The following is a 126,834-nucleotide window of genomic DNA, read 5'->3' on the forward strand; positions in this document are numbered from 1 at the left end:
TGAGGTTCAAATTCCTTCATGCAGGTACCAAACCCATGATCAGCTGTCATTTTCAGAGCACCTGAATCTGTGTTCTTTTGATGTAGTCACAATGAAAAACAACCCAGAGTTTTAAAAAGTAAATCAAATCAAAAGATTTCAAAGAATTCAAATGAAGAACGCTAGGAATTTTATAACCTACAGTTCTATCTTGGTTTTCAAAGACTTCTGCTTACACATGTCTTGAGTACCAAGGCCACTGAAAGGGTGGTGGTAGGGAGGGAATGCTGCACATTTTATTTTTAAAATGTCACAATTATCTGTGGCTATCATACTCTTGTCGTTATCTGTATGGTTAAATTTTCTCAGTTCTGGATCAGTCTAGATATTTCTCTTCTCCATTTTGTCTAACAGCTGCTGTTCTCTCTCCAGTGTTGAGATACCACTTCATTCATATATTCATTCTATTCAGCATTTATTAAATGAATATGGATTGAGTACTTAACCTAAGCTTTATACTGCAGTAGATATTTGGAAGAGTGTTCAACAAGCCAAAAGGCACAATCTTATTCTTGTTACAATCTTTTGAGAGCTAATTAAACTTTGTTTTAAAGTGAAAAAATAAGGAGAAATGTTCCAAAGGATACTGACCTAGATACCTGATGGAGTTGCATTGGATAAGCAAATGTGTCCTGGGTTTTCTTTGTAGGTGCTTGATTTCTGGAAACTTCCTGGAGCAGAATTAACAATATAATACTTGAAAATAGAAACCTAGTTTTAAAGTGAAAAACTTATTCAGTGACTAATAAAACTTCCATAGAATGATGAAAAGAATACAGTGGCATAGAATGATTCTCTGCTTTTTAGTGATTTTTAAAAGCCTTTAATATGTTTAAGGAAATTTATCATAATTTTATTTCATATTTCTACAAGTATTCTTTATTACTCAAAAATGAATTAAATTAAAGCAACATCCTATACTATAGTTAAAATAAGTTATTCTATTAAATTCCAATTTGGAATAAATTTTAAAGTGTAATCTTAATAAAAAGTTTTAATAAGAAGACATGGAATAAAATAAAAAAGATTCAGAAAAATAATTTCACCCCTAGAGACACTATAGAAAGTCAGCTTGAGTAATCAAAGATTCTAGATGTTCTAATTTGTTTTTTAGAAAGTAAATTTGGATTGTGGAAAACCGTTAGAATAAATTTAATATAGTTTGTGAGTATGTAAGAAACGAAGTGGTGATCTCTAAGAAATCGTATCTTAATGACAAATCATACATTTTTAATGAGCAGAATAAAATGTGTTACAAATGCAGTGCCTTAAATATGTGTTTGTAAGTAATTTATCAAATTCTTTCACAATATGGGTTGCTAAATTTTAAAAATTGTGTAAGTTGTACTGCAGTTAGTGAGTTCCATTCCCAGTCACACAGAAGCATGGATTCGTGGTTTCTACTCCTGTTCTCTTGGACATTTCTACCACAGATAGCAATGAAATTATGGAAAGCACTTTATCACATGTACCAATGCACAGAGTCTCAGATGAAAGCTAATATATTTGAAAAGAAAGGTGAGATTAAAAACATCTTGATTGACTGGACCCATTGAGAAGGGCTGACCTGTCAGGCTACTGTGTTAGGAAACTCATTAGCATTGCTACCTTTCCCTTGGATCTGCTAAGGCCAGAGCCCAGAGCTGATGGAACACCTTTTTACACGCAACATAGAATTCATCAGCACTGAAGAAAAACAGCAAGACAATAATCATTGTCCAGAAAGTAGTAATTATAATATTAAATGATAAATAGCTTGTTTTTATTTTCTTCAAATAAATAAAAATACAAAATTTTAGAGTATGAAAAATCCCATAGAAACAACATAATTTCATTTTCCTTTTCAAATTCTAAGATATCCTGTAGCATTCCAGATCTATAACTATCAGGCCTCTTTTTGAGTTATTCATGGCAATATCCCAGTGTTAGAACAATGCCTGGAAATTAGCCACAACAAATATTTGTAGATTGAATGATTTTAGGGAAAGGAAAATTTTTTTGCTACTGTGTTACATTTCTAGAAGATACCAGCTGCTGGAATGGTCTTCCTTATACTGAGTCAAACTCACTTTTCTATAACTCCTATTTATTAGATATAATTATGCTTGCTTGGTATGAACAAAATAAATAAATCTAGTTTTCTTCTAAATATTTTAAGACAGGAACATTTCCTTTATATGTATGTGTTATTTTTTTCCAGGAAGAAGGTAATAAATTCCTGAACCTTCTCTGTATAACACAGTTTCCTATCCCTTAATAATTCTTATCAGCCCTGGCTGGTGTAGCTCAGTGGATTGAGCGCGGGCTGGGAACCAAAGTGTCCCAGGTTCAATTCCCAGCCAGGGTATATGCCTGGGTTGCAAGCCATAACCCTCAGCAACCGCACATTGATGTTTCTCTCTCTCTATCTTCCTCTCTTCCCTCTCTAAAAATAAATAAATAAATAAAATCTTTAAAAAATAATAATAATAATAATTCTTATTCTTTTCTGTATATGCCCAATTTTTCATATTTTCTTGTAATGTGGTACCCTGAATGAAACACAACTGCAGATGGAAGTTGATGTGAACAATCATACCATATTATTATAAGATTAGATTAGCTATGGGAAAGAAAGCTAGAATAGTAGCAATTAATTCAGTTCAGTCTGAAATCAATTAAAACTTTTAAGTATTTTCTCAAACTACAGGGAGGTCCTAACTGACATCTTACACATACTAATTTTTTTCCAAAATTAGATTCTATTTTCCAGTTGGTTTTCTATAGCAAGTCTTTAATTAGCCAATGAATAAAAATAAGACATGTATCATAAGAAAAAAGAGTTTATTCTAAGGTCATTTAAATTTGGTTTTTAAATCTCACATAAGCCTAATCAGATAAACGCATATTGTTCCCTGTACTCAGCCTTGAGGCCTGAAAGTGACACCCCAGTACTCATGACCTAGAGTCTTGGGCAGGAAGCCAGTGAAGGCCTTGGGTCAGCATGGTGCTCTTGGTGAGAAGCTAGTTAGGGAAGAGGCCACTGGAAGACAGCAGAACATGATTGCCCAAGCCCCTTTCTGGGCCAAATGGACACAGGACTGCGTGAACATTACTATTGGCAAATAGAGAACTGGTCCCTGTGACATGCCCCCTGCTACTCTACCCTGTACTCTGAGAGGAGAGAGAATGGAGAATTTCAGCCCAGGAAGGAGAAGGAAAAGAAAGGCTGTAAAGGCATGCAGGGATACGGCCCTACCAGCCCTCCATATACAAGTGAATGGATGAAATATGGGTCAGAAGGGAACCTGTCCTGCACATTCCTAAGGTACACAGTGATTAGAATAAGAATCCTGTTAATTCATGCTCAGTGACTTGGGAGTTGAGCCATTTGTAGCTCTGGAAAGGGTAACTGTGGAAGTTGGAAAGCAGTCCTTCTTCATTTTTTTCTGCACTACAATGAGGCAAGGCCAGCCTGCCCACAGTCTCTCCCAGTCTGCCCATGCCCTGAGCCTGCTGCAAATGAAGGCGATGGTGGTTGACCAAGACTTATTACCCTTTGGGGTCACATGGCCCAGGTACCTGGACATTTAAGTGGATGAAGGTTGGGTGAGTATGTCCAAAGGGGTAGGCAGAGAAGGAGGACCTCTGATGGCTGTCAGCAAGGCTGTCATCAAGGGGAGCCTCTCTCAAGTCCTCACAAATCTGCTCTGGCTCCAAGCTTAGATACTCCACTCAGCAAAACACAAACTTGGCTTAAGCAGACCCTTTCTCCTTAGATGTCAGATCAGCAACCATGTCTTGTTCCTTGGGTATTTCCTTTGAGTGACCTATCCCAGCCCATTCTCCCATTCCAAACTATTCCTTTCTACACTCAACAGGAATTCCAGTGATCACATATTCTCTATCCTGTGATATTCTAGTGATGTTTTGTGCCCCCTACAGAGTATCCTGGAAAGTGCCCTCCTGGCCTACTGGTCAAATATGGGGCCAGCTGAGAGTAACCCTCATATTCTCTTCTCCTCAGTTATGGGTTTAGGACCTACTTCCTATTCCTCAGTCAGGATAAGAGGTTTGGTTCAAATGGTACACTGTTATAATACAACAGGGTCTTTTATCATTTGCCTTGTTAAGTAGCTTCTTTCCTTGCCATGTGCTTTGCTTTCTACAATAATAAAGGTGGGATGGGGGACCATTGACCTTCCTTTTCCCAGGACCTTTAAAAGATAAACCTTTCTTAGTAATATAGGCTCTACTCTGCAGAAAATTCAATGTCTGATGCTCTGTTCCTGGGAGCTCAGGAAAGGCCAGGGTAAATGTTCAACACTACTGCTCCCTACACTGGGGAGAGGTTGAAGCCACTGGGAAATCTAAAAAGCTATGTTTCTGCAGCATGGAATAATTAACCTCTGTAGTCTGGCCCAGGGGAAAGCAATTTAATTTCTAACTCCTGAACCATAGTTCATGAGCAGAAAGAGCTTCTAAGTAGTTCAAACAATTCTTTGTAGGAATGTCAGGTTCAGAGATCACAATATGGAAAATCGATTTGCTCTGCTTACATATTTGTTCTTTCCGTCCATCCTTATCTCCAGCCAAGCCACAACCTTTTTCCTTGAATTCATTTTGAGAAAAAAATAATAAAAAATATCTTCCCCACACAATCTTTCTCTTTACATCCTCAGCTGTATATACATACAGCCACAGCAACTGCCTCTTGGTCCAAGGACAAAAAGACATATAATAAAAAATACCAACTGGGGGAAATGAAGACAAAACTAATTTATCATAATTACCTACACTGTGTTCTCCTAGTCTCTGCCTCCCAAATACTTTGCTTGTGCTATGGTGATAGGATGTAGACACCCACCATCCCTCCACACTTAGGAGAAGATACTGGCCCAAAGCCCCAAACTAACACATTGAAATAAAAAAAAATAAAGTGCATATCACTTTTAGTCACAGCCAAGGCATTCCTAGCCTTACTGTATTTGCCTCAGAAAAGTTGTTTCACATCCTAGATACTGAGCAGGCCATCCCTCCATCAGCCACGCAAACACAGCTGTGGGTGTATTCAGACAGTGGGGCATGACAACCAGCCTCACACTCAGCATGTCACAGGTTTCTTCCATCATAACCTCCACTTGTCCCAGATCCCTATGAACTCTTCAGCAGACCCAGTGCCAGGTTTTAGAAAGGCCATTATCTCATTTAGTCTTCTCAAAGTTTTACAGAAACATGTATTTGAGAAATTAAGTGACATCCTCCAACAACACATAAGCTAATAAATGGCAGCACTAGGAGAAGGACACTGTGACATTAAAGTTTGTGCTCTCAACTTCAGCTTGTGCAGCTTCTCTGTAGTAAGTGAGAAAAGCACTGGAAGTCGTGTTTGAAAAACTGACACTGTGACTCATCTTCAGGGTGTGATCTGAAAGAGCCACGTTGCTGCCTGGTGTTCCAACCACTCTTCCCAGCACACAAGTCTTCTTATCCCACGCGGGAGTGGGTCATGTGTCTTTTCTGAGAACCTATCATTATTTTTCCCCAGCCTCTAGAAGCTATGAGGTTGGATGGGAATTTGACAGAACTTGTTCTCTTTCTAGTCCCTATCTACCTTTAATGGCTGTGTGATCTTGAGCAACTCACAATTGTTCTCAGTTCCAAATCTCTAATCACCTCCCACTCTTCCTGAAGTAGTCAAATGACAATAGCACATGTGACAGACAGTACTTCAGAAATGGGAAAATATCCCATGTCACACACTGGTCCAAGCCCCAGTTCAAAAAGTTGGGTCAATGTGCTAGTTACCATATACCAACTGGTAAAAAATAAAAATTGCACTAATTTTTCCCCCTTTGCTATAGCTAACATTCTAAATTTATAACATTGTAACTAACATTCTAAAACTTATTGGTGTTTAAAACACTGGTTTAATAAAAGGCTTTTGGTAGAAACCAAGATGGTTGTCAAACATGTTTCAACCATTGCGGTTTATTGTGTGATTCTGGAAAGTCTCCAGATTCAACATTGTTGAGGTTGAATAAGATACCCAGCATTAAACCCTGAGGCCACAGAACTGACGTCTGGAATAAGAAATGGTAGAGTCCGTGTTCTGAAGGGAGCAGATGACTTAGTAATTCTGTCACCACTTCCTTGTTGGTGTGGACTTTGCTCCAAACAGGAGCAGGCTGAATCTCTGCCTCCCTCATCTCTGTCTCCACCAGAGTTAGGAGACCACACAAGACTGCAAACAACAAATGCTGACTTCCACAGTGAGCAGCTCCAAGCTCTGACAGCCACTTGGAAGACCCAAACTATTCCAAGGAGATTTAGAATGAAATATGTTCCTATAAGTCATGATTTTTAAAAAATGCAGCCCTTTGCCAGTCACAGAAAAATGCTCTCTGCATAATAACCAGCATTTTCTTTACAAAGTGTTTTCAAATATTGTACTCTATGTGAGGAAGGGTTACTCTCTTTTTACAGATGAAACAAACTAAATTTCAATGACTGAGCCACATAGGTGGAGGCCAAACTCGAACCCTGACCTTTTTTTTCAAAACATCATAAATATCTTTCTACCTTCCAGCCTTTTAAAATTCCATCAGCAAAATGCTGGGGTCATTTAAAGCCACAGCTTGGCATCTAGCGAAACAACAAACATGGAGCAACATGGTTAACTCTGAGAAACCATTTATTCCAGAATTTACAGAGAAATCCAATTTGAAGCTGTATTTCCTGTTGTTCTCCAAGACAGTGTTATACACACTTCCCAAATATTTTCACTGCTTTTGCTTTGAAAAAAAAATTCTGTATGGTTCTAATATTATATTTTAAAAGCTCTTAAACTATACTGTGAAATACAAATGATATGTGATATAGAATTGGGGAGGAAAAGATTAAGGGGAGGAGAGATCAGAAACCAATAAAGACTTTGATTTTTTTTCTTATTAAGGAAGAGAGAAAATGGGCAAGCTATCTACTCATTTCACTTTCAAAAGCAAAAAAAAAAAAACACCTTTATTTTGCTTTTTTCAAATAAAGTGTTTTTCTAAAACTGTATTTTAGATTTGGGAATTCCAAATCTAAATCTATATCATTTAGAATAATACAATTTCATTAGTCAACCTTCGTGTCTACAATGAATATGATGTTTGTGAAAAGTAATTGTAATATCTTGCATGTGTGTTGGTCTTTTCTCTTAAACTATCTAAGCCTTTCATGGAGCCATGATCCCTCCCATTTACAGAAAATATTGTTAAGTTAGTGTACCATGAATTTAATGAGGGAAGACTAAACCAAAAAGAGTATGTGGCCTTTATGGAACTGTAGGTCACTCTCTAAAAGAAATTGGATGGAGACATGTGATTTTCCTTTACATCTGGGCCACCAGCACCCACGTCACACCAGGTAGCAAAGGAAATGAGGTTCCATGAAGCTGGTAGAATCAACCAGGAACTATGGAAACAAGTCAACAACAAAGTCAGTGCACCATCTCTGGGACCTCCGTAACGAATGTGATGTGAAGATCATTCTTATCCAAAACAGCAGCTTCGTAGGTGTTTTAATTATAAAATGGGCATTTATTCACCTTTGCCACAACTAGATGTTACACCATGATGTGATGTCATTCATACAATGAATATCAGAACATGACATGGAATGGAAGAATAAAGACCTTCAGAACAGAAGCCTGGGGTCTCCCCCTCACAGGATGTGCTTGAGTTAGATCTGCTTCTTTGGGAGCCTCAGCAGTTGGGCATGTTTGGGTCACCAGAGGATGATGTCAGGGTGGGCGTGCCTCTCCTTCCTGCAGTCCCAGTATATCTGTAATTGAACTCAGACCACAGCGGGCTGAGTCTTTATCACAGTGATAATTCCAGAGCCAAGCTGCAGGGTTCCTAGCTATTGATTTTGCAGTGTTCACATAGCTCAGGGTTGTAATGGGTCCTGGCAGATGAGCAGCTATTTCCCGAATGAGCTCAGTGGCTGTCTTGCCTGACAAGCTGCCACCCATTGTCTCAGAGAAGAATAATTGTTTGACAAATGAGTATGGTCAGCTTCTGGTGCAGATGCTTCTGAAATCCTGTCACTACAGACTTTCTGGCACCTGAGAACCTCTGAGGCCAAGGGTCCAGCATCCCCGTGCTCCTGCGTGCTTGGGGGTCCCCACAACTGGAAATTAGAGAGGTTTGGTTGCTGATTCAAAAGTAAGCAGTGACTTCAAGGTCACCACACAAGTGATGGCACGACAGGGCAGGAGAGAGGAGGGACAGGGCTGATGTAGTAGGGGTGGGCACAGATCATTATTTGTCATCAAACAACAGTGTGACAGCTCAGGGCCAGTCTTCTCCACTTCTGAGAAAAAGGTTTGGACACTTAATGAGACCAAATCAGCTGAAGACTTAACTGAATAGCAAAAGATATTTGTTTACATACACACACACACTCACACTCAGCATTCAGGGCAAAGGGTCTTTGCAGATGTGACTCTGGATCTTGAGATGGGGGACTTTCCTGGATTATGTGAGTGGGTGCCAAGGGCCATCACCTATGTGCTTGTAGAAGAGGCAGAGGGAGACTTCACACACACACAGCAGAAGGTGATGTGAATACCGCAGCAGAGATAAGAGTGACATGTCCACGAGCTAAGGAACATCCCAGAAGCTCTGAAAACCAAGCAGCCCCGAGGCCCCTCCATACCTGCCAGTTCACTAGCAACATCACCCCAGTGAACTTGCCTCTGCTTAAGGAGAATGGGACAGGTCGTGAGCCCCCGATCAAGCAGGCATCTAATTAAGGAAAAATGTGCGGCAGTGTTAGCCCTCCTAGGATTATCTTGGCACCTCCACGTCTTTGGGTTGTTGGGAGCAAGGCACCTATTTTCTCTGTAAACTGCCCTTTCCAGGACAGGTGGCCTCTCCTCTCTCCATTAGCCACAGATCCTGTGAGGACACACCTGGCTTTAACACGTGGCTCCTTGACTGAAATTTATACCAGCGAGTGCCTTGTGTTCATAGCTTTGAGTCACTGTGATTCTGAACAACATAAAAAAAATTCACACAGCATTCTATTCTTTATACATGCCTAATAAAACACAAAAGGCATTTCTAGAATTGCTCTTATAATGATCCAGTTATCTGTTTTTAAGCAGTAGTGTGTCATACCTGAGTGTTCCAGGAAGTCACATAATGGTCACCTGAAGACCAACCTGGGACTTGACCTGCAGAAGGTGCAGAGGCAGCATTTAGCCAATAAATCTTGGCAGTCAGAGGATTACCCAGCTGTTAGGGGATTATTGCTGTATTTCTGCCACTCATTCTTTCATTTCAATAGGTGTCCAACACGGCTTGATAGTGGCCACTTATACTTTAGGAACACTATCCATAAATGTCAGATACAAAGGCATTTGAATGAAAAGCAAAATATTCTGATTCACAAACTATCTGGCTCAAGCATTCAAGAAAGTGTGCAAAAAAAAGAAAAAAGAAAGTTAGCAAACTTTAATTTCCAAAACAACCAAGTAATGACATTTCTAGTGATTGTTAGAACACCAAAATTTGAGTGCCCCCAAATTAAAAATGTGTAGGAATACATCCTGTCTGTAATAAATTTTGTTCTTTTGAAGTTAATAAAATAAAAATGATTGATTTCCTTTAATATTTGTTCTTTAAAAGACTATATGAATCACATTTTGGTGATTTCTTTTGGCTGTGACTTGACTTGATCTGAGACTTTTTTTTAACTAGTTACTTAAGTCAGAACGTACAGGCTGTGGCATCAGCTCTGGTCTTCCCATGAACTCATAATTTTGAAGTGCTTTGGGTCAACTTGCTGAAGGAAAGACTGGTTTATGTGAAGTAACAGGATCCCTCTAGTGAGTACACACAAGAAAGCATTTTATTCCTTCATTTGAGGATAAGTTAACAATTTCAATTTCTGATCACTAACTCTTGGTTTTTGGCTTAGATTTCCCCTCAAAAAGCTGTACTTTGTGACATTCAATTTACCAAGACTCCACCGAACAGGCTACGAGTGTTTTTTTGTAGTTTACTTGTATTTCCTCTGTTTTCTTTTTTCCCCCACTGTAATTCTCTCTTCATTGTTCAAGTCCTTAAACCAACAAGTATTTAGAAATACCTGCCATGTGTCAAGTATGGCTCTAGGCATTGGGGATACAACAGTGAGTGAACAAAATGATTCAAAAACTTGTCATGGGAACTTTCAACAGTGTCAGACATGTTTACTGTGTGCTAGTGATCTGTAGTTACTATTTAACCAAATCCTTCCAACAGCCCTAGGAGGAAACTGAGAAGCAAAGAAATTGGCCCCAATCCCACAGGTAGCACTTAGGTATACCACTCTTCAGACAGCTGCTCCAACCAGACCACCCAGCAGCTCTGAACCTAGCAGACCAGAGTCAACCTGCATTGTGGCAGGTGTTTTTAATTGCCTGTCTGTTCCAGCTGACATGTGTGCATCACCTGTCAGGAACTGTGTCTGCTTCTTCCTCACGTACCCGGCACCAGAGGCCAGCCCTGTGGGTTCACCAGAATAATTCATTTAAATGCTTAATTATTGCCCTGGCTGGCGTAGCTCAGTAGATTGAGCGCGGGCTGGGAACCAAAGTGTCCCAGGTTCAATTCCCAGCCAGGGTACATTCCTGGGTTGCAGACCATAACCACCAGCAACCGCACATTGATGTTTTTCTCTCTCTCTCTCCCTCTCTCTCCTTCCCTCCCTAAAAATAAATAAATAAGTAAATAAATGCTTAATTATCATGAATCGGTAAGAGAAAAACAAATTCAGGACTAAATGACTCCAAGACCCCTTCACCCATGTGTTCTGCCACCTCTATGAGGTTCCAAAAGCTAGAAGTGTCCCCTACTGGTGGCTCAAGTGAATTATTTTAGTTATATATCCTCTCCATTTTTTTTTTCGGAGTAAGGGAAGGAATCGGAGTCTAAAATAACAAGATCTGAATCCTTAGAAGATTCAAAATTTTTAACAAATTCTTGCTTACCACCTCCCTTGACTTTTAGAACTAGAGGAGACAGGAACAAGCCAAAGGCACATAAACTCAGGCTGCATGGACTCCCCTGGAAGAGCCATCAGCTTCAGGGTGGAGAGCGGGAATGGACACAGATGAGCAGCCCTTCACTCTTACCTGCCAGCTGTAGATAGAACTTAATGCCTGTGTAAAGGGCCATTTCCATTGTATTATTTTGTGACTTATTTTACAGTAGTTATTTCCTCAGTCATTATATGCACTATGCCACTGCTTGCCACTCACCACAGGTCTTAAGAGCATTAACGCTATCATTCACATCTATGAACCTTTCTCTGTGTGTCTGAATGTCATTAGTGGCTCCCTGGCCTGAGTAACCCATGGCAGATTGGTAAGTATTAAAAGAGTAATCTTGCCATTTTAAGTACTTCTGGCTTGAATCACTGTTTGTTCAGTGTCAGCACAGCCCAAGAATCGCTCAGTAATATGGCAGGATCAGCTTCCAATGCTGGGTAAACAGGGAAAATCACCAGGACTAGGAATATCTCATTCCACCTACCCTTTGGTTTGCATTTTACGGAGGAATTGCCAATGTCTGCTCCTATTACACAAGACGGTAAAACAAACCCCAAAGAAAAAACTGAAAAGAGGTTGTCTCAGGCTAACAGTTATTTACAAACAAGAACGACAACAACCCAAAGGAGTCCTGACTTTCACCATCCACAATCTTTACTAAAATCCCAGGGCGGTTCTTCCTTACTTGGGAAGTCCTTTGTGTCAGGTGTTATAGAAAGGGGAGTTTGCCAGTTGACTCTGCACAGTTCTCTCATTGTTACTCAGATTGTTTTTTCCACAGGGAGATGGGTTTATGGATAATAATCCCCATCTTACTTTAAGAGGTCAAAATACCAGTTTCTGATGTAGTTAAATTGTTCCTAGTTACTATTTTTGGTTTATTTTATACACAACTTCCTCTTAAACCTGTCTTCAGGTGGGTGGACACACACTGTAGGAAGAGCTTCCAAGGAAGAGTTTTATCTCCATGTTCTCCTTCTACCCTTCTGCAATGACCTCTTCTCCTGCAGTGTCCACTGTCACCCCTGTGCAGAACTGTCACCTCTGTGCAGAACTCTCACAGTTGACCCATCCTCCCTCCCTTCCTGAAATCTTGGCACCCTCTAGGCATCTTTACCTGGATTTCCTACTTTTGCTTGAAACTCAGCAAGCCCAAGGTGAACTCATCCCCAACTCTGCTCCTGTCTCTACATGGGTTGGGGATATGCCCCATCTGTTTCTGTTGCTCATAGCCAAGTGGCCTTGCTCTTTCCTTCTTGGACTTAAGTTTTTAACTGCTTCCCTGCTTTCCAAGCACCACTCTCTCTGCAATCAGCTCTTTTTCTTCATGTAGCTGCCGTCAATCACCCTGCTGCCTACCAACCTCAAGAAGTCCATCACCAAATTAGAGACGTCCCAGCCCAGTAGGCATCCAGGCCCCTACAATGTGGTCCTCCTGGTGGCCCTTAGACTGAAGCCCATGACACTGGTGTCCTCACCTTGTTCCCACAATGAGTCCTTTCCTGTCTGCGGGTGCTCGTGCCCACTATTATGTCATTCTGGGGTGCCAGTGCCAATGACATATTTCCCAATTCCATCCATTCCTTCAGGCCTTGAGTTCAACTCACATGCCAATTTCCAGTTCTTCCTAACAGAGATTGTTTTCCTCCAAATCTTTACACACATTGTTGGTCTTCCTCCCATCATACTTGCCTATTTTCCTCTTCTTGATATTATAGTTATTGATTTACACATCTTATTACACACACACACACGTACACACACCTTGCACCCAATGCTGAAGGTGGCCCATAGTTAGGAAAACACAGCAACTTTGGATTCTAACTACTGAGCACATGGTATTGGCAAATTCCCTATCCATCTGGATTCAATCCTCTAAAAGTGAGTGATGCTCAACCTTTTCAAATCCAATTTAATTCTGTTTCTTAAGTTCCAGGTACTCGCAAAGCTCTGGCCTTTGTTATTAACTGTAATTACATGCCTTCCACAGTCCCCAGACCCTGTGATGCCCACCCTAGCTTTATAGTGTCAGGACTCAGAATGGCAGCAGAACTGAAGACCACCATTCCTAGGAGGATCCCTTGGCTTAAAACTGATCTCAGAATTTAGCATAAGTTTGATAAGCATGATGTTGACTTACAGAGCACCAAAATACATTTCCCAGTTATATTCATCAGACTCTAGGGTTTTCAGTTGGACCAAAATGACCCAACTGTTACCCAATTATTATAAAGCTGATCTTGGGGTAGTGACATCTAGCCATGGCTTCTGTTTGAGAAAAGATAGGGCATGTGACAAGTAGATATTCCCAAAGTGAAAGCCCCACAGAGGTGGTGAAGCCTCCCAGCCTCACATCTATTTGTAAGTTGGAGCTGATGTTAGGACGTGTCACCCAATGGCTCAAACTGTGGTCTGGTTGTAGCTTCCTCCTGGGAATGACTAAGGAGAGTGAAACGAGAGAGGAAGTCTGGTTCTCCCAGGCAGGTACATGGACACAGAGCAGACAGTTTCCCGGGCAATAGACTTCCCAGACTCAACCATTCACAGGCATGTTGGCTATGACCCCTCATTGAAACTTAGCAAAAACAATCTATGGGTCCCCTTTACTCCTGGTGATTCTGAGAATCACTCTCTAAAGTGCCCATAAATTAATGCCTTAGTGGGGATTAGCTAGCAAGTGAAGGAAGGCAAAGCAGGGATTAAGGTGGAAAGGTTTAGGACCAAGCACAAAAGCGCACAACAACAGTGGGAAGGTGAAGTACCCTCAAACATCCACATCACTGGTTCAAATTCGAGTCATCCAGCTGATGCATATACCATGAGTCTAATGAAGGACAACAGGAAAAAAAGTTGCTATTTTATTTATTTTTTTTTTTTGAGAGAGGAAGGAGAGAAAGAGATTTGTTGTTTCACTTATTCACTTATTTATGCATTTATTGGTTACTTCTTGAATGTGCCCTGACCAAAGATCAAACCCACTAGGATGATGCTCTAACCAACTGAGCTACCCATCCAGGGTTGCTTTTTGATAGAAAAATTTTAAAAATCATTAACTGATAAACACAAATATTGGATGCTTGCATGACCTCCTCTCCCTCCAGCATGAGTGAGCATGTGCGCACAAATGCATCCACACATGGCTTTCTCCATGTCAGCCAAGTGTGCTGACTCTGCACCATTCGCCAAGAAATTTTTTTTCTCTACGGAGGCTGAGTGTTGTAACTATTTACATACTTGTCTGGCTACCTACTTGTTTCTTGTCATGTTCCAAAAAATATGTTAAATGGCTTATTTGGATATGTAATATGACAAGAATTTAAAGTAAAAGGAAGGTGGGAAAAATACAAACCAAAAATGAAATGACAGAAGTCAGGAAAGGAATTTGAGAGTATAACACAATGATCTATACACCTGTTCCCTGAAAACCATAAATTTGCCCCCTAAGCTTTCCAGTGGCCAAGTTTCCAGTGAAGAGAAACCTAGTCAACTATATAATTCTCATTCTAAGAGAAATTCCCAAACTTTTGTGCACTTGAACCACCTGAAGAGCTTATAAAACTAGCCTCACTCAGGCCCACCAACAGAATTTCAAATTCTGTAGATCAGGGGTTAGATCCTGGAATTTAGAATTTTATCACATTCCCCTTGATTCCCTCAGATAAAAGAAACCAAGTTCTCAGAACAAGAACAGTTATTTTTGGACTTCTGGCCAAGATGGAGGCATAGGTGGTCGCACTGTGCCTCCTCGCACAACCAAAACTAAGGACAACAAGAATGTACAAACAAAAAACAACCGGAACAGAGAGAAATGAACCAAACGGAAGTCTGACTCCCATACATCCAGACTGGTAAGGAGGGGTGGAGTCAAAGGCCTTTGGAGAGGGGTCGAGGGGTACCGGCAGGAAAAATCAATGGCTAGCGGACACAAGTGCACAGGGCTCAGATGGCAGTTGGTGAACCCCAGAAGTGCAGGGACAGCTGACAGACCGGTAGCAGACCCTGCGCGCATTCATGCACAGACAAACTAAGTGAAAACGGGCAGCAACACAGACCGGGCAACCCAGTGACCCAGCACCGGGAAACAAAGCCTAAAGGCCCCGACTGAAAACACCTGTGGGAGTTGAGGCCAGGAGATTCTCTCAGCCTCACAGGAGGCTCCTTGGGGAAACCCACAAAGTCTGAGAAAGTACACAAGCCCACCTGCCCGGGAGCCAGCACCAGAAGGGCCCAATCTGCTTTTGGGAACTGGCAAAGGGGACTGAAATCCTAGAGAGAGCGAAGCGGGCACCATTAGTTCCTCTCGGACCCTGCCCCCACATACAACGTCACAACCCAGCGACTGAGGTGCCCCACCCTGGTGAACACCTAAGGCTCCACCCCTCATACATAACAGGTGTAAAAAAATAAAATTAAATTTAAAAGATGGCTCAAACAGAGTTAAAAGCCCCAGAGCCAGTTTTTTAAGCGACTGAGAAATAGCCAACCTATCAGATGCACAGTTCAAAGCACTGGTGATCAGGATGCTCACAGAATTGGTTGATTTTGGTCACAAATTAGATGAACAAATGCAGAGCACAATAAGAGAAATGAAGAAAAATGCACAGGAAACCAATAGTGATGAAAAGAAAACTGGGGTTCAAATCAATGGAAGGGACCAGAAGGAGGAAATGAACAACCAAACAAAAGAATGAAGAAACAAGAATTCAAAAAAATGAGGAGAGGCTAGGGACCTCCAGGACATCTTGAAACGTTCCAACATCTGAATTATAAGGGTACCAAAAGGGGAAGAAGAAAAACAACAAGTGGAAAAGTTATTTGAACAAATAATAAAGGAGAACTTCCTCAATCTGGCAAGGGAAATAGACTTCCAGGAAGTCCAGGAAGCTCAGAGAGTCCCAAAGAGGTTGGACCCAAGGAGGAACATGCCAAGGCACATCATAATTACATTACCCAAGATAAAAATGAAGGAGAGAATCCTAGAAGCAGCAAGAGATAAGGAGACAGTTATCTACAAAGGAGTTCCCATCAGAATGTCAGCTGATTTCTCAAAAGAGACCTTGCAGGCAAGAAGGGGCTGGAAAGAAGTATTCAAAGTCATGAAAGGCAAGGACCTACATCCAAGATTGCTCTATCCAGCAAAGCTTTCATTTAGAATGGAAGGACAGATAAAGTGCTTCTCAGATAAGGCCAAGTTAAAGGAGTTCATCATCACCAAGCCCTTATTATATGAAATGTTAAAGGGACTTATCTAAGAAAAAGATAAAAAATATGAACACTAAAAAAAGACATCAAACTCACAGTTAGTAACAACAATACCTAAAACAAAAGCAAACTAAGCAAACAAATAGAACGGGAGCAGAACCACAGAAATGGAGATCACATGGAGGGTTAGCAACAGGGAAGTGGGAGGAGGAGAGGGGGGAAAAGATATAGAGAATAAGTAGCATGGACAATAGGTAGAAAAGACAGGGGGAGGACAGGAATACTGTGGGAAATGTAGAAGCTAAAGAACTTATGACACGAACTAAAGGGGGGAATGTGGGTGGGAAGGGGTGGACAGGGTTGAGGGGAGTGAAGGGGGAAAATGGGACAACTGTAATAGCATAATCAATAAACTATATTAAAAAAGAACAGTTATATTTGGTGTTAAGATCATATAGGACTTTTAGGGAGGAAGTAGGGGGAGAGGATTAGAAGGGAGTACATCCTTTTTATGGACATTGATCTTTGTGAAGAAGGCCTGTTTTCAGTGGACACAAGTTATCTAAAGTTGTTAATGTGGAGTTCTCAATACAAGTGAACTTTGTGTGATCGTGTAATGTTTCTTTCATTTCAATTTTGTAGCAAAAGAGACTTAACTTTTACTATATTGTTCACATCTCACATCTTGTCACTTTGAAGCTGAAGTGAATCTGAAATACTTTGAGGGTACTTCCCTCATGTTTTATTTTTAAATAAATCAAGGACTAGATGAGATAGTCTTGTTTTCCTAGGAAAGAGAAAATCTGGGCTGCTTTTAGACAATTTCTTATTTGCCAGTGTGCATAAAGTAACTGCTCTCAAGCCAGGTAGAAAAAGGCATAAGAGGGTACGGCTATTAGGTACTGAGACATCCCTCACCTGTCCATTAACTTTCTGTAGAGGACTTTGTATTTGATGAGAATACAGGAATAGGTAGATTGCCTCTATGGTATGTGCAGACAAGAAGTGATTCTAATGTAATGTGGTAAGTAGTCTGAGTGAGAACATACAGAACACTCAAGGGAGGCAACAAAGCTATCTCTGGTGGCCAGGGAAAGCTTCTTGGAAGATGTTACATGTAAGCTAAAACCTAATATGTAGGTAGAAATTAAACATGAAGGCAGGTTAAATGTGGGTTGGGATGGGCTTCAAAATGGAAGTTGGGAGAGAATATTACAAAATAAACAAAGAAACAAACAAAAAAACCACCCAGCTTGTTGTGAATATCCATTCCTGAGACAGGAGGTATGTTGCTAAAACTGAAAGAAATCCAGCCTGACCTCTGCATGCTGTATGTGGGACTGGTGTGAAAATGTTGAGAGATGAGGAGAGAGCCACATCTTGCATGTTTATAATTATAATCCTTGTTAAAGCTATAGATTAAGAACCCTTGTAATCTACATTAAGTAATTTAGACTAACTCACTATAGCTGGGGAGCCCTTAAGCTGGGCTGTGATCATTTATTTGCATTAAGAAAGATTATTGGAACCCTTAAATCTCTCCAATCATCTCCGAGCATATCTTTCATCATGTGTAAGTTCAGATAAGGGATATGAATTATTTAGCACTTGAAAACCTAAGAGAGTGAAAGACAGAGTGAAATCCATTGCTTCATGGAGTAGCCCAAGCAGCTGCACAGATGAGCCCTGTCGTGGCTGCCCCAGGTATGCCAGCTTGAAGGCACTGGACCAACTGCTGCCACCTGGAAATGAAGGTACTTTGCTGGTGGTGAGATCCTAAATCAATGACTGCATTCATATACGTCTCTCATTTTTTCCCCCTCACATTTATCACCACCATACCTCCATTATCACAGCAACTAGTTTCCAAGAAAAAGGAAAATCAGGTGTATAATACTATCTACACACTCCTGCCTTACAGGGCTGGAGATGCAACCAGATCCCTGAGAAAGGTATGCAGGACATCAGTAAATATTAAGAATGGGTGGATTATTTGGACAGGGATATGGAATCTATTGGTAGAAAGGTGTTCTCAAGTATGTTTATGACAATATTTTTGTCATAAATACAAAAGACAAAATACTTTATTTGTTTATGATTAATAAACCCCTTTTTAAAGCCAAAGCTGGAAATGACTGAAGTCTAGGCCACAGTGTACAAAGGGTGTCTATGGTTCTGCTAGAGGGAACACGAGTTGACCCACAATCCAGATTAATTTGATTTATGAGAAAACTACCCTGGTTTTAATACTAGATCCTTAAACTAGAATACTGACTAATGAGGTTATTTGAAGGAAAAATAACGTTCTGAGATGAAATTCCTAAGATGATTCCCATGTGTAGTTTGCCATCTAGTGGTCACTTGTGGAAATAAAAATAGGTCAGTACAATAGTTTTCAAATCAGGTTCATTGGCAAAAGACTCAAAATCACATTTCGATTTTAAGACACCAAAATATATGGTGAAACCCCCTGAGGTCTGTATTGCTGGGAAAAGGGGTGGATGGGTGAGTAGGGCATTTGTAAGAAATCAGGTGCTTCTGGGAAGTAGTATAGTGTAAGCAAATGGTTCTCAAACCTAGCTACCCACAGAATCACCTGGAACACCTTATAAAAAGTACAGATGGCCAGGCCACACTGCAGACTGCAGAAATTAGATGCCTTATGGTGGGACACAATCAATGGATGTTCAAAAGTCTCAGGTGGCTCTCCTATGCAGCCAAGGTGAGGACCACTGTGTGGTGGGTTAAGACCATGGATTCCAGCTGTCTCTCTCTCTATGGGAGTTTCACCGTTATTTGTTACCTTAAGCAGGGAAAGTGGGCTAATTAAATAACATCTATGTGCCTCATAAAATGAGGATAATAACCTCTCCTGGGGATACCGTGGGAATTAAATATGATCACGGGTGTCAAGTGCTTAGCATAATGCCTGGTATTGTGCTCAATAATTGCTAAATGTTTAATGACACTTTTTATCAAAGAAAATATTTTATAAGTTAATAAAAAGAATAAACAAAAAAGTAATTTAAACTATAAATCTTAATGAAAATTTCAATTATACTTTTTATTTAAAATGTTATTCATGATTGTCTTAACTAAAATATATTTATCACAAAAACAACCTGTCTTAGAATATAGTATGAGATGTTTTAGTACACATGACCACTGACCCAAATGCATAACTGTAATACTGAAATCTTAATATCATATACATTTCATGTATTAGAAGTACACAATAGTAAGATAACCCCTTCCTTAAAAACTTTATAGAAGCACTTACGTTTCCTCAAATACAAGGCTCACATAAGCCGACAACAAAACCTAATAATCTGTTCACATGCCAAGGACAATAAATTAATCTTTAAAGGTATCTATAAACCAGAAAAATTCTCCTTTTGAGTTTGATAAGCCAAAGACTAGTGATGAATATTTAGAGGCTGAATAGAAACTGATGACAAAGATATAAAACAAGGAGTTTGAGAAGAAACAAACAGTTCAGTATTATCACTTTCATGTATCTGTCAAGTTCTAGGTTTCCTGTGCTCAACCAATCACTGAACACAGTGACTGTAAAGGAATCCACATAAACACTGAAGCGCAGTGTCCTGGAAAACACACTCACTGTAGAAATGCCCAATGAACGCCACCTGGCAGTATGGTAATGAAATGGTATGGAATCAAATGTTAAAAAGAAATGGTAATGTGACATACAAAAAGGATGTCTAAATAACATTTACTTCAAAACCTGAAGTAAAAATACAGAATAGTGAGCTCTTTACTTTGTGTATCTGTTGTAACTTGGAATTGCTACCTTCAAAATACCCATGGTTTCAATGCTGACCATCTGGCAGGTACTGTGCTCAGTGCTATCTGTTCACTGATACATAAAACAAAGTTCTCTGAGAAGAAACCCAGGTCAAGGAAGTACTCATCATACTTTTAAAAACTTCACTGAAATAAGTCTTCTGAATCTAAAGAGAATTTGTTTCTGGAAAAAAAATTCCAGAATGTTTAATTAAGAATGAGCCTTGAATGTTTATGTACATAAACAGTAAGTCAAAATTTCAGAAGCTCACAGACTCAGAAACTCTAAATTGCTCATTGACTACAGTGGATGCGATACCCATCTCATCACCTGCCAGTGTGTTTTTCCCAAAGTACATTCTTACACACAGAATTTTAAAACAATGAAACAAACATTTCACCTATTCTTTCATATCTAGTTCTAATAAAATATGGAACAAGTAGCAATTTAGTTTAAATCTGGACATCAAAAACAATTTAAACCAATCAGATTATAGGACTGAAATGATGTCATAAATTTTGTGACACCATCAGTGTGGTAGCAAATCTGGGGAGCGGCAGCAACCATGGCTGAGCATGTTGTTAGAATCAATCTTCATCGTCTCTTTGAAAAGGCACTACCTGAATTTCTCTGGCTATTCTCTCTGCTAAGGTTTTACTGCTTGCAGCAATTATTCTCCGTGACATCAAGTCAAACGGTCCACCTGAAATCAACCAAATATGGACAATAGTTACATTCTGTATTAAAACTATTCTTATAGAATTCGAACAGCCAATAGACACTATGGTCAACCATAACATGTCAGTTATCCTTTCAAAAAGCTACTCTTTCACATAACCATAATTTTTAAGCTTTGGCAACATTCTAGGCATCTTTTTTTAAAAACCAGTTAGGAGTGAGTCTCAATCATACCAGTTTGAAAAATGCCATTTTTCTGTTTTCTCTTTGTGCACTTTTATTACTCTGATGACCTCCATAATGTTTAGGAATCTGTAGACAGGAAATCTGGGCAATGTGTTTTCATACCTCTCTCCTCCCAATTCCTGAGTTCTTTGTCACCCTTTTCCAGACATTGGTGAATTTTTAACCCAGGTTCTCCTGACTTTTAAAAATGGCACCACCAGTTTGAAGCATTTAACCTCTGCACGCCTGGGGCAGAAAGTGACAGAGCAGAGATCGGTCATCAGCTATCACATGGTCACTACTCAGAGTTCTTGACACAATTTTTAGGTTCACAGACCTTCTAGACTTTTTCTACAACCTGTTCAGAGCTCCTGCTACTCACATTTGAAAAGGCTTAATTATTTGTCATTAGGAATCCCACACTGCCCTTAGCATCTTACCTTTGTCTGTACCCTATAATGTTTATTTTGATTTTGCAGAAAATCACATCTTGTTTTGTCTTTAAGAGCATAACGCATATTCAAACATTGAAAGACAAGAGCTACACGTGGAGGAAAGTCTAACAGAAGAGAGAAGAAATGCTTCACTACCACATCACGCTACCTGTCACATCCATCAGTACCCCACCAGCTTCGGTGACAATGATGCCAGCTCCCGCCATGTCCCAGCAGTGAATACCCATTTCATAATATGCATCGGCAGCTCCACTGGCCACAAGACACATATTGACAGCTGCCGTTCCGACGCCTCGGATCCTAAAAAATAGCATTTAAAAACAAGATTGGAGAAAAGAATTCTTTCAAATAAGTATTCCTCCTTAATGTCAGTTCATTTTAAGTGCTGACCGAGATAATCGGAACCCATCTAGAGGATGCACATAAAAAAAGGTCATATCTAATTTTAAAATAAAATGAAAATACATAAAATCTAATAATCATGGTACACTATATTACAAAATTAATTCTCACAAAGTGATTTTATAAGATAAACATTAAGACAATGATATTTTCAGGAAGGAAAAGCTGAAAGAAAAAACTAAATTCTACTATCTCAGCATGCATGTGTGTGTATAATCATATTTGTCAAAACCCAGTAAAAGGAACTACTTTTGTATCACCAAGATTTGAGTTTGCTCCCTGTTCAGCTGCTTAAAAACTGTAATTGGGAAAAAAACCTTTATCCTTCAAATTGTAGCTTTTTGTCATCAAAATGGAGATATTATCTGCCTTGGTTCACTGTTGTAATGATTATAAATTATGTAAAGCACCTAGCAGAGTGCCTAACATACACTGGGTTAACCGAAAAGCCTGAATATTTTTTTCAGTAAAATAAGACATATATTCATTTTCACCAATAAATGTATTGAACTGGATATTTTTAGTATGTTGGCTAGCTCCTGCGTGGTATAACATTGATTGTTCTCAATTAATGTCTCAATTGGACTGCTATCAACTTCAACTGGTCTCTACCCAATCATGGAACACCGTTCAGCTAGAAATATCCAGCATGAAACTTCACAAACCACTTTTGACACATTCCATCAGTCATAGCACCTTCTCCATACACTGCACAAATCCTTTTTTGTGTTTCAGTTGTGTTTTTACCTTTCTTGAAATAATAAAGCATAGTATGTTGAAAATGTTGTATATCTTCTTCCATCTTCAGTATTAAAATGGCTATACAAAATTCACCAATTTTGATTTTTTTTTTAAATGCAGGCTGATATGACAGCTGTCATAGTACAATCTAACAAAATTGCTTTGAATAACGTTACAGACAACTAAGCACTACTAGAGCCAACGCATAGAAAAAAACAAATGTTTTGGCCAACCCAATAAAAGGGCCTCAGTAGACAGGAAACTATGGTTCTGGTGAAAATTATTCCCTAAACCATGATACCAGAAAATATTACATAAGAAAACAGACACAGTACATTTCACCTAAGCCAAGTCCCCAAAACTTAAAGGAAATGGACCAATAATGATCTACTTTGCCTTATAAATGTCCTTTCCTAACTAGGAAACTATTAGACTTTCTACTTATTTTAAGGCATTCATTAAAAAATTATGACTCTCTTGATTTTTTTTGTTATAATTAATGCTTCTCAGTTTACATTGAAAAACTGGAGAATGAGCTGAGTGTGGAAGTTCATAGAAAGAAATCAGTACATCTGTACTTCCCCTTGGTAATACTTTCCTGGTTATACTTTTGAGAAAATCCCAGAAATAAAAGGCCACTGTTTCTGTTTTACTTCTGGCAATGGAACAATGAAAGGTTAAAGGTATGAAGCACTGGCAGCTCTTTCATGCTCAGCATAAGTGTTCCATTACCCACCGCTAAGTCCTGCTTCAGTTGGCACCCTGGCTCAGGCTCCTGGAACCTTCTTCTGGACCTCCTTTGGGGAGGTTCCATAGCTACCTGACAGCCACTCTTTCACTTTTCTCCTTACTGCATAGATCACAGTTTCAAAGCCTAGAATTAGAGGCCACAGTATACACTGATTGTACTGACTCCTCAGAGAAAAACTTAATATTGGAAAAAGAGGAATGGCCCAGAAGCCAGGTCCCAGCTATATCTCCATCCAGCTGTGTATTTCTGGGCACTTTACCTCCCTGAACTTTGGTCAACTCACCTACAAATAAGGCTGGATTATTAGATGTTTTTTAATCAGATCAAAGAGTCTTATAACTCGGTGGTGATATTTTTCAGAAAAATACAACTGATAGTAAATTAAAATCACAAAAATCTGCAGTTATTCAACAGCTTTATTATTATTTTTCAAGCAAACGACTATAGTAAATGTCAGAGAAATGCTATTTAATGTAGCCATTAACTATATTAAAGTTAATGACCTCCAACCTCTAGCTTTCTTGAAAATTTAAGGATAAATATATATATATAAGTGTTTACTACTGGTTTTTAATTTCTTTGATTACAAAAGTTTCAAGCAAACTTATAGAACAACTCTGAGTCTGGAGAATAATAGTGTCACTATAATGCTAAAAGCTTTACTACCTTCTCCCAAATAAAAATAAATAAAACCCTGACCAGGTGGCTCAGTTGGTTAGAGCATCATCTGGTAAACTGAAAGGTCATGGGTTCAATTTCCAATCAAGGCACATACCTAGGTTGTGTGTTTCTCCTGGATAGGGGTACATAAGAGAGGCAACCAATCAATGTTTCTCTCTCACGTCTATGTTTCTCTCCCTCTTTATCTCCCTCCCTTTCCCTCTCTCTAAAACCAATAATCATGTCCTTGAGTGAGGACAAAAAATAAAAATTATAATTTAAAGAAATCAAAGAGGACAAATAAAACCCGTAAGACCCATTCCTTCAGTGAGTCTAAGAATCAGAAAACACTAATTCTCAAACCACTTCTGATAGAGGGAAAACAAGGAAGAGGATTCTAACAAAGCACTGCCAGCCTGTGGGTACAGAGAGCTGGGGACAGCAGAAGGGAGCAACAGATGCAGAGGGAATGCACAAACCAACCTATGAAAGAGAAAGTGGGAGAGTGGACACAGACCAATATCTCGTACTTCACGGCCTGGCTATAGCAACAAAGGGGCTGGGAAACACAGCGACTGATGTGGCAGAGCAGGGATGCTATGCCTCTCCAGGAGAACCAGGTCAGACTGGAGAGGCTATTACCCCTATGTGTGTATACGGGAAACCAAAAAAACCTCACCAAGCTCACAGAAACAGAGAATGGATGGGTGGTTGCCAGAGGCAGGGGTGGAGGATAGGTAAAATTGTGAAGGAAGTCAAAGGTACAAATTTCCAGTTATAAAATAAATAAATCCTGGGGATGTGATATACAGCATGGCGACTATAGTTAACAATATTATGCTGCATACTTAAAAGTTGAGTAAATCTTAAAAAGTTCTTATCACAAGAAAAGTATTTTGTAACTGTGTAATGATGGATGTTAACTAGACTTATTTGGGTGATTATTTTGCAATATATACAAATATCGAATCATTACATGGTACACCTGAGACTAACATAATGCTATATATCAATTATACCTCGGTAAAAGAGGTGGTACCTGCTGGAAACAAAGAAGTGAAGAAAAAGTAAGAACTAAGAGAGAGAAATTAAGAACCTTGCAGAAATGAAAAAGAAACAAGACATGCCAACAGATATTCATAAAAGAAAATGTACATCAGGGCAGAATGGACAAAATGAGAAAATCTGAAACCAGGAACTTGATCACATAATAAACAGAAATGTAAAACAGGAAGCCAAATCTACATAAAACTACTACAAAACCCTGGACATTGTTAATAAATGCTTTGGGGTTTTTGGCTGATAAAGTCTCCCCCTGAAAAATCAACAATAAAATTGAAGAACTCTGAAACTGAAATCAACCCAATCTCAATTAAATATCCCCAAACAAATAGGTGTGAATATGGGTGGGGAGGAGGGTATGTTAAATCAGAAATACAAAAACTAAACAGAAAGAGAGGGGGGGGGAAACAGGAAGAAATAAAATGAGATTATTGAACTAAGCAAAGAAAGTGGGGCACAAAAGAAAAAATGACATCAGAAATGAAGACTACATTTCAAGAGAGGCCCTAATGAGAACTGGTACAAGTAAAAACTTAATAAAGGCCCATGAGGAAAAGAAAAAAAAAAAAAAACAAGTCAAAAGAGTCAGAGAGAAAATGGCTAAAATGGAAGACACAGAAGAGAATGAACTTGCCTACTGGTGTCTCTGTAGCAGAAAATGAAAACAGGCTTGAACTAATATTTAAAACTATAATTTAAGAAAACTTGAAAACAAAAGAGATGAATCTACATGTTGAAGGAGAAAAACTATCTGAGAATGAGCAATTCCAAACTATATACTTGTAAGACAACCAGACATCAAAGATTGAAAGAAAAACAAATTCTCAGAGGTTCCATTAAATCATAAAATAATTTAAAAGCCAAAAAAATTGGATTGGCATCAGATTTCTCAAAAACAATATTCAAAGTGCCCTGACTGGTGTGGCTCAGTAGGTTGGGCATTTTCCCACAAGCCGAAAGGTTGCTAGTTCAATTCTCAGTCAAGGGCACATGCCTGGGTTGCGGGCCAGGCCCCCCATTTGGGGTGTGCAAGAGGCAACCGATCAATGTTTTGCACATTGATGTTTTTCTCCCCCTCTTTCTCCTTCCCTTCCCACTTTCTAAAAATAAATAAATGAAATCTTAAAAAAAAAAACATACAAAGTAAAGGTGGCTAAAGAGATAGGATGGCTAAATGGCTGGAGCCTGGATCTTGCCTTGGAGATCCAAGCTTTTTTGGAAAATGCTACAAAGGACATTATTAAATCAATTGACCAAAATGAACTTGGATGGTAGATTAGAGAACAAGTTTATAAACTCAGTAGTGCACTGTGCATGTGGAAGAGAATATCCCTGATCTTAACAAGTAACAAACTAAAGTACTTAGGGATTAAGAACTATGGTGTAAGTAATTTACCCTAAGTTAGTTCAGGGAAGTAAAAGGTATGCATGTACACACACACACACACACACACACACACACACACAGCGGGAATAATAAAAGTACGAACAAATGGGGTAAAATATTATCAATAGGTAAAAATGGGCACAGGATATACTATTTTTTATATTATTTTATTTCTGTAAATTTTGTTAAATTTGAAATTATTTTCAAATACATTAGAAAATTAGAATTATAGTACTGCTCCCATGTCAATTAATAAAAACTTTCACTTCTAAAAGAAAATTATTCCTTAATGTATTAAATTACCTGGAACTCTTGAGGGGAATGAACAGAGCTTACCCATGAATAGGGATGCAAAGAAGCTTTTCCATGTTAGAAAGAACAGTTCTTACAGTCTCTGGTGTTCTGCAAGAGCCCAACTCTGTGACCAAGAGTGACTTGGTAATATCTAAAAGAAAATGTTTCCAATAATCACTAGAGTTTAATGACAAGAATTCTGGTAAAAATAAAAAAGAAAGAAAGAAATTGACACTTGTAATTCAGAATAAAACAGGACAATCTTACCTCTCTTCCTCATTGTATCAAATTTATTTACTTCTAAGCCTTTAAATATTAAAATACTGACACATTTATTATTTCTCAGTGTTATTTTATGAAAGAGTCTAACTTTTTACAACATCCCCAATATATGCAGAATATAACTAATTTGCCTGCATACAGAATACCTTCAGTGGGAAATTAGCAAATACCTTAAATATTTAAAACATGGAATTTAGGAATTAAATTCAATAAATAATTTACATATAAATTTGAAATAAAACAAGTTAGAAATGGAAGCTATCTTATCTGCCCTCTGTTTACTAATTTCACAGATTATCAAAGCTTTCCATTCCCTCTTTGAGACTGTCTGAATTCATGACAGCTCAACACTTGGTCACAGGCTAGCAGACCCTACACACCACCCTCCACCAGGTGGGGAGTATGTTCACAGCTTGTTCTGAACATGGCTATCATGGCCGAATTTCTAATAATCATATGATTTTATTAAATATTATGGAAAGCAAAAGAATAATTATAAAAAGGGAAAGTTGTTTATAGGACACAGCCCTTCAATTCTGAGATGAGATGCATATTTTTTCACATGTTAATATATTGAAAATCAGGATGGATACTCCAATCTTTGGGGTCTTAGGGTTCAATGAAAAGGGAATGTGCCCTGACCAGTGCAGTTCAATGGATTGGGTATCATCCTGCAAACTGAAAGGCCACTGGTTCGATTCCTAGTAAGAGCATGTACCTGGATTGTGGGCCACGCCCCCAATGGCATGTGAGAAGCAACCCATCAATGTTTCCCTTCCTCCCTTTCGCATTCCCTCCCCTGCTCTAAAAATGAATAAATAAAATATTTTTTTAAAAAAAGAAGCCCTGGCTGGTGTAGCTCAGTGGATTGAGCGCGGGCTGGGAACCAAAGTGTCCCAGGTTCGATTCCCAGCCAGGGTACATTCCTGGGTTGCAGGCCATAAACCCCAGCAACCGCACATTGATGTTTCTCTCTCTCTCTATCTCCCTCCCTTCCTTCTCTAAAAAATGAATAAATAAAATATTTAAAAAAAAAAAAAAAAGAAAAGAAATAAGCCCTGGCTGGCGTAGCTCAGTGGATTGAGTGCGGGCTGTGAACCAAAGTGTCGCAGGTTCCATTCCCAGTCAGGGTACATGCCTGGGTTGCAGGCCATGACCCCCAGCAACCGCACATTGATGTTTCTCTCTCTCTCTTTCTCCCTCCCTTCCCTCTCTAAAAATAAATAAATAAAATCTTAAAAAAAAAAGGATATAAAAATCTGCTCTTAAATTGTTTAAGGAGAAAAAATATGATAGTGTAGGAGGATTCTGAATTTAGATTATTTTGCAAGTATCTTTAAATACCAGCTCTGTTTAAAAGGGTCTAATGTAGAAACTGAAAAATGTTGGGTGGGCATGGTTTATGGAAGAAAGATGATGACTCAAAACCTCAATCAGCTATCACACAGAAAGAATACTTAAAATGTCCATCATCAAGCTCGTACAAGCATTATTTTTAATTTTCCCAAATTTAACACATTTTTCCCTGATTTACTATCTAATAAGTAGTTTCAATGGCATCAAATCAGAGAAATTCTACAAAGAATTCAGGATGCAGTGACTGAAATAATAGGCAGGAACTCCCTGTCCTCAACCCTTGGCACTGATGCCCCAAGGGTGGTTCACTCAACTCCACCAGCTTCCAGTCTAACACTACCACCTTCGAACTCCAGCAGGGGAAAAAAAGCAAAGAGAAAATAAACACAATTTATGAATCAGCTAACACTTGGAAAATCCCGTAAGTTAACATTCAAAAACAACAAAATATGGGTACATAATATCAATCACACCCAAAATGAGAGAATAAACCTACCTTCCTGCTGTGAAACCTGTAGTTTCTGACCGTTGCAGAAGGCACCTTTTCCCCTCCTGCCTGTGTACATCTTGTCCTCCACACAACTGTAGACAACTCCAAATTCTATCTGCAGATGGAAAACCACTTTCCTTTACCAAACTTGGGTATTTTTCATTGTGAAATCAATACTAATTCTAAGAAAGTAACAAGAAAATCTGGTATACTGACAAATAATGTTTTCAAATGGCTACACAGTGGGATACTTAAAACACTAATTTCTAGATTAATCAGAGAAAAAAAGTCATTAGACTTGAATACCTGACTCTCATCCATTTATAAGTTTAGGAGCACCCACCTTGACCTCCTCTCTCTCACTTGGATGAGAACAGAGCTTTCCTATTTTCCAGGGTGAATCCTTCCTCATGAATATGATTCCTACCCTCTCATACTTCTTGGAAAAGCCGCATTCTACTGATACCTCCTCTCTGCAATATCGATTCTGGTACCTTCTCAGCAGACTCTCCCTACCTTACAAAATCTTCAAAATGTTATTTCTTTTCCCTTCACCGCCAAAGAGTAGTCCACACTTTGCATCTCCCATTCTTCTTTGATCCACTACAATTTGGCTTCTGAAAGATTGCCAGTGATCACCAATGAACTCTTATGGGCCAAGTACCTTCTCTGAAGAACTGGAGACTGCCACCATCACCAAGGCTTCTTCCACATTTATTAATCCAGTAGCTCTGTGTCCCTGACAGGACCCTCTGTCCCCCTACCTCACTCACTAACCTATCTTGTTGTCAGTTGTTTTAGGACCTTCTTATCTGCTTAACTTTTAAAAGTTGTGCATTTCAGGATTTTTTATTTTTCCACTGCCCTTTAAGTCTCTATATGTAGTCCTCTAGGTTGGTTCTTTCTAGCCCACAAATCAGCTACCACCTGGAAGTGTAGCTCATCAACTCCATCATCACAGGTAAGAACCTCACCTTGTAAAAACCCCAACCAAAGAGGTTACTCCTGGTCACACCTCACTCCTCCATTCTCCTCCTTCAAATTTTATCTTGAAAATATTTCCTGATTCTGGCATTTCCTCAGCAATTCTCACTGTAGCATCTCAGTTCAGAATCACTGGCCCCTCCAATATAATTGTGACAAGGCTGGATATACCTGTCACTCTGCACTTAAAAACCTCTACTGGTTTCCACTGCCTAAAAACAAAATCTCAATGTTGTGGTGTAGACAGACCACAATCTCACAACAGGACCACCACCAACTTCTCTCATTGCCCTGTTCCTGCCACTGAGGGCTTCGCTCCTGACAACCATCTCACCATTCCCATACAGGTCTGTCCATCAAGCTCTTCTCCAAGCTGTTCTTTGTGATTGAAATGCGTTCCTTTTCTTCTTTATTTGTCAAACCCAACCCACACAATGGGATTAATATGACCCTTCTTTAAGAAAATCTCCCCTAACTACTCATGGTGAATTGGTTCCAATCTCTTCGTGCTCTCGGGGTTTGTTTTTCCTAGTCCACCACATATGACCATATCTGTTCACACATCTCACTTTTGCACTAATTGGGAGCTCAATGGCAGGGACCACACACAGAGTCCAGACTGAGCATATTCTAAACACTCACTTAGCTCCTTTGCACATTCTCACTGATCACCATAACCCACAGCTAATTTCATTTGCACTAATTTATGCTTTCATTTTCAGAGACTTCTTTACTCTCTTACGTACCCACTGATCAAATACATTACAAACTCCTTAAAGTACCTAAGATGATTGTAAACATCATTCATTGTTTGATCAATCAAGTAACCAAATAGCAAGGGAATGCAATAGTTACAAACTTTGTTCTACTGCATTTACGTACAGCAAGTATTTGGACTACTGAACACTCAGCATCTTCCACGTGTGCCCTGGCCCCTACCACTTCTTCCTAGCCTTTCACTGACAACTGCTAGAGCATTCCTAGCTCAAACCTCACCTCTGCCATTAATGACCTATGGTGGTCATGCACCAGACTCTATCACATATATAACAGTGATTACATACAGAGTATAGTTCAGTTATTTCTGTGTATTTCTCCCTTATAACTCCTGCTTCTCAACAAAACATTAACTTTTCTTCACTGGAAAAAGTATCATCATAATTTTAATACTGCTATAGCTTATTTCAGAATAATGCAGCTGTATAAATTGAATATAGAGACAAATCAAAACTATTATGGAGATATATTTACTTTTTCTCAGAAAATGACAGCAAGGTATTTTACCAACCATAAATTTAAACAGCATACCTTTTTATTGACAACAAAGCCGATTGAAACAGCAACAAAAGGAAATCTTTAAAAAAAACACATACAAATTTACCAGGATAGGACTTATTTTCAACAAACATGTTTCTTCCATAATATGATTTTTCATGTAAAGTCTCATCTCTCCTCCCCCAGAACAGTAGGTACAGTATACAGCCCTCTGTGTAAATGGTGGAGGTGGGGGAGCCGTACAGGCAGACCACACATGGGAAACTTTTGCATGCAGGAAGCCTCTCTAAGAGGTGTTACAAGAAACCTGAAACAGTTTTCACCTTCAGAGATAGGTCCTGAAAAATGGGACAGAAGTGGGAGGCCCCTTCATACTGCACACCATTTTATATTTTTTGAGTGTCAAATACCACAAATATAGTAACAATGTAAAAAAAATCTTTTTTCAAAAAATAAAACATTTTAAAAGAGATTTTTAATTGGTTAAAAAGTCTCTTTGGTCATTTCTCCCCCAGCATGGACCTATAAACTTAGGCATGAATTATACAGAATAAATTGTTACTTTTCTCTACTCAAACACACAACTTGGAGCTTTACATCTGAAAGGTAAACTGTTAGCCACTGGTATTGCCACGGCCACATGACAGTTTGAGGACATAGGTTGTAATTTCTGACTCAGAAGACAATCAAGATAGAGAAAATAGACAAAGTAGGTTAAATATAACTACTAAAAATAAAAATATTTAGAAATATTTAGTAGTTTTCATTTTAACATACTATACATATTACATTATAATCTTTTCTCTGTTACAATATCCCATGAGCATCCTTCCACATTTACATCCTTCACATACAGAGTCTAGATCCTCGCTTTAGAGACTTTATCAATTCTGTATTACTAAAGATATGTAGAGCTACATGTCAATTTCAAATATAACATCTGTGTAAGCCCACCAAATGAGGCTGGCATTTTAAACCTCACTGGCAGTTTCAACAGGCTCTCTTTTAGACACTTACTGTGCGCCAGCACTGTACTGTGTCCTTATAGAAATGCACTACTCACTGAGTCCCCACAATTCTACTAGGCAGGTACAATGAATATGGTCATTTTATAGATAACTAAAAAAAACAACTGAGGCTTAGAAAGATTAAGAAACTTGCCCTAGGTCACAAAGCCTATAGACAAGCACCGAGATTCCAAGCCTAAGTCTTGCTATTAAAACTCAAGATCCTTTTAAGCTTTTTCTCCTGGAATGAACCTCTAGTATCAATCCCATGAACTCTGTAACTGATCTCAAAGCAGCAATGGTGATTGCTTATATTTTTACCTGGCTCCCACAGTGCAAAAAGAAAGATGTGGCTTGTGAGGGCACTGCACCTCACAAGCCACAAGAGCAATATTCCATCACCACATCAGATGAAAATTCTCATAACACCTTTTACTCTATAAATTACACATTTGTTTAAAGTATGTTCGTGAATGGAGCACTCAAAAGGTCAATTCAGTTCATATATACACAGTAATTACAACATTAAAAATTTTAAAACATACCTATGTACAAAGTTAGTTGTTCCATCAATAGGGTCAATGATCCATGTAGGGTTGTTGGTTAAGACACTTTTCTCCCCGGCGGCCACAGATTCCTCACCAATGAAACTGAAAGAAAGAGTGACTCTTTACACCACTTTCAATGAGTTTCAAGCTTAACATTTCCTTAGCTGCAGAGTCTACCAGAAAACATAACAAAAGTCTACACACCACACTTTTCTGTTGTTGTTCCTTTTTCATTCCGAATGATGAGTGTGGGAAGGCTTTACCTTCCCCAGAGCAAAGTCATGGGAAAAGTAGAACTGAAAACCCTACCATACGATGCACAGACGCAAGTGCACAAATGCATGAACAGAGCGCTGGTGGTAGATAAGAACTTAATAGGGAATGTGATGGTGTTAAAAATATGCCCCTAGCCCTGGCTAGTCTGGCTCAATGGACTGAGTGCCAGACTGTGAACCAAAAGGTCATAGGTCAGGGCACATGCCTGTGTTGTGGGTGGGTGCCCAGCGGGGGCGCACAAGAGGCAACCACATGTTGATGTTTCTCTGTCTCTCCCTCCCTTTCCCTTTCTGAAAATAAATAAAATCTTCAAAATAAGTGAATAAATAAAAATATGCCCCCAGTTCTCTTATCCTCTTCTCTTCCAGAGGTAGGGCTTAATGCTCTTGGCCTTGAGTGTGAACTTGAACTTCGTGACTCATTTCAAAGCACCAGAACAAAGCGGAAGTGCCAGTGTGCAACCCTGAAGCCTCATTCACAATCTCAAGCACAAACTCATTCACAAACTGGAGCTGTGGTTCATCTTCTCTACTCTTTCCCCACTCCCTTTCCCATTCACGCCCTGGGGGACATTGGCCACCCTGTTCTGAGCTGCTCTGAGGAGAGGCCCACAAGGTGAGGAACTGAGGGAAGCTGTCAGCAGACCACCCAGAGGCAAGTGAATGCACCAACAATCACCTAAGGGAACAGATCCTTCAGCCCCAGGGGACGTGTGAGAGGGCTGCAGCCCAGACCACAATTTGCCTGTAACTTCATGAGACCTTGTGGCTAAGCTACTCTCATATTCCTGACCCTATAAAACACTGAGATAATAAACGTTTGTTTTCTAGAGCTGCTAGGTTTAGGCTAATTGGCTATGCAGCAATAGATAACTCAAACAGAGAACATCAAAAAAGTCAACAAGGCAAAGAGACCACCAAATTACTGTATCTACTTGGTTTCCTAAAACACACTATGTAATAAACCTTAGGTAAATTCTAGAAATGGTGTCCGATTTCAAAGTTTTTTTTCCTTTTCTACTGTTATTTTTATATTTTTCCTTTATTCAATAATTGAACTGTCCTAACAATCATTATTATGATCTTCACCTCTTAGCCACACACCTGTTTATTGAGAGGAAGTATATTTATTTAGCTAGAGCTTTCTTTTTTAATTTACTTTTAGAGAGGGGAAAGGAGGGAGAAAGGGTGAGAAACATCAATGTGTGGTTGTCTCTCAAGTGCCCCCTACTCGGGACCTGGCCCACAACCCACACATGTCTCCTGACTGGGAATTGAACCAGCGACTCTTTGGTTTGCATTCTGGTGCTCAATCTACTGAGCCATACCAGCCATGGCTATTTTTGCTAGAGCTTTAAAATGACCAGGAAGGAGTAGAGAATGACAATGCTGAAGCTTTAAAAGTGATGACAATACTTCTGCTCTACCTGTGCCTGTGAGAGAGACCTGACTTTAGCAGTTTCTTTCAAATTCCCTAAAGTTACCATATAAAAAAGTTTGCAATATAGAGAATAAAACTGAACTTCTAAATCATGCCTATGGCAGACATTTGTCACATCTGCTTCCCACCATCCAAACACTCTTTCTCCTATGAGAGATGCTCAATATCCCCTCTTGGCTGCTCCCCGACTGCTTGGGCTTAGGGAAATAACCTGAGTTCAGCAAGCAGTGCTCCTAGCCAGGATCTGTAATTGTGAGCTAACAAGGCATCAGAATCAAGAGTGTGCTGACCAGTGATCCGTGCAGCCATGGCTTCTGTAGAGTGTGTAGGTCCAAGACCTTCCTCCCTGGTTCCTGCTCAACCTCTGCTCTCAGGGCTTCAGAGCCACCCCACAACCTCCAAAGATATTCCTTTTCAGGTTAAGTCAACTCAAGTCAATTTCTGTGTCTACAATCAAAATTTCTGTCTCATATATTGACTCTAACCAGGTTTCCTTTTTATCATTTGATATTGAAATAAGAAATACCTGTGTGATGGGTACTTTTCCTTTATGAAAGAGATAAGCATTTTTTCAACTTTTTGGTCAGTCACAGTTACCAAGTCAGCTGGAGAACTTTTAATCATAACGTTCACTTCATTTTTTAGAGCTTCACAAACCACCTAAAAAGAGTTTTTTAATGAATTAGAAAAAGCATAAGTAATTTTAAATCAAACTAAAAAGTGAGCTAGACAAATGGTGAAAATATTCAGTCTGTCTTAAACAATATTCTTAAAAATTTCTTAGCACAAGTTTTATAAAGTAAGCCTTTAATGGTTATGATGTTGTATGTGCAAAAGCATAGAATCTTATATCCCATTTTAAATTCACAACTGTCATAACAAAAAGTTAATGGCATAAAATTGAAGTATTCACTCCATTTACAGTGTTTAGTAAAATGAAAATCAACACAGGTATGTTTTATCACAGCAGCCACAGGCTGCCCACAACTGCCGCAGTGGGTGACCAGATAGTAGTTCATACCTCTCCAGCTTGCCTTGCTAGAGTTACTGCATATTCCATGCATTCCTGCCAGGGATCAGCCATCTTCGAGACAGATTTAACACATATCAGAACACAACAGTGACAAATCTCTAAAAGTCTTAATCACAGAAAAGTTAGTTCACAAAAAATCTCAATTAGCAAAATACTTCCATTTGGGATTCTCACCCCTTTCCTGATTCTAGAGTCCAATTTTTTTTCAAGATTCACTGGTAGATCCAGTAAAAAACATTTCTACCTAAATCACTCCTATTGTATAAACATTTTTCATAACAAAAAAATACTCTATGAAGTGTCTCCCAAAGTGCCCAAATCATATCACATTTAAAACAACAACAGTGGCTTGGGGAATGACAAAAAAAGGACCCTGAAATATTTTCAAGGACAGGGACACCTAAAGTGGTTCAGAACAAGTCTCCCCTAAATGTGTCACTTGGGCGTATAGAGTATTTTGAGCTGAAGGCAATGAAGGCCCAGAAGACACAGAAGGAATATTTACTGCCCCCTCCTGCCAGTTTTGTTTCTGTTTGAGAAGCAGCAGCACAGTTGAGCTCAGAGACTGATTTTTTCCTTTGGTACAGGTTTGCTGGGGGGATTTCTCAAACCAACTGCATACAGGATAACATGTCTTTATAAGCCAAATACAGAAATGACACTTCAAAGAGATGACATTAATTTCACTAGTGATCCTGGCCAGAGGAGATGAGAGGAACGAAGTCCAAATTTTATCAGAAGTGTACCTTTTTATACCAGAAGGAGGAGGCACTCGGCATTTCTGGAAAGAAAATTTCAGGACTAAAATAATAATAATAATAATAATAATAATAATAATAATAATAATGCAAAAATGAGACTTCTTTCCCTGAGTTTCAGAGAGAAAAAAAACCCAAAACATTTTGGTGTTCTGAGCTGACCAGCTTTCCACTGACTGTTGAATAGAAGACTAAAATAATTCACCACTGGCAGGACCACACTCTAAACCCTATACCTAAGACAGTGAAGCTCAGGCTCAGAAATGTGGCATCATTTATAAAGCTACCCAAATTATGTCTCCTTTATAACTGAAAATAGCTGACAGAGCTTCACTTTGACTTGTCAGGAGTCCCTGTCCCAGCTGCTCACAAGATAGGAAAAGGCAAATGGCAGACACACTGACCTGCTTCTGCTAGCTGCTTTTTCTTCCTGAAATAAATATTTTAAAACTTTACAAAGGAAGCCACTTTTTGAGTTACATAAGTAACTCCTTAGGGCAATTCAAAAGCTGCTTCCAAACTCTTTTTTTTGTTTGTTTTCATTCTTATTTACTCCCATTTCTCTCCTGTAGGCTTAACAGAAGAAAGCTTTGCTCCAGCCACCACTCTCTCCACCTAACAGCACTGACAATGACCAAACCAGCATTCTTCCTGCCAGCTGCAAATATGCCCTTTCTTCTAGAGATTCTCCCCAGAAGTCAGAGTATTTTTTATCATCCAAAACTATTTGCTAAATATTGTATGCTATGCACTACCTCACAGTTGATACTGACTCTCTAGTGGGGACTCAGATGTTGATCAAAACAATCAAAGTACATGCAAAATCACTGATGTGACAAAGGCTAAGGAGAAGTACACTAAGAAGTATGTAACAGGGAGCTCTGGCCAGCTCTAGGATCTCAGATAAGGTTTCCCTGAGGATTGGACTAGACCAAGATCTGAAGGACAAATGAACAGGCATTAACTAACACAACTGCAGCACACCTGGAAGTGAAGTGGGACTGAAAGGCCTCAGTGAGACAACTAAGAGATCAAGGGAAACAGGAGGGAAAGGCTGCCAGGGAGAGCAGGGATCATTCTGCTCCCATCTGGGAGATAAGACTTGGTTGTGAGTGCCTGGAGGAACCTTCCTGGTGGCACTGAGCATGGACTGGAGGGTGGAAGGGAGACAGAGAGAGGGCAGATCAGTTTGAGAATTCAGGTTTACAACCCAGCAGTGCAGAGAACACCACCTGTAGGGACTGGGGGAGGGGGGGTATTTGCGTCAGGAAGTATTTGCTTCAGAAGATAAAGTTGGGGGCACTCAGTAACAGACTTGATTGGGGGTATGACGTACAGGGAGAGCTTAATGATGCCCAGATTTCCCATGTTGGCAACTGAACATATAAAGGTGACATCTACCACAACAAGGAACGGCAGAAAGAAGTCTGAGGTTTTGGTAGGAAGTGCAGTGAGCAAGTTTAATTACTGGAGTACCAGGGGCCTTCATGAAGCCAAACGGACGTGTCCATTAGGCAGCTGGACATAAGAGATCCTGAGCCCAGAGGAGGGGTGTAGCCTGCATATATAATTTCAATCACCTGAGCAGGGAAACTGATTCCGAAGTCTGAAGAATATTCCTTGCTCAGACTCTGATACTCAGGGACACCCTCCTTACATTTCGGCCACGTAAGTGCTTGCCTTAGCCTTCCCACCCCCATTTCTTAATGGAAGGGGCCACATTCGATCCACTGTCCCTTTCCCAAAGTCCTGAAGCATTTCCAACTACTTTTGTCCTGATCCCAGCATGCCTGGCGGTGAGAGTCAAGCACCTCCCTCACTGTCACTTGTGTGTCCCCAAAGTGCGACTACGGATCAAAGGGCTCTACACAGTGCCTAGGTGACTGCATCCAGTCCCTGAGTTCCCTCGGAATCTGTGAAATGAAAAAGGGAGTTCGTCCTACAGAAGCTACTACAAGGGTGCAGTGAGGTCTCGGGGGCGAAACAGCTACATATCTTGGCTACAGATCCTGGGGTCGCCCGTCGCGGTGACTCAGAACAACACCACAGGCCCCAAGTGCCGCCTCCAGCTCTGCACGGAGCCACCCGCCCGCAGGACCGCCCACCACCTAGGCCGCAGGGACTGACGCGGGATCGCAGGAACTCAGGTCTCACCTCGGTCTCTCCAAAGCAGGCTCGCAGGCTGCAGGAAGAAGCCGCAGCTCGGTTCTGCCCAAAGGAGTAGCGGAGACAGGAAGTCCAGCCCCGCATCCCGCCCACGGGGGTGTGGCTACCACTTCTGGAGCCCGCCTCAGAGCCCCGCCCCTCCCTGCCCCGCCCTCGTCCCACCGGCCTGAGCCCTATTTTTTCTGATCCTTGGTTCTGTCTCAGGCCTGCAATTTCTTCTGTATAGTCTTTAAAAAATTCCTTTCCTCGTTATTCTGCGCATCCGTTCCTTCATTCCTTCCCGTTTTCCCATTTCTCTTTCTTTCTTCCTTTCTTCCATTTATTCCAGACTTCTCTCAACAAAACACAAATTGCAAATATACATCCAGTTTTACAACTTTTATTTGCTAAACCTATACTAGGTAGTAAATAAAAATATATAAAGAAATTATATATATAAACCATATACATTACATATATTTGACAGGTAGCTTGATAAGTGATGCCCAAAACAAATTGTCCCTATTCTCAATGATTCATTTGATTAGCATTTATTGAGGACTTCCTATGCTTCCAACAACTGCATCATTTATATATATATGCATTATTTTACTTAAACCTTGCAATAGTTCTATGACAATTAGCTTCATCAACTGGATGAGGATAATAAGGCCCAGAGAAGTTATCTGTCCTGAGGTCACACAGCAAAGGCAGAATGTGGAACACCCTGACTCTGAGTTCACATTCCAGGACTATACAGCACAGTGAGGCAACACGTATGAAATACAAGGACTAGTCTGCGGTCCTTAGAGTTTTCTCGTCTTGAAATAAGTCTGGCATCATGGGATATATAGTCCTACCATTATAATGCAAAAAGCATTGCAGAGATCCAAGAGGTCCTCGACAAGACAAGACCAGGAAAGTGGGTTATTCGGCTACTTTCTTGTGAAGAGATTGCTTCCCTTTATTTGACCAAAAGACAGGGTGTTGTCAGCAACACGTTGAAAATGAAGGAGTTCTCAGAGATTAATGACCAGTTTTCAAACTTCATTCTTCTAAAGATTAATGATTTTAAAAAATCATCCTCATTCTGTATTTCTAGGGGCTGATTTGTATGAGAGAATCTTTCTATATAGTATATGTACCCTAAAATGTTTTTGGACTGATTTTGGTCCAGAAAGGAGAAGAAAGTACACATTTGAGACTTTTTTTTATTGGGATGATCATTTCTCACATCAGTCTGTACTGATTATAGGCTTTAGAACTTACTGCCCAAGTCTAGGTTCTTACTGTGAAATGTTACATGTGAAATTTGAACATTTACAAAAAGTGGAATAATGGCATTAATCAATAGGGAACATTTTAGTTGAATTGGCTAACCAACAATTGTCATGTAAATAAAATCTTAGTGTCTACATTGATATTTGGCTTCAGATATTAGCAGCTATTTATTTTTTTGTGTGACATCAGTACATGTTTGGACAAAGATATCCAAATAATAGTAATAGTTTGCCACTGAATCCCTACAAAATCTGATTTTAAATGAGCAAAGCAAGTGAGTGTAGGAGTCTGGTAGCAACTTTTTCTTCGAAAGCAGTTGTGTGAAGAGCTCACTTCTGAAAGCTAGTGTCTGAACTATGAGAATGTAGTTCTTGGGGTGGGGTGGGAATGGATTCTTTATAGTTAAGTATTGCCTGCAGATTGAATTCTTTGCTTTATAACCAAGGAAAGCAAAGAATTCAATAATATTGGAAAACTGTTCTTTACAAACTTTAGACTTAATATTGGAAACTTCTGTAAGTTCAAAAGAAAAACTATTTGTAATTTTAACAATAAAAACTTTTTCTATGAAACCTTGAAGTTATCAAAGTCCTTCTAAAACCAGAAAAGACACCAGCATTTGTTCTGCCTGTCACGTGCCAAACCCATTAAGCAGAAAACAGGGATTCCATCTTTATGGGCACTTTATTCAGATGGCTGGCAATCTGAGAAGATGGCAGGTTTGCACCCTAACAAAACTCTTCACATTTTCTTTCCTAATCAGCCTTTTATAACAGAGAATAAACAAGGTATGGTGAGGGGTTTTGAAACTCAGGGAAAATTAGGTGAAAGAAACCGCAGCATTCTTGTCCTGGGCAGTTAGCTGTTCCCAAGGGCAGGTGGTCATCTGTCTCTCCCTGGAACACAAAGGCCTAGATGCCTCTACTTGTTCCCAAGAAGTTGGCTGTCTTTCCCAGGAGCCAGGATGGGCCTTATGTGTAGTTTCTGAAGTAATAACTTTAACATATGCATTACTTATGAGGCTTATAATTGTTTACCTTAAACTAAAATTTTCCAACTCTTGAGTCCCCTATCACTTTAATAGTATAAGAAAGGTTTTTCGGAATAGTGGTTGGGTTGTTTTATTTTTAAAAGTATGTTAATAAGTTGTGTATCTAATTTTGTATGTAAATAAGATTTAAATTTTCTCTTTATAACATCTCAGAAACTGAGTCTCATTGAAGCAATTTGGTGGTCTTTGATTATATTATTTATGTAGTTATTGGTTACATTATTATATATTTTGTATTCTGGATTTACAGTTTTATTAAATACACAAAAAATTTTTAACAAAATATTTGTTAATCATTGAGTATGAGAATCTGTCTTTTTTAAAATATTTAATATTTTATAGCCTAATCAAGTGTAATGGAAATCACTATTTTAAGTCTAGGAGAAAGAGCAGAATATAGGTAAAAGATGAATAAGTTCAATCAAGTTGATAAGGTTTTCGTTATTTTTCATTCATTGGAACTGTTTTGTATACTTAGTTCTGCTTGTTTTAGTTTTATGTTGTGCTTATGGTTTATTTTATATAAACTTTTATAATATTTTAAATTAAAAAAGATTGATGACTTAAGTTTCTGAATTGGATACCTTCATTTGTCTAGCAAAAAAAATGCTTTTTGTTCTTGATGAGAAAAGAAAAAAAAACTTCAGAAATTAGCTTTTTTGGTTCTCTGTTGTCAGTTATCTTAAAATAAACTCCTGCTTCTACATAGTGACATTATGATTCATAGGCAAATAAAATTTTCCAGGCATTTATAGAAATGTCACCAGAGTCCTCTTTACATCTTCTTAAATGAACATGGTCCTGTAACAGGGCGCAACCAGGGCCCCCCCTCCACCAGCCCTCAAATGAAAGATTTGAAATGCGGTCCAGAACTCAGGATATCCAGGAATTATAAAATATAGGGTATCCCCCCCCCCAAGTCTGAACTGTGGGGTGGGACACAAGTAGCAGGGCCATTGAGAGTTATTTTGCATTTCAACAGTTGGCCAGCTTCATACCTGATATCCAAAAACATATTTTATTCAACATACCTATAACAGCTGGGTAGTTTCATAGATATGTTAAGTAGCTGTGGCTATGCTTTGAGTCAGGAAGATGGGAGTGACTTTGACCCATGATGTAACTGGGAGACAACTCTCCCTGGTTACAACGCCCGCCCATGTGAGAGCTTGGAGGTGATTCGCTCCATGGCACAGGACCATGCCTGCCCAGACTAATTATGGTAGCCCAGAAAAACTGGAAAAATACAGAATGTTGGCAGATGTGGCTAATAGTGGGCAGAGTCAGAAATGGGGATGCAGAGGAAGATTCGTGCAGAGGATTTAAACCCAGGCACGGCATAGGCAACCATGTGATGTGGACCAGGTGGTGGCGTGGCTCCCTTAACAACCACCGGGCTTAGGAAGCCGGAAAGCAAGATGTAGGAGCCATGCAGTGCTCTCTCTTAGCAGTTTGAAAGAATGCATGAGAGACAATGTGGGAAGGATAGGGGTGAAAGGACTTGCTGGTGGGCCATGAGAAGGTGCCACGTAGTTTTGGATTAAGAACCAGAGATAATGGCAACATAGCTGATGGTGCTGGGGACTGCAGACTTGCTAGCCAAGCCATGCACTTCTATTTTTCCTGAGATACAGTACCCCAGGCTGGCCTGCCAGAGTAAAGGAAAGAAGGACTGTGTGTGTTTGTGGGAGTTTTAAGGGACTTTGGGATTTTAATGAACACATTAAGTCATTTCTCTAAGTCTATAACTTTTGAATAAATAGTTCCTTTCCTTTTCACCAAACTCTGGCATTGAGAGCCATAATTCCAATTCCTAAGGGTGATGGGCAAGGTGAACCTGTTGAAGAAAGACCCCTGGAGATGGGGGATCCATTTGGTAACAGTATCTTGTCCCCACCATGGGGCCATTCTGTAACAGTCCCACTCACAGAAGATAAGGTATCTTATTCTCTCAAATTAAAAACACTTAAAGCTTCCTACCTCAAATGAGCAGGTCAACATTTTTCTAGGGGCCTCAGCTGCTACCTCACATTGTTCTCAAGTGACTGAGTGTTTTCAGTCCAAAGAGGCCATTCTGCCCCCAAAATGCCCTCTTGAACATGAAATGGAGAGTCCTCTAATACAGGGATCCCGTTAGGAACATGGCTTCAGGCAAAGCTCACTGGAGTTTGGCCTCCTGCCTCCCCCCTACTCCTCCTCTTCCGCAGCTGGCCAGCAAAGGGCGCTCACCTGTCTTCCATGAAACTGGTCCCTGGTGCCAAAGAGGTTGGGGCCTGCTGCCTAGCACACAGGATGGTCCATTGCTCAGGTCTGGTTTGGGCTGCCTTGCAAACTGGTACCACCAAATCCAAAGGATTTTTGTCTGAGTGGCTGCAGGGCCCTCAGTACCAGTGCATTGTTCTTGGGATCTCAAAGGGGCAATTTTTAAAGCTGCATTAGCAGTCATTGTTCTCAATTACAAAGATCTACCAGGCCTAGGTGGTTGGGAGACAGGGAGGGGCCAGGTTCCAGCCTCAGCCCTGCCTGGTGAAAACAAAACTTGCTCTCTGGTATGGAGAACAGGTCAAAGTTACCTTTTGGGAGCCTTTGAAATCCCTTTTCACCAGCTGACTTCCATCCTGCAAAGACTTTTATTATCCTAAACCTCAAATGGGAAGGGAGGGAGGATCTAAAGCCCCTAATACCTCCTAGACACTTGAAAGGGGCTTTAGGGGTGAGATGGCCTTTATCAGGCCATGGAGTACTTTCATTGTGCTTCTGCATCTGGGGGATAGGTACCCAACTGCCCTGTACTTGCATAATAAAGAGTGGTCACCAAGGTGATTCCTTCCACAGCAATCTTGTGTATCTTGCTAACCCTACTTACTCCCCAGAGGTGACTACTTGTAAATGGCAACTCTCTTTCACTTAAAAAAAAAAAAAACCCAAAAAACAAAACCAAGTTCACACCACAAGATTTCCTGTAGTGGACTTGGATTAAAAATAAAATTTACATGTGCAATATGCAGGTCCTCAGGTGGTGGAGTCTCCCAAATATCTAACAGGATTTTCATGTTTTTTTTTTTAAGATTTTATTTATTTATTTTTAGAGAGGGAAGGGAGGGAGAGAGAAACATCAATGTGCAGTTGCTGGGGGCCATGGCCTGCAACCCAGGCATGTGCCCTTACTGGGAATTGAACCTGCGATGCTTTGGTTCACAGCCTGCGCTCAATCCACTGAGCTATGCAAGCCAGGGCGATATTCATGTTTTAATGTGAAATAAGTTGGAGCTGCAGATATTGGTTAAATCCCTGACATGCACTGTAATGCCAACAGCTTTCTAAGTTGATTGGAGGATTATCCTGTACACCAGAAGGTTGTGGGTTCAATTCCTGGTCAGAGCACACACCTAGGTTGTGGGTTGGATCCCCAGTCTGGCATGTTAAGATCCCTGGTCCTGGCACATGTGGGAGGCAACCAATTCACACTTCTCTCTCTCTCTTCTCTTCTCTCTAAAAGCAATGGTAAAATGTCCTCGGTTGAGGATAAAAAATTTTTAAAAAATTATTTTTAAACTTTGGTTGCTGCCCTAACTACAGCACTTGTGTGTGATTACTTTCATCAGTCTGAACCTTCTTCACTTTGCCCCATCATCCTGCCCATGGTGCTAGGTCCTAGAATCTCATGCCAGAACTACAGACTTAAGAGTTGAGCAAGATCTTAAACCTCAGTTAAATTTCCTCATTTTACAGATGTAAAACTGAAATACAGAGAAGCGTCTTGTTCAAGGTCACAAAGTTAATGAAAGGCAGGTCTCTCATCTCCCAATCAGTAAAATATGTTCATGGAAATGCATAGAAGTTAAATTTGTGAAAGTTTAATTCTATTTTTGGCATCCAAGTGGACATTTCTGTGTAAAGGACTCAGTAGTAAAAGGCTCCATATAAACATTTATAATTTTATAAAGTGAATAATAACCAGCCACCACCATGCCGAAAAGCATCTCTTATAAATCTTGATGTTCATATACTGAATTTGATGAAATTAGAAAAAAAGAACTTTGGTTTTCTTATTGGCCGACAAACTAATTACCTAATATTATAAGAATTTATGGGATGCCTATTATGTGAACACCCCTTCCATAAAAGGTTGGGATATTCTCATAATCACTACAGGAGGTGTTTTTTAAATTGTTCTTTCCCACATGTGAGACCATAATGAAGTATTACATTCCAATCCAACTCTATAAAACATTTTCAACACAACTGCAAAATGATCGCCTTCTTAACTCCTGTATGATAATGTACATATTTTGATAATGTATATTTCCCCCCTAGTGTCAAGTCTGCAATCAGATCATAAGGGGGTTGAGAGCAGGCATTATTTTAGATATTCTTTGAATCTCCCATAGTACTTCATTTAGGGTAGTAATCGTCATGCTTTGATTGTTACATGAGGGGAATTTTTTTCTTTTATATTCTGTGATAAAGATGCATCTTTTCTTAGCCTTGTAGAACAGGGGGATCAGTAACATTTCACATCCAGAATACATGGCCACTGTAAAAGGAGCCACAGAAGCTAAGTCTGCCTTGGACTGGGAACGAGAGAGCTCGATAATGGCCAGAGCCAAGAAGCTACTTAGCATCCCACTATTGATAGTGTACACAGTTTTACACACAGGAAGGGGCAACCTAGATATTTTAGCAAAGGAGTACCCAAACAGAAAACCCAAAGCAGGAACTAAGATACCTAACAGAAGCACCTCTAAGTTAACTGTTTTTAGAAACCTTAATCCCATTCTGAACATCAAATAAATCCCTACAGACATTAAAATAAAGCTCAGAGGTCTAATGATTATCTCTAGGATGTTTGCTTTTTCAGGTATTCTACGCTTGACTATTCCAGCCAATATAGGTATAAGTATGAAGAGGAATGGTGACATAATTATGAAAACAGGAATATGGAATGTACCAGATAACCCTAATATCCTACTGTACAGGTAAGAATTGTCTGGTATCATTATAAGGGCCAAGACCATTGATGTGCAAGTAATCAAAATAGCCAAAGTGATATCTCCTTCTGGAAGCAGAGCAAACAGATAGCCCCCACCCCCTCTTGGGCATGTGCAGGTCATTACAAATCTAAATGCCTGTGCCTCAGGCAATGCCAAAATCTGAGTCAAAAGAAATCCACAAAATGGCATAAGAAAAAACTGTGTAACTGCCCCCAGAATAACTGGCAAAGGTCTCTTCCATGCTGTTTGAAACACACGCAATTCAATTTTGCAACCAAATGCACATTTATTTAACAGTATCTTTGGCAGAATAAGTATTAGGATATTTCTATCCATATGCAGTGATGCCTGGAAAAGACTGTCTTGTCTTTGTTTGAGCACTTTGACCCTGACATTCTTTATTTCTTCAATGAGTCTTTTTTGCCTACCTTCAGAATCCCCAGATGAATGGCCTAATTTGTCTTCCCTTCTTCCTCTGTCACTAGCTTTATGATAAAGTTTGTAGCATCTGAGAAGGTCTTGGTCAAGTTCACCACCTAGAGCATTTTAGGATCTTCTAACTGCACAAAGAGGTAGCTGGAGCTGGGCCATTTATCTTTGTAACTTGATCCGACAACAACTGTTTCTTCTGTCTTTGGGAAGAACAGCATTTCAGTCTTCTCTATATTCAGAAAACTAAGAAATTATTTCGCTGGTTCTCCCAGAGTCACACATGACAAAAGCAAGACAATATAAAATTTTCTAATCATTTTGAAAGCTTAAATTAATCATACATGCAAAAGCATTAAAAACAACTAGAGAACATTCCTGATAAAAGTTGAGGCAAGAGTTGTTTTGCTGGATCAAAGTATAGGAGGAAGAACTATGTACTTTCAAACAAATACCAAGATGCCTAGTGAGTGACACAACTTGCCTAACCTGTAGTTATGAAAATGTACAAGCCACAGTATATTACAGCTTCAATTTATCACAGCAGAAACCTAATCTCTTCCTTCATTCCTCTTTTCTGCCAAAAAGAGGCTCCTATTCACCTAAATTGAAAAACTTAGTGTCATCATTTTTTGGTTTTCTTTCTCCTTAAGGAAAAGCTACACTAGAAATAGTCAGGATCTGAAATACCAAAATAGATATTGAGGAGGCCTCCAAGTGGGTGTTACTATTTTACTCACTCATGTCAAAATCAAGTTAAGTATTTACTGGCTGATTGCTGGGGCCCTGAGCCTGGAGCAGGTATCAAAGAGTAATGTAGCCCAACGCTGTTTCCTCCCTCCTGCAGTTCTCCTAGGTAATCCCTTAGCATGACATAGAAAACCAGAGCCCATAAATTAGCCTTGCTATATCCTTAGGCAGCTAATAGATTTTCTACAACTCTAAAGAGTGATTGCATCAATTAGGCAAAATCTGAAACTGTTTTGGGAATTCTTAAGTAGAACAACAATGTCCTAGTTACCAGAAAGGTTAGGAACCTGGGAAGCAGGTAGCCAGATCCATGGCCAAGGCATAGCCTGGTTAAGGGACCACTGCTGCCAGACACCACTGAGCTTGACAAATGGGGCAATGGAAGGTCACTGACACTAATTCTCTTTCTCCTCCCTTGTAACACTTGTCCCTCTTCACAGCCGAAGGCAAGGACATTCCACTGACCCAAATGAGGGTCATATACCTGTGCCTTGGCTGCCAGGAATAAGGAAAAGTATCGGGTTTTTTGGACTTCAACCCCCATACTCCCATAATTATGTATTTCCCACACAAGAGGGAGTTCTGATACTACACAGAAAAAAGAAAAGAATAAGAAAAAAATCAGCTCCAACCATCTCACTACTAAGCCTACAGATCTGGTAGTCTCTGAACATATTACCACTTCAGCAGATCCTTCATGTAATCAAGACAGAATCTGTGTTAAATTGCCACAAGGAGGGTTTGTAGTAACTACTTTTAGATCATGATGTTTGTTCCTCAAAAATCATTAAAGCAATTTTATTGTACATTTTTTAAAGTTTTAACCAATTCTACTTATGTAGGTTAATTTTTCAAAGGCACTACACCTAAAATACTGAATGTCAACTGTAACTAAAAAATAAAAAATAAATGTTTTAAAAACTGCAATAGACTCTACAGTTCATAAATGTATTTCCATGTACCACATCAAGACATTGTCCCAATGCTGAAAATAGGGAATGTAACTGATGTTTCTGTGATATCTCAGTTACATTTCCAGAGAACTTCCCTAAATAAAAAACACTTCATAAAACCAAAGCCATCTTTACAGTACGTGACCAAATGTTTTGAATCACAGTTTCTGTTGCCCAGCTAAAAAATGTTAAGGAATGTACATTTCATTTTGCTCAGATTCCGCTATCTGCAACCCAAACTCTGTAGTGAATAAAGCCTGAGAAATCTGGAAAAAAATGAGTAATTTATTTTTCACATGCCTGAAAAATAAACTGGCTGATTATATTTAAACTGAAGCTCATTTATATATTATAACTGTTTATCTGAATTGAAAAATATTTGTGGGTTTTCTACTTATAATTCTGGTTGTCAGCAAGCAGGTAGAAACATACTAAGATGGGGTTGGGAAAATTTCATTGAGCGTACTCAACCGAGAGCCCTAAAACAAAGTCTGAGAAAGCTGATTGATGTCAATAGTTTGGAAATGAGAAGCTGTGGAGCTTTTCTCTTGCCTACAACCTGTTCTCTTTAGGAGACTGTTCATGCTGGGTCTGATCCCAGGAGCCTCTGAGGATGCTGGTACTGAGGCAGAAGACAGCATAGGAAGAACTCTGAGACTGCAATCCTGTCACCGGCCAGCATTTAGCACCCTGGTTGCCAGTAAATGCCTTTTACCAATTAGGTAGAATAAACAGTAAACTGAGGCAGAGAGGAGGAAGGAGACAAGTCTCACATGCTAATTCAGCAGTCCTAAGCCTGGTCTGATAACATTGCCAGGTGTTCCAACATCAGAAGAAACACTATATTAGCAAGAAAGAAGGAAAGTCCTTGAAATTCTATATAGCATTTCCACTATCTGGGAAAGAAAGCCTTGAAACTGTGCTTTCATCCCAAGGCCTGAATGTGGGAGAGGGTATCTGGTGGCCAAAGAGCCCATAAAACAACTTTGGTTAATTGCCTACCTCTGGTCACTATGTTTTAGGAGGGAGTCTGTGATGCTTACAGAAAGGGCCCATAAATAACTTTGGAAAGTGCCCCAATTTTAATTAACTGCCTCCTGTCACATATTTGTTTTACAACAAGATGAACAAATGGGGCCTGGAGCAAGATAAGGATTTGGGCTAACAGACCCCCACACATACCTAAGTTTGGGTAGTCACATTCCCCCAGGAAAGCTGGCACCACATTTACCCATTAATCAATATGTCACTTTTTTCTTCGTATCCTACCAACTATATAAGTCCTGAGAACAAAGGACTCTCTCTCTCCCTTTCTCGGGGGCTCAGGGTGCTCTTGGCTCTCGGGCCACAGGGCCTCTGGCCACCCAGTCTCATGCTGCCCAAGAGCTTGCCATGCTGGTCTTCAGCTGCTCTTACTTTTTCTTCCCTGCTTTGCCCTGAAACTTTGCCTTTCACCCCCTACTCTACCCAGTCCTGTTCTCTTCCATGGGAACAGGCCACTAATAAACTGATTACATACTACTAAATTTGCTGATATGTAATTCTTTACATGCGTCAGCAAGAAGAGCCAGGTCTCTCCCATCAACAGTACTTGTGTCTTCTGGACAAACTTGCCCCACTATCTGGCAATGGACCTAACCATGGATGCATACTGACACAGTCCTTCCTGTCATGATCCTGGTTTCCTTTCTGTCTAGTCAGTGACAGGCCTGCTTCCATGTTCTCCCAGTGTAATTAAGTCTCTTTCAGCCTTATGTTCCCTCTTCTTACTCTCATTGGTACTTTTTCTGGTATATTTAGCTTTATATTCATGAGACATACGTTAACCCCCTACCATGTACAGATTATTACACATGCTGAGATACTTGTTTGTGTTAAAACTTTCTCGTGTATTTAAGGATTATTTCTACTTCTGGTCATATAGTTTGTGATAAAAGAGCTATTGGAACAGAGCTATGCTTATGATCTATCTGCTCATTCGGTACTTGCCACACACTAGAATCAAATCCTTACATTTAGTAGGTACCTGAATAACTGTACTAATAAATGAATGGATCATCAGCTAATGTAAGTCAGAAGCTATTTCCATTCTTTGCATGAAAATAGCACAAAGAAAAAATTAAGAGAGAAAATGAATATTCCAAGTCTATTCCTTTAATTAAACCTAAAGCCACTGTACTTGTCCATGACATTTAAAGTAGAAAAGGGACAAAGAACAAATAAATCTTTTCTGTTCTATATAGCAGTCCTTTATTGAATGAGGATGGAATACATCAGTCAGAGCATCAATTTGTCAATAAAATGTGTCTACTTTTGCCATGTTTTTGCTTTGGTAGATATAAAGAGACTGTACTGAAGTTGAGCTACCTCATCTTTCTTCTCATTTGTAATATCCTTCATCAGTGATATGCCTCAAAGCAATTAAATTACACCAGGAAAATCATTTCCCCCTCCTAGGCCTGAAATTCCTCATCCAAAACTTTGACAAGTGAATGACACAATCTCTCAGTTCCTCTGATTCATGTACACACATGAATTTATATATCATGATGTAGGCACAAGGTAAAGCTATACTGCCTTGGCCATGGAACTTGCTTAAAGCAAAAATGCTACGTGTACCCTCTAAGAACCAATTCTTTCTTCCTCGGCCAGAAGAATGGTAATGTCCCAAAAAGGACACCTGAACATTCAGTGCAGATGCAGACATCAATACCAACCCAATGAGACATACAGCTTTGTTGTTGTTATTATAGCACATTCTAGCAAAATCTAATGAAATACAACTTGCTAATAATTAAATGTCAATTCATAAACTTTAAAACAATTTTAATTTATAGAAAACTGGTAACATTATGATATAATGAAAAAAATTTAAAGCAACTTTTAAAAATAGAAATATGCATAGTATTCATAGTAAAAGAAATGACCTCACATAGATGTTAGCTTGTTGAATCCTTGAATGACTATTCCAAGTAAGAATCAACATTTTTTAAAAACTGTTCTTCCTCATTAAGATATTCCAAGATAATGTTTCCACCATTATATAAAGGACAATCCTCCTTAGCAATCCACATTTCCAAAGTATGATCCAAGGGTAATGCTTCTCCTGAAGTCATGTGACATAATCTTAATTTCTGTTACAAGAGAAATAAAGCGTACTGTAATAAACAAAGATGCTTATGTAGTACATCGTAAAGATTCTAGGAAAAAGTTATTATAACCAGTTGTTACCTTGCCTGTTAATTTATTATTGTTATTTTTCAGACTGGCAAAAGAAGCTGCCAAGTCAATGACCTTCCCAATGCTCCACTGGCAGCAGAAAAACATTGGTTTGCTCTTCTCTTTGCTTTCCTTGGGTAAGAAAACCTGCAAGTAAACTCTTTCTGTCTGTAAAAATAAAAAGTTAAAATACAGATTACATACATGAACTAGTTATCTGTTTTTGTCTGGTGACATGTCCTCCTCTCTTCTCCTGGTCAGAGGGATTACCCTCTAATGCAGAGCTCAGCATCCACCTGAATTCATGAGAACAGGACTCAAGACCCTGCCAGGGTAATCTGTGCAAAGACAGGTATGTGACCTAAGGTAGGCCAATTAAGGCCTTTTCCTGGGATTTTATTTTCAAAAGCTGGGGGAGGGAAGGGAGAGCTCTTTTTCCAGAGTTTTTTAGTCTTTGAATTAAACTTGGAATTGCCTACAGCAATCCCCCAGGCCTCTTAGCTATTCCTAAAACAATGTGGAAAAAAAAGTTTCCTGAAATGGGAGAGAATGAGTTTAATCCAGACAGAGAAGTCAAGGGCACAATGGACTCATTCAACTGCATTTGATTCTGGAATCTGGTCATCACTAGAGACCAGATCAAAGCCACTTCCCATCATATAAGGGAAAAAAATTGTTTTGATTAAACTACTTGGTATCAAGTTTCTGTCACTTGTGATTGAAAGATCTCTGAAACATAAAACATGTCTTTTCATGTGAAAGACCTCACAACGTATTTAGAGACAGCAGGGCTTTTGAGAATAAAGAAACTAAAACAAGAAAATAGAAGAAATCAGACAAGTACCATATCAGTAAAACAGAAGGAGTCATAAATTTGGATGGTTCCTCTAATATTCTATACCCTATATGCTTCCTTATATTGTATTTTCTTGCTAAATTAATAAATGCAGGGCAAAAAAGAAATAAGAGCAAAGGTGTTTCACCTTGGATCTTCCTTGATTCCTAAAAACAGCTTTAAAAAGTGCTGGCTTTGTAAAGGGAGATCTGGCCAGATCACTGGGCACAGATGAGGCACCCCAGAGATGTGTCAGGAATTGCTGAAGGTGGCGGGATTTAAGCCACAGCCAAATGTGACTCCATTTCCCTGGGTGAGGGTAAACTAACAAGTGTATGATGCCCAGGCCCAGGCAGAGATGCTGTAACCCTGTGCGTAGCTAGAAAATCTTTCTACCCACTTCTGGATCATGGCAACTGGAGGAGGGGCAGAGATGCTGCACAGGCTGACATGTACCTGTCTACCCGCCCCCCCCCCCCAGACTGGCTAGAAAACTTGGATAATCGCACAGTGTACAGGATTTGGGGACAGAAGATTTAACCAGAGGGCACAGAGTCTTATTCCTTTTGCATTTCCCTTAATAGGGGACTTAAGAGTTGGAAAATTTTAGTTGCTAATAAGCTTAGTAATCAATGCATGTAAAAGATTTTTGTTCCAGGAATTGAAGGTATGACCCACCCTGACTCCAGGAGACCATAAGGAGATCCACCTTTGTTCCTGAGGACTGCAAGCAATTCAAGATGATATCTGAGCCACTGTACTCCAGGGTAAGATGACCACCCCTGGGGTGTAGCTTAAGACCACCTCCCAGGACACAGCTAAGGATCACAGCCTGGGGCACAGTTTATGACCACCACCCAGGGCCAGAATGCCTAAGTTTTGTGGGGGTTTTTTTTAACCCAATTAACTTTTCCCTGAATTCCAAACCCCTTACCTACACTTTGTTCTCCTTATAAAAAGAGCCATTTAAAAATGGAATTTAAGGTGGTCTATTAGAGTATGAACCTGCCATCTTCTCAGATCACTGGCCATATGAATAAATCACCCATAAAGATTCAATCGCTGTTATTGCTTATTGGGTTTGGTAGTGACAGGTAGCCCAAACTCTGGTATCTTCTCCGGTTTCACCCTCCCTCACCCAGTCAGGGTGGGCCAGAGTGTTTGTGAGACCCAGTGGACGTCGGTCCCGCTTGTGGTTCTTGCTGTGCCCTTCCTCACCCATTTGGGAGCACGCTGATGGGACACGTGCCTTGCTGGCAGCATTCCATGGGACGCTGCAGCTCCACTCGACTCCGCACTGGTCCTGGACTGTGCTCCCATTCTATTGCTCTGAGAGCAGTGCACGGACACACAGGCTATGAACATTCACGGACCCCAGGAATGCAAGTAGCTTTGGATACCAGGGCCCCACAGTCAGAGACACTTGCAAGACAGGCTACAGTGATTTGGCAGTGTGCCCCATCCTGGGACAGAGAGGAAGCTGTTATTTCTATAAAGTGAAAAATCTCACAAAACTATGTATCATTTATTTATGTAGCAACACACCATGTAACACTAGGAATGATACACAACAGATTTAAGGTACTTATTACTAGGTGGGAAGGAGGAGTAGAGAAAGGCTTCAACTGTATCTAAACATTTTTGTTTTTCAAAGTCTCTAAGACCAACCTGTGGCAATGACTTATCTCCTTCGGCATGCATCTTCAATTTCATCAGCGCTACCTTTGCAGCTGTTGCACTATTTTTTGCACCCTTCCGTCGCTTAACTGCTGTCTCTCCTGTCTTGGAATCTAAGAAATAAGAATAAGCATATAAGCACATAAGAATATTTACATTACATTTTCCAGAGTTTTATCAATTATTACTCTATGGCTCCAAAATGTACACAAATTACACACAATGGAGATATAAAGAGACGACATTCATTGTGTAGGTATGACATATACATGATCAATGGGAAAACACCACTGAGGTTGATTTAAGCAATCTCCACATCAAAGAACTCACTGTTATGTGCTTCTTTCCAGCTCAAGCCTATTTGATCTAATCTAAAGAGAACTTTAAGATTTGATTATAGAAGATTTTAATAAAGATAGTATTCTTAACAGAGAATGAAAATTCTGCTGAATGAAAATACATTCTCTCCTGGTACCTCAGATTATCAGCAGCATTCAAAGGACTGGACTAGACTTAAAATTTAGTCTTGAGAGACTACAAACCACTACTTGAGCCTCATTTCTAGTCATGATCGTTATCCATCTGATCTAAGTGGCCCAGAAGTTCCACAGAATTTCTAAATTTTCTTTGGTCAGGCAGGCCTTGTGAGAAATACTGCTGCAAAAAATGTCACTGAAATCTGTTGTAAGTGGTAACCTTGGGGGCTGTTAACAACACCTTCCATACTGAAAAGCTGGCATAAGTAGCAGGAGCTTTGGAACTAGTAAGAATATATAGCAATAAGGTAAGCAATGAAATAAGCTTTCTTGATACTTGCCAATAATGTCTTTAACAAGTTTCTGAGTGGTGGCCATCCGAGGCTTAGGGATTTCCAGTTTTTCACATTCATGATCTGACTGATGACGGTGTCTATGAGCAATAGAAGAGTGACACTAATTCAAGTATTTGCATACCAATGAAACAGATATACAGAATTTTAATGATCTGAGTGATCACCTCAGGCAAAAATTCTTCTCACAATAAGGACAGATAACTGGTACAAGTTCTTTTTCAACACATTCCTTGTATGAGCACGGATAAGATGTGTGCATATCTGACTTCAGTCTCTCCTTGATTACAGTTACCTGAAAATGTAAAAAAAAAAAAAGGGGGGGGGGAGGTGATGGTATATTTCACATGGAAAGTAAATCAACAAATTTATTTTGGAAGGTTGCTTAAACTTATAAGAGCAACTTAGACACTCACACAACACAGATTATAATAAATATTTGTGAGAAATGATTATTGTGTTGATTGGTCTACATTTTCATATTTTCCCTGCTGCGGTGTATTTGTCTTCTAAGTCAAGTTAAAATGACTATTCAGTTACTCTTTATAATTTCAGTCTTCTACTTTGTAACAGTCCAACACAAAGGTTCCTCCAATAATAATACACTCATCATCCGCCCTCAAACAGCCACTCATACCTACTTTCTACACCAACTTGAAGGAAATATATATGTGAATACTTAAGAATTACGTTTACCCAGGATACAGAAGGTTAAAGGCAATTGTCATAATGATATACTACATTCTCAATGGTTTAATATTGTATTGCCAGCAAATATTACATCAGAGGAAGATGAGATTTTATAAGATCAGCCAGGCTATTTTGAGTACAGGTGACCCCCACTCTTCAAAAGCAGCTCAGCACTCCTACGAAAACTTCATAAGCCAAAATGGCTTAAAGTGAAGAAGCAATTGCCACTAATTTATATGGTAAATTTTCCTAGTGTTCCCAGAACACAGAATGGGTCTCCCAAATGCTCAGACTCAGTTCAAAGCTATGGGGGCTTAATGCTGAGATGCCAAGTGTGGTTCTTGGAGAAGGATCTTGGTGGGACCACTCTCACAAGTTGGAGTGAGTGCTGCCTGTACAGTGAATGGCTCACTATAAAACAAATGCTAAACACTATCTTCCCTTTTTGTCTTTTAAAATAAAAGTGAAAAAATCCTTTTTGGATTTCTTTCAGTTAGCAAAAACAGATACCAATGTGAGTGTTTCATGAAAGTGAACTTTCAAAACAGGTGGCCGGGGGTGGGGGGTGGCAGGGGAAACCTGCATTAAATAACTGTTTTTAGAGTTAAATAACTGAGTCTAGAGCATGAACTTAAGGAAATAACTGCTTGAAATATACAATAAAAGGGCATCCTTCTATATCAATGATAGTTACATCTTGTTCAAACTGAATTAACTATTTTTCCAAATTTGTTCTAACAGTCTTAATGTAAGTGATTTTTTTTTTTCACTAATTAGGGAGATCTAACTGAGAGACATTGTATGAGAGACATTCTTAAGAAATCTAATACCACAAGAAAAAGGAAAACACAGGGCATATTCACAAGCTATGTAAGAAACATCATTATGTTTACTATAGGACTCGAAATGAGAGTATTTCCTTACAATTAATCCTATGTAATGCCAATATGTTCATTAATTTTTAGTTTCCTCAAATAAATCATCTAAACTTCACAGGACTAGATTTTGACTGAAGCTCATTTAAATTTAATTTTCTGTAATTGAGAGAACAGATGTAAAAATCCTTGGTAAAGTGGAACATAAATGGTGGCCAGGAATAAATGTCCACTGCAAAGTGTGAGGCAAACGCTTCTTTCCAAATTGAGTGAATTCAGTTATGACTTCCTGCCTCTTTCTGACTCAAGGGAGTTAGGGCTGTCAAATTTGAGAAAACTACCTGAGGTGTGGTGGACTCAGCTTTCTCTTTTTTTGGTCTTTGAACTGAACTTATACATAAAGGAGGTAGCCTATGCTGGTCCAGCACTGCTGTGACTGACAGGCAATGGCTTTCCTCTGCAGATCTATTGGGCTCTCACTAAGCTTTACCATTCACTTTATCTTTTATCAATAATAAAGATGATATTTTGGTTCCTATCTGCCAGACCTTTTGTTAATCTCTCCATTTGGTCAGAATTCAAATGGGATTTTATTGGACCATAGGTTTGTTCCTGGGTCTAAGGCTGACTGAGTCAGAACAATTTATTGCCACCAAATCCTAAAGCCAGGCACCAGTAAAAATGAACACAGGAATAAAGAAAACCGGGAGGAATATATGATGAGGATGTTAATTCCATTTTAGATCTGTAAATATAGGGCCTAAAGCTGCAAGTAAGCCACCTAAACAGAACTGAAGTGTAAAGAAATAAAAATTATAAGGATAAAAATGTATAAATACTAAGTAGAACGATTTTTCTTTTAAACTGAGAAAAATAATATAAATGAAGCAAAAACCTCTTTGCATAACGAGTTCAGTACTCCAAGTTTTAATCTGTTGTACACTGATGGTTTGAAATCGCTTTAAAATCTGAGAAAAAGTACATAAATACAAATGTGTTATTAGGCAGAACTATTAACATACCTCAGGACAGCTGTGTGACTCTCTGCTTCTGTGTTCAAGGCTTAAGTAATTTTAAAAAACAGTATTTATTTAAATGCAATAAAAAATGTAAAGATAACTGCAATAATCTGAGATATTTCAAGGGTTAGTATCCTTAAGATTAATTACATTTATACTACATTAAGAACTAACTCTACATATAAGGACAAACTGAGTACCAGATAAACATAGAGCAGCTACTGCCTCAAAAGTTTTAAAACACAACTATTCAACTTCCATGTGAATAAAAACAATTCACTACTCTAAATTATCTTTACTCTGAGTGCTTTCAAGTGTGGAAAAACAATCTATTGATTCCTTTTATTTCTCAAAGCCATCATTAATAAAAGGTCAAGGAAGAGCTTCTAGTTCTGATTTTAAAATATGTTACTTTACTTCTAATAAATCTTTCTGAATTATCTTCTTAAAAGAATTTATTCTTTCACTGTTTTGTTTAATAAATGTCTGATATATGAAAGTAGTTGCAAAGAAAATACATTTTCCAAAATCCCTGGTTAGTTCCCAGGTTTTTTACTTTGTATGTTATGTGTGGACAAAAGTCACGTGATCCAATTTAAGAATGTATGGGTTGGGCTATTTTCATTTTATTAACTAAAACAAACAGAAATAATCGTAACTGGATTTTTTCTTCTGTATCCTTTATATTGTGGACATGTTCTCTCCTGGTAATTAAAAGACACAAATACAAGTTTTACATTAAAAAAATCACACAGAAATAATGCCATCTATGAAGTTAAAAAATTAGTCAAATATATGTACAAATAGTCAAGGCTGTTTTTTTTCAAAATGATTATCCTAATGAATATCAAACATCAATGGCTAAAGTAAGAAGTGTTTTAAATCATTCTGCTGTTCAGTAATAAACCTCATATTATAAACACTAAAATTACTCTCAAGTCCACATAAAAAAGTAACTTACCAAAATATTCCTGAACAACCATCACATACAAATGGAAGAAAATCTAAAATTGAGGGAAAATGTCATATGTACTGGTCAGCGTTTGGTTTTGATTTAGTTTCCTTGAGCATAAGGAATCTTCAAGTCCTGAACCACCTCCATAGAAGAACTTTCAATTTCGACCAATATGCTAGTATAGCAAATAGTGGTTAAACAAAAGCCATCACAACCTCAATTACTTCTGGGAGAAAATAACTAGATTATCAGGAGATAAATGTTACTTGTAGTAGCATACTAAATCCACAAAAATTTTGTTTTGGTTTATTTGTTTTTGTTTCCTAGAATTAGTAGGTGTTGTTTTTGAAGACTGCATACTGCAAAAATCCTGCATTTTAAGTGAAAAACCTGGGTACCAATTCTGATTTCACTGCCTACTAATTCAGCAATGTTAGGCAAGTTACTTAATTGTAGAGCTTTGGAGATTTTATACAGAAATACATATTATAGTAGAGTGTGTTATGTATGCAAGCACACACATACATATGCACAAAACCAAAGTTCTTATTATTAGGTAATATAGGAATAAATATAGATATAAGTATAAAGTATCTGTGTGTATGTGTGTATGTATCTATGCTATATGCCGTATCAACTTCACAAAGTGATTAAAAAAGCCAAATGATATACGTAAAAGGTATGGATAGGACAGTAACTATAATTCCTAAAGATAATTAAAACAATTAACTTGTCTTGAATATATTCAATCTGAGAAAAAATCCTGTGACTGGGAGATATTTTTAAAGAAATTACAGAAATTCAATAGGTTGATTTGATACTGCAAAATTTAATCCTGAATTATGTTTTTCCTTGATGTTGGGGAATAACGAAGCTAGAACTGACTAGCTAACAACTAAGTAAGTAACAGAATTTTTAGAAAGTACAGGGAAGTATCCATTTTCAGATGTGGCAACTCACTACTAGTCACCAGACACAATCGGTTACTCTCTGAATTATTTCCAATGTACTTCATATTATAGTTTACAGCCAAGTAAGGCTGGATATATCCAATCACACCATTTTCACAAAGTGAAAATTTAAAAAAAAAACACATTGCACTGTAGAGTAAGCTGCAATGTCCCCCTCCAAAGATCTCATTCTACAGGTTATCTCAGCAGGCAACAGAAAGAAGGGATCTTTTTATAACACAAAGGGACCTCTGGGTAATTGTGGGACAAGAGGGCCCAATTACAGTTCTTCCTTCACCTAGGAACTGGGCTTAATGAACTGTGTCATTTTTGTTCTGACTACAGGATTCTGTGAGCATGTTTCATACCAAGAAAGTCTAGCAGAGATGCTGTCTTTTAGTCCACAGCCCATAGCAGGTATCACTCATCAATTGCGCCACTCCTGCTAAACTCAGCTGAACCTCAGATTCCTTCTCAATAGACTCAGATACCTGCTGTCAATGACAGAAGAGGCCGCAAGGGGAGATGAAACCTAATTGCCGCCCCCTTGTAGTGTGAGCCAAACGTGATTGCGCGTGTATGGATTGAAACCCAGGTACCAAGGACTGAGCTTGTTGTGTGCTTTAATTTTTTTAGGAGCTTGCCTGCAGGAGACCTGTGAAATCCTTAAAGCTTGGGACACACTGCCCTGAGCTAGCTATTGGATGGGCTCTGTTGATCCCGGGTCTCCCAGCTCAAGGGACAGAGATTATATTATTATTAATGCTCTAAAATGCAGCTTAACTACCAGTGTGACAAAAAGCCTTATGTAGTCCCAGCCCAAACTAGCTGCTCCGCAGATATATGCTGATTGGGTGACAATCAAAATGCAAGACTGCCAGAGCTGGGAGAGTTGATAACCTGGCGGGATAGTTTGAGGGTCAGAAACCCTTAGAGAATATGGTAAAAGCTAAGGGCCTTCGCACTATAAGCTTGCCTCTAGAAGCCCATAAAAACCAGGGATAAACTGATCTCGCCTGCTGCCTTCGCCTGACATTAAGTAACAGATTAAACAAGAAGTCTGGGAAAGAAAAGAGGATTGCCCCAACCTGCTGTGGCAGGGCCAGCTCCAGCCTCCCCCGCCCCCTCCCCCCGTGCGACTTTTCGGTGAGCGAGCTCAAAAACGTTTCCACACAATGCCAGGCTCCCGACCAAGAGAGGTGAGGCTCCCAGAAGCACCAACGAAAGTCGCTGCACACCCCAGCGGGCTCCCGTGCCCAGGCTGCCCCTCTCCCTCCGCCACTGTCCGCCACTGTCCGCGGGGCCGGAGGCGAAGCCGACTCCGCTGTCACCTCGCTGCCGGCAATGCTCCAATTGGCAGTGTAGCCCGACGTCCAAATCCGCCATTTCGCAGCACCCCCAGGGGTGAGGCTGGAAGCGTGGGCGAGGCCACCGAGCTCGTGGTGCTTGCTGGGAACCTGGAGGCCGGGGAGGCGGCCCTAACCCCGCAAGTGGGGCGGGGCCAGGGCCGGAAGCTCTCCGTGAGTGCCAGGAGTCCTGAGTGTTTGCCTTCAGGCGCCAAGTTAACCCAAAGAAAGGGCCTGTGGACCCTGTTTTTCCCAGACGGGAGGTCCTCACGCCCAGTCCTTAAGGGAATACTCACTTTTCGTCCTGGAGGATTGCATGCTACAACCAGTATTGCGGAAAGCCTTGCAAGGATTGTCTTTGTTATTATTAGTATAATTCTAGGAACTAGCACAGTGCCCAGCACAGGTATTTACAAGAGTCAAGTGAAGTAGAGCACATGGGTCGTGTGATTCCTGATTCGACCTACACCAGTGTTACTTGATTATATAGTTTAAAGTAAATGCCCTTTGTGAGGAAGATATTAGGCGTTTTTATAAAATAAGGTTTTAAGTTTTTTTTCTTACCTTTTAAATAATTTTTGGTAGAAAAAGTTCCCGAGTAAGTACTGAACCGCAGAGGGTTTGTTAGCCCAGACACATTACACCACCACTTGAAGCAAGCTGACAGGATTCCTTTGGGACGGGAGGAGTTCCGCGTTCTTGATGAGCCATTTCAAAGGAACCTAGGGAGGAGAGGGTCCTCTAGGGGAGGTACAAATAGATGCCATTCACCTGACGCGAGTCATAGTGCATAAGTGATAAAACTCCTTAGGACAGGAACTGGAAAAGTAGTCAGTGCCTCCTGTATGACCTTGGGTATTCCAGTGCCTGCTATAAGACCTTTGGTTGTCCCAATTCAATATTCACTGAGGAAGGGGGAAAGGTGGGCTTGGGAAACAGGTATCATTACTTAAGGTTTTGCTCTTGAATAAATCTATTTAAGAAATCCATCTCAGACTTGCTTGGATCTCTGAAGACACTTTAGATTTTAGATCTGGAAGAAACCTAAGGTATCATCTAGGTATCTCAGCCTCCCTAGTTTTGAGCCCCGCCCTGCATCTGGGGCACATTGCTTTTAAAGAGGGGGAGGGAGGGAGAGAGGGAGAGAGAGGGAGGAGGAGAGAGAGAGAGAGAAACATCAAGAGAGAAACATCCATTGGTTGCCTTCTATGCAGCCTGATGGGGATCAAACCCTGGGCATATACCCTGACTGGGAATCAAACCCGCAAATATTCAGTCTATAGGACATCACTCCAATCAACTATGAGCCACACCAGGCAGAGCAGCTTTTCTTTTTTAAGATGAGGAAACAGGTTCATAGACATTAAATGATTTGTCCAAATTAGTGAAAGAATCAGGACTAAAATCCACGTGGCAAAGACTTCTGGCATTCTTGAATCTAAGAATTACTGGCTTACCTAGATTTTGTATGTTTATTTTATTTGATTGTGTCAATCATTTTCAGGTTTTCTAGAATTGTGCTGTTTTCTAGAATTCACTAAATAAATTTTAATTTACTAGAATGTTCTAAGTAGGTGGCAAATATATATTTTATCAGTCCAATCATAATGGAAATATTTTTATTTTTTCAGTTCACTTAGATGGGAATATAGGTATCAAATAATTAGAGTAGCCGAGACTGCAGTTGCTAGCTCTTCCATATTTACTTAGTCTCCTTTGCTGATTTCTCTCTAGGTGCTATTTGTACATGCCTATTTCCCCATAATTTTGTCTTTGGTCCCCTTATCAGTTTACATCTTCATACTAGGGAAATTCCTATGATTCTGTTGTAGGCAGTTAGACAGACATGAGCAAGGATGATATGCCAGATACAGAAGGTCACCAGGGTGGAAATCCCTGGGTGCTGGTCAATGGCAAAACTGGGAAAACAAGGACTTCACCCCCAAGGTAACCTTTCCTCCCCTAGCATATCAGCTGGTCATGCAGCTCAGACTCTTCCCTGATACTTCCTTCCCTAGCATGTTGCTAGCATGTGGGTTAGACCCTCTTCAAGGGAGAATGAATAAAAGGGCCAGAGAATAACCCTTAAGCATTAAGATTCCTGGACAATGAGGTTGTGACCCCCATCAAATACATCTACACTTCAGATATGTTTTGGTTTTAAGGCCCCAAAAGGCAGCAAAACCAGACAACCGACACTGTGGCTAACATCAGGACCAGCTGCACTAATGAGCCCCTGCCCTGGTGCTGACCAATCAGTAGAGACCACAGCCCTGAAAGGTCACACCTGGAAAAGCCAATGACTATTCTGTTGAGATCATCCTGTGGAAACTTCCCTAAGATATCCGTCCTTAAAAGCTTTTAGGATGAAGGACCCAGAATGCTCACCCTCCTGGGAGTGTGCCCTGTCTTTTCCTACCCCCTCTTCTTCCCACCAGGTGCATTATCATTATCTTTCTCTCTCCTAAGATTCAAGGCCCTTCTTTTGTCCCTGCAACTTGTTTCCTGAGCCCATTTCTTCTACCACTCACTTCTTCTACCTCTGTGACTTTCTAAATAAACTTTCTTTTACAGTTTGAGTCTTGGCTCTGAATCCTTTCCTAGACAGAATTCAAGTACCAAGTGTGCTGAACCAAGGTCCAGTCTGACCCAACTGGTCTAATACCTGGTGCTGTTCTTGAAACTGCCAACAGTTCCAGTGACTCCCATATCCGTACTCTCAAAGAACTTTCTCCCAAGCTGGAGGTCTCTATTTCCATCTGTTGGTTAGACATATTCACTCGTTGTCATTTGTCATGTAAAACTCCAGTCTAAAATGGAATGCTTTCCTACCGTATCATCCTCTCCCTAAGGAAGGCAGTCTACCACCTTGCCTTTCTTACTTCTCCCAGGGAAGTATCTATTGAACTGTCAGAGGTACCATAGAAATGTCTCTCAACCTGTACCCTTCAATTTTCCTATTTCCTCCCCCAAAACTCACTTCCTTCTGCCATTAGCCCTCCATTATTCACAAGATTCCTTAGCTTAGAGAAGAGCAGCTTTATTGATAACATTTTCACAGTTTCGAGCATTGGACTTTCCACTCTCCAACCATTTCCTGAATATACCTTCCAGCTCTTTCATTTGTCCACATTTTTGCACATGCATTTTCTTTTCTCTGAGTGTTCTCTTTACTAGAGTTTCCTAAACTTTCTTGAAAATGAGAGTCAGGCGGAGTGTTAATTAATAAATACAGCTGCCTATACCCCTGGAAAGCTATGTTTAAAAATTTGACTTTAAATTCATTTTTATCATCAGACCAGCTTAGAAAGCAGATTTCTCTTTTATCCCTTTATAATGGAATTTCTTTCTTACCCCTTCATAATGTGATTTCGTTATCCTTTCATCTGGAAAGTGCTGAATGCATCAGCAAAATTCAGTCCTTTAGGACATCATGCACCTACTCTGGCAGTACTTCCTACATACTTTTCTTACCAGCACTAATCAGATAGTATAATTTATCTGACCAAGTGGCTTATATTCACTGTATAATAACATCTGCCTCAAGTCAATTCAGCAAATGTTTGGGCACTCTGTTCTTTATCAGATACTATTCTAGGTTTGATACAAATTGAACAAGACCTGGTCCCTGACCTCAAGGAGCTTACATAGACTACAGAGCAATACCTCTGCTTGGCATTTAAATGCTTTCAGATCTTGGCCCAACCTGCCTGTCTCCCATTCAGTATCTCTCACATGCCTCTTCCTACTTTGTGCTCCCTATGGCCACAGGCCATTTACACCTGTTGTTTCTTCTACTTTGAGTGCCCTTCTCCCTATTTGATCTAATTTGTTTTTACTTTCCTTTAGCTGTCACCTCAAGTATCTTTTCCCTAGGAAATTCTTTGTTTTCCAGTATTAGGACACATACTGCTCTTATTACATTCACTTCATATCTTCTTCAAAGCATTTATCCCAGACTTGATTTAGTATTTTTTGTATGATTATTTGCTTAGGTTTGTCTCCCCCTCCAAGATGTAAGCTCCGTGAGGACAGGGACCATGTCTGTTTTTCTTGTCTATTGTAGTTTAATTGCCCCGAGTCTACTTTTAGATATAAAATAAATTTTTATTGGATAAATGAATGATTTTTTCCTAATTCTTCTATGTATGAGCAAAATTGAATTACTACAGGTTTCTTGTACATGCCCTTGGCTTCCTCACCTCTGAGTCTTGTGCTGCCTTCTCTGCCACAGAATGTCCTTTCTCCTATCTATACAAAACAAATTCCTACCCAAGCTTGAGAGCCAAATTCAAATTTCATCTCCTCTCCAAGGCTTTCCTTTATTCCTTCCACTGCAAAGGAGTCACTCCTTCTTTTGGACTCTTATTATGTTCTAGCAATACTTCTCTATTAAATATAGTTATTTCTAAATATTATTATAATTGTTCTTATGTATATCTTCTCCTATAAAGGCTGTAACCTTACAGGCTATAACCACTTTGATGGCTGGACTGATGTTTCATTCATCATCATAATTCTTTCAATCTGTTATGATGCCATTCAATCTGGTCCCAGAATGAAGACACGTGGAATAGACCTCAACCCAATCCACAACATGGAACCAAGCTTAGTCAACCCACAGCATGAAGAAAAGCTACCCAGACAATCCTTTTCTAGCCCAGCCAAATTTCAATAGACTTGGAGGTCTGTGAGCTTCAGTATAAATGCTTACGGTTATAAGTCCTGGAGTTTTGGTATGTTTTGTAACAGCATCCTCATGGCAATATCTCACTAATATACAGGAAATAAATAAAACAAATAAAAGGCAAGATATTCAATAATTCACATAACAAATAATTTCTCCTTTTTGTTTTTCAGTTTATCTTGTACACCATGATCTAAATCAAAGTTTCACCATGAGTGAATAAAATGGGTGTGTGAGTCAGCATTCCAGAAAAAGAAGAGTAAGAATGTGCCTGATGAATTTGAGGTAGGATGGGCAGACCAGAGTGGGCAGGCCAGGTTGGCTGGAGCAGAGTGGACCAATAGGAGAGAAGAGATTGGACAGGGAGCTACTGGTGATGTGAGGGTGAGGGTTATTAGCACTTCATGGAGGGGCTTGAAGACATTTGTGAAGACCTTTAAGTCTGGAATGAAGTGGGAAGTCAGTGGAGGGTTTGACCCTGGCTCATTCTGCAGGGAGTCAGCAGCAAGGTCAAGGTGGACCTCCTAAGGGAGGTCAGTTGGAAGTCCACTATGATATGTAGGAGAGAGCCTAGAGTGGGTTGGAACAGGATGTGTAGCAGTGGTGGTAGTGGTGAGGGGTCAGCTGTGTAGTAATGAGAACCTATAGGGTTTGCTGATGTGGTGGATGTGGGGTGTGAGAGGAAGCGAAGGGACAAGGATGACTCCACGGCTGGTTTGAGCAAAAGGAAAGCTATCATTATTAACAGAGAGATAATCTGTGTGTTTCTTGACTAGATCCAGTATCTCATGGGATTGTATTCGGGTATAATGAAATTCTACAGGGAAAGGAAAGTGTAAGAATCAACGTTGGGTAGGTTATTCAATACAGATAATATTGAAGTGTAGAGGGTTATGTCTCATTTTATATTCACTAAGTGGTTGGTGTAGAAAACAGTTTACAACCAAATCTGATAATCCTTTGATTCTGTCATTTTTTTTTCTGGTCAGGGGTAGATAGAGAAAAGAAAAAACATGAATGAAAAGCTATGCAGGCAAAACTCAGTCACAGGCACCATATATCTTCATTGCGAATTATGGCAATACAAGTTATTTCTGAAATATTATTATTTTTCATAACGGCTACTTTTGTATTCATTGTGATATAATAAATATTTGGTTCTAAGACAGAATTGCTGATGAAAAGAATGTGTACATGCTTGTTGAGCTGCTTAGTAAATAACTATTTGATGATGATTCTGCTGTGTGTTTAAAGGGCAATTCTTCTGTTGTTTTAGAGAGTTCATTTGGCATTCTAAAAATGGATGTAATTCTAAGGGGTGATCAAAATGTATCAATTAGTTTGACATCTAGGTCTTTTCAACAGATCTATAAATTTCCAATTTCCTTCACCATCTTACCCATGGTAAATCATCCTGAATAAGACCATTCTTTTAAATAACAGCCTCCTTATTAGCTGAGACCAATTGAGATTAGAAAATGAAAAATATACAAGATGCTGAGAACTCTTCATGAAATCACATTTGTAGGATGAGTATTGAATGAAGAGTAATGTGTTATTTTTCAGCTTCTACATCACTGATTTAAAAATTTATTCTCTATATTTTATTGCTGGATTAAGCACTAATACATATTTAGATTGTTTGCTTGCTTGCTTGAAAGTATTATCTTTTCTCCACTGAGGCTATGTATTAATGGAAGGGAATGATTTTTAATTCAAATATTTCTTGCTTTGCATACCACATGTTTTTCAGAAAGTACTACACACTAAATTGGTTAAAACTGATTCCTTTTTCCATTGAATTATAAATTCATGATTATTTTTTTTGCTCAAATATCCAATTGATTTTCATTTTCTCTTCAGATAAAACACAAGATCCTTATTAGCACATCCTGTGGACCCTGGACTCTGTCTACCTTTACGGACAATCTCACAGCACTCTCCTCTTGTTTCCAAGCCCCAGCTATCCTGGTCTTCATTTGAACCCTAAGATTTTTAGACTCAAGATTTGGGTGCATGTTGTCTACAGTTTCAATTCTCTAACACTCTGTGCTTAATGCCGCCGCCCGCCCCCCCCCCCGCCCCCGCCTGCCCTCCACGTAGCACATATAGGACATCACTTTCTTAATTCATTGTCTGCCTTCCCTCAACTAGAAAGTAGGATAAAAAAAATGCATGGGTTTCTGGATTTTCTTGCTGCTGAATCTCTAGCATCTAGAACTGGGTTGGGCTTATAGTATTATAGTATGCACCCAGAAAATGATGTTATTGCTGTCACTGAAAGATAAGCTTTTTTAGAGCAGACTACACTTGTATTCCCAACACCTTATAGATAGATACATTTGGTAAAGTTTGGTTAAACTGACTAGCAATATGAACCAGAGCCGAATACATGCTGTTTCTCAACTCTCAGGGGGCTTACAATCTAACCCAGAAAATATGTTCCAAACAGATTCATAAAATATTCAGACAATAATAAAATATAATACTTATTATGGTTTACAATACAGAGAAGATTAGAGCAAAATACGTGTTACAGATCTTAAGCGTTTTGGATGGCCAGGCAGAAGATGACAAGAAGTGGTTGGCTGTGGTTCTTGAGAAATGATAAGTTCATATGTTTGAGTGTGTAAAAGGTAAACCAATGAGCCTCCTATGAAAATGTCCAATTTCTTTGGCAAAATTTGATTCTGGCTATTCCAGTGTTGGATAAAGTGGGCCAACCTGCTGCTTCTGTGTTAGTATAATGACAGACAAATTAGGTTATTGATCTTGGGTATTAGGGTGTATTTGTTATAGTAATGGATGCTTTTTTCCTCTTTTAACAATTAGTGGTTAGCTAATGATCACAAATAGGTTCTGATGATGTTGGGTAATTGCTCAAATAGGGCTGAATTATGTGGGGTACACAACAGCCCTTGAAAACCAGAACACAGACTCAAGTCCCCATTCCACTTCTTGGTGGCATGCTCAGTGTCAGCTGTAGTCATTACATATCGGTGTCCTTTCAGCTTACCAAACTCTGTTTGCAGGTGGGACTGAGATGGTGAGCCCGAATAAAAGAATGTTTCTTTTCTCTGGGACATTTGCTTGTTTTGTTATTTAGGTGTCTCTGTAAATGCATCTGAGGTAGAGCCAACCAAACACAGCAGCCCCCCATTAAAAGTGTTTGCTACACTAACCATCATGCTGAATGCTTCAGATTCCTGATTACAAAATTGAATGGAACAACCAAACTCACTCGGAAGTCCTCACATTGGCGGAAGAGATGACCACCTTTCAGTCACTTCAAACTGTGTAAGGATGATGTAGAAATGGCCCATGCCCACAGCAACGAGGCACACTGGGACCTGCCCAAATTCCTCATCTGCAGACAAGTCCCACAGACCAGCTGCCTCTAGATGAGCCTCCTACCCCACACTTGCATCACAGTAGCAGAACCCTCCACACACTCATACCCACAGGACACACACCTATACTCTCATGTCTTATTCACAAGGACAGAGACTGGTGTACAGGAACACCGTACATACACACTCACAAACCAAAACATACAGCACATGTGTGGAATAAAACATTTTGTTTATTCGGCTGTCATATCTCACACACACACACACACACACGCACACACACTTTCGCTCGCCTGCTTTCAGGTCCTGCACACTACCCCTGGAACGTGGGTTTGCTCTCCTTCACCTTGGTGCGTCCCCAGCGTGGACAAAGGCACAAATGCTGCACAACTCTGCTGCAGTCCAGCCGGAGTTTTGCACTTTTTCTGAGCTGTCCCGCGCCAGTGGCGCCTGCGACTACAAGAGCCCTCCCCTCCGGGGCGACCCGAGGGCGTGGCGCTGGCGCCAGGAAATGCCCAGGAGTGTGTGTCACCTGCCCCGAACACTTGTTCATTCCCAGGAGCGCTGCCTTTGAGGTCGGAACCCGAGACAGAGTACGATCTCGCTTCCTGGGCCCCAGGCGGCCCCCAGATACCCAGACATGAGCAAGTTGGGCAAGTTCTTTAAAGGGGGAGGCTCTTCTAAGAGCCAAGCGGCTCCCAGCCCCCAGGAAGCCCTGGCCCGACTTCGGGAGACTGAAGACATGCTAGGCAAGAAGCAGGAGTACCTGGAAAACCGCATCCAGAGAGAACTCATGCTGGCCAAGAAGCACGGCACGCACAATAAGCGAGGTAGGTTCGGGCTGCCCCAGGCGTGGGCTCCCACCCACCTACTTCTGGCCCACAGCACCTGCCCCTTGGTTGCCAGGTGTGCTCCCTCAGCTTTTCTAGGAACTGACACTGATCCTCCAGGGCTGGGACTGCAAGGAGCTGAACCAGGCAGGCTCCTGGAGGGCAAGGTGATCAAGAAGAATAGTAGGCAATATTTTAAAAACTCAAAATGAATGCAAAAACTCCACCATGAATGAAATATCAAAATTTTAAGTAAAGACAGGATCGGTATTATTGATTTTATTCCCTCTTTTGATTCTTATGTGCAGTGAACAGCACTTCTTTATTTAAAATTCTTTTTTTAAAATGTGCTGTTTTGTTCAACATGTATTTTTCCAATCTTTTGTTTTAAATATATAGCATGAAAATATTATTTATCTTGATTACTGAATTTTTTGATACCCCCTTAAATATTGTTCCTGGCTGGCCTCACCCCAGTCCAGCCCTGCTGACCTCAACACTAAATATTAGGTTTTCTACTGTGTGTTTGCATGCTGAATCACACATTTCAATTTACATGTAAATTGCCAGTGAAGTATGTTCTACTATATTCTGGTGCCTCAGCTGTTGAAGACTTCAGTTGGCTGAGTGCAGGTGAGTGAGACATTGTAACAACAACAAAACAAAAAAAAAGGCAGGGAATTAATTATTAAAGTTCCTATCACTGCTTTTTACCACCCTTAAGGAACTTTGAGTCAGTAATGAAACTTAGTGTTCTTATTGTACCTTGAACCCTTTATTCTTTGCCAGAGTTAATTGGTTTCTTCAGTGTACAGCTCTCTATAGAGAATAAAACAGCAGCAGTGGAACATATAAAATCTAGTGAAAAGTTGAAGGGATTTGCTCTTGTAACTCGAGGTCAATGGCAGACCCAGAAATAGAAGTGGCCATACAGGACTCTTCACTGTCAAATCTTGAATGCTTCCTTCAGTCATAATGACCCTTGGGAGACTGAGCTCCCCCCGCCAGTGCTGCCATCATTGTTAAACACAAGAAAGGAATGATGTCTCCTGGAGTTGACCTTGAAACCCTGTTGCTCCTATAAAAATGCTCCTGATACATTTGTGCCCACTTATTACCAGCAATAAGAAGGTCAAGTTTTATTTTTCTCTGTTACTGTGTATAACTTTTGACCATATTATAGTCTGTTTTCAAGTTAAGTGCTGGTTTCTATTTTTGCTTTATGTCTGAAAATATTTTGGCAATTTCTACAGAGAAACTATGCTGTTGTGACTTACCAAAAAATCATCAGTTATTCTGTTCTCCCAACTCCCATCAGTTATTCTGTTCTCCCATCTCCCTCTCCAATTTGATATGCACTTTGACATTTGCTTAGTGTCTGTCAAGGGCTTTCTTTTCTTTTCTGTTTTGTCATCCATTTGGAGGTATTTAAAGCTTTATCTACAGTGATTGCGCAGTAAATAGTTGTTTAAAAATGTGAAAAATTGAACACCTGCTTCTAGGAAGTGGTAAAAATATAGATTTGCTTTCAGAAGACAAAAATGTAAAATAAATATAGAAATGCTCTAAAATTGGCAATGCACTAAAGTGTATACCAGTAGACATTATAAAGACACCAAAAAATATTAAAGACAAAACTAAGAACATCAGCCTACCTTCCTTAAATCAGAGAAATTACATGCAAATGCCACTATCAAGGGCAATTTATTAGTTGGTGTCAGAAAGCTATTTACTTTCTGTCATTTATCCTTGGGAACTTCATTGATGTTAGCCCAACCCTGGTTCTATGGTGGCTTTGGGATTAGAGAGAGGCTGATTAGCAAGAGGTCATCTATCATCTGAATTATGAAAAGAATTCAGTTAGACCATTCTTTTGAGACATTGTTAATAATCATCACCACCAAATTAACTATTTCATACACACATAGTTCCTGACTTCCATCAGCCACTAGGAAATATTTTCATGCACATCATAAAGACCAATATACATGGTACTAAATGGACCTTGTGTTACTCAATGTTGGTACAAGAATGGCCATAATTTACATGATAAGCAGAGTTACTTCTAGAGGTGGTTGGCCAGCTAACATGTCAAGAACACTAGTTGAATGGCCAGCTAGTATTGTGTCAGAAAGGACCATACTCCTGACCTGTACAAATTCTTTAGTGATCTATTTCTCTACAACAACAGAAGTCTTTTTTAAAAAATTATTTATTTATTTATTTATTTATTTTTATTTATTTAAGGAGAGATTGGTTGCCTCTTACACACCCCCAACTGGGGACCTGGCCCAAAACCCAGGCATGTGCCATAACCTATAATCGAACCAGTGGCCTTTAGGTTTGTGGGATGACCCCAACCCACTGAGTCACAGCAGTCAGGGCAACAACAACAGAAGTCTTGAAAGCATTCTGTATGTCAAAAATGGATTTTATTCGTAAAATGAGTAAGTCAAATTAGCATAATAAATGTGAAAGGGGGTCTCACTGGTAAAGCTGTGGGTATTCTAAACACATGGGCTGGCTAAAGTAGTTTAAAAACCTTTCTCTGCTCCCCATGCAAGAATGGATGGTAGAAATGTGCTGGGTGTATAATTAACTCAACAGTAGGGTGGTGCCTGAGGCTTAACTTCAACTCAGCACCTTGTCCAGTCCTTGGTTCAGGTGGGTCTCTGACTGAGTGCACCTCCCACAGGGCATAACACTGTGCCTGGGATTGTCACTGTGTCTCCAGTGAACTTTTCATTCATGGTGTATTGAACCTAAAGAGACATAGAGTTGGGACTTCATTGAGCTCATGGAACAGCTTGACAAACTGCTTTTTGCCTGCTTGGCCAATGTGTGTTTGTTTAATAAGTATATCTGCAAAACTTAGTGTGAGAACTGCCTTCATCATAACTCATAGCAAGTAGCAAGGTTGTGCACTGGTAGCTATTTCTTCCTACTTCGAACCTCCTTGGCAGTTACCATAGTCTACCAGAAAGGCCCTCACTGTGCATCAACAAACTGGTTCTGCAGCAGCCGCTATATTCAAGGCTCTGCTAAGCTAAAAGAGTAACATTTGGAGCAAGAGATAATTTGGTTAAAAACTTGGGGAGTCAGATGTCTTCAATGCAATTTTTTAGAGACTGCGTAGATTTCCTGCACTATAGCTAATAATCTGCTTGTGGAAAAGCAAACTTTTTATATAACACAAATTTTTTCTACTGCTGAGCACCATCATCTGGAACAGTTTTCAATCCTTTCTGTATATTAAAGTCCCCTTGATGCCAGGGTCCCAGCCCTGTAGATTCTGGTATATTGGCTGGGGTGTGGCTTGGGCACCAGATGATTCTTCCCTGTGTTTTAGATTAAGGATTAGGACCCTAAATCCATAGTAATGTTAATGAGGCAGAGATATAATTAAGTCCTAGTCTTACATTGCTTCCTTCCCTTTTTCATATCATGGCTCCATGGGCACTGACATTTGTATGCTTCACTGGCTGGTGGCCTCAGGAGCTGAAGGCACACTGTAGTCTCCTCCTGCCACAATGGATTGATGGAATACCTTAGGGGTCACTGTTCTAACCTCCCTTATGAAGATTTTATATACCGTATTTTTCAGACTATAAGACTCACTCCCCCCCACCCAAATTTGGGAGGAATAATGGTTGTTAATGCTGCTTACATTACATTACAATGCCACTTACATTATATCTGTTTACATTTACATTGGTGAAATATTATGTTATTTATGTTATTAAATATTTTACCACATTTTTTGCTTCAAATTTTTTCCCTATTTTCCTTCTCTAAAACATAGGTGTGTCTCATGGTCCGAAAAATACAGTATGATATATATATATATATATATCTCCAAGAAATGGTCATAGGACTCTTGCTTAAATATAATATTATGGTCCAATTTTTCACATTTGATAGGAAGTGACTTAGTGTTGTAGTAAAGAGCAAGGGTGTCAAAGCAGACAGCCCGGAGGCCCAGCCAGGCCCTGCCATTTAGAAACTGGGTAACTTTAGACCACTTTCTTGGCCTCTCTAATTCTCAGTTTCTTTATCTGCATAGTGGTGATGATAAGGTTGATTATCAGAATTGTGAGGATTAATGACATTATTGTGTGAAGCCCTTAATTCAGTATTTTATAAATATCAGTTAATGTTGTAGCAATAGCTCTTTTTTTTTTAAGCTGAAACTGGCTTCCTATTAAGTTCCATTTATTGGCCCAAATTGTGTCTTTTGGAATAACAGGGAATAAATCTTTTCTATCTGTGTGACATAAAGATTTTTTACATATTTAAGGACAGCAGTCACTTCTCTGAGTGTCGAGCTTACAACCCACCTCAGTGGCTTTCTCAGTTTCCCCTCCTAAACTGAACTTGCCTCACCAGGGCTGAGTTGCAGGGGCAAGGACAGGGAGACCACCTAGGACACACTTGTGTGACCTGAGGGTGGAAGCTCCTTAAATTCCCACCCTATGTACCCTTTTTCTCCCTTATACTAGGCCTGGCCCTTGCTTACCTTGTTTAAGGAAAAGCAACAAATCCATATGTTATTATGTGAAAAAGGGTCTCCAATCTGGGGGATTGTGGGCCTCAAGCTATTGGTCTGTTAAAGAAGAAAGGTTGAGACAGATAGGAGGCAAATTTAGCCCAAACCCCTATCATTGCATGTGATTCTAGTGAAAACGTGGTGCTGAGGCTACTTCACCTCTTCATCAAGTGTCTTTTTGTTGAATGAGACCCCAAGGCAGAGTCTTGAGTAAGAGGCTACTTTGCAGCCTGTGCATTTTTTGACGAGGGTAAATTTGCTTTCAGAGTCATGGTTCAGATGTGGTTGTCCTTAGAGCTGGTGTGTACACAGTCCTGCTGGTTTAGCTCAATATTGGAACCTCTTTGGGCTCCTGAATTGCTTTTTATGATCATTGTCATGGAGCTGAATTCTGCAATTTCAGACACGGGGGCCAGAGGACTTCTGTGTGAAGAGAACCATATCTGTGTCAGCTAGTTGAGTGCAGTATCGTCAGGGCAGAAGTGTGGCAGAGGTATAATAAAACAGACCAACTACAGGTCCCGGAAGACAGAAGTCCCCCTGGGAGAGATCCATTACATGGTGACCTCCTTTCTTAAGAGTTTCTCAAAATGTGCTCCTTAGGTAACCTGCATCAGAAGTCCTGGAATGTGTCTGTTAAAATGTACAGTCACAAGCACCCCCTTAAAATTCTGATTTAATCAGTTGAATGTAGGGTCCATAAATCTGAATTTTGAACAAATGACTCCGTGGTTCTGATGTGCACACACTACAGTGTGAGGACCTGACATGTTTTCTTCCCTCATCACTCCTATTCCTTCCTCCTTCCTCCTTGCTGGGATACCTGGATGAAGAATATCTTTGCTGCCTCTCTGTTTATCAGCGAGGGACCATTATCAGAGTTTCTGATGGGTCCTCCTTAGCCATCTGATTCAGTTTTCTTTAGGGAGGTTCACATATACTGTGATCCCCAACCCTTATGAAGGGCCTCAGCATTCTCCAGGGTTCAAATGACAACCAAGCATCACAATCAAGTGTTCTGTGTACCTCTGGTTATGTGATCACTTTGTACCATACTCTGTACTCTGGGGCCTGGGAGGAGAGTGAGTTGTATTCCTAGGGAAATAACAACACCCTGTGTCTGGGTGTTCTCTCTTCTGGAAAACACAGATCAGTGGAAATAACACCCTCCATCGGTCCCCTTCCCCATTTTCTCCCCAACCTCAGGAGCTTCCCAGGCTCACACCCCATGGGGAGGGGCGGGGCAACACACCTGAACTAGCCCTGGAGCCCTATCACTTTCACTGTAGTTTAAAACTTCTCACTTTCCTCCTAACTTCCTCTCCCCTTGCAGCCCTGGAGAGAATCCTAGCACTTACTGTCTCTCACACACTTAGGTACCCACCAGTCCAAGGGCCCTGTTATCTCTTTGTTCTGTTAAACAGCCTTCTTTGCCTGTGCTTTTTCAGATGTCATATCACATCCTTTCTCCATTGGATTTGGGAAGAGTTAAAACGCCCAGCCAGATTGACCTTCTCCCCTTTATTATATCAATATATTAAGCTGGCATTTGAGATTTTACATATATTTATATTAAATATCTTATTTTCAGTTGTCTTAAAATTAAGATTTCTAAAATTTTAATTTTATTGTCATATATGAGCTGTTTCTTTTAGTTGAATCAGACACAAATTTAATCAGCAGCCCTTTTGTAGCTGTCAAAGTCCTTGATAATATATATTTAATAAGACAGAACTGAGGGTAGAGCCTCATGACATGCCACTAGAGACCTCAGTGCAGGATAAGCTCTGCGTGATAGCAGTGGTGTTTAATCTAAGATTCAGCAAAGGTGTGATGACCGGTTTGACAAATCAACACTGAATGAGTTATTTATCTAGTGATGAATACACCTGACCTGCATTTGTAGCCCCAGATCAGCTTAATTTTTCAACCTTTCCTCTTTTCCCTAACAATGCCTCAATATGCCTTGTGAATTATTTTCTTAAAACCAGATTACATTCACACACCTCTGGTTCACAAATACTGGTTTATGCACTGGCAGTGTGTTCTTGTCATCATGTAACCTGGAGAGCTTTTTAAAATTCTGTTTCAAGAGATGTGGAATAAAGTTTAGAATTGTTATACTCACAGCTTTCTGAATGATTTTGGTGTGAGTAGATTAAAAGGACAGTGGTGGTCTATGTTTTTTCCTTAAGTCAGTTTCCAAGAACCTAAAGTAAACACAGCTATGAGATTAGTTGGGTATTTGTTTTTTATTGTTTGTGAATTCATATTGTCTTCTTTTTTTCATCAGAAACTAGAGGGTAGAGTATTTTTATTCTAGAAACATTTTTTCAAGTCTCTGTGACATCAATTTTGACAGTTTGCTGACGTGTCCTAGCTATTTGTAGAACAGTAATTGGTACTGTTTCTTGTGTTATGTAACCTTACTTCTAGTTTGCTTTTTTCCTTTATGAATTGGAAGCAGTTATTATAAATATTGGAAGATTCATTTATTCTTCTTCCTCATGTAAATTCCACCAAGCTGGATGATAGAGCACCACATTTGGGGAAATATTTACACAGATCAAAGAATAGAACTTTCCTTGATTGATGCTACTTTGCTTATGGAAATATTTGGGACTTAGTCCAGACTTTATATGGTCCTGCTTTAAAGCAGTCAGAGCTCCTAAACCTGGACCAATGACTGTTTCAGCTCACAGCGAAGCCCAGGTATTTACCCAGGTATTTCTAACTTGTGGGCATTTACAGGGAAGGGATGAGGGGTAGTCAAAAGCACCCACACTCATCCACCCTGGGCCTTCTCCATCAACCTTTCCTTAGTCTAGCAATCTAGTGACTCCAATACCAACAAAGTCATTGCTACCGTCAGTATAAAGCAAGCCTCTCAAAAGCAAGCAAACAAGAATGGTGTTTTTAAAATTACAAGAAAGGAAAAGCTGATTATTCTCTATTAAAAGTCAGAAAAGCTTGCATTAGAAGTTAAATTCTTTATTTAAAAATTAAAGTTTAATGTCAGCCATCTAACTTAAATAAAATAAAGATTATACTTTTACATTTGACTTACATATAAATGTAGAGGAATGAAATTATGCAACCAAATATTTGACAGGCACTTAGGACATTTATTTTCTATTTTAACGTGAATTTCTAGTGATTCTTTTGGTCTTTTCACATTGAGTTATATTCTCCCCAGTCATAATGGGTGTATCTTATTTGCTGCAGCAGAAACATTGTTCAACAGGCCTTTTTCATTGGGTAGTGCTATTTACATGAGCAATTCTTCCCATATATTTTATGTGTATAAAGTGAAAGTAAATATAGCTTTGGAGCCTATGCAGAGATAGTATTCTAACTCAAAATTTCTAAAAAACTGCAGCAAGAAAAATTATGATTATGTTAAGTCAATGTATACATATTTTAAAGGTCACATGCCCTATAATTTTGTGAGCAGTTTGAAAAACTTTATGTAAACTCTCTTGATTTACTAGGTATTGTTCTCCAACTTATATTTAAGAAGTTTGAGAATATTATAGTTCATTGCCAATTTCAAGGTAAATCTCTTTTTAAAGGATTTCAGGTAGTAATAGTCATTGTGAGAACAGAGGCTATGTATTTCTTGAAATTTGATAGTAATAGTATCTCAAAGGAATAATCATACAGTTATAGACAGTGAGAGCCAAAAGGGGCCATAGGCTTATAGTTTGTTGTTCTTAGGAGTCCCTAAAAGCCATAGGCACAGTGGTAGTGAATATTACTGCATCACAGAACAGGAAATACTTTTTTTACAAGTAGAATATAAAAACATATTCTAGAACACACACATATGCAAACATACATACATAATACACACACATGCATATATACACACATATAACATACACAATACAAAATTACATCAATAGGTACATGCATCTATTCTGTAGAATTAAGCAGAATCACTATTTCTGAATTTTTTCTGTTTAATATTGCTGGGTTTGTATTCATACTCTTTTCTCCCTATATTCTAGGCAGAGTAGGTCTACAGAGTTACCAATTTGTGAGCTTACAAAAATGTGAGTTGTGAGTAAAAAAACTCATTCAAGTAGTTATTTATTCTGCCTGGTGTCCAACATTATTTGTTTTTTACAAAGAATATCAAGTAGATTTTAATTAATACATTGATATATTGTTCCAATAACAAGTTAATTCTATTTGCTTGGCAATTGACCGAGGAAGCAATTGTTTATAAGAAATAAGAATTTCAGCGTTTATTTCAAGTGTCTTCTACATAAGCATTTCTTCTTTTTGTGATAACTCATGGCTGATAGCACTTTGAGGCCATGATCTTCCCCTCCGTGATCCACCTGCTGTAATCATCTGTGTGTGATGTTCTGGTTGTAAGAACTGCCTCCTCTCCAATGAGGACAAGATCATTGTTTCTGTTGGAAAATAACCTTAGTTTCCTTTGTCCATTTGTGTCTTTCTGGAGATAGGAGAGGGCACTGATCACTCTCCTTCAAATCTTTTATACTTTATAATATTAGTAACCACCATGTTTTTCCATTTTTTCCCCCCACAGAATTCAGCTCCATGTTACCGGCTTGCTTACATCAATAGTTGTATGCCAAATGCCCTTTCCTAATAATGCCCCTCATTCACTCTCTGCAATCTCATTCTGTCACCATTCTCCCAGGCATCTGCTCTGTCTCTGTCTAATCATACATCATTGCTGTGTCTTCCTTTAGCTTGCAATTTCCCTTTCTGTGATATTTAATATTGATGAGACCTCTGACAATACAGAGCTGGTAACCTGCAGGGATTAGCTCAGTTCTGAGGTTTACAGTCTCTGATTCCTGGTGGATCTCAGTCAGGAACTTGGCATGATTCAATAGGGAGGGTGGGGAGAGGGTTGAGGCTGGAAGGAATCCTCTGTACAATGCCTTTTGTCACACATGTTCTCTAGTGAGCAGTGCTTGACTAAATGTGTGGATAGGCACCTGCTTTGTCATGGCCCCCTCTATGGAACCTCCCCTCACTCTCCAGAGTGAGCTTACACATTCCTCTGTGTATCCACTGAGACTGTTATACTTCTCTGCCTTTTCTACTACTTGAGGTGAAGGATGTGACTTATTTATGTTAGGATCCCTGGGCACAGTTCCTGAATCATAGTAGGTGCTTAGTAAATGCTCTTTGAATGATGAATGAGGCTGAATGCCCATTTCCTCTGAGATGATAGCCTCTGTCTTTGTCCCTGTAGAGGCCCACATGGTACATGGCACATGTGAGATCCTCAGTGTGTCCTTGTCTCATGACAAATGAATGGATAAGGAATAGTTTATAAAAGTGATGAAGGCCAGGGGACTCATAACGGGGTAGCACTGGCCAAATAAGATCAGAATTTTCTAGTATGCTCCCCACCCCACCCAGTTGTTTCATGACTTTGAACTGAAACATTTTGGTTTTTATTCCATTTGTGGAATGCTAGTGATGATGCTTATCAGATTGTGTTTATCAAGAACTAAAACGAGCTGCCATAAACAGAAAGTATTGTTTAATTAAGTGATTTGTTTGTAAGAATGGGACTTACATTGAAGTTTCTTACATAAAACAACATGATTGTGAGACTTCCCAGTAAGAGCAAAAGACAATGTAACCAATTATGTGTGACATCTGTATCTTAAGCATGCTCTGGGATTGCTCTTCCAAGCCTTCCCTCTTAGTCCTGTAGAGAGCAGCCCTTTCCAGGAGAGGGGAGAGCTGTTATAACACAGTCTCATATTTCGCAACAGGATTGTCTGCAGTCATGGATATGATGTTTCCTAAAAGGTTCTTCCTTTTTCCTAACTAGTAGATTAACAATGCACACATGTATGCACCCTGAATGTGTAAAGAGCAACAGGTTGACCTTCAAAACCAAGGTTCCATACTCATGATATGAGCAATGAAACTGCCACTCTTTTCTGCTATTTTTTAATTTTTCATAGGTGACTGAAGCCTTCCTCTGGCAGCATAGTAGAGCTGCATAGGGCTGGTTGGATTTCATCAATGGGGTAATTTTTAAGTTTCAGTCCCAGTTGAGGGGACTAGACTGAGGGTTCTTCATGGTTCCCCCAGCAGCAGGACACAAGGGACATTGTTCTGTGACTCCTTTGCTGAGGGGCCATGTCACTGTTAGGTGAGGAGACAAAATCTCCAACCCTGGCTGTTTCTCTACCACAAAGGAACACAGTAAATTCCTCTGTTTTAGGAAGAATGTTATCCAGGTTTCAGCAGGTGCTTTAATGCACACACAGGAGCTTGGAAGATTAAATTACAGCTTCTCCACAGGTTAAGTAGCACGACTCTAAACACATCCTTTTTTGCCAAATCACAAGCAATGCTTGATTTGCAGAATTTGTTGCATGCCTTTGAAAAAGTATGGCTGTTACTTTCCCCAACTGTTTATTAAAAAACAAAGTCAGAGCCTGTCCAACTCATGGTTGGCCTGCGGCATCATCATTTCATGTGAGAGGCAGCTCACAGGGAGACCGTTCCCAGACACTTCTTGACTCTTTGGAACAAAAAACAACTTCTTGTCTTAGTGTATGTGAGAAAGCTTACTGTTCCTGTCAGATGTCGAAAGACGGGTCAGGTGTCTTGGGGCCAGATCCAGTCTTGCAGGAATCATCAGTTTTGCTCACACAGGTTTTTTTTGAAAAATGTAAGTCAGCTTTTAAATGTGAGGATTTTGCATGCAAATCCAGATTTCTTGCTTCCTAGACCGGTGGAAGCCATGATCTGGAGCTCAGTGTGTTGTCTCCATGAGCTCCGACTTATGTTCTGCAGTCATCAGATGTCCATTTTTCCTGTGGAATCCCTGATACAGGGCCTGTGTCACTGCCATTTATTGTCACATTGGCAGCATTTTCTATTGTTGTAGCAGAGAAATGTTCCCCTATCTCTTTCTTTCACAGGTGAGCAAACACAGATGGCCATTCCCCTAATCTCTCTCTAATTCCTTGGCCCTCATTGCTTGCCAGGCACCCTCTGAGTTGAGGACTTTGAGGTAGGCCAGTCTATAGTTGGTGGTGTGGTAATTGTAAGTTGAGATCTCAACTCTGGGTGAATGTTCTAGTTTCAGCAAAAACATTTTGAAGAGGAAAAACCATACATTAACATAGGCATTTATGTGTTCAAACCAGATTTGATTATTATTAATGACAAACATTTGTAAGTTTGGGCATTGTACAGGGTGGCTCCAACCATAGAGCTCTGACAACCCTGTGAAGGACATGAGGATAATCACAGCACCCCTAATATTAAGTAATTACTCACTATGTGCAGAGCACTGCACTGAATAGTTTACACGTTATTTAATTTAACCCCCTACAACTGAGTGACTTATATCTCCACTTTCCAATAAATGACTTGTAGAAGGCCACAGAACTATGGATAGATGGAGCCTGGATTTGAAAGTAGGCAACTTCTCTTCAGAGTACAGTGTTCCGTTGTAATTTTCTAGACATGATTATTGCTTTGTTGTTGTTATCATTCAAATGGGAGAACATCACTTAAGAAGAGTGAAGGTCACACACCAAGGTTTTATGTATAGTTATTAATTGGTAGAGGCAGGGTTGAAATGTGGATTTGGTGACACCAAAGCCTCATCTTTTATATCAAATTGTGTTTCTTGATTTTCAGAAAGTAATCTAAAATTAGTTCTTATTAGGAAACATGGCATACATTTTAGTGGAGAACTTAACATATTTCTCAAAAAAAAGATACTTTTGGGTCCAAATAAGTGTAGCCACTAAACCAGCCTGATAAGATTGGGAGGAGACCTACTTCAAACATTCCACTTCCAGGTATGGTGGTGGGTGGAGATGCATATTTGGAGTATAGCTTCTTAGGACACTTTGCTAAAGGGCATTATGTTTTGCACCTACTGAAATGTGGAACTGATTTGTAAAATTATATTCCTTTTAGGATGAGTTGTGGTGAAATAAATGGGTAAGTTATTGCTCAGTGGCCTCAGAAATAAGATACATAATATCATTAATGAGTGTTATATAAATCACTATTATTAATAATACTATCTAGTTGCTATGACTCTACTATGCATAGGAACTATATAAAGTATTTTCTGTAAATTATCATTAATTATTAAAAATCATCCAGCCTTATGGGGATTACATCCCCATTTCCAGAATAGCAAACTGAAGCTTAAAGAAGTGAAATGACCTAGCCAAGAGCATATACCTACCAAGTCATGGGAGAAGGATCAACACTCTGTCCCTCAAGGCCATAAAATTTCTATTAAATCATGTTGTCATTATACTATGTGGATGAAGTTACCAACTTTATCCATTTAATGTTCATGCATTTCATTCTCTGTAAAACAGGTCAATAATAATGTCTCCTCCTAGAGTCTGTGAGAGTTGATGACATAAATAACATGATACACATAAAGCACATCAGCTTGGCATACAGTCAAGACTCAGTCAATGCTGGGTTTTGTTATGTATCTTGTTGGCCACGTGCTAGGAACGGGAGATGGGGGAAAAGAATCTTGCATTCAAAGGCTTATAATTAGTATAGGGGAGGAGGAGTGGAATAGATTTTACAAATAATTATAATAGAGTTGGATAAATGCAGCAGTAGCTACAGGTCCAAAGTAGCTACAATGCAGGGTGTTAGCCTAGGGTGGCAGGAGGCCCATTGGCCATTCACCCTCACACAACTCCGGTCATTAATGTAACTCGAGCCTCTCTGCAGAGTGAGGTAGTAGGAAGGCCTTTATGCCAAATAACTTTAAAAAGATTGTTTTTGTTCTTTCCTAAAGGAGAGATTATTAAACAAATGGAGCTGTTTTATTAAACAAAAGCTGATTATTAAACAAAAAGTGCTGTTTTAAGTTCAGCAAGAACTTAAATTGTGGTGTTGCATCTGGAAAGAGAAGCAGAACAGGGCCTCCACAGTCCATAGGGCAGGGAGGGATGGGGAAGGAAAGTATCACTCAGAAAAGTATCCATCACCCAAATTAAAACCTTTCTTTGGCACTGTAGGAACCCCCAGGCTGTCTAATTCTCTGTCCAATACAGGCAGCCTGCCTTCTGGCATGCCGCACTCGCTTCTTCAGAGCTGTGGGCAGCCTTCATTTTCAAGAGACAGATCCCATGGGGAAAACACTTAGGTAATTACAACAGGCACATCTACTCATATTAACTGTTCTAGTCCTTTTTTTATACATATAAACCTGTAATACAAGATCAGAAGAATTTTGAGGGAAGTTAATTGCACGAAAGAGAAGCATCAAAATATGCAAGCAAAAGAGATAATGTAAGAAATAAAAAAATAAAACAGATGTTGAGAACATAACTTGTATTGGTATCTTCAGGGGGGTTCCAGAGACTATTGCCTTATAAGACAAGAATGGTTGTCATATAAACGAACAGCTAGAAGAAAAAGTTCTTAGAAATTAAAAATATAGTCAAAAGACAAATAGGGTAAAGAAAGAATAAATAGAGATGAAAACTAGTTAGTGATCTAGAATATAAAGTTAAGAAGTTCTCTGAGAACATAGAACAAAAAGACAGATAGATACATTAATACGCAGGGATAGTCCCAAGGAATCCAACATTCATTGTATAGGGATTTCAAAGAAAAGAAAACAGAATAGTTTGGGCAGGGTCACAGTATAGATAATAATATAAAAATGAGTAGGGATTTCAGAAGAAAGTAGACACAAATAATGGAGGGGAAAGAAGTAACAAAAAACTAAAGAATACAGATTCCATAAGATGAAGGAAGATTTGACTCTTGAGGATAAAAGTATGTGATGAATATTTATTTGAGAAAAGAAAAAAAGTCATATGCCTAAACCTGTACTCATAAAATGTCCTAATTCCAAGGTAAAAAAAAGGTCTTAAACATTTCCAGAGATGAAACAAGCAAACATTTTATCTACAAGGGTATGAGAAGAGTATTATCAAACTTTTGAAATATTGGCTGCCCAATGGCAATAGAATAGTGTCTTAAAATTCAAAAAATATTCTGAACCCATAATTCTGTAAAAATTCTAACTATCATTCAAGTTTGAAACAAAATGTAGACATTTTCAGACCTGTGGGAGTTTAGAGACTTTATATTTATGTTACTTTTCTGAAAAAAAATTCAAGATGTTGGTAAAAAAGAAAAAAAAATCCAAGAAAGAATGATTAGGTTATCAAAGCAATAGTAAGAAAATAAGTCAGCAAACACTATAGTTGAGTGCAAATAACTGTTGAAATCATGTCTGTCAAGTTTAATGCAATTGCTAAGAAGTTTCCTTAAGAATTAAAGAGAGGACTTCTGGCCAAGATGGAGACACAGGTAGATATACTGTGCCTCCTCGCACAACCAAGATAGGAACAACAACAATTTAGAAACAGAATAACAACCAGAACTGATAGAAAATTGAACTGTATGGAAGTTGGACAACCAAGAAGTTAAAATAGACCCATTCATCCAGACGGGTAGGAGAGGTGGAGTCGGGCAGCCAGGCAGAGAGGGGTCTCAGCACAAAGAGCGGTGGGACTGGGTACATAAGGCATCTCGGGTGCTCAAGACCCCAGTGGGCAGACCCTGGGTGTGCGTGTGGAGGCTGACAGACCCCGAGTGTGGGGTGGCAACCCGTAGACCCAGCAAGGAGGCAATTGTAAAGCCAGGCACTGGGAACAACCCAGGATCCCAGCACCAGGAAATAGAGCCTTGGGGCACTGATTGAAAACACCTGTGGGAGTTGAGACACAGGGAGAGACTCCCAGCCTCACAGGAGAGTTTGTTGGATCCTAGAATGTGTACAAGCCCAACCCACATGGGAATTAGCACCAGAAAGGTCCAGTTTGCTTGGGAGAAGCGGCAGAAGGGACTGAAGTCCGACAGAGAGTGGAGCAAGCACCATTGTTCCCTCTCGGACCCTGCCCCCACATACAGCATCATAGCCCAGCTACTGGGTTGCCCCACCCTGGTGAACACCTAAGGCTCAGCCCCTCATGCAGAACAGCCACGACAAGACAGAAAAAAAAAAAGGCCCAAACGGAAGAACAGATCAAAGCTCCAGAGCAAATACAACTAAGCGACCAAGAGATAGCCAGCCTATCAGATGCATGGTTCAAAGCACTGGTGATTAGGATGCTCACAGAATTGGTTGAATTTGGTTGCAAACTAGATGAAAAAATGAAGGCTACGCTATATGAAATGAAGAAAAATGCATATAGGGAACCAATAGTGATGGAAAGAAAACTGGGACTGAAATCAATGGAGTGGACCAAAAGGAAGAAAGAAATAACCAAACAGGAAAGAAGGAAGAAACAAGAATTCAAAAAAATGAGCAGAGGCTTGAGAACCTCCAGGACATCTTGAAACGTTCCAACATCCGAATTATAGGGGTACCAGAAGGAGGAGAGGAAGAGCAACAAGTGGAAAACTTATTTGAACAAATAATAAAGGAGAACTTCCCCAATCTGGCAAAGGAAATAGACTTCCAGGAAGTCCAGGAAGCTCAGAGAGTCCCAAAGAAGTTGGACTCAAGGAGGAACACACCAAAGCACATCATAATTACATTACCCAAGATTAAAATGAAAGAGAGAATCCTAGAAGCAGTAAGAGATAAGGAGACAGTTGCCTGCAAAGGAGTTCCCATGAGACTGCCAGCTGATTTCTGAAAAGAGACCTTACAGGGGCTGTAAGGGGCTGGAAAGAAGTATTCCAAGTCATGAAAGGCAAGGACCTACATCCAAGATTGCTCTATCCAGCAAAGCTTTCATTTAGAATGGAAGGGCAGATGAAGTGCTTCTCAGATAAGGTCAAGTTAAAGGAGTTCATTATCACCAAACCCTTATTTTATGAAATGTTAAAGGGACTTATTTAAGAAAAAGAAGATAAAAAACATGTATAGTAAAATGACAGAAAACTCACAATTATTAACAACCACACCTAAAACAAAAGCAAACTAAGCAAACAACTAGAACAGGAACAGAACCACAGAAATGGAGATCACATGGAAGGTTAGCAACAGGGGAGTGGGAGGAGAAGAGAGGGGGAAAAGGTACAGAGAATAAGCAGCATAGATGGTAGGTAGAAAATAGACAGGAAGAGGGCAAGAATAGTATGGGAAGTGTAGAAGCTAAAGAACTTATGACACATGGACATGAACTAAAGTAGGGGGAATGTGGGTGGGAGAGGGTGTGCAAGGAGGAGGGGAGTGAAGGGGGTAATGGGACAACTGTAATAGCATAATCAATAAAATATATTTAAAAAATTAAAAAGATAAAAAACAACTAGTAATCATCTGGAACTAATATAATTGCAGATTACTTTAATCAAACATTAGAAGGTTAGGGGTGGAAAAGGAATCTTTTTGGGGACAATAAATTACAGATATTAATTTTCAACATGGATAGAAAGTTAAGTTTGATTATATGTATATATTTAAATGCAAGGGTATTCATTAGGAGAATAAATTTAGTATATGTAACTGTCCAACAAAATAAAGGGGGAAATATACAAGAAGTATTTGCTCAATCTACATAAAGACAAAAAAAACTGTACATATATATGTGTGTATATATATAAAAGAAAACACAAAAGGATGACAGTAAAAAGATCATATTATATAACATCAGTTATCACAGTAAAGAAGAATAAGTTAAAATCTTACATTAAAAGAGACTATCTGACTGGGTTAAGAACAATCACATAAATATCCAGCTGTATGCTACCATAGTAAGTTAACCAAAAAAGAGCAAATATAAAGCACTCTTGAAATAGAGATCCTCATAAAGTTATATAGGCAAATTGTAACAAAAAGAAAGCAAAAATGTTAATTTAAATATAAAACAAAATGGAATTTAAGGCAGAAAGGATTAATGGAACAGAGAGTAATGTTTCATATTGATCAATAAAACTGAACAAGAAAGTATAATGATTAGGAGTTTCTGTGCATCAAACAAAAAGCACTAAAATAAATAAGCCAAACATGTTCAAGTTACAAGAAAAAATTGACCAAAACTGAGTTAGAAAAGAACCTTCTCTCAGAAATTTGTTGTAATAACTTCCATGTTTCATTTTGAAACCATTAACCTATTTGAGTTCTTTTGCCAATTCCATTTAATTATCTTCATAGTAACTTTCTTCTGCGGCTGTTTCCCTGCACTCTCCCTAAAAGCCTTATTGCAACTTACATTTTAGTGCCTGTTTTGGGTTTGTTCCAAGGTGCCATAGTCAAAAGAACTCTGTTAGTTTTGTGATTTCTGAGAGAGGCTGATAAGGTTATTTTGTTAAAGTGCTAATGGCTGGGAATCTAGATATCATTTCTCTGAGGGCAACACTCTTTTCTTTCAGGAGCTAATCCTTGCATATGACTCTAGCAGCGTTTCTTTCATGGGCACTCAGGGAAAGATGTAACTGGCCATCTCATAATCCTTTCAGACCAAGACATGCAGCTTGGCATCCTGGGTTTCGAACAGCCACTCACTGTTTACCTTCAAACAAGTCATGTAATTTCTCCAGGTCTGATTAATTTGTCTTTGAAATGAGGAAGCAGGGGTAGAATAAACAATGATTAAAGTTCTTTTTTCCTCTAAAGCTTTATTTTCTTATTACATTTTCATTCATATTTTTATACCTATTTTTTTTATCCAGTTTCTGTGGTATATTTTTATGGAATGTGGAAATGTACTTTTCATTTGACACTCGCCAGAACTTTGGAAGAAAAGAATACCATTGAAAATGTTTGAGGATGTGGCACTTGGTACAAGCACTTAAGGTCCGGCTCTCACCCGGGAGTTCCTCTGCTCCATCTGGTCTCCTCTTTGTCTGTAGGTGCCAACAATGCCAGTATTCCCCAGTTGGTGCTGAATGAATGTCTCTCGAGTAAGTGATTGGGATCTCTCCTTATAAATGTGGCTTCTCCCTTATTTAGCTGCGTTGCAGGCACTGAAGAGAAAGAAGAGGTTTCAGAAGCAGCTCACTCAGATTGATGGCACACTGTCCACCATCGAGTTCCAGAGAGAAGCCCTAGAGAACTCACACACCAATGCTGAGGTGTTGAGGAACATGGGCTTGGCGGCCAAGGCGATGAGAACAGTTCATGAAAACATGTGAGTGACCTTCCTTCCCTCTAAGTCTTAAGTACCCTCTCAGTTAGAAGAGCTATATGATGATTTCGGCAGGAATGGGCTTATCCTTTTGAGGCTCTTTGATATGTCAGAGTGGAATGGTCCCTCAGAGAAAGATTAGAAGTGATAGTGGCAGAAAACAAAACAAAAAACATGCAAACATGAAGGACATTCATTTTGCCCTTTAGGTTTACCAGTAACCTCACAATTAATTATCTGATACTCCATCTATAACTTTTCATTATGTAATTTTAAAAAGGCTTAAATGTCAACATCTGTATGTGTGTTAGACTATAGAAGAGTGGTTGCCAAACTTTGAAGGAATTCAAAATTACCCGGCAAGCTACTAAGGAGAACACAGATACTGAACAAGGGCAAGGACTGGGCCTTTCTGTTTTTAACCAAGTTTTGCAGGTGATTTCAATACTAACCAATGCATGAGAACCATCGATGTAGAATAATAATGGTTATGGGCATGGAGTTGTGGGTCATATTTTCTAGGTTATCATCTCAGTTCCACTGTTGACTGTCCTCAGGCAAATTACTTCACCTCACCTGTATTTAGATTCTTTGTAAATTGGAGGTAATAGTATTTGCGGTTATTGTGAGATTCAATGAGATCCAGATATAACACACTTAGTTCATGGTACAAAGTACACAATCAAAAATCAATATTCATAGTGGTAGTGGAGCTGATGACAATTTGTTTTACATTCAAGCATGCCAGTGTCCGGGACCTGAAGTCAGAGCCACCACACATAAGAGCAGTGAGCACCTGAGCGGTGCAGAGACGTTTCCCTGGATGGGGGAGGGTGGGCCTGGGGGAGGCTGGGCTCACCAAAGACCTCTTTGCTAACATTTTCTACCTTGATAATTTGTTGGCAATCCACCATCATTTTGACAGCTTTGGAAATATCATTACATTCACGATCAGAGTCAAAATCCTCTGTCATTGTTATCAACTGGTGCTAACGTGTATCACAAAATCACAGGTGGTTTATCAACATCATCTTGTGGTGCTCCTTTCAAGAAAAATTCACCCATAGGCCCAAACTTTAACTTTGCCTTTCCTATACTCCCTTAAAAAATAAATTCCTTATATATTTGTTTTAAATATGAGAACTGGGGTAGTAAGAGAATGGTAAAAAGTGTTCTTTTTCATTACTACATGAAAGTATGTCAAAGTACTCAGCTTTTTCCACATATAGAAACTCTCTATAAGACTTATTCCACTGAGAATCAAAATTTCTATGTTTAAGTTGCCTAATAAAGAGGAAACTTGTCACTTTTCTGGTATACAATCAGTTTGGCCTAGTTTCAGAGCTGGAGGGACAATTCAGAGACGGGATCCTAGAGATGCAGTCCAGATCCTGTCATTCAGATCCTGGAGGCTTAGGCTGATGATTAAGGGCCGCTCAGGTGCTAGAAATTGCCTTTGAAGCAGCTGTCCAGATTCCTGTGCTGACATTGTTGATTCTTCTGTGTGCTTCCTAGACCTAATCCTGATCTCATCTGTCATCTCCAAGGACAGCAGCAGGCCTGGGGTGGCCCTAAGGGAGTGAGGATCTTAGAGCAACTAGGCATTCTGGAAAATTGTCCTCTTGCTCCAGAACTCAGTTTTTATGAAAGGTTGCTGTTAGGTGGCAGCTGTGGAAAGCTGCCCTGGCTTATATCTTAGCCACTGTGGTCCTTAGGGGTCCACAGCACCATTTCCTGCAGAGTCAATACATAGTAGCATGTATTTATTTAAATTTTCCATATGCCCTGACAGACAGAATTTCAAAAGAAGCCTATTCATATTGTAAATTATAAGATAATTTGCTCTTTAGTGACTCCCAAATGTAGCAGTTGTTTAATATTTAGTGGATAGATGCCTGTACAGGATTATTCTTTTTTTTAAACATAAATTATTTTTAAAGTTAGTGAATATTATCATCAGGAATTTTTGTTATCCTATGGAAATAGCTAAGAGTTTATATTAAATTCACTCATTCTTTCATATGGGAGTATATCTAAATTCGTAATTTTAAAGTAAAATTCTAAAATATTTTTACAAAATGTTTCCCAGGGATCTGAATAAAATAGATGATTTGATGCAAGAGATCACAGAGCAACAGGATGTTGCCCAAGAAATCTCAGAAGCATTTTCTCAGCGGGTTGGATTTGGTGATGACTTTGATGAGGTGGGTAACATGGTATGAAGAATGGAGTATTACAGCTGCTAAAAAGGACAGCTTCCAGGCCCTGACTGGCATAGCTCAGTGGATTGAGCTCGGGCTTTGAAACAAAGTGTCGCAGGTTCGATTCCCAGTCAGGGCACATGCCTGGGTTGCAGGCCATGGCCCCCAGCAACCACACATTGATGTTTCTCTCTCTATCTTTCTCCCTCCCCTCCCTCTCTAAAAAATAAATAAATAAAATCTTTTTAAAAAAAGGACAGCTTCCCACATCGACAGCAGAGAAAGCTCCTCAGTATTTCCTAAAGTATCATAAAAGAATACATGATACTTGCTAGAAACATACTTAAGAAGGAAATGAAATGTTGGTAGCTCTGATTTAAAGGAAAGATTAATACAGTTTGGCAAACAGCCTCCTAATTAAGCTTCTAGCTATTAAGCAGTCTGTGATTATGTAAAGTTAGTGACTTTTAATGGTGGAAACCTAAACAGCCCATTACAAGGAGGAATAGTGTGCTTTCACATCTGTGCAAAACAAAACAGACTGACACTCTGCAAGGAACAGACTGTCATGCTCTGTGGTTGTTAAATTAGAGGTTAAGCTGTCTCTGTTCATTACTCAGGTTATAAAACAAAATAAATGTGGATGGGTATTATTAACACACACATTCCATTTGGATTCATCAGTCTAATAAGACAGACTCTGTTTAGAATGGTGTCTGGGTTGTGAATTTCTATTGTTCTGTTCAAAGAACACATACAGATACTCAAAGCACACTTACTCATAACATTTAGAAATGTTTCCAGTTCTCAGGATAGCATGGTGAAGACTCTGACTTCCTATATCTACCTGGTATTAAAAACAAAACTTCTAATGAGGAAGATGTGGTTCCACAAAACCCTAGCAAATGAGAATTGGGTGTCAAGAACTTTAAAAAATGGTGTAGCTTAGCATTCAGGCCACACCCTTCCCATGGCTTGTTTTTGTATGACCTGTCAAGGATGGTTTTTACACATTTAAAGGGTTGTAGAAGACAACACCACCAATAACAATAGCATTAGAGAAGACTGTGACAGAGACCATATGTGGCCTATGAAACCTAAATTAGTGCTATGTGGCTTTTTGGAGACAGTTTGCAACAGTGGTTAGACTACCAGGCACCATAGGGCTCCAGGCTTATGGAATCTGGACTCTGACATTCATTACTAAACTTTGTGTAAGTCCCTTTACTTTTCTGACTCTTCATTTTCTCATCTATAAAATGAAAATTACTGGCTCATTAGCTTATCTCTAAAATTTCTTAAATTCTAAAATCCTTTTATCAGTGAATAAACAAGTGGTTGATACCTAGAGTCTGAAAATGAGGGAGGAGAGGATTATTCTTTTATCCTATTTGCTAAAGAAAATATCAATATCTTTTTGGTGTTGTTGATCACTACTGCACACTAGGTAATTCTGGGTGCACACTCAATGTAGCATAGTGTGTTCTGCTATTACTACATTTGCTGCATTTGTTCCTGAGTGTTTTGTGAGCAGAAATAAGACATCAGAGTGTTCATTCTGAAGGCACTCCATTTAGATAGCCTATGGACAACTGTAGAGCACACAACTACACTGACCACACTATTTCACATGCATTTCCATGATTTTTTTCCTTTTCATGAGGCAGATAGAACAGTGGTCAATCATTCAGTTTGCTGCCTAATGCACACTGACTTGATGATGTGTGGTTGGCTTAAATATCTCCTCTCTTAGTCCTTAGTATTATTACTCTGATTTTAATACAGGATAAGTATTTGTTTATGTGCCTTTCTCCTACATTCAGTAATAAGCTCCTTCCAGGTAGGGACTGTTGGTTGAACTTTGCTTCCCTGGGTTGAGTTCAGTACCTGGCCAGGAGTGAACTCTCAATCAGTTTGTTCAGTCATGAATGAATAGATGAAGGCTTTCCTTGAACAAATATAAGAGTGTCTGAGGTCATTTGTAATGGGGACAACCTCAAAATTCTAACCATGGCAAATTCAGTTTAGATTTTGGGCCTCTCTCAGTGGTTGAACTCTACCTGAGGACACATGGAGCCAGGTAGATCTGGACTATCACAAGTCATCACCTACCTGTCATAAGGTGACTTACACTCTTAAAGTCTCCAACTAGTCTTGTGTCTCTAAGTTTCTCGGGATAGAGAGTAGCTTAGGGTTAAATCAGACCCTCTGAGATTGTTGCTAAAAGAAAGGAATACAGTATACCTACCTTGGGTTGAAGTTTACTTAACCCAAACACATATTGGCTTGGGCAACTTAACAAAGGAATCATAGTATCTTTGATTCTTATTATTTTCTGTACATTACAAATTTTGCTATACCTGTCACTTATTTTTAATAACATTAACCCAAGTGAAAATATAACCTCCAGTTATGGTTTCACAGCTTCTTAATTTTTACAGTAGAAAAGGAAAGAAAAGATGCATTGGAAAAGGGACGGGCAAGGTGTAAATTTCCTGGGAACTGTGGAAGTTTTCTATTCAGCTAGCACAAATTATTTGAATAACAGTTTACTGAAGTATTTATAACGTTAGCTATGACAAATTTGGACAACCCCAAATATTCATTTTTTAATCATTGCTCAGTGTTGCAAAAAAAAAAAACTTAGTCTCAACATAAATATTCCATTTGACTGGGTTCCCACATATCAATTGGGTAGCAGATGTTCTTGTTATTGTGTTTGAGGAAACCTACTGCTTGAAAAACTAATTCTATAATTCTTTCTTCTGTGATCAGGATGAGCTGATGGCAGAACTGGAAGAATTGGAGCAGGAAGAATTAAATAAGAAGATGACAGATATTCAACTTCCACATGTGCCTTCTTCTTCCCTCCCAGCACAGCCAGACAGAATGCCAGGTAGAATTAGGGGCACATCATCCACTGCACAGAGGTCCCAAGCAGGTATGTTTCCACCTCCACTATTTGTGGTCACATAGTTACCTACAATAATATCCTGACTATATCTCTGTTAGCACTTATTTTTTTTATTCCACAAATATACAAGGGGGAACCCCCCAAATGGAATTAATTTATAAAAATTGTGTGTTTATTCTTACATGTTTAAACTTCAGTCACCTTCAAAGTACTCTCCATTTGATGCAATATACCTATTGAGACATTTTTCCACTGCTCAAAACAGTTTTTGAACTTCTCAATTTTGATGCCTTTTAGTGCTTCTGCCATTTTTTGTTTTATCTCTTTTTTTTAAAGATTTTATTTATTTATTTTTAGAGAGGGAAGGGAGGGAGGGAGGGAGAGAGAGAGAAACATCAATGTGCGGTTGCTGAGGGTCATGGCCTGCAACCCAGGCATGTACCCTGACTGGGAATCGAACCTGTGGCACTCTGGTTCGCAGCCCGAGCTCAATCCACTGAGCTACACCAGCCAGGGCTGTTATACCTCTTTCATATTGACAAAATGTGTACCTTTGAGGACTTTTTTCATCTGAGGAAACAAAAAAAGTCACTTGGGGTGAGATCAAGTGAATAAGGAGGGTGGGGCACAGGGGTCATGCTGTTTTTGGTCAAAAACTGCTGAAGACTCATTGCAGTGTGGGCAGGTGTACTTGTAAATCACTCACCATGAAATGGGCGAAAACATTAAAAGAGTCTTAAAAAAATTAACTAAAGCTGAATGCAGCCTCTCACAACAACTCCAGCTGGTATGGGGGGGCTCTGACCCACAGAGCTCCCCCAGCCACTGTGGATAAGAATAAGTTTACCAAGACATGATCTGCTTGGGGAGGAAAGGCTGACCAGAGGAGAAAGGTCTTGAGCCTCTCTTTCAATGGACTTTCATTGAGTTTAGCTTGCATAGGGATGCATATCAAAGAAAGGAGATATGGTTTACACATAACATTTCTGGGGTTATTTTTGAGTCAGGGTCTGGTAGACAGGGTTATGCCAACTGGCTATAAGACCTTAGAAAATAAATTTATTTTGTGCCTGGACCCTTAACATTTAAATTGAAGACATTCTTAGCACACCAGGTTTCACAGGACTTCATGCATTCTTTCTTAGGCCTGATCACCCCTCACCAGGAACCACCCATTCTGGCATAGGGCTGCACATCCCTTCGGCATTGCTTCAGGCTTGAATCAGGCAGGGGAGGCAAGGCAGCCAAGAGATTAGGAGACTTTTTACAGATAGAATAAGGACTCAGGCTATGATAAAGCCCAGGGGTGAGGGTCTTTTGTCCCTTCTCCACAATCCCCTAAGTCCTTCCCTGATGGTCCCTTCTCAACTATGCCTGTCTTAGGTTGTTCTTCCCTTGAGGAATCTTACCTGTCATTGACTATCCAGCCATTCTCCAGGGACCAAGCAGGGTGAAGTAAATGGGGCAGAGGCTGCACTTCTGCCAGGAGGATAAGTTTTGTCTCCTTAGTGGCTTACAAGGCCCCCTAGCCCTGGAGCCTTTTCACCTGTTGGGGAGTTTACAGCTCCTGAAACTGGGCATGATGGTTCCCAACGAGCTGGTACACTGATACAGATGGGTTCCTAGAACACTCACCTAATGGGGGAAGCCTGTACTACGAGGGGTGCATCCTCCAGAAGGTAATTCCATTTTGGGGGAGTCTCCCCTTATACACCTTTGTAGACATAATTCATACCTGTTTTTTATGCTAAAGTGTGAATGTCACCAATTACTAATTTTTATACATTTTATGTTCCAGCCTCTTCTAGGAGGGCAGAAGAAGAGGAGGATGACATCAAACACTTGGCAGCTTGGGCTACTTAAATGAAATGGAATTTTTTGACACCTAAATTAATGACCTCTACATAGGACATAAAAAATATTTTTGCCAAGTTCAGAAGTTAACAGAGACCCTGTTTCACATTTACACTGGATAAGTAATTGTCTTTTAAGCCTCGAAAGTAAAAGTTAAAGAAAGGAGTCATGCCAGACAGAAGCAGGGATGGAAAGGGACTCCTGGTGGCATCTTGGAGGACCTCTTCACAAGGATGGGAGGGGTCCCTCCCTTGCTCACTACTAAATCCCAGTCCTGGAATGTAGCTGGTTCTCTCTCTATGTTTGTTGACAAGAAATGGACATCTGTTCACCTATAAAACATATAATCATTTATAAGCCATTGAAGAGAGATGTGTCTGTGATAGCTGGAAAAATGACTTTCTATTCTCTGCAAGTGCAAGTGGGCTGTGTTTCCATGTCAGTGGATATGGTACCCACAGTAGATGGAAATACACTGTGTCTCTAGTAGGAGAGATGTCGTGTGGAACAGTCCTGTTGAAGTCTACACATAGTTTCATGTGAGTGTTGTCATTTGAAATCTTAAAGAATTTTAAATTGACATTTATTATGCCAATTAAGCTTGGAATGGGGCAGTGGATGCATTTCCCAGAATGTCTGAAAGCAACACGAACTCACACCACTGAGTGTGGATCTCCTGAGTGTGATTCAGCTGCTTAGGAAGCTGTGTGACAGCCTGGGGCTATATGATGCTGCATCAGTGACTGAATGTGTAAATGTTCATGCTTTCTGTCCTATGTTCTCTTATTCATTAATTTACACATTGCAGCCTATTTCTTGTAAATACATCAAAATATAGGCCATTAAAAGTATATCTTGAATGATATTTTGGACATAATTATTTTTAAATGGAAGTGTATTACAAAGTTATGTATTGCCCAAAATATGTCATGAAGCATAAAATGACAACGTCATTACATAAAATGTTCTAGTGTTTCCTACATTTGCTTAGCAACATAGTGAAAAGGAGAGAACACTGGATGTGGAGATAGGGTCTCTGCCTCGCCACTAACACAATAAGGAGGAGGCATGAACTCCAAGCCTTTTTGTCTTCATTGGGAGAGCTAAAGGCTGGACTTGATCTCTAATGGACTAATTTTGCCACAGGCCTTTTGCATATTGCTGTTCTTCTTAGTAGTCTTCTTACCCTCCACAATACAGGTACCAAATCTTACTTCCTAAGTCTTAGTTAAAATGTTCATCATCTTGGGAAACTTTTCTAAATGCACAGACAAAATTGGGTCTCCCTGTTATATGAGTCCATAGCACACTGCTTTCTCTCCTGTTACCTGTCATGGTTCACATTGCATGAGCATTACTTGAATTATTACTCATTTATCACTGCTCTTTCCTGCTGGTCTCATGGTGATCATGAGGGTGTGAGCTGTATCTCTTTCAGTACAACAGGGCACCCCCAGCACCCTGCATAATTCCTCATACACAGTAGGTATTCAGGAAATATTTGGTAAATGAATGGAGATTACGTTTTTACATCTTTTGGGCCATCACAGGAACTTGATTGATCTTCTGTCTTCAAAACTGGACAAAATACATGAAACAACTGTTTGTAGACATCGGACAACAGACAGCCCTAGACTGATTCCTGAGAGAGAACCCAATAAAGTGAGTCCTCACTTCCCCAGCCCACTGCCTTCACAGGGGAGGGAACTCAAAGAGAGCCTGGTGGCCTTAGGGGGGGAGGGAGAGAGAGAAAAAGAGCGAGAGAGAGAGCACACATGCATGCTCTGGAGATCAGATCAGCAGAGGGGTCCCTGAAGTCTGGCTGAGTGCTGATCTGCATACATGTGTTACAAATTTATGGAGGCCCAGAACCACTGGGGAAAAGTAGGCAGATCAATTCCAGAGATCACACAGGGATCAGGAATGGCCAGTGGGCTGTTCCCACTAGCCATTGTGAAAAGGCCTCCTGATACAGGGACCATCAGACTGAGTCTTCAGAAGGGCATTGCCTCAGTAGTGAGGTCGAATTATGCCTCAACTAAAGGATGTCTGGGTCCACCCTGTAAAACTTAAAGGCAAACTTGAAAAGAATGAAATGATTCCAAGTCACCTAACTGCATCCTGGGTCAAAACCCCCTAATACTTAAAGGAATATAACAGCTAACAAGTAACAACAACAGAGCAACTAAAATAAAACTGTGGCCCTGACTGGTGTGGCTCATTTTGTTGGGCAGTGCTCTGTGAGGCTAAAGATCACAGTTTGGATTCCAGGTCAGGGCACATGCCTGAGTTGTGGGTTCAGTCCCCAGTCAGGGTGTAAGAGAGGCAACACATCTATATTTCTCTGTATAAATAAATAAATTAATTAATTAAAAAATCTTTAAAATAAAATGAAATAAAATTCTGACATCCAAATCTTTTAATTTCAAAGATTTTGTATGAAAGTAATGTAGAATGTCTCATTAGTACTTGTATATTGATTTCATGTTGAAATATTATTTTAGATGTATTGAGTTAAATAAAATGCATTATTAAAACTTATTTCATCTGTTTCTTTTTACTTTTTTGAAATTTGGCTGCTTATAAATTTAAAATTGTATATATGGCTCATATTATATTTCTGTTGGTTGGTCTTGGGCAAGAATATCAATTATTAATTAATGCACAGATAATTTAAAGTACTAAAATGACAAATTGTTAAGAATTTTTTCAAAAGGTGACATCTTATTTTGAAAAGAAAAATGCTTTGAAATGAAATCATAATATTGCATCTCTGTTGACAGTACAGAGAATGAAACACAAGAGAGAAAAGGTGTAAAAAAGCAAATCATCCTTATATTGAAGAAGGTATTAAAAACAATAAGGGTATTAATCAGACATCTAAAGATGTTTCCAGCAAGACCTCCTTAGAATGAGAAGGCTTTTGTTAGGAGTTATAAATTCTGGGATGTCTGCTAAAGATTGGGTTCAGTATATTACATGGTACCTGAGGGGGGGAAAGTTGTTTGGGTAATACTGAATAGCTACTCTGTTGGGTTTTGTATTTTATTTTTATTTTAACTGTCGTTCAAGTACAGTTTTCTGCCTTTTACTCCCATCCCAGCCCACGCCCAGCCCTCCCCATCTCCCTCCCATTTCCACCCCCGCTTGTTATTGTCCATGTGTCCTTTTTATTTTTTATCAGCACTTAGTTTTATTATCATTTTTTCTTTTTTTACTTTTAATCATTTTTTAAATTTTAATAATTGTTTCATGTGTCCTTTATACTTGTTCCTGCGAACCATTCACCCTTTTCCCCTGAAATTCCCTTCCCTCTCCCCTCTGGTCACTGTCAGCCTGTTCTCTGCTTCAGAGTCCTTGGTTATATTTCCCTTGTTTGTTTGTTTTGTTGTTTAGGTTCCTGTTAAAGGTGAGATCATATGCTATTTGTCTTTCATCACCTGGCTTATTTCACTTAGCATAATGCTTTCCGGTTCCATCCATTCTGTTGCAAAGGGTAGGAGCTCCTTTGTTCTTTCTGCTGCATAGAATTCCATTGTGTAAATGTACCATAGTTTTTTCATCCATTCATTTACTGATGGGCACCTAGGTTGCTTCCAGCACTTGGCTATTGTAAATTGTGCTGCTATGGACATTGGGGTGCATAGGTTCTTTCAGACTGGTGTTTCATCATTCTTAGGATGTAATCCTAGCAGTGGAATTGCTGGGCCAAAAGGCAGATCCATTTTTATTTTTCTAAGGAAGTTCCATACTGATTTCCATAGTGGCTGCACCAGTTTGCCATCCCACCAACAGTGCACTAGGGTCCCCTTTTCTCCACAACCTCTCCAACACTTGTTGTTTGTTGCTTTCTTTATGATGGCCATTCTCACAGGTCATCTCAGGTCATCTCAGATCACAGGTCAATGAAGGGGTATCTCATTGTGGTTTTAATTTGCATCTCTCTGATAGCTAGCGATACCGAGCATCTTTTCATGTTTTTCTGGATCCTCTGTATGTCCTCCTTGAAGAAGTGTCTGTTCAAGTCCTTTGCCCATTTTTTAATTGGGTTGCTTGTCTTCTTAGAGTGGAGTCATGTAAGTTCTTTATATATTTTGGAGATGAAACCATTGTCTAAGGTATCATTGGCAAATATGTTTTATTATACAATTGGCTCTCTTTACCTTAATACTGTCTTCTTTAGCCATACAGAAGCCTTTTATTTCAATGAGATCCCATTTGTTTATTCCTTCCTTTAGGTCCCTTGCTCGAGGGAACATATCAGTGAAAATATTGCTGCATGAAATATCTGAGATTTTCCTGCCTATATTCTCCTCTAGGACTTTAATGGTGTCAAGACTTATATTTAAATCTTTTATCCACCTTGAATTTATTTTTGTGTATGGTGTAAGTTGGTGATTGTTTCATTTTTTTGCACATAGCTGTCCAGCTCTCCCAACACCATTTGTTGAAGAGGCTATTTTTACTCCATTTTATGTTGCTGCCCCCTTTGTCAAATACTAATTGACCATAGAGACTTGGGTTTATTTCTGGGCTCATTTTGTTCCATTGATCTATCTGTCTGTTTTTATGCCTGTATCACGTTGTTTTGATTACAGTGGCCTTGTAATAGTTTTGTATCAGGTATTGTGATCCCTCCTACTTTGTCCTTCTTTCTCAAAATTGCAGCAGCTATTTAGGATCATTTATGGTTCCATATAAGTTTTTGGAGTGTTTGTTCTATATCTGTGAAATATGCCATTAGTACTTTAGTAGGTATTGCATTGAATCTGTAAATTGCTTTGGGTAGTATAGACATATTGATGATATTAATTCTTCCAATCCATAAACACGGTATATGCTTCCATTTGTTTGTGTCTTCCTTGATTTCTTTCTTCAGTGTTACGTAGTTTTCTGAATACAGGTCTTTTACCTCTTTGGTTAGGTTTATTCCTAGGTATTTTATTTTTCATGTTGCTATATCAAATGGGATTTTTTATTGATTTCTGATTCTGCTGTTTCATTGTTGGTATACAAAAATGCCTTTGATTTCTGGATATTGACTTTGTATCCTGCTGTTTAGCCAAATTCATTTATTAGGTCGAGCAGTGTTTTTGTTGGAGGTTATACGATGTTTTATGTACACTATCATGTCATCTGCAACCAGTGACAGTTTTGTTTCCTCTTTTCCAATTTGGATGCCTTTTCTTGTCTGATCGCTGTGGCAAAAACTTTCAATATGATGTTGAATAGAAGTGGTGAGAGTGGACAGCCTTATCTTGTTCCTGATCTTAGTGGAAAAGATTTTAGATTTTTCCCATTGAGTATGATGTTGTCTGTAGGTCTCTGATGTATGGCCTCTATTATTTTGAGGAGTGCTCCCTATATTCCCACTTTGCTGAGTGTTTTTATCATAAATGGGTGCTGTACCTTATCAAATGCTTTTTCTGCATCAATTGATATGATCATGTGATTTTTGTCTTTGCTTTTGTTTATGTGATGTATTACATTTACTGATTTGCGAGTATTGTGTCATCCTTGCATCCCTGGGATGAATCCCACTTGATAATGGTGTATGATCTTTTTAGTGTATTGTTGGATGTGGTTTGCCAATATTTTGTTGAGGATTTTAGCATGTATCTTCATCAGAAATACTGGCCTGGCAATTTCATTCTTTGTTGTGTCTATCTGGTTTTGGGATTGGGATGATGCTGGCTTCATAAGAAGAGTTTGGGAGTCTTCCATCATTCTGGATTTTTTGGATTTTTTGGATAGGGGTTAGCTCTTCCTTGAATGCTTTGTAGAATTCCGTTATGAAACTATCCACTCCAGGGCTTTTGTGTGTCTGGAATTTTTTGATTACTGCTTCAATTTCATTTGCTGTTATTGGTCTGTTCAGGCTTTCTGCTTCTTCTTCATTGAGTTTTGGAAGATTATATTTTTGTAGAAATTTGTCCATTTCACCTAGGTTTTCAAATTTCTTGGCATATAGCTCTTTGCAGTAATTTCTTACAATCCTTTGCATTTCTGTGGTATCAGTTGTAATCTCTCTTATTTCATTTCTGATTCTGTTTATTTGGATTCTCTTTTTTTTCTTGATGAGCCTGTTTAAAGGTTGGTCGGTTTTGTTTATCTTTTCAAAGAACCAGCTCCTGGATTCATTCATTGGTCTTTAGAATTGTGATTTTAGTCTCTATGTACTTTAATTTTGCTCTGATCTTGGTTATTTCCTTCGTTCTACTTGCTGTGGTCTGTCTCTGTTGTTGTTGCTCAAGTTTTTGTATGCGTAGGGTTAGGTTTTTTGTTTGAAATGTTTCTATCTGTTTTAGTTAGGCCTGTATCACTATGAACTTCCCTTTCAGGACTGTCTTCGCTGTGTCCCATAAGTTTTGGGTTGTTGTGAGTTCATTTTCATTTGTTTCCAGAAAGTTTTTGATTTCTTCCCTAATTTCATTCTTGACCCATTTATTGTTTAATAGCATACTATTTACTCTCCATGATTCTGAGTGTTTTGTATTTTTTTCCTTGGGTTTGGTTTCCAGTTTCAGTACCTTGTGACCGGAGAGGATCCTTGGTATGATTTCAATTTTCTTGAATTTGTTGAGGCTTGTTTTGTGTCCTATCATGTGGTCTATCCTTGAAAATACTCCATGTGCATTTGAAAAGAATGTGTATTTAGCTTCTTTGGGATGGAGGGCTCTGTATATATCAGTTAACTCCATTTCAGCTAGGGCACTGTTCAATGCCACAATATCTTTGTTGATATTTTGTTTGGAAGATCTGTCCACTTTTGTCAGTGGTGTGTTAACATCCTCTACTATAATTGTGTTGCTGTAAATATCTTATCTTTCTTGAAGTCCTCTAAGATTTCCTTTATGTATTTGGGTGCTCCTATGTTGGGTGCATATATATTTACAATGTTTATGTCTTATTGGTGGATTCTTCCCTTGAGTATTATAAAGTGACCTTTTGGGTCTCTGTTTATGGCCCTTATTTTGAAGTCTATTTTGTCTGCTATGAGTTTTGCTACCCCAGCTTTTTTTTCCTGTCCATTTGATTGGAAAATTTATTTCCAGCCATTCACTGTCAGTCTGTGTAGGTCTTTTGTCTTGAGGTGGGTCTCTTGTTAGGCAGCATATGTGTGGGTCATGCTTTCTTTTTCATTCAACTATTCTATGTCTTTTGATTGAACCATTTAATCCATTTACGGTTAAGGTTATTATTGATAGGTGCTTATTCATTGCCTTTTTTTTCATACCTGTGTTCCTCCCTCTCTCTCTCTCTTTTCCTTCCTTTCCTTAAAGCAGTCCCTTTAGCATCTCTTGCAGAGCTGGTTTGGTGGGTGTGTATTCTTTTTTTTTTAAAGATTTTATTTATTTATTTTTAGAGAGGGAAGGGAGGGAGATAGAGAGAGAGAGAGAAACATCAATGTGCGGTTGCTGGGGGTCATGGCCTGCAACCCAGGTATGTGCCCTGACTGGGAATCGAACCTGTGACACTTTGGTTCACAGCCTGTGCTCAATCCACTGAGCTACGCCAGCCAGGTGGAGGTGTATTCTTTTAGACTTCTTTTGTGTGGGAAGCTTCTTATTTGGCCTTTTATCTTGATTGAGAGCCTTGCTGGGTAAAGTAGCCTTGATGCAGGCCTCTGGTTCTCATTACTTGGAATATTTCTTGCCATTCTCTTCTGGCTTGGAGCGTTTCCATTGAGAAGTCAGCTGCTGGCCTTATTGGGGCTCCCTTGTATGTTACTTCCTGTTTCTCCCTTGCTGCCTTTAAGATTCTCTCTTTGTGTTGTTAAAATTTTGCTATTTTAATTATGATGTGTATTGAAGTGGGCCTCTTTGGGTTCCTCTTGATTGGGACTCTTTGCTTCCTGGTTTTGTGTGACTTGTTCTCTCATCAAATTAGGAAAGTTTTCCGTCGTTACTTTTTCAAATAGGTTTTCTATTCCTTGCTCTTCTTCTCCTTCTGGTATCCCTTTTATATGGATATTGTTACATTTCATATTGTCCTGCATTTCCCTTAATCCCTCTTCATTCTCTCTGAACCTCTTTTCATTTTCTTGCTCTTTCTGGGTGTTTTTTTCTACCTTGTCCTCCAGCTTACTGATCTGGTCATCTGCTTCATTGAGCCTGCTTTTGATTCCTTGTACTGTGTTTTGCAGTTCAGAAATTGTATTCTTCATTTCCTCTTGGCCCTTGTTGATAGTTTATATTTCCTTTTTCATGTTGATATAGTTTGCAGTGAGTTCATTGTAGTTTCCCTGTAGTTTCTGGTAACTCATTGTGAGGTCATTGAGCTTCCTGATAACCATTGTTTTGAACTCAATATCTGACAGTTGATTTGCCTGTATTTCATTTAGCATTCTTACAGAGGCTTCCTCCTTTCCTTTCATTTGGGGATTTCTTTATTTTCCCATTGTTCGTGAGACTCTTCTTAGCCTCTGCTTCTTAAATTTATCTGTTCTGACTCCTTGGTTTTATGGTATGGACTTCTATGGCAGAATACCTGTGAGATTCAGCAGTGCAGTGCCCTTAATCTCCTGAGCTCACTCTTCTGGGGCTTTCATTTATGTTGGTTCTGTTTGTCTTTGAGTTTTGATTGTTGTTGGGTCTTTCTTTGTTGGTTCCTTCCCTCCAGTTGGTTAACTGAGGATCACTCTGTCTACCTCGTATTGTATTGTGTTGTGCAGGTGGGACAGGTTGTGTTGAAGCTGATTCTTGTGTGTGTACAAAGTTTTGAGTCTTCTCTCTCACTCTTGTTCAGTTGTTTGTTGTGGGTAATTTCTCCACCATTTAGTTGTATTTCCCAATCGGTCCAGGATTGAGGTTAATGTGGCTTCTACTCTCTCCTTCACCTTCTTCTGTTGTTATCTGTTGGTGCTTCCTTTGTTGATGGGTTTCCTCTTCCATCAGGTGTACTGATGTTCACTGCTCCCACCTTGCAAGTTCTCTGGAGTAGCAAAGTGAAATTTGTCTCAGTGTCTCTGTTGTTGGGATGAACCCTGTTTGGGTCTTACTCTGGTCTTTCCCCACTCCAGGTATTATTGTCTCACCTGTGAGAAAAGAAGGAAGAAAAAAGGGGAAGGAAGGAAGGAAGGGAGGAGAAAAGAAAAAAAAAAGCAAGAGAGAAGGAAAGGAATAAGGAATGAAAAAGGAAAGAAAGGAAGAAAGAAAAAAAGAAAGGAAGAAGGACAGAAAGGAAGAAGGAATGAAAAAAAAAAGCTTTCTGTTGGCTTTAAACAGGTCAGGCCAGTTTTGCTGCTGGTCTTCCTGGCTGGATCATGCTGAGGAGGGATCGATTTCTCTTTTCTTCTTTTGTGAGCTGCACTCTTCGTTGTTGTCCAGACTTAAGCCCAGTTCCTCAGTGCCCTTCTGTGCCCAACCTAGGCCTTTAGTCCACCAGTTGTGCTGTCCTCAAGGTACACCAGTTTGGGGTGACTAACACACCAACTTCTTGCTCTTTGCTTTCTTAGATGCTAGGGACTCTCAGCACCCCTTCAGGGTAGTTCAGTGCCCCCACTGAGTCAAGTGTTTTGGGGGACTATAGCTTCCCTCTGTGGGGCTTTTCTGTCTTCCTCCTAGAGACCCAGTTGGCTCCGCAGGGCTGTGGGTGGAGGGGCCAGGTAGGAGGTGCTCCATCCCTGATGTCTGGGGTGTGAGCCTGGACAGGCAGCTACAGACCTTGGACTGGTTGCACACCATCCCCAGTGCTTTTGGAGTGGGCACAGCCAGGCTGCTGCTGGGCTGTGGACCTGGTGCTCACCTTCCTGGTGCTTCTGGAGTGAGTGTGGGGCTGGTCTACACCAGGTGCACCCTGTCCCCGGTTCTTTGGGTGTGGGCATGGGTGGGCCTGCCTCAACTGCAGACCAGGTGCACACTGACCGGGGACTTGGGGTAGGGGTACAAGAGGTAGGCAGATGTTGCGGAACATTCCCTAAATGGCCATGGCCTTCCTCTTTTTTCCCTTTTTATTTTTGAAAAATTCCTCCTACTCAAGCCCCCTGGTCCAAACAAGCACTTGGCCTCTCACACAGCCCAGCCTGGTTCTCTCCCAAGAATCTTGAAGCAGACTTGGTGGACACCAGGCCTGTGGCTGCAGCCACCCTGGTCCTTGTGCTGGTCCCAGGGACCTTATTGTCTTTAAGTACTCTCCTGACCATCTAATTTTTTAATGTCCTCTATAATTTTTGGTCTCCAATCTTCATATATTCTGGAATCCCATTGGCTGTTCACTCTGTTCCTCAGAAGATCAGCTAGGTATTTCACCCATGCACTGGGGGAAGTGGACTTTGCTTCCACCTACCTTATCTCCATCTCCAAACCTCAGGTTTTGTATTTTTAAGTAAAATGTTTTCCAATATATCAGTTAGGTTTTTTCCTTCATTTTTGCCGTAAGATACACACTCAAGATAACTTAAAAGATAAACTTGGATTTCTTAGAAGTGATTTGGAAATGCTTAAAATGCAAAAATCAGGAAGATCAGAGACCATAGAGGCTCTGGAGCTCATGGCAGTCAGATCTGAGAGACTCCACCTTCTGAGTAGCAGGCCACATGTCAGGAAAAGTGAGCAAGCTGTTATTCTGCTCAAGAGTCAAATTCCAGAGCCAGAATATTTGGTTGGCCAAGCTTGGCTTGGCTCATGGAAATACCTCTGGAGTCAGCTGTCAGGACCCACCTGAATGAGAAGTGACTGGGGGTGGGGGGAAGAGGTATGCTAAAGCTTAACCCAGGTGCTCTTACCCAAAAAAGTGGGGATGGATATTGTCCACCTCAAACCTGAAAACACTACCTCAAACAATAGATGTCTACTCCACAATTGAGAATAATTAAATCTGAACTGCAGCATTTTCTCATTCTTGGCAAACATGGAGTCTGAACACTGATTTACTTAGTAGAAATTAGAGTAGTAAACAGCTCATACAATACAATGGTAAATGTCTTGCAAAAACAAATAGGATAATGTGTCAAAGTTAGCAATACAAACTAGAAGAAAGGAAAATAAAAAGGAAAAACCCAGAGAAGCTAAGACTAATAAGGATATTTTGGTACCACTAGATTATAGCCCTAGGGAACAAATTGATGAAATATTAGTCAATTTAATTTAATGTCCTCACTTCCTTTCTTCTTTCCTTTAATTTAAGACAGGTGTTAATGTTTCTGCTGGAGAAAGCATTTCTTGAAAGAGCTAAATATCCTTTTGTAACTTCAATTCACTTTGTATCATTCATTTCTTGGCATACTGGAAGTTTTATTGCAGTAAATACAAGACATTTGGGCTATCTTTCAGAAGAAAGTGACTTAATATACATTGAGGGAGTACAGATAGGGGAAAGCAGTAATGTCGTTATTTAGAAGAGAGTGTCCAAACACTGAGCAAGTAGGCAGTACCTCTGATTATGAATGATTCTCCTGAAAATTTCTAGTATTCATAAATTATTAAAGGTTACATATACACTATTATTTAGGATATTAGGCAGATTACATGTTCCCTTTCAGCAGCCAAAAACCACTCCTTCTCTGGAAGGATGGCATGCATGTGGTTAATTGTTTTTATACATGTAATATAACTATAAGTACATAAAATGTATGCATATAGCCCTGGCCAGTGTGGCTCTGTTGATTGGGGCATTGTCCCATACATTGGAAGTTTGCAGGTTGATTCGTGGTCAGTGCACATACCTAAATTGTGGGTTTGATCCCTAGTGGGGAGCATATGGGGCCAGATTTTGGAGCAAGAGAGCCAATTGATGTTTCTCTCTCCCTTCCTCTCTCTCTAAAAGAAAAGAAAAAATGTCTTTGGGTGAGGATAAAAAATAAATAAAAATAAATTTGTGTATGTAGATTACATATGCTTTTGTATAAATTATGTATAATCTCTATATTAATACAATGTGTCATACACTCTTTGAAAGTCTGCTACTCATAGTCTTCTATTACATTCCTGTATTTCCATTTTCGGTAATCCTAACTCTTGTTTTTATTTCTTTCGGATAACTCAGTTTTCTTGCCTCGAAAAGTGACTCTTTTCCACATTTTCCATAATTTAACTATTTGTTATCTTTTCCTTCTATATTCCTCACAGATCTCATTTTAAATTATAGCTTCAACTATCACTTATTGGGAATGACTTAGAGCTCATATATGAATTTACTCATTTAGTCAATCAATACTTACTAAATATTATACTCTGAGCTCTGACCTAGGGTGGGGATTGAAGTTTAATAAAATATGGTATATTTCTATACATGGCCTCTATCCCAAGCTTCAGACAAATGGAAGTTAGAGGGCAGCAGAGAGTAAGCACTTCGAAGTGTGGAATTAGACTTCCTTTCTCTACTGGTATTTCTCCTAGGTTATTTTAATTTGGACAATGCAAAATTGCATAGGCCTAAAACTGTGTAATGAGTACCTGGGAAACTCGGCCAGATTGATAGGGTTTTATAATTTTATTTATTCATCATTCATTTATTTATCTGACACAGTTTTTCTTTTTAAAAAATAACATTCCTCCTTTTTGCAAGGAAAGAAAGCAAACCCAAGCCCAAAAATTAAGCCAATAACAATTCACCTGTTTTAAAGAATGCTCCCCTCAATCCCTATTTGAAAAGCTAGCCCTTTTGCAGATTAGTTCTTAGTCAAGATAGAAGAGTTCAAGACCATATTTTACAACTAAGGTGTAATGAAAATTGAGCTGTTTTTATTATGAGTCCTCTCCCCTATAGACGTTTGTTGGCAGGTTTAGAGTGCTCTGCCATAGCTTAAGGCCTCAGGTGATAGGAAGGTTTGGTCACCCAGTGCAGATGTTACCATGCAGGGAAGCTGACCTTGTGCCTGAACACAGCCTGTACTCCCAGGATCATTATTCTCTTGTGAGCTCCTTCTCTCTCCTTCCCCTAAAATATTTTGCTTTTTAATGATGCTTTTTATGTTATTTAATAAAATAATGTTAAGACTTGGGTCAAGCTTGTGTTTTAGGAGTAAAAATATAATTGCTAAAACTTTAAGTTTCTAAATGTACTGATAAATGAAACAAAGTCCAAAATCAGAGTATGTTTGTGTACTGAAAATTTAAAGTACCATTTATTGACTTGATCCTAAAATCATAAACTTTAGAATATAATTTGCATGACCCCTTAGGCAACACACTAGTTTGTAAGGTTCTTCAGAGTGAAAGTGGTAAATGAATGACCATGACCACAAAATTAAAAAAAAACAGGTTAAAAGGTGAACTGACAAATACTTATTGAGTACCTTTGCTTAGTACCAGGAATACAAAGGTAAGCATGGCTTGTTCATTGTAGAAGGGGTGCAGTCAAGTGGGTCAAGGCCAAACCCAATATTTCCACCATGAAGATCTTAGATAATTGTTTAATTGTTGGCCCTCACTTTCTTCATTTGTAAAATAAGTATTTAAAAATATCTTTATAGGGTCAGTAGGAGGATTAAATCTAATAATATTTGGAGTCATCAAATTGCAGCTGTAGAGAAAGAGAGTGGCTGATGTCTATTTAGTGGACACTGCAACTGTGGAAGAGGAGTAGGATTAATGGCAGAAAATCCAGGAAGTTCTCTAGCTTCTGTGACATGTTTGACAATATGGGCAAATGTCCCATTTCCATCCAGTTAGGCAGCAGATTTCCTAAATTATTTGACAAAGCCACTTCTCTCAGAATATCAAAGTTTCCCTTGAAAGGAAAATACAGAGTAAAGCGGAAACATTTCACCTTTTTCAAAATAAGGTGAAAAAAATTATTAAACCTACCACTTTTAGGGAACTAGATGAAATAAAAAATACAGTTAAAGAATAAAAACTTTTTGTAGAGGAACACAGAGGACGTGAGTATATGAAAAGGGTAATATAGGGAGTAGTCACCTTTCCATGCTGTGTACTTGGCTTCCTAGTGAAACATAGGTAAAAATAATAGAAACAAATAAATTAAAAAGTTTATTACAAAACAAATTAGATGATAATGGCATTTAGCATTTCAGACATAAACATGCGTCAGGCATGGGTCAGTTTCATGTTCTTACCTTATGAAGGTAAAGAGAAAAATTTGCCAAGATACAATAAATTAATTGCACACCTGTTTGGGCTATTTGAGAGCTATGCTGATTCAGCTAGGATACTTTCTTAGATGAGACAGTTGCTCAAGATAAATCTCTTTGGAATATATCTCCTTTATATCTGACAAGCCTGTAAAACAGCAGCCCATTTTCTGAGACCTTGGGATTTTCAATTTGTGGTATACTTGACATCCCCCCGTGCTTTTTCCCAGCAGTGTCATCAAGTGCTAACACACATCTCAGCCATGATGGGTGCTCCAAGCTCACTGTAAAGGTAAGTCCATGTGTCCCTAAAATTTGCCAAAACAGTTTGGACAATATTAATTGAAATTTTAAAATGGAAAATGATTCTTTATAAACTAGGTTATGTGGTTTAGTGGAGCCTGAAAGTTAGTCATCTTTGGAATCCTTACTTTTGATTTATTTCACTCTCTGGGGCATCTTGTGGATGAGTAAGGTGAGGCTGCCTGTGAAAATAAAGGGGTTGCAGTGATACCTGGTTGGTCCTGCCTTCCTTGAGTACAGGTGGCTATCCTGGGACTATGGTAACTGGGAGACGCCTTAGTCTACTGGGAAGCCTATAACTACTTATCAAGGGATGTATAGGACCCAACAATATTGCTTGGTCTCTCATATGCAACAAATATCTATTGAGCCCATGGTGTATATGGCCAACACTATGAACTAAGTAGTGTAGGACTGCTGAGAGTCCATGTGGTGGATGCACTTACAGCAAATTAGTACAACCTATGTTGTAAGAAATCCACTAAAGCAGTCATTTTCAATCTTTCTCATCTCATGGCAAACAAACTAATTACTAAAATTTTGTGACACACCAAAAAAATATATTTTTTGCCATTCTGACAAAAAAGGTATAATTTTGATTTATATCAGATAGCTATTGTTGTATTGGCTGTTGTCTTTTTTTAATTTGACAGCCTAACAGAAGTCAGTGCCCCTAACTAAATTCAGGTTTTGCATGTTTTATAAATTCTTGAGGTACACTCTTGAAAATCACAGGTCTGGAGGAATGTACATGGTGCTAAGGGTCTAACTTTCTAGGCACTCCAGTGGGAACACCATACCCAGAGCTGGGACACAGCATATCTGGAGTTTAGGGCTGGGTCATGAAGGCCCTTGTTTGTAGCAGCACTTGTCAAACACATGCCCTACCACTGAGAGATGGCCAGTGTTTGCAGACTGAATGCCTGATGAATGCAGATAACAAAGCATTGTCATTGAAAGTGATGCCTCAGACTTCTGAACTCTTTCTGTAGACAGAATCCAAGGCCAGGACAGACTGTGTTTTTGTTGCTTTATTTTTTCAGAAACTTCATGGACATGGGCAGGAATCTCAGCATGTACTGGTATGTTGATTGAATTTAAAGAAATTCTTACTTCCATAACTCAAAATGCAACTTTCTTAAAGTGTATCTCCTTCTACTTCAGCAGAAGATTGTGAAAAAATAATGGAATAAAGTTACTCAAATATTTACTTTCAAACATTTCTTAAGTTTAAAACTCATCGTGTAATTGAATAAAGAAGAAACCGAGAAATGAGGCATACTATATGTTTAGTCACAATGAAAATAAATTTAGGGAGTGACTTCCATATCAATTTTTTATGCCTTGACAGCACAGTAAATCAATATTACTCCTTTGACATATTTAAAAGGTGAGATTGAATTAAAAGAAAAATACTTCCAAGAATACATTAAAAAATTAATATCTGACCACATGTAGATCAACTTCCTTAATTTCCCTATGTCTTTGTGCATTTAACAACATGCCTATTTGAAGCACAGATAGTTACAATCAAGATGAACCTGAAGAGGCCTACACCAAGACATATCACAACTAAAAGGGCAAAGGCTCAAGACTAAGCAAGAACCTCAAAGACAGCAAGAGAGAAACAATTAATTACCTATAAGGGAGCTCTGATAGGGCTGTCAGGTGATTTTTCAACAGAAACACTATAGGCCAGAAGGGACTGGCAAGAAATATTCAAGGTGATGAAAAGGACTTGAAACCAGGATACTCTATCGAGAAAGTCTCTCATTTAAAATGGAAGGTGCAGAACTTCTGGCCAAGATGGAGGCGTAGGTGGACACACTGTGCCTCCTTGCACAACCAAAATTAAGGACAACAAAAATTTAGAAACAAAAAAACCATAACACACAGAAAATTGAACTGTATGGAAGTCCTGACAACCATTCATCTAGACCGGTAAGAGGGGCTGAGTTGGTGGTTGGCAGAGAGGGGTCATAGAAGGAAAAAGTGGTGACTGGCAGACCTGGGCACGCAGGGCTCAGGCGGCCGCTAGCAGACCCTGGGCGTGGGCACAGGGAGGTAATGAGCATACCCAGTGAGGCATGCAAGGCAGCTGGCTGTCCCCAGTCACACATTCGCATGCAGATAAACCAGGTGAAAATGGGCAGTGAGACAGACCACACAACCCAGGGCCCCAGCACTGGGAAATAAAGTCTAAAAGCACTGATTGAAAAACACTTGTGGAGGTTGAGGTGCTGGAAGAGACTCTCAGCCTCACAGGAGAGTTCGTTGGAGAGACCCACAGGGTCCTAGAATATACACAAGCCCACTCACCCAGGAACCAGCACCAGAAGGACCCAATTTGCTTGTGGGAAGCTGCAGAGGGAACTGAAATCCAACAGAGGGTGGAGCAACTGCCATTGTTCCCTCTCTGACCCTGCCCCCACATACAGCATCACAACCAAGTGACTGGATTTCCCTGCCCAGGTGAACACTAAGGCTCTGCCCCTCAGGCATAACTGGCGCGACCAGACCAAAAAGAGAGAGAGAGAGAGAGCTCAAACGGAAGAAGAAATCAAAGCCCCAGAGTCAGTACTTTTAAGTGACCAAGAGATAGCCAACCTATCAGATGTATAGTTCAGAACACTGGTGATCAGGATGCTCACAGAATTGGTTTATTTTGGTTGCAAATTAGATGAAAAAATGAAGGTTACACTAAGTGAAGTGGAGAAAAATGCACAGGGAACCAATAGCGATGGAAAGAAAACTGGGTCTCAAATCAATGGAGTGACCAGAAGGAAGAAAAAAACATACAATCAGAAAAGAATGAAGAAACAAGAAATTAAAAAAAGAAGGAGGAAATTAAAATGAGGAGAGGCTTAGGAATCACCAGGACATCTTTAAATATTCCAGCATCTGAATTATAGGGGTACCAGAAGGAGGAGAGGAAGAGCAACAAGTGAAAAAGTTATTTGAACAAATAATAAAGGAGAACTTCCCCAATCTGGCAAAGGAAATAGACTTCCAGGAAGTCCAAGAAGCTCAGAGAGTCCCAAAGAATTTGGACCCAAGGAAGCACATACCAAGGCACATCATAAAATTACATTAGCCAAGATTAAAGATAAGGAGAGAATCTTAAAAGCAGCAAGAGAAAAGGAGGGAGTTACCTACAAAGGAGTTCCCATGCGACTGCCAGCTGATTTCTGAAAAGAGACCTTACAGGGGCTGTAAGGGGCTGGAAAGAAGTATTCCAAGTCATGAAAGGCAAAAACCTACATCCAAGATTGCTCTATCCAGCAAAGCTTTCATTTAGAATGGAAGGGCAGATGAAGTGCTTCTCAGATAAGGTCAAGTTAAAGGAGTTCATCATCACCAAGCCCTTATTTTAGGAAATGTTAAAGGGACTTATCTAAGAAAAAGAAGATAAAAAATATGTACAGTAGAAGGACAGCAAACTCACAGTTATTAACCACACCTAAAACTAAAGCAAACTAAGCAAACAACTAGAACAGGAACAGAACCACAGAAATGGAGATCACATGGAGGGGTATCAACAGGGGAGTGAGAAGTGGAGAGAGGGGAAAAAGGTACAGAGAATAAGTGGTATAGATGGTAGGTAGAAAATAGGCAGGGGGAGGGTAAGAATAGTATGGGAAAAATAGAAGCCAAAGAACTTATATGTATGACACATGGATGTGTACTAAGGGGGGGGGATGTGGGTGGGAGAGGGTGTGCAGGGTGAAGGGGAATAAAGGGGGGAAATGGGACAACTGTAATAGCATAATCAATAAAATATATTTTTAAAAAAGGAAGAACAAACTAACAGTAACTAGAGGGAAGGTGGGAAATAGATAATAAGAGAAAGAAGGGGAAGGATCACCAAGGAACTTATATGAAGGACATGTGGACAAAGCCAAAGGGGAGTAGATTGAGGGTGGAAGTTGCAGATGGGTGGCTTGGAGGGAGTGGTGGTGGGAAAATGGAGACAACTATACATGAACAACAAAATATTTTTTTTTAAAAAAACAAACTTTCAACGTTTCCCCATATTATTTAGCACTATAAGATTCAGATTTCCATTCATGGCCCCCCACCATGATTTCACACTGCCAGCTGCCCTCCATGGTGTCAGCCCACATGGTCCTATTTCAGTTCCAAGAGTCTGTTAAGGTTTTCTGCCTCCTATCTCTGCCATAGCCCCTGTCTATTTCCTAATTTTCTCCAATTCTTGGAACCTTGGAACCTTCCAGACTCACTTGCCTCTTAATCCGATTCTATTTGAGAATATAATTTTAAATTGAACAAACCTAAGTCTGAGTTTAGGCTCTGCTTCTTACCTAATGGGAAGTCATGTGGCCTCTCTGTGCCTTGGTGTTCATTTCAAGTAGGGTTAGTAATAGTGCTCACAAATGTGGTTCATTGACAGGAGTGCATGAGAAAGAACAAGTGAGGTGCTTAGCACTTCATATGACTTGATATCACCTGTGACCTGGAAATAGCACTACAGCCACAGGTCAGCATGGGTGTGAGGGTGCATTGTGAGGCCATATGCAACTCTATGCACATGCAAAGATATGTGTGCCAGTCAGTACCCACCATGCTCTGTTCTAAAAAGACAACAGGAGACTCAAGGAAAGAAAAAAGAGCTACCTGCAATAGTTTACTATCCATATTCTTATGTTTAGTAGTCTCAGTAATGGTGGAATCTGTTTGAATATTTTCATGGAAATACATTTTTAGTGCACCCAAGGTGACCATAAAATTGAAGCCCAGCTCTTCAACTGCATCCATCAGTCACTTCTCTTGTTACTGACTAGCCATACTAGCCTTTTTTTTCAGTTTATTTACTGTTCTAGACACTTTCCCACCTCAAATCTTCATTTTCCCAGCATCTTCTGTCAATAGAAGAACAAAGCCAAACATAAGGAAATCTCAACATCCTGCTTCTGCCATATTTCCAGTAAGTATTGTTTCATTCGTGATGCTTGCAAATTTTTACAATAGAGGGTTAAAATGAAACTTCCAGTGCAAATGCATGAAACAAATAGACATGTCATTTATTTATTTTACTGTTTATGCTATTACAGTTGTCCTACTTTTTTCCCCTTGGCCCCCCACCAGGTAGCCTGCCCCCTCACTCCCATAGTCAATCCCCACACTGATATCCATGTCCATGGGTCCTTCATATATGTTCTTTGACTAATCCCTTCACCTTCTTTCAGTCCCCACTAACAGCTCTCAGTCTGTTCCATGATTCTATCTCTGATTCTGTTTCACTCATTAGTTTCTTTTGTTCATTGGATTCCTTTTATAGGTGAGATCATGTGCCATTTGTCTTTCACTGACTGGCTTATTTCGCTTAACATAATAGTCTCCAGCTGCATCAATGCTGTTGCTAAAAGGTGGAATTCCTTCTTTCTTTCTGCTGTGTAGTACCATTGTGTAGATATACTACAGTTTATTTTATCCACTCATCTACTGATGGGCACTTAGGCTGTTTTCAACAATTGGCTATTGTAAATAGTCTGCTATGAACATTGGGGTGCATAAATTCTTTTGAACTGGTGTTTCAGGATTCTTCTGGTATATTCCCAGCAGTGGAATACTGGATCAAAATGCAGTTCTATTTTAGTTTTTTGAGGGAATTCCATACTGTTTTCCACAGTGGCTGCACCATTCTGCATTCCCACCAGCAGTGTACTAGGGTTCCCTTTTCTCCACATCCTCACCAGCACTAGTTGTTGATTTGTTAATGATAGCTATTCTGACATGTGTGAGGTGCTATTTCATTGTGGTTTTAAATTACATCTCTCTGATGGCTAGGGATGTTGAGCATTTTTTCATATAGCCATAAACCATCTGTATTTCCTCCTTAGAGATGTGTCTATTCAGGTCCTTTGCCCATTGTTTAATTAGATTGTTGGTCTACCTGGTGTTGAGTCATGAATTCTTTATATATTGTGGAGATTAAACTCTTGTCTGATGTATCATCAGCAAGTATGTTTTCCCACACAGTTGTTCTTTTTTTTTGTTGTTGTTGATAATGGTTTCTTTAACTCTGCAGTCTTTTTAATTGAATGTAGTCCCATTTGTTTCTTTTTTCCTTTATTTCCCTTGCTGTAGGAGATATATCAGCAAAAATATTGCTGTGTGAGATATCTCAAATTTTACTTCCTATGATATCCCCTAGGATTTTTATGGTATTACAACTTATATTTAAGTCTTTTATCTATTTTGAGTTTCTCCTGGTGTATGGTGTGAGTGGGTGGTCTAGTTTCTTTTCTTTTCTTTTTTTTTTTTTTTCGCATGTACCAGACCAGTTCTCCCATTATTAAAGAGACTGTCTTTACTCCATTTCAGTCTTGCCTCCTTTGTAAAACATTAATTGACCATAAAGACATGGGTTAATTTCTGGGCTTTCTATTCTGTCCCATTGGTCTATATATCTGTTCTTACGTCAGTACCAGCCTGTTTTGATTACAGTAGACTTGTAGTATAGTTTGATATCCAGTGTTGTGATCCCTCCTACTTTGTTCTTCTTTCTCAAGATTGTCAAGGCTATTAGGGGTCATTTTGGTTCCATATAAATTTTTGAAATATTTGATCTAGATCTGTGATACAGGCAATTGGTGTCTTAATAGCAATTGTGTTGAACCTATAGATTACTTACCCAAAGTAATTCTTCCAATCCATGAACACAATATATGCTTCCACTTATTTGTACCTTCTTCAGTTTCTTTCTTTAGTGTCCTATAGTTTTCTGAAACAGGTCTTTTACCTCCTTGGTTAAATTTATTCCGATACTTTATTTTTGTTGTTGTTGTTGTTGTTGTTGCAATAGTAAATGGGTCTTTTTTCTTAGTTTCTTTTTTCAATAGTCCATTATTGGTGTATAAAAATGCCATTGATTTCTGAATATTGACTTATATCCTGATACTTTGCCGAATTCATTTATTAGGTAGAGTAATTTTTTGGTGGAGCCTATAGCATTTTCTATGTATAATATCATATCATCTGTGAATAATGACAGCTTTACTACCTGTCTTTCAATTTGGTTGCCTTTTCCTTGTTCTTTTGGATTGCTGTGGCTAGCACTTCCAGTACTATGTTGAATAAGAGAGGTGAAAGTGGACACCCCTATCTTATTCCTGACCTTAAGGGAAATGCTTTTAGTTTTTGCTCATTAAATAGATGTTGGCAGTAGGTTTTTTGTCTATGGCCTTTATTATGTTGAGATATGCTCCCTCTATTCCCACTTTGGTATTTTTTTTCATAAATGGGTGGTAGATTTCATCAAATGATTTTTTAGCATCTGTTGATGTGATCATGTGTCATTTGACTTTCATTTTGTTTATGTGATATATCACATTTATTGATTTGCAAATATTGTATCATCCTTGTATCTCTAAAATAAATACCACTTGATCAGGGTGTATGATCTTTTTAATGTATTGCTGGACATGGTTTGCTAATATTTTGTTGAGGATTTTAGCATCTATATTCATCAGACATACTGGCCTATAATTTCTTTCTTTGTTGTGTCTTTACCTGGTTTTGGAATTAGGGTAATACTAGCCTCGTAAAGAGTTCTGAAGTTATCCCTCTTCTTGAATTTTTTGGAATAGTTTAAGTATCATAGGTGTTAGTTCTCTGAGTGTTTGTTAAAATTCTCCTGCAAGGCCATCTGGTCCAGGGCTTTTGTGTACCAGGATTTTTTTTTTTCATTACTGCTTCAATTTCACTAGTTGTTATTGGTTTATTCAGGTTTTCTGCTTCTTTTTAATTCAGTTTTGGAAGATTGTCTGTTTCTAGATATTCATCCATTTTGCCCAGGTTGTCCAATTTCTTGGTATATAGTTGTTCATAGTAATTTGTTATACTCCTTTGTATTTCTGTGGTATGTTGTTACTTCTCCTCTTTCATTTCCAATTTTATTTATTTGGGTTCTCCTTTATTTTTCTTGATGAGTCTGGTTAAACGCTTGTCAATTTTGCTTATGTTTCAAAGAACCACTCCTGCATTCTTTGATCTTTTGAATTTTCTTTTTCAGTCTCTGTGTCATTTATTTCTGTTCTTACCTTGATTATTTCCTTTTTTCTACTCATTCTGGGCTTTGTTTGTTGTTGTTTTAGAGTTATTTTAGTTATAAGGTTAGGTTGGTTATTTTAAATTTTTCTATCTTCTTTAGATAAGCACATAACCATGAACTTTCCTCTCAGGACTGCCTTTGCTGTGTCCCATAGGTTCTGGGTTGTGTGTTCATTTTCATTTCTTTTCAGGTACTTTTTTATTTCTTTCTTGATCCCATTGTTAACCCCATTCATTATTTAACATGTTATTTAGCCTACATGTATTTGAATGTTTTTGAGTTTTTTTCTGAGGTTGATTTTTAGGTTCAAGCCATTGTGATCCCAGAAAATGCTTGATATGACTTCAATTTTTTTGAATTGTTAAGGCTTATTTTGTGTCCTACTGTGTGGTCTATCTTTGAGAATGTTCTATGTACATTTGAGAAGAATGTATATTTTGCTTCTTTGGGATTTTCATTTAATGCTGTTCCATCCTTGTTCATTTTTTGTCTGGGAGATCTATCCATTGTTGACAGTGAGATGTTGAAATCCCCTATAATTGCTATTGCTGTCAATCTCTTCCTTAAAGTCCTCCAAGATTTTCTTTATATATTTAGGTGCTCCTATATTGGGTGCATGTATGGTTATATCCTCTTGTTAGACTGACCCTATAACTATTATGTAGTGATGTTTCCTGTCCCTTATTATGGTCTTTGTTTTGAAGTCTATTTTCTCCAATAGAAGTATTGCTACCCAGCTTTCCTTTCACCTCCATTTGCATGGGATGTTTCTTTCTATCCCTTCACTTTCAATCTGTGTAGGTCTTTTGTTCTGAGGTCAATCCTCATATAAACAACATATATGCAGGTCATGTTTTCTTATCCATTCAGCTACCTTATATCTTCTTATTGGAAGATTTAATCCATTTACATTGAAGGTTATTATTGATACATATTTATTTATTGCCATTTTTCCCTTTGTTCCTGTGTTTCTTTCTCTCCCTATTGCTTCTTCTTCCTAAAGTAGTCTCTTTGGGGTCATCGAGGAATATGTATACAGGACCCATGGACAAAGCCAAAATGGGGGTAGGATTCAGGGTGGGAGGTGGAGATGGGTGGGGCAAGGGAAAGTGGTGTAGGGAAAATGGAGGCAACTGTACTTGAACAACAATAATTAAATTAAATTAAATTAAATTAAATTAAAAGTAAAATAAAAAAAGAATCATGGTGCTGGTTTAGTGGAAATGTATTCCTTCAGCCCTTTTGTTTTGTTTTGTTTTGTTTTTGTCTAGGAAGCTCTTTATTACACCTTCCATTTTATTTTTTTATTTTTAAATCTATTTTATTGATTATATTATTGCAGTTGTCCCATTTCCCCCCTTTACTCCCCTCCACCCTGCACACCCCCTCCCACTCACATTCCCCCCCTTTAGTACATGTCCATGTGTCATAAGTTCTTTAGCTTCTACATTTCCCATGCTATTCTTGCCCTCCTCCTGTCTATTTTCTCCCTACCATCAATGCTACTTATTCTCTGTACCTTTTTCCCCTCTCTCCTCCTCCCACTCTCCTGTTGCTATCCTTCCATGTGATCTCCATTTCTGTGGTTCTGTTCCTGTTCTAGTTGTTTGCTTAGTTTGCTTTTGTTTTAGGTGTGGTTAATAACTGTGAGTTTGCTGTCCTTCTACTGTACATATTTTTTATCTTCTTTTTCTTAGATAAGTCCCTTTAACATTTCCTAAAATAAGGGCTTGGTGATGATGAACTCCTTTAACTTGACCTTATCTGAGAAGCACTTCATCTGCCCTTCCATTCTAAATGAAAGCTTTGCTGGATAGAGCAATCTTGGATGTAGGTTTTTGCCTTTCATGACTTGGAATACTTCTTTCCAGCCCCTTACAGCCCCTGTAAGGTCTCTTTTCAGAAATCAGCTGGCAGTCGCATGGGAATTCCTTTGTAGGTAACTCCCTCCTTTTCTCTTGCTGCTTTTAAGATTCTCTCCTTATCTTTAATCTTGGCTAATGTAATTTTATGATGTGCCTTGGTATGTGCTTCCTTGGGTCCAAATTCTTTGGGACTCTCTGAGCTTCTTGGACTTCCTGGAAGTCTATTTCCTTTGCCAGATTGGGGAAGTTCTCCTTTATTATTTGTTCAAATAACTTTTTCACTTGTTGCTCTTCTCCTCCTTCTGGTACCCCTATAATTTGGATGTTGGAATGTTTAAAGATGTCCTGGAGGTTCCTAAGACTCTCCTCATTTTTTCATTCAAACTATTTCAGTATCTCACTGGAGAGATTTGGTGATTTGGACCAGGATGATGGCAGTGAGAATGAAGAGAACTGGATAGAATTAATGTATAAGGAAAGTCATCCTCTAGCCTCCCAACCTCAGAATACACACTTAATTGACCAGCCACAGTTTTCTATCTCTTCTGTAAAATGTACTCACTGACACCCATGACACATGAATAATCCTGTCTGGTCAGTCTTGCTTAGAACACCTGCACACTCCTGTCTCTCCATGTCCCACCACCAAGAGAGCTGTATGGGTACCCCTCACCTGTCTTATTTCTGAACTTGTGTATGCTAGCTGTATTAGCTAGCATAGTACATTTCCATAATACATGGAAATTAATTCTTAAATATAGTGGTAGCATATGAAACAATGACATATGAGAACAAGTGATAATTTCTAGGGAAAACCAAGTCAGATAATTCGGAAAGACTTGGTAAGAGGCAACATAGCAGTGCAGAATTGAAAAAAAAAGTAAACGCTGCTTTCTGTTACAGATTCCTTCATACATATCTCATGTCTTTAGGCTACAGAAACCAAAGGTAGGGATCAGAAAATGCATTAGGAGTTTGGATTAGTAAGGGACACACAGGACCTCTAGTTAGTGAAACAACACTGAAGAAAGACCTCAAACCTCTATCAGAATATTGGCAAATGAATCTACACGTGAGCATTAAATTACAGTAAACATTTGAGGTGAATCTCATGGTTGTGTGGAGTCTGATGCAGACACTGACCCGCAGTGTCCACATCATTATGGATGAAATGAGACATTCACAGGGACTACTAAGTCTGGTGCAGGAAAAGGGACAGCATGGCTTTTCTCTCAAGGGGAGCAAAAGCCTTGGCCCTTGCCATGACCGGCTTTCTTGGGCTTCTTGTCACATTACATAGTGGTCCTCATTTACTATGCACAGGTTCACTTTTCGTGGTTACCTTTTACATAAAACAAAGGAGCCAATGCCTATAATTATACCACAAAAGAGGGATATTTGCAAATGAAAAGGCAAAAGTGGTTTGAACTGGTTACATTCATCCTTGGAAGGTTCAGCATGGATTTTAGGAAGTTGCTTTGCAGTAAATGTCCTCAATTCAGTGTGAGGGAATTTTTTTAGCAAGAGCAAGACTCAAAGCAGCTTAGGCACCTTGCAGGCCTGAATCCCCACAGGAAAACCTATTTGTGGGTGTGGGTCCTGTGCATCTCTGAATGGGAGCTGGGCTCACGCCAGGCAGAATGGGTCCTACATCTCCCCTCTTGGTTTTAGTTAGGACTACTATAGATCCCACAAAGCTGGCTACTTGCTGGTCTCTCACAGGACCCTGGGAATATAATTTGCAAATGTGTTAAAGTACACAGAACATTATTACAATCAGTAAGCAACTAGCGGATCCGAAGACCCACATTCTCAGAGTAAGCTCATCAATCATTGTCACGCAGTAATGATCAAATAGATAACATTCAAAGAAGTGTGAGGGCCTATTTTGAGTCAGGGTCAGATAGCAAGAGGGCCATAAAATTTGGGGGAAACTAACTCATTTCAGGCTTGGACCCTTATCATTTAAATTGAGGGTATTACCAAAGTAGGTTTCATAGAATTTGGCCTGATTGCCCCTGGGAACCTACCCTTTCCAGCACAGTGCCCCACCCACCTCTGGCATTGTTTCAGGTTTATGTCGAGTGGGGAAAGTAAGGAGCAGCCAAGAGATTAGGAGACTTCTTGCAGACAGAATGAGGACTCTGGCTATGTCAAAGCCAAGAAGTGAGGGTCCATCACCCTCTTTTTCTATAGCCGTTCAAGTCCTTCCCTGAGGGCCTGCTCGTGATCGTGCTTGTCTTAGATCCATCATCCCTTGAGGAATCTTACCCGTCATTGTCTAACTGACCAAGCATTGGGGGCCAGGCAGGGTGAAGTAAAATGGGCAGGGCAGAAGCAGTGCTCCTGCCAGAGAGATACGCTTTGTCTCCTCAGTGACTTATGGTCCCAAGGTCCCTCACTCAGCCTTAGCCATGGGGGGTTACAGCTCCTGATACCAGGTAGGGGGGTTCCCAACATCTGATCTCCCCACTTTTTCATTTGTAAATGCTATTGTAGCTCTTAAGCCTGTGAAACCTACTATTTGCTGTTCCCCAATGCAATATTAAGAAAACAACTTCCATATATATCATAAAGTACAAATAAAGATTAAGACAAAGGGGAATCCACGGGCTGCTAGGCCCCAAACCTGTAAATTCAGTCCATTGAACCAGTTTTTAGGGTTCAACCACTGAGCATTATGGGGCACTGGGGGAGTTGTGTCCCTCTGCAGGAGGCACTCGAGCCTCGGCCCCTGTCATTGGGGCAGGCCCCATCCCCCTCCATTAGCAGACCCAGGCCTGTGAGTGATGGTGTGGGTATCCATTTTCCTTCTGGTTGTTCAGGGTGAGCTGGGCCATCTGGTCTGTCTGTTGATTGGTTCTCAGCTCCAGGTAGTGGAGCTTGGTGTCTGTCCTGCTCATGATAAGGCTTTACTCTTTTGGCTGGTAGCCAGACAGGACCTGTAGGGATGGAAACACACACATACCCTCTTCCTCAAGTTAAGAGGTCTACAGGGCCCTGCCAAGAGCCATCTCCCAGCGAATCTCTATATAAAGCCTGAGGATAAGATGACTTTGGCTCTTTCTTCTGAAAATATTTCTTAATTGGAGTACAGAGTGATTCATCACAATTTAGAAAATTATAGGTAAACATGACTAATAAAATCAAGAGTGAGGGGAAAGGACTCATGACTCCCCCTTTTTTGTTTTTTAAAGAAGATTTTTAAAAGTATGATGAGTGCATTCTACAATTGCCTGACGGGTTGGATTGCAAGATATTCCTGTTGTATGTTGAACATTCCAGCGCTGAAGAAAAACCTGAGTAGAATATGCAAGGTATCCAGGGCCATTATCAGTTTTAATTTGCTGAGGCCATGCTAAATGACTAAAGGCCTCAAGCCAATGGGCTTGCATATTTTTAGTAGATTCTCCTGTTAAGGCAGATGCATGTAGGGCACCAGAGTAAATACCAATAGAAATATGAACATATTTGTATTTTCCAAAGAGAGCATAATGAGTGACATCTGTTTGCCAAATTATTTGAGAACCTAGTCCTTGAGGATTAACTCTTGTAAATGGGGGTGCCGTGCTAAGGGCTTGGCAATCAGGGCATTCTTTAATAATTTGCTTAGCTTGGAAAGACAGGCCCTCTGCTGTTTCTGCAAGTTGCAATGAGTTTAAGCAGTAAGTTCATTGCCCTGTTGTTCTGATGGCCTGGTTGTTCCTAGGTTCAGAGTTTTCAAGGAAAGTGGGAAAGATGGGAGGGGTGCTCTGGAAAAATATGTTTTAGACAAAAATGGTTATGCACCAAGGGCCTTTTGTGACTGGATTGACTAACCACTCCCTCCAGGAGAATAGCCAGTTCTTCCCCAAGGAAACGATCAGTGTTTACAGGTACTGAGTTAAAAAGTGGTACTTAGCCTTCTGTGGAGAAGGGCTAGTTCTCCCTGGGAGACAGTATACCTATATTTGTTTTACAATAAAGGTTACAGCTCTGGCATTAAATGAGGAGGATTCTTAATATTTCTTTAACAGTTCACACCCACATCCCACTTATAGCATGCTTTATATTGACAAATTTATGAACACATTCACAACTTTCAGAAACAGTTTTTTCTCTACTGGCAAATACATTTACTTTTTAAAAAATTGGAGTTTTGACCTGCTCCGTTTCTGACCTGGGCTGGTCACCCCTCCTTAGGCAACCTGGTGGCCCACCCGCTCCGAGGAGGTCACTATATTGATGCTGAACTTAGTGTGGACACCCTGTCGGCATAACACGCTACAGCCCAGAACTGCTTGGCGCAAGCAATCCTCTTGTCTCAGCCTCCTGCGTAGCTGGGACTATAGGCACACACCACCAAGCCGGGCTGGTCGCAACTGCACCACTCTTTCTGGAACTGCACGCTGTGCCGGGCTCGGGGAAGGTCTCTCCTGGTGCGCACTGGGGAGAAAGGGAGGTGAGGGAAACTAATCTACCCTCTGCGCTGCTGCTGGTCTCTGGCAGAGACCCAGCCCCCACTTGACCGACGATGAGGGGCACATGGGGACGGCTGCAGCTGTGCTGCAAGCACGCGCGCGTGCGCGCACACCCATGATGCTGCAGAGCTCACCCAGCAGCTGGGTGGTGAGGTTTGTAGCAGCTTGAGGAAACTGCAAGAAGGGCCTAGGTACTGTGCATTGGTCCCTTCTCTTCCATACTTAGAAATCTCAAGATCCCTTATCAGGGAGACATTCAGCAGCCCTAAAGAGCTGCTGAACTACCCTAAAACATTGCTCTTGTTCCCTAGAGAGCCCATTCCCCAAGGTTGAGCATTCCCAGAAAACTAAAGAAATTTTTTAACAAATGAAAGAAGCTTTTTCTGAAATTCCTCCCACCACAAGCATGGCAATTACAAAACCAGTCTTGATTCTGCTTTTTCTCCACCTGCACCTTTAAATCCTTATGCAGGTGGATGGAGGAAGAAAACAAAACTGAAGGGATCACAAGAGGCAGCTTAAAAGAAAGAATTTGCTGAGATGCTTGTAAATTGTCCTGTAACTAGTTGATGTTTTTAAAGCCAATTAAAGGGAAAATCTTTGGTCTTTCTCCCAAGCCTAGCCCTAGTTGGGGGTTGTGCCATGGAGATCGGCTTGTGGGTGTTTTTATAGTGATGCAGCAAGCACCCTTGTGGCTCTTAACTGCTTGACCTGAGCCCTCGAGGTTGTGGCAAATACTTGGGAAAGAGAGCAAGGCTCCTGCTTACTAAAGAGAGTGCAAATGTAAAGCTGTCCCAAGAGAGGGCAATCTAGGAAAAAAAACCCTTTTCCTCTGAAATCCGACACACCCTGAGGGCATTCTCGAAAAGCACTCAGGGTGTAGGCCCTTACCTGGGCTAATGCACGCAGACTCCAACCCAGTTGGTGTGTTGTCCATAACGACAATGGCTCGTAGCTCTGGGTCCCTGTTCATGGGCTCCAGCTGATGTAGACACTGGCCTGCAGTGTCCGCGTCATTATGGATGAAATGAGACATTCACACAGACTACTGAGTCCGGTGGACAGATAGGGACAGCATGGCTTTTCTCTCAAGGGGAGCAAAAGCCTTGGCCCTTGCCATGACCGGCTTTTTTTTGGGTTTCTCGTCACATTACATAGTGGTCCTCATTTACTATGCACAGGTTCACTTTTCGTGGTTACCTTTTACATAAAACAAAGGAGCCAATGCCTATAATTATACCACAAAAGAGGGATATTTGCAAATGAAAAGGCAAAAGTGGTTTGAACTGGTTACACTCATCCTTGGAAGGTTCAGCATGGATTTTAGGAAGTTGCTTTGCAGTAAATGTTCTCAATTCAGGGTGAGGGAATTTTTTTAGCAAGAGCAAGACTCAAAGCAGCCTAGGCACCTTGCAGGCCTGAATCCCCACAGGAAAACCTATTCATGGGTGTGGGTCCTGTGCATCTCTGGGAGCTGGGCCCAAGCCAGGAAGAATGGTCTCCTACAGAGCCCACTGTACTTTGGAGCTAGAGTTGATACACTGGGTGAGAGGAAAAGAACAAGGGACAGTAACACTTGTCACTTACAGAGGTGGGAGCTGACTCTCCTATTCAGCTCGCTCATCTAGTCCGCTTTTAAGAAGCAGCTAAAGTAGTAGACTTCTACTTCTTGTCAATCTTTGCCTCCTTTGCAGGTCTCTTGTCTCAATAATCCATCACGAATGCCTATTACATTTCCCACAATGCTGTACACTGTGCATTGACCAGCCTGTATAAAAAGCCACACCACCCTGAACTCCTTGAAGGGATCACGTAATTCTCAATAACTTTTACAACCCAGAGCAACACACAGTGGATATTCAATGTTTGTTGAATGAACAAATGAATGAATAGGCTGTTTATTTTTTGTCAGGATGGGCGGGGTAGGACAAAATGGTGGCTGGACTACAATCCATCATAGTGGCCGAAACAAACATGGCATCTGAACTACAACTGGGAAGAGATGGCTGACGTCAAACCAGGGCACGAAGAGAACCACCATTGATATGTTGCCACTTTGTTCAGAGGGGACCAATCCCCAGCCCCCATGAAGAGGGCTGACCAGAATAAAACCCCACCTTATTCCCTGCTCGGCGTGGTTTTTCTCGGCACCCGCCCCCCCTCCCCGCCCCCGCGCCGCTGTGTGGGCTGGGGTGGCAGGGGGACCTCGCCCGTGAGTGCAAAGCCCATTAAGAAGCTCTAGACTGCCTAATTTTGTGGCTGATTAACATTAATTCCTCAGCGGAGCCTAAGAAAACCTATCAATTTTCAAACAGAAATATCTTTGTAAACATTTAATGAGGCTACATCCATCCTTTATACACTGAACGTTTGTGTTCTCCCAAATTCATACGTAGAATCCCTAAGCCCTCCATGTATTCGGATATGGGGCCTCTAAAGAAGTAATTAGGGTAAATGAGGTCATAAGGGTGGGGCAGTGACCCAAAAGGACTGATATCCTTATGAGCTTGCTCTTCCCAAATGCACTGGAGAAAGGCCTTGTGCCACACAAAAGGTCAGTGTCTGTACCTAAAAGGAAAGCCCTCCTGGCACCAGCCTTGCTGGTACCTTAATCTTGGACTTCCATCCTCCAGAGCTGTAAATGTTCATTGTTTGAGCCACCCGGTTTACAGTATTTTGTTATAGCAGCCCAAGCAGACTATAACATAGCTGTAGAATAGATTGTTTTCTCTTTCATATCTGGTTTGCCAAAAGAAGGCTCAGAAGCAAGCATGCTCTGGTATGCATAACGGGTGTTTTATCTGCCCTTTAGTTTCAAGAAAAAGAAATTCCTTCTTTAAAGTTTTGTTTGCTAACAAAATATACATTATCACCATAGTAAGAAAATCCTTTTTTTCCCTTCTTTTTAAAAATTTATTTTTATTGTTGTTCAAGTACAGTTGTCTCCATTTTCCGCCCCCACTCCCTCCTGTCCCATACATCCCCACCTTGGGATAAAGGAAAAAAGGGGAAGTGTCATCAAGGAACGTATAAAAGACACATGGATAAAGCCAAAGCGGGTAGGATCAAGGATGGGAGAAAAGCCTCCCCCACCCAGCTTACAATCTACAACCCAATTTGAAAATAGCTTTTGTGTTGGCACAGCTAATAAAAGATTACAATTATAGGGCTTAACAAGAGACTGGCCATCTCTGTGATTCTCATTCTTCCCTCACTTGTCACACCTTTTTGCCAAGTGGCTTCCACAGCACTACTGGGCAACATCTGAAAGAGGGGAAGTCTCACAGCAGTGTGTCTACCTTCTTAAAGGAAAAGCAAGCTATTCCAGAAGCTTATAGCAGCCTTCATTTGTCTCATTGGCCAAGGTCATGTCACAGGTTCAACTCCAGCTGCAAGGGGCCGAGAAATG

At 39.6% G+C, this 126,834-nt stretch overlaps 4 protein-coding genes across 7 annotated transcripts; 1 reads left to right on the top strand and 3 right to left on the bottom strand.

Annotated features, from left to right (window-relative positions):
- Positions 1-19,346: 19,346 nt before the first annotated feature.
- Positions 19,347-38,480, bottom strand: IMPA1 (inositol monophosphatase 1). Of its 3 annotated transcripts, none has more exons than XM_045849512.1 (9): positions 38,367-38,480; positions 35,443-35,505; positions 34,948-35,081; positions 32,703-32,807; positions 31,184-31,229; positions 28,898-29,006; positions 26,806-26,914; positions 21,615-21,766; positions 19,347-20,811 (listed from the first exon to the last, which is right to left on the bottom strand). In XM_045849512.1, exons 1-9 carry the CDS (start codon positions 38,460-38,462, stop codon positions 20,696-20,698), a joined length of 930 nt encoding a protein of 309 aa, XP_045705468.1. In that variant the 5' UTR covers positions 38,463-38,480; the 3' UTR covers positions 19,347-20,695. The 3 variants fall into 3 exon arrangements, with proteins under 3 accessions (XP_045705468.1, XP_045705470.1, XP_045705469.1); XM_045849514.1 differs by lacking the exon at positions 38,367-38,480 and adding an exon at positions 36,617-36,635; XM_045849513.1 differs by lacking the exon at positions 38,367-38,480 and adding an exon at positions 36,201-36,221.
- A 6,540-nt stretch (positions 38,481-45,020) lies between these two features.
- Positions 45,021-46,666, bottom strand: SLC10A5 (solute carrier family 10 member 5). The gene is given in 2 exon segments (XM_045849430.1): positions 45,021-46,120; positions 46,123-46,666. Coding segments are annotated over 2 exon segments (1,410 nt in total). The 5' UTR covers positions 46,433-46,666.
- A 3,375-nt stretch (positions 46,667-50,041) lies between these two features.
- ZFAND1 (zinc finger AN1-type containing 1) lies at positions 50,042-60,321 on the bottom strand. 2 transcript variants are annotated; one of them, XM_045849472.1, is made up of 8 exons: positions 60,196-60,321; positions 57,921-57,963; positions 56,963-57,002; positions 54,543-54,670; positions 54,364-54,455; positions 53,538-53,659; positions 51,047-51,202; positions 50,042-50,949 (listed from the first exon to the last, which is right to left on the bottom strand). In XM_045849472.1, the coding sequence occupies exons 1-8, from the start codon at positions 60,248-60,250 to the stop codon at positions 50,779-50,781; spliced, it is 807 nt and encodes a 268-aa protein (XP_045705428.1). In that variant the 5' UTR covers positions 60,251-60,321; the 3' UTR covers positions 50,042-50,778. The 2 variants fall into 2 exon arrangements, with proteins under 2 accessions (XP_045705428.1, XP_045705427.1); XM_045849471.1 differs by having other exon boundaries at positions 60,103-60,298.
- An 8,464-nt stretch (positions 60,322-68,785) lies between these two features.
- On the top strand, positions 68,786-97,232 carry CHMP4C (charged multivesicular body protein 4C). Its single transcript, XM_045849447.1, has 5 exons — positions 68,786-69,077; positions 87,548-87,725; positions 89,812-89,926; positions 92,699-92,864; positions 94,636-97,232. The coding sequence occupies exons 1-5, from the start codon at positions 68,888-68,890 to the stop codon at positions 94,698-94,700; spliced, it is 714 nt and encodes a 237-aa protein (XP_045705403.1). The 5' UTR covers positions 68,786-68,887; the 3' UTR covers positions 94,701-97,232.
- The last annotated feature ends 29,602 nt before the right edge of the window (positions 97,233-126,834 follow it).

This window comes from Phyllostomus hastatus, unplaced genomic scaffold (genome assembly GCF_019186645.2).
Source record: "Phyllostomus hastatus isolate PE091 unplaced genomic scaffold, TTU_PhHast_1.1 phas_contig_65, whole genome shotgun sequence".
In the NCBI taxonomy this organism is placed as follows: domain Eukaryota; kingdom Metazoa; phylum Chordata; class Mammalia; order Chiroptera; family Phyllostomidae; genus Phyllostomus; species Phyllostomus hastatus.

Excerpts from the sequence above, each read along its gene's own strand:
- IMPA1 (XM_045849512.1), bottom strand. The coding sequence starts at position 38,462 with ATGCGGGGCTGGACTTCCTGTCTCCGCTACTCCTTTGGGCAGAACCGA. Across the intron at positions 35,506-38,366 it reads CCTGCTTTGGAGAGACCGAG|ATGGCTGATCCCTGGCAGGA; the intron begins GTGAGACCTGAG and ends TCTGTCTCGAAG. Across the intron at positions 26,915-28,897 it reads ACAGGTTTCACAGCAGGAAG|ATATTACCAAGTCACTCTTG; the intron begins GTAGGTTTATTC and ends ATTTTCTTTTAG.
- ZFAND1 (XM_045849471.1), bottom strand. The coding sequence starts at position 60,250 with ATGGCGGATTTGGACGTCGGGCTACACTGCCAATTGGAGCATTGCCGG. Across the intron at positions 53,660-54,363 it reads ACTTGTTAAAGACATTATTG|ATTCCAAGACAGGAGAGACA; the intron begins GCAAGTATCAAG and ends CTTATTTCTTAG. Across the intron at positions 50,950-51,046 it reads ATAATAAATTAACAGGCAAG|AAATTAAGATTATGTCACAT; the intron begins GTAACAACTGGT and ends CTCTTGTAACAG.
- CHMP4C (XM_045849447.1), top strand. The coding sequence starts at position 68,888 with ATGAGCAAGTTGGGCAAGTTCTTTAAAGGGGGAGGCTCTTCTAAGAGC. Across the intron at positions 89,927-92,698 it reads TTGGTGATGACTTTGATGAG|GATGAGCTGATGGCAGAACT; the intron begins GTGGGTAACATG and ends TTCTGTGATCAG. Across the intron at positions 92,865-94,635 it reads TGCACAGAGGTCCCAAGCAG|CCTCTTCTAGGAGGGCAGAA; the intron begins GTATGTTTCCAC and ends TTTATGTTCCAG.